The following is a 144,179-nucleotide window of genomic DNA, read 5'->3' on the forward strand; positions in this document are numbered from 1 at the left end:
GGCTTAAATATATCATCCAACATGAAGTTACATTTTATTACTTACAAAATAATAAAATAATGAAGCAATACCATGGGCTGAGGCAAAATAAATCCTCAGGATCTTAGGCATTCTATAATAAATCTGCATCACTTGAAATATAGAGTTGATCATCTCTGGGTAATGAAATGGAAGTAAAGGTATCAAAGCAAATGATCATCTGTTTCCAGTTTTCTGTGATTTGCTTCAAGTGGTAAAGTGGTGATATTTATTAATAATAGATCAAATAGATTCATAATTCTTTTAGACTACAATTAGATGCCTTCAAACTTTAGGCTACATGGGCACATTTGAGAATGGTTATAGCCATTCTCTCATCCTTTGAGTCATTCCCCTCCTATGTCCTGTGAGACATTTTCTATGTGAGGCTTTAAGAAGAGAATATTCTGTAAAGAAAACCTTATGATCTGTACATTATAAAATTGAATGGGTTCATTCAGAAATCAAAAGTTCTATTGAAAGATATTTGCATTAGCCAAATAAAACCAATTTCTGGGCATCCTGGTGAAGACAAGATTTTATCTTTATATGTCTCATTGTCTCTGCCTCACGACCAGTGCGAACTTCATGAAAGAAGGTTAGGTTCATAAGAAATTGCGAGTGAGTTTTAAATTAAAGAGAAAAGATTCTCATTACCTTTCACACAGCTCTGAAACGGCTTCTCCTAGCTCCCGCTTCTGGCCACCTAATGTGGTGGTGAGGTTTACACAGGAAACTAGGGAGAGAAGAAACGGCAACATGGCGGCGGGCACGAAGAGATCAAGTCTCTGACCTCTTCAGCTGTGTGGGCATAGGGAGTCGTAATCTGTCTAAATGGTGTTTGCTCAGGATCACTAGGCAATGCTGAGCTGACGTGGAACTGGGGCGAGCAGTGTGGGCCTCTCAGAACACACACCGAGCCCAGATCGGCTGAATTCAAGCTCCCTCCCGTTCGCCTGCTTCTCTCAGACAAACTGCTGTGACTCAGCACTAACGATCCCGCGGAAACAACTGGTGGGCCCTCATGAACTTACGGAGGTAAATGCCAACTGAGCCTTCATAGGCAGTTGCCACAGGATTGAATTGGGGCTTGGGAGAGACAGTCAGGACCTACCCGTTGCAGTGGTCACCAGGCAGAGGGAACGAAATGTCACCATTTGCATGGGATACCACCATGGCAGAGAACTGACTTCACCAGAACGTGGTGGAGGAGATACCTTCATTGAAACCTGTGGCTACAGGTGTGTAATCCCCTAGCCATCTCCACGCAGCAGGGAAACCTTAAGGGCCCCTCCCAAGTCTCCCATGAACGCAATAGCCAGACTCGAGGCATGGAACTCCCGGCTACTGCTCCCACCAGTGCTGACAACTGAGGTCTCCTGCACCAGCTACCGGGGGTGTGGCTACTGGAGGGCAAGCAAATTCGCTGGGGATTCTCCACCCCAAACTCCACAAACTTAGGGTCTGAGGGAATGGCAAACAGGGAGAGTGTGCCCAGGCATTCATGAAAACAGGCTCCAAGGAGCAGCAGACCTGGCGTGTAGCCAGTATTGTGGTGAACGTCACCTGTGAGCGGGTCCTGGCTTGAGAAAAAGTGGGGAAGTGACTACACACAAGAGAAGGCCCTAGACACTCAGGATTGGAGACCCGCCCAGCCCAGTCTGGGAGGAAGAGCTGCTGCACAGTGATTGGTTCCCACCTATTGAGAGGAGAAGCTTGACCCAGTGGGCACAGCTCCACCTACTGGAAGAGAAGTTAATCAAACTCTAAGACTGCATTTATTAATTTTTTTAAATTTTTTTAAAATTTTTTAAAAAATTTTTTAAAAATTTTTTTAATTTAATTTAATTTTTTTTAATTTTCATTTTCATTTTTTATTACTATTATTATTTAAAAATTTTTTTCTTTATTTTCTATTTTTTCTTTTGTCTTTTCATTTCTTTTCAATTTTCTTATTTCCCCTTCCTTGAATTCTACCTGCTTACTCTCATTCTCTTTAGTGACTTCTTCCCTTCCCTTCTAATACCTTTTCTCCCAAGCATCAAATAAATTTATAGGAGTAAACAGTAACTCAGCAGTCAAACAGAACAAGAAGTAACATGTGCAGCATGAAAAAGCAAGGAAGAAAAGGAGTACAAACAATGCAGGACAGCCTAAATATTCAGGAGGACCTAGAGTCATCTGAAAAATGGTCATATAAAGAACTCAAGGAATACCTTAGACAGATGGAATGGAACCTTAAAGAGGATACGAGACAGCAAATTCAAACAGTGAAAGAACACATTGAAAATGAATTACATAAACAGATAAAAGAAGAAGTTAAGCATCTTTATCAGGCTATAGAGATTATAAAAAAATCAAACATTAATTCTAGAAATGAAGGAAATTATAAACCAAATTAAAAACTCAAATGAGAGTATCAACAACAGATTGGAGCAAGTAGAAGCCAGAACGTCAGATAACGAAGACAAAATATATCATCTTGAAAAGAGTCTAGCCAACTCAGAAAGGCTGGTAAAAAAAATCACGAGTAAAACATCCAAGAGATATGGGATAACATAAAAAAAAAACAAATTTAAGAGTCATCGGGATAGAGGAAGGTATAGAGATTCAAACCAAGGGAATGAGTAACCTACTGAATGAAATAATTACAGAAAACTTTCCAGAAATAAAAAAGAAAATGGATATACAAATTGTAGATGCATACAGGACACCGAGCATACAAAATTACAGTAGACCAACGCCAAGACACATTGTTATGAAGATATCCAATATACAGAACAAAGAGAAAATATTAAAAGCTACAAGAGAAAGGAGGCATATTACATTCAGGGGTAAACCAATAGGGTTAACAACGGATTTTTCATCATAGACACTGAAAGCGAGAAGATCCTGGAACAACGTATTTCAAACACGGAAAGAGAATGGATGCCAATGAAGAATTCTATATCCAGCAAAATTAAGCTTCAGGTATGACAACGAAATAAAAATCTTTCATGATAAACAAAAGCTAAAAGAATTTGCAGCCAGAAAACCAGCATTGCAAAGTGTCTTGAGCAAAACACTACACGAGGAAGAAATGAAAAACAATAACCAAAACCATCAGTGGGAAGTCCCTCTGTAAAGACAGAGGGTGGGGGGAAAAGCTAATCATGGAGAAACAAACTAAAATTAAAAAAAAAGATAAATAATCAAACATGGCTGCAAGTACAAACCATATATCAATAGTAACTATAAACGTTAATGGCTTAAACTCTCCAATAAAGCGACATAGGCTGGTAACATGGATTAAAAAAACAAATCCAACAATATGCTGCCTCCAGGAGAGACATCTGATTGGAAAAGACACACACAGGGTGAAGGTGAAAGGTTGGGAAAAAATATATCAAGCACACGGTCCTTGTAAGCAAACAGGGGTGGCCATCTTCATATCGAATAAAATCGACTTCAAGACTAAGTTAATCAAAAGGGATGAGGAAGGACATTATATACTGTTAAAAGGAACCATTCACCAACAAGACATAACAATTATCAATATTTATGCAACAAATAATGGTGCTTCGACAGTCATAAAACAAATTCTCCTCAAGTTCAAGAATTAAATAGACCACAACACAATAATTATGGGTGACTTCACACACCTCTCTCACCATTGGACAGATCCTCCAAACAAAAGTTGAATAAAGAAAGTATAGAACTCAATATCACAATCAATAACCTAGACTTAATTGACATATATAGAATATATCAACCATCATCAAATGGATATACTTTTTTCTCAGCAGCACATGGATCCTTCTCAAAAATAGACCATATATTATGTCATAAGGCAACCCTCAGTAAATATAAAGGGGTGGAGATAATATTGTGGTGAGCCGTTCCTGCGGACTGTGGTCGACATTACATGATGGCGCTGGCTCCGCTGTGGTCTGTGAAGGACAACTCCGTATCAGAGAGAGTTGGCGTGTTGTCAACTCCTTATCAGAGAGAGTTGGCGTGTTGTTTTCTAGCACCCTGTGAGAAGGGTCCACGTGGCAGCTTTGCATAGGGGTTCGCGGTGCTTTCTTAAGGCTGGGAGGGGCATCCGAGAATTATTAGGAGAATTATTAGAAAAATATCAAGGGCCTGAATAAACTGCTGAAAGAAGATTCCTGAGTCACGTCTTTCTGGCTGGCAAGGGGGTCGTGACATAATATCATACATTTTATCTGATCATAATGGAATGAAACTGGAAATCAATGATAAAAGAAGGAAGGAAAAATCCTACATCACATGGAAAATGAACAATATGTTACTGAATGATCAATGGGTTACAGAAGACATAAAGGAGGAAATCAAAAAATTCTTAGAGTTAAATGAAAATACAGACACAACATATCGGAATCTATGGGACACAATGAAAGCAGTTTTAAGAGGGAAATTCATTGCCTGGAGGTCATTCCTCAAAAAAAGGAAAAACCAACAAATAAATGAGCTCACACTTCATCTCAAAGCCCTAGAAATGGAAGAGCAAAACAACAGCAAATGTAGCAGAAGGCAAGAAATAATTAAAATCAGAGTGGAAATCAACGAAATTGAAAAATGAAACTATTGAAAAAATTAACAAAACTAAAAGTTGGTTCTTTGAAAAAATGAATAAGATCGACAGACCCTTAGCCATGCTAACAAAGACAAGAAGAGAGAGAACTCAAATTACTAACATACAGGATGAAAAAGGCATTATCACAACAGATGCTTCAGAAATACAGAAGACTATTAGAAATTATTTTGAAAACCTATATTCCAATAAAATAGAAGATAGTGAAGACGTCGATAAATTTCTTAAGTCATATGATTTGCCCAGACTGAGTCAGGAGGATACACACAATTTGAACAGACCAATATCAATCGATGAAATAGAAGAAGCAATCAAAAGACTACCAACCAAGAAAATCTCAGGACCGGATGGGTATACAGTGGAGTTTTACAAAACCTTTAAAGAAGAATTAATACCAACACTTTTCAAGTTATTTCAGGAAATAGAAAAAGAGGGAGCTCTTCCAAATTCATTCTATGAGGCCAACATCACCCTGATTCTGAAACCAGACAAAGACACCTCAAAGAAAGAAAACTACAGACCAATATCTCTGATGAACCTAGATACAAAAATCCTCAATAAAATTCTGGCGAATCAGAAACAAAGGCACATCAAAAAAATTGTGCACCATGATCAAGTAGGATTCATCCCTGGGATGCAAGGATGGTTCAATATACGGAAATCAATAAATGCTATTCACCACATCAATAGACTTAAAGATAAGAACCATATGATTATCTCGATAGACGCAGAAAAAGCATTCAACAAAGTACAGCATCCATTTATGTTCAAAACATTACAAAAACTAGGGATAACAGAAACTTACCTCGACATTGTAAAAGCTATCTATGCTAAACCTCAGGCTAGCATCATTCTGAATGGAGAAAAATTGAAGGCATTCCCTCTAAAATCTGGAACAAGACAGAGATGCCCTCTATCACCACTTCTATTCAATATAGTTCTCGAAACACTGGCCAGAGCAATTAGACAGACAGAAGAAATTAAAGGCATAAAAATAGGATAAGAAGAACTTAAATTATCACTATTTGCAGATGACATGATTCTATACCTAGAAGACCCAAAAGGGTCTACAAAAAAACTACTAGAACTAATAAATGAATTCAGCAAAGTGGCAGGATATAAAATCAACACGCATAAATCAAAGGCATTTCTGTATATCAGCGAAAAAACTTCTGAAACAGAAATGAGGAAAAACACTCCATTCACAATATCCTCAAAGAAAATAAAATACTTGGGAATCAACCTAACAAAAGAGGTGAAAGATTTATACAATGAAAACTACAGAACCCTAAAGAGAGAAGTAGAAGAAGATCTTAGAAGATGGAAAAATATACCCTGTTCATGGATAGGAGAACTAACATCATCAAAATGGCGATATTACCAAAAGTTCTCTATAGGTTTAATGCAATGCCAATCAAAATCCCAATGGCATTTCTTGTAGAAATAGATAAAGCAATCAAGAAATTCATATAGAAAAATAAAAGACCCAGAATAGCAAAAGCAATTCTAAGCAGGAAGTGTGAATCAGGTGGTATAGCGATACCAGATTTCAAACTGTACTACAGAGCAATAGTAACAAAAACAGCATGGTACTGGTACCAAAACAGGCAGGTGGACCAATGGTACAGAATAGAGGACACAGAGACTAATCCACAAAGTTACAGCTATCTTATATTTGATAAAAGGGCTAAAAGCATGCAATGGAGGAAGGATAGCATCTTCAATAACTGATATTGGGAAAACTGGAAATCCATATGCAACAAAATGAAACTGAATCCCCTCCTCTCGCCATGCACAAAAGTTAACTCAAAATGGATCAAGGAGCTTGATATCAAATCAGAGACTCTGTGTCTGATAGAAGAAAAAGTTGGCTCCAATCTACATATTGTGGGGTCGGGCTCCAAATTCCTTAATAGGACACCCGTAGCACAAGAGTTAATAACAAGAATCAACAAATGGGACTTACTCAAACTAAAAAGTTTTTTCTCAGCAAGAGAAACAATAAGAGAGGTAAATAGGGAGCCTACATCCTGGGAACAAATCTTTCTTCCTCACACTTCAGATAGAGCCCTAATATCCAGAGTATACAAAGAACTCAAAAAGTTAAGCGATAAGAAAACAAATAACCCAATCAACAAATGGGCCAAGGACCTGAATAGACACTTCTCAGAGGAGGACATACAATCAATCAACAAGTACATGAAAAAATGCTCACCATCGCTACCAGTCAGAGAAATGCAAATCAAAACCACTCTAAGATACCATCTCACTCCAGTAAGATTGGCAGCCATTATGAAGTCAAACAACAACAAGTGCTGGCGAGGATGTGGGGAAAAATGTACTCTTGTACATTGCTGGTGGGACTGCAAATTGGTGCGGCCAATTTGGAAAGCAGTACAGAGATTCCTGGGAAAGCTAGGAATAAAACCACCATTTGACCCAGCTAATGCCCTTTTCAGACTATGCCCCGAAGACCTTAAAAGAGTGTACTACAGGGATACTGCCACATAGATGTTCATAGCAGCACAATTCACAATAGCTAGACTGTCGAACCAACTTAGATGCCCTTCAATAGATGAATGGATTTAAAAAATGTGGCATTTATACACCATGGAGTATTACTCAGCACTAAAAAATGACAAAATCATGGAATTTGCAGGGAAACGGATGGCACTAGAGCAGATTATGCTTAGTGAAGCTAGCCAATCCCTAAGAAACAAATACCAAATGTCTTCTTTGATATAATGAGAGCAACTAAGAACAGAGCAGGGAGGAAGAGAAGGAAGAAAAGATTAACATTAAACAGAGACATGAGGTGGGAGGGAAAGGGAGAGAAAAGGGAAATTGCATGGAAATGGAGGGAGACCCTCATTGTTATACAAAATTACATGTAAGAGGTTGTGAGGGGAATGGGAAAATAAACAAGGAGAGAAATGAATTACAGTAAATGGGGTAGAGAGAGAAGATGGGAGAGGAGGGGAGGGGGATAGTGGAGGATAGGAAAGGTAACAGAATACAACAGTTACTAATAGGGCATTATGTAAAAATGTGGATGTGTAACCGATGTGATTCTGCAATCTGTATATGGGGTAAAAATGGGAGTTCATAACCCACTTGAATCTAATGTATGAAATATGATATGTCAAGAGCTTTGTAAGGTTTTGAACAACCAATAAAAAAAAAACTAGGGAGAGAGGGAGAGCACGCCAGGGAGTGAGCTTTTATTGGTGAATAAACAATTCAAGGGAAAATCCCATCCAGTGAAGGTTAAGGGGGAGCAGAATCCCAAGGTCAAGGACAATGATTGGGTCTTCAGGTCAGTGGCCAGGAGGCATCTGCAGGGACAAGCCCTGGGACCTTGGAAAGGGTGGGGAATGGCTCTGACACATCTGTGTTTGAGCGTCTCTCACCCTGCCAGGGAGGTAAGTCAAATCACGTAGGAGGATGGCCTCTCACAATTGTCAGTGTTTTTTCTTTTTGTTGTTGTTGTTGTTAGAATGAAATTCATAAGTTGGCATTCCATTTTTTTCAGATGTGTAACTAGATGCCATTTAAATTACCCACTCTTAAATGGTAGACATTTTGTACATGAACACTGACTGTCTGCACCTTTTTGAACAGCCAGTCTGGGCTCAGGAGCCCAAATACCAATGGTTAGCTGGAACATGTTCTTTATTTGGCCTATCTGTCAGTATCCCCTGAGGTCATCTGTTCAATGAGCTTCGTTACTCCTGCTCCCTCACTGGCTTTCATAGAAACCACATACTGTCTATGAATCAGGGACACCAATCCCACAACATTGTGTTCCTTGAGTATCCAAAGTCCCACTTTTCACTTCACCATGCCTGACATAGGCAGTAATATTTATCAGCAAATGTGAGGTTTTCAAAGATCCAATTCTGTGTGCTCCTTTCTCAAGGAGCATTAGGCAGGGATATAGCATACATAAATATTAAAAGGCTGTAGTTTTTAAAATGTCATCCATTGAATAGTTGATACATGTCTGAGATACTTTTTATTTTGGAGGAGGTATTATTTAATTATCCAACAGTTACATAATAGTGAAATGAGACACAAAGAATATTTTATTCTTTGTGCCTGATGAATTTTATGAGTAAGGATAAGATACTTCCTTGTTCCAATGAAGATGTTGCCCACTTCTGTGAATGGATGTGGGGTGTCACCTGCTACTTGCATGTCTGCATGTTGTGCTTGACACTAATATCATACTTGGCAGGTGGCAGAAAGTCAATACTGAAGTTAAGCTCTTGTGTTCTACCAGTTGTGCTGCAGATCCTTGGTGTGCCACCTTCTGCAATCCATGCTGCTCTGTTCATGTTCCTATTGACTTCCTGGTGGTGAGTATCATGGTCTCCTGGTCTTGAGAATGGCCAAGCATTGCTCTGTGAATGTGGAAGATGGGCATGTGGAAGGCTCCAGGGAGGAGGGATGATCATGTACTCTAATCCATGTGCCTGTTTAATGACCTGTTTTTCTTCTTTGGTTTTAAGGGAGACAAGGCCCTCAGACACTTCTGTGCAGCTGGGAATGCAGGCTTCTGCTTCACCCTGAAGGAAGCGAAAATGCTCTCTAAGTGTACATCATGCTTAATTTTATGGAAGAATTCTACATCTAGCCAAACCACATGAGATTTCAAAAGCCAGCCCAATAACATTTAGAAGATTCATTCTCCAAAGCAGAGTCCTCCCTGTTGAGAGACTTCAATGTGGAGAAAGGAGAGCCCCTCTCTCCTCAGACTCCCTGCTTTGACAACAAGTGCACTGGAGAAGTTTGAATCAAGTGGGAGGCACATGGGCAGGCTTCCTGGATGAGGCCCTATTTAAGGGAGGATGGGATCTGAGGAGTGGACCAGAGAGAGGAAAGATGGGAAAGGGAGGGAAGCTGGCGAGGGCAGGGTGGCAGCATCACTGGAAAAGAGGCCCCAGGAGGAAATGCTACAGACTCTCAGCTGAAGACACCCGTGAGGGCTTGAGATGTTTTCAAGCACAGCCTTCCTTGCCAATATGTGAGCTTCGTGTTCTGCTGGACTTGGATGAGTTTAGTGATAAATGACATGCAGGGACCCACATGCAACAAACACATTTACTGATGGCACAAGGGCTTCAAAGTGAAACTGTGTCTGCCAGTTATTACACATCATTCTGTGGCACTCTAGTTCAAACAGGGACAGCCACAAATTGCTCACTGGGAACCCTCTTTGCTGCCGCAAGTGGACGCTGCTTGCATGAACCGCTTCACTTCTGAACTTCTAAAGTTCTCCTGAGCAAGCACATTCAGAACCCACTTCAGGCCCAATAGGAAAAGTGTACCTAGAAGAGAGCCCTTGTAGCTCTCATCACCAACTTTAAAGAGGAAAGCTGCCCTCTGAAGAAAATCCATTTGCCAATGTTTCACTGAAATCAATGGTTCCCCCTTACTCAGAAAACAAAATAGAAACGCAGGAGCCTTCATGAGGGGAACCTGCATTTCTAATGGAACAGATACTTCAGAGAGAAAGTGAGAGTGCCGGCTCTGAGAAGCAGTTCTGCTTCATGCAGCTTCAACCAGAAACAAAACCCAATGTGCTTACAGAGAACAAGACCGTTCCTTCAATTGGAAGCTGCCTGCACAAAATGCTTCCATTCTGCACTTCCAAGCTTTTCTCAGCCAGCACGTTCAGTCAACACTTTACACCCAAAGTGCAAATTGTGCTACCCAGAGAGCCCTTGGACCTAACATCATCACCAGTATTCACATGGAAAGTTGGACGGTTGACAAGATCAATGGCCCAGAGTTTCATTGAAATCTTTTTCTCAATTTTTTTTGAAAACTCACTGGAAATGAAAGGCCCACAAGCAACAAACTCTGCTTTATACAAGACACAGAAACTTCTAAGTAAAGCCCGGGACTGCTGGCTCTAAGAAGGGGTTCCAAATCCTACTAGTTCAACCAAGCCCAAATCCCAATGTGCTCTCTAGGAACACTTTTACATCTTGCAATTGAAGCTGTTTGCACACCCTGGTTCTCTTCTGCACTTCACACTCTTCTCACTGAGCACATTCAGAGAACAGTGCAGGCTCAATATCCAAAGTGCACTAGCTGGAGAGCCCTTGTACCTTGGAGCAGTTGCTCAGATAGGTCTGATGGGTGGTTCAATTCCTCCATGATTCTTTGGAATCCATTCCTCAAACGGATTCTAAAAACTATCTTGAAATTGCATGAGCCTGACTACAATGACCTCTGCTTTATTGAGTGCATAGATGGTTCCAAGTGAAATGGTACCATCATCTCTGACAAGAGGTTCTGCTTCCTGCATGTTCAACCAGGGAAAAATCGCCACGTGTTCACTGAGAACAAAGCTACTTGTGCACAAAATTTTTCTGTTTGCCCCCTACATATGCATCTCAGGATGCACATTCAGAACACATTTCCTGCAAAAAACATGAGAAAGTATCCTTGCAAAAGTCCACTCTGGTCTAGCATCACCAACATTGATTAGGAAATGAATTGCACAGGTTTCATTGTATTCCCTTGGTCTCCTTTTTCTAAAAACTCATTGAAACTGCAGGTGCCTGACAGCAACCAACTTACCATTGACCAAGAGCACAGTTGTTTCCAATGAAAACTGTGCCTGTTAGCTCTCAGAAGCCATTGGATTTAAGGCTTCTTCAGCCAGGATCAAAGCTCAATGGGCACGATGAGAAAAATGTCATTTCCTAATGTGGAAGCTGCTTGCCAAAATTCTTCTGTGCTGCACTTCCAAAATATTTTCAGGAAGCACACTCAGAGCACAGTTTCAGCCCATATGCAAAGAGTGCTAGCAAGAGTGCCCTTGGACCTAGGTCAGCAACTTGGAGAACTGTGGGCCCACTGGGAAGAGCAATTCCCCAAGGTGGATTGAAATCCATTGCTCAATTGTTTGTCACAGAATTCACTTGAAATCCAAGTGCCTGCCTGCATTGAACTCGCACTGACCAATTGTACAAACACTTCAAAGGGAAACTGCCACCTCTGAGAAGCGGTGGTTCTTCATGCTAGTTTAAGTAGTGACAAACCCCAATGTGCTCACTGAGAATAAAATGAGCTCCTGAATGTTGAAGCTTCTGAGAGACTGCTTTACTTTTGCACTCCCAAACTACTCTCAGCAAGCACATTCAGAGCCGAGGTCAGGCCCAAAATACAATGTTGGCTGACAAGAGAGGCCTTGCACCCAGGATCACCAATTTTGAGAAGGCAACGAGGACTGCTGAAAAGATGAACTCCACAAAATTCCATGGAAACCCACTCATCGGACCTTTCTGAGAACACTTGAAATGCAGGTTTCTGCATGCAAGGAACTGTGTGTGACAGATGGCAAAGTTTGCCAAATGCAAACATGCCTACCAGCTCTGAGAAGCCATTCTCATTCACACTTCTTCAACCTGGGAAAAATCCCCATGTGCTCACTGAGAACAAGTTAGCTTGTGCTACTTGAAGCTGCTTCCACAAACAGTTTTACTTCTGCACTTCTAAGCTGTTCTCATCAAGCACATTCAGAGCACAGTTCAGGCATGAAACACAAAGTGCACCAGAAAGAGATCACCAACTTGCAGGAGGAAAGAGGACCAGCTGAGAAGATCAGTTCTCCAAAGTCTCACTGACATCCACTTATCACATTTGTTTACAATATACACTTGAAGTGCAGGTACCCAAATGAGTGAACTGTTTTTGATCAATGGCACAGAGGCTTCAATGTGAAAGCATGCCTGTCACCTGTAAGAAGCAGTTTTGCTTTCTTCTAGCTCACACAGAAGAAAACACCATGTGCCTACTTACAACAAAGTTAGTCTTGCAAGTTGAAACTGCTTGCAGCAAATGGCTTCCATTCCCCACTTGCAGCCATCAGTGGTTGACAGATGGCACAGAGGCTTCAATGTGAAACCGTGAATGCCAATCATTACAAGTGCTTCTGACACACTCTAGTTGAACCAGGGAAAGCCCAAAGTGGTCAATGAGAACACACTTTGTTCCTGCAAGTGGAAGCAGCTTGCATAAACTGCTTCAGATAGAAAATTCCAAGCTCTTCTCAGCAAGCACATTCAGAAAACAGTTCTGGCCCAATGGAAAAAGGGACCTAGCAAGAGGATCCCATACATATGATTACCTTCATAAGGTAGCTTCCCAACTTCTGTGTGGAACTGTGTTTCTCCTTGGCCCTTATGCTGTTTTGGAGACCACTAGCTCAGCTTTGTGCAGGATCATCAGACCTGGACTTTTGGCAAGACCTGTACAGCCCTCACACATGCTCAGATGCTACAGGACTTTGCAGACCAGTCCAGACAACAGTAGGCATCCATTCATTGTCTGCAGTCTACAGATTCCTAGATGCATGGCATTCATTATCATCAAATGCAGAATTTTCATCAAAAACCATATATGTATATGTGTGTATATATATATATTTCCAATCTGAATCAAGAAAATCAGAAATATCCCCAAATCCAAAGAGTGGATCTCCATTGTGATGCTACCAGTGGAAAATTCCACAGCTGACCTCATGGGATTGTTCACAGTGAAAACACAGCTGCATGAAAAATATTACATGACATGACCTTCTGGTTATGTAGAAAGTGGCATGTGAAGTACACATGCATGTCTTCTTCAGACATGGGATTCATTTGCAAGACACCTTATCAATGGAAAATACTCCAAAATGGGAGAAATCAGAACCACATCTCCAAAGTATTTCAGAAGAGACCAACTCCATCTGTGTATCTATCGCTCAGTCAGTGTGTGTGCTCTAGTGTGTGTGTGTGTGTGTGTGTGTGTGTGTGTGCGCTCTAGTGTGTCTTTGTTTGTAATTGTACCAAGATAGCCGATACTTCATTGCCCCCATTGGAAAACTGACTCAGATAATGCCATCTGCCAAACTCCTAAAAACCAAACTTCTTGCTAATACAAGGAAACATTCCTTCCTGTTGGTTTGGATGTGTCCTTTAGGAATCACTGCTACATTTAGTATACTCAAATCATCACAGTAGATCAGGAAACAAAAACATATATATTTTAAAATAATAATATATTAATGGAAACAACAAATACAGGATAGAGTAACAACTGTGTTACTAAACAAGGTCAAGGACAATGGCAAACTATAGATACAAACTTTGAAGAAAATAATTATCAATGTAAATATTTCTGGGCTGCCTCAGCCCTGCCCAGGCACACAGCAGCAGAATGGTTTTGCAAGCATCCTCAGGAGGGCTGGAGCCTTCTTTGTAGGACGAGAGGGAGGTTGAGGCTGGATCCACTCATCATTATTTTGGGGGTGGCTCCTTTTCCTCAGCACGAAGATGGGTTTTCTGTGAGGGTTCTTTGCGTAAAATACGTTGGCCTGCGCTGGAATCCTCAGCTCTGGAAAGAGAGGGGTATACAAAATAAGGTGGCTCAGGAGGTGCTCTCTGGGACACCCCAACATCTGAGAGCCTGTGCCAGAAAAGGCCAGAGCCACACACCTGAGAGCTCTCCAATTCAGCACCAATACCAACAAGACAGCCTCCACAGTCCTCCCTGAGGAAGAACTAGGCAGAGCACTTCCACAGACCTAATGTCGGTTCCTACCAAAAGCTTTGGACTCCAGAACATCCCAGGTCCTCTTACATCTGCCAAAGTACACCACTAGGGTTTGCATCTGAAATCTCCCACAAAAGGCTCCTGTGCCGAAGATTCAGTCCACACATGAGCCATCTTCATGAGTGGGTTTGGAGGGAAGCATTGGATGGTGAGTGCTCTGGTGTCAACATAAAATTCTCATTCAAGATGAATACACTACTGGGAGGTGGGAGGGACTGGAAGAAAGGTTGAGCATGGTTGGAGGAAGACCTAAACAGGAGTGCGCCCTGGGCAATAATACCTTGTTCCTGTAGGCTCCACTGAATCCTCATTCTCCAAGTAGAGGTCCTCCTTCTCCATCTTTCTCTCTCTCCCTCTCTCCCAGCCTTGTTCTCTCTCTCCCAGTCTATGCCTGTTTGGCAAGGGCTGAGAAGCTCTCCACTGCCACACACTAGAGCTTTATAGACAGCCTCAGTACACAACCAAAGAGAAAGTTGTGAAAGCCAGAGAAAAGGCCTAGGATTCCTCAAGTATGGCCACAGTGAGGACAGGCTGACCAGCACAAATACCACATTAGAGCCATGCTTCTGCATTGGTGGAGCCCACCTCCATGTGAACCAGGCTTCTGAGAATGGAGGCCACATTCCAAATGCTGCCCTATTGAGAACAATGGTTCCAAAGGCCAGCAAAGGGAATGCTTCCCTCCAACATGGTGTATGGTCCAGTGGTGCCATGACCCCAAGTGGGAGAATACAACAGCCCGCTTCTCCTTCCTCTGAACACGTGTTTCCTGTCACCCTCCTCTAACCTAGAGCCTGTTCTCCATCCCTTCTGGGTTGGATGTCAAGATCTCTGCTATGAATTTCTAAGGCTACCAAGGCCCCAGACAGACTTCCTCTTCCATTGATTCTACTAACCTAACAGTAGGTTAAGATAGGAGACAAGTGATTCTAGAACTCATAGGGATGGTGGTCTTCAGCATACATAGGCTGGGATAATGGCTGCTGTGGTGTTTGGCTCACAAAAACCAACCAACCAACCAACGAAAAAGTGCTGGCATTATTATCAGATGAGCTTTGTGGCTACGTGCTCAGGAAGCCCTCATCTGACTCTAGTTAGGGATCATAACCTGGCTATTGGGATCACTCCTTGGCAAGTGAACTCAGGTACAGAAGACCATGGAATTTATGCAAAGACAGATGATTCAAGCTGTCTCCCAGGCTGTGTTTTCTTCCCAATTTCATCCTGTTACTGCTTGCTAGAATCCTGGCAATGCTCTGCCAAGGCAGAGGTTTTCTGGTCACACAGAAGGCTTTCAATCCTACTGCTTCAGTCCACAAAATGCCAGTTCCCTCTTTAGCCCATGCATTCCATGTTCCTCTGAAACCACTCCTATCCCAGACCATGAAAGCATACTGCTCCTGGAAAGAGGCTTTCCTCCTCACTCCTCAAAGATGTCAGCTTTGGATACCTGTTCATGTACAGGGGAGGCACCTGGTGGGGAGCCACAATATCCACTGGGGTATACCATTGGACCTCGAGACCTTCCACCAGCAGAAGTGCAGTTGGCTTTGTGCACGAACCCAACACACCTATTGGAGTGTTCTTGGGGGTCAGAGACTACACTTTGGTGCTAAGAGTTGACCTGAGTCCACATCCTGACCCTTGCTCTCTGTCATCTGATTGTCCCACTTACTCTGACGGTGAGAGATGATTTGGCCCAGCTCATAATCCTCCGGCTTCTCCTGAGTAAGCAAGTGTCGGTCGAGGGCCCTGCGGATGACGACAGGAGCCCGATCTTGGCAGGTCACCTGGAGCAGCATGGGAGACAGGCCTTCAGGAAATGGGCCTTGAAGTGACTACTCAAGGACAGTGGGCAGGGGCATTCTGGAGGCACCTCCACTCTAAATACAAGGGCAACATCCATGACCCTACTACCTGAGGCTGACCTCCTGCTCATCGCGTGGGCTCTTCCCATAGGCTACTAGCCCAATCCTTGTACATAACTTCCTGGACCTGCCATTGCTCTTTGTGCAGCTGCACTTCTCTCCAAGTGAAAGGACCCCACTACCTGCATACAGATGCAATCTCATCCCACAAGTTGAGAGGAATTGGACAATAGCCTCCAAGATCCCAGGTCAGCCCGAGGATGCAGGCGGCATTGGGAATGGCCTAGGCACAAAACCTACAGGCTTTGGTCTGGATTGCCAGGGCCCAAATCAGACCCAGGAACATGACCACACACAGGAGTGCTGAAACATAGCCACGAGAGCTCCTGGCCTCCAGAGGCTCAGTGCTGGCTGGGGTGTAGGAGGGCACCTCATCCAGCAAGGGTGGTCATTGGGTTACCTGGACATTTAGTGTGCTTGTTCCACATCCATACTGACTCTGCAGAGAGACCCTCTCAGCTCCTTGTTCAAGGAACATGCAGAACCTCACACTGCTGTCCTCCTCCATAGACGTCAGCATCCCATAGAGTGGAACCTGCAATCTAGGTCCTGGCCTGTTCTCATCTGTCACCTATACCTGCCTCTGCCCTTCTGGACTGCATGCTGCCACCTGACACACAGACTCCCTCAGACATGGTGGTGGACAAGCTTCTGCTCTCCCTCATCTCAGCTCCAGCCCTTCACACTGACCTCTCCCTTCTTGATTCCCATCTATCCTCCTGATCATCCAGAAGCTCCAAATTCAAGAGGGCATGAGTAGTCCATGGTATTGGACCAGTGTCTGCTCCCCACCCAGGTGTAAGCACCAGGGGACACCCCTGCTCCCAGGCTTACCAGGACCTTCTTGGCCGACTTTGGACTTTGTATTTCTAAGTGGACACGAATTAAGCAGGTGTCTCCCACCTGCTTGTGGGAATGCGGCCTGGAGGACTTGCAGGTTGATTCTGAGAACTGTGGGGGATGGAACATCAGCAAACCCAGAAACAGAAAGCCACCCCAGCCTGTCAGTTGGCTCTATGGGCTTCTAGCACATATGTCCAGGTGCTCAGGCTTCTTATTTCCCCAGGTGGGAGTGGAATGGCAACACAAGTACAGCTTGAATAAGGTAGGTGTTTACCTCCTTTCTCTTGACCTCGCGGCGTTTCCTCACGATGAAATATTTTATCCGCGGGGTCCTAGACTGATACATGGGTGAGTGGTCAGGGGCCTTGATTTCTGCAGAGCAAAGTGGAGAGAATTGTTAGATGGCACTCAAGGATTTTACCACAAAACACACACAACCCCTGAGAGTCTCCGCCAGGGCGAGCCTGCACCAGAATTGAGAGCCCTCCTATCCAGCTACAGTGCCACCAAAGACTCCCTCAGTGATTCTTCCCTGGAGAAGATGATGTACAGGATTCTAAACCAAAAGAGCACCAGGCAATGGAAACAGCACCTTGGGCCCAGAACTTCTCAGTGCAGGTTGGATCTGCCAAAGGGACACTGCTAGGCTCTGCATCAGGATTGGCAAAGGCTCCTGTGCTTAGGCCTTTCTCCCCAGGGCAGCCATGCTCACACATGGGCATTCAGGGAAGCGTTGGATGGTGGGCGAATTCATCCCCTTGCCCTGGATGAATCCACTCATGGATGACTACGTGGAGGGGAGGTGGTATCCATCAGAGGTGTGTTGGGCATGGACATGGGAGGACTTCAGCAGGGTGGTGCCCTGGAGAACTCTATTGTTTTCTAGGTTCGCTCTCCTTCCCCTTGTTTCTCATCATGAGCTGTCTGCTTGGTACTTTTATTCTGGTTTTTGTTCTACTTCTGGCTCTTCTTTCTGTCCTGCATCTTCTTGTAGTTCTTTCTGGGTCTTTTTCTTGTTCTTACATGGTTCCTTCTTGTTCTTCTTCTTGTGTATCTCCCTCCACCCTTCCTTCTGTTCACTTCCTTCTTTTTCTTCTTCTTCCTCCTGCTCTTCATCGTGTGATCCTCTCCCCACTCAGTTGTGTCCTCTTTCTCCTCCTCCTTCTCCTTATATCTCTGGCAATGGTGGGGCATCCTGAGGAGTTCAAATCTATCACACTCTTCTGCCCAGATGCAGCCTCTGTTCAGTAGTCCAAGATGAAATCAGTTCTCAATCAATGGCCAGGAGTGAAACCAAGACCAAAGACAAGTGACTTCCTTTCTTTGTCATTGTCACAGGAAAGACTTCCTAACAGACATCGTATTCTGGATAGGCTTCTACCTGTGGAAGTCCGCACCTCATCTGGACCAGGATTGCTAAAATAGATTCCACCTCCATAAAGTTTCCCCAATGAAAACAAGGTTTCCAAAATCTAGGAGAGGGCCAGCATCACTGCCACCCTCCTGCCATAAGGCATAGATGCCATCACACCTAGTGGGTTCCAGGCCCCCCGTAGTCCTCCCTTTTGACGTCTGTTACACACAAACCTCCCCTGGTCTGGAGCCTGCTCTCAACTGATGCTTGGGTTGAAAGTCTGTTTCTGAAATCATCTTCGTAGATTCTCAGTTTGGTAATTCCTTATTGACTGGCTTATTTTTGTACTAGGGATAAAACCAGAGGCAATTAAGCACTGAGACCATTCCCAGGCCTTTTTACTTGGGTACAGGGTCTCCCTAAGTTTCTGAGGTTGTTTGGAAATCCCCATCCCCCTGCACTGCCTCCCAAGTCCCTGAGATTCGCAGACACTGCCCCTTGCCCAGCTCCTTGCACCTCAGTCTTCCTCATGTGTGAGACAGAGCCAACCCAAATGAGGTGGTGTGGGAAAATTGGAAAACTCACTTACGTGCCCTACAGATGGTGGGTTCTATTGTGGACAGGCTGGGATGGTGAAGGCTAGGAGTGTTTGGCTCACAAGAAAGGAAAGAGCACTGGCATTGTGGACAGCTCAGCATTGTGGCCTCTGTTCTTCAGAGCCCTTCTTTGTTGCTGGAAGGAATAATAACCTGGCCATTCTGATATCTTCAGGAGATGGGCACCCAAGCACAGAGAATGTGGAATTGTTCCCAAAAGAACCCAAACAGGCTGTCCCCTAGCCTTGACTTCCTCTTCACTGAGTCCTGTTCCCAGTTGCTGCAATCCTGACATTCCTGTGAGTAGGCAGGACTTCTCATATCCTGGCCATGGATTGGGACCTGTGCTGCTTCCGTCCATAGCAATGCTGATCCAATCAGGACCCATGTTCTCCTCCTCTTCATTTGAAGGCATCCTTATCAGTGAGCCATAAACCAAACTGATGATGGATTGAGCCTCTCTCTGCCTTGCCCTCATGGATATTAGCTTCACATTGCCAGACCAGGTCCAGGGGAGAACACATTTAGGGAGGTTCAGCAGCCCCCTTGGGCCTCATTGAGCACCTCCACATTGGACACGCCCATCACTGCACTTGGTCTCCTGCACCAGGCCCACCACACTTTGGTATTTTGTGGCCAAGGCCCACTTTCTCTTGGCTGTGAGTTATCCTGAGCCCACTGTGGATCATGTCTCCCCACTGTCTGATTGTCCTACTTACTCTCATGCAGAGGAATCATTCTCAGCAGCTCAAAGTTGTCCACATCCTCATGCTGCAACAAATTTTGGTCCAAGGCCCTGCGGATGAGGCTCTTCACTGTATCCACACTGGTCACCTGGATCAGGGTGGAATAAATGTCATCAGAGAATGGCTTTTAGAGGAGCTACCCAGAAGAATGTTTGTGGTCAAACATTCAGGAGAAATCTCAGCTACATATACAAGGGCACAATCTTGTTATCCTGCTACCTGAGTGTAGCCTCCATATAACCCCTGGGTTCTTGCAACGTGCTACTAGAACAATCTTGGTACAAATATCTGCCTGTACCTGCCATCTCCCCTCCCCCTGGGGAGCCACATTCCACTCAGGTCAAAGGACCAAACTGCCTATGCACAGACACACTCTCATCTCACTGAGATGAGAGCAATGGGCCAGGGATCTGTGCACCAAGTGTGCTCTGGGGTGCAGGCTGCCTTTGTGCGTGGAAGAGGCAGACGCACTGAAAATTTTGGTCCTGACTGCCACTACACAAAACAGACTCAGATACAAGAGTGTGTACTTGAGTGCTTCATGATAGCCTTGAGAGGCCCTGGCCTCTGGAAGCTCGGTGGGGGTCTGGTTGTAATGATGTACTTGACTCAGCACTGGCAGTCACTGAACGTGTCTTCTCTGCAGCTGGACACCTGCAGCATTAGCGTGTCTACTGCACATCCATAGAAATTCTGCCAAGAACCCCTTTAGCTCCGCATTTACATACATGCAAAGGCTAACATTCCGAAGCTTTGGCATGACCCCCCAGGTGATCCCGACCCCAAATTCCCACACCTAGTCATGCTAAGGAGGTTCTCTTCCCTGCTACAAGGAACACATCCCCTCCTACACATGTGACAAGTCACTGCCACCTCCTCTGCTCCAACCTCACTCATTGAGAATACCAAGTTCTAGGCACTGCAGCCTGCACCCTGGACATATCTCTGACTTCATCTGTCCACAGAACTTCCGTCTGCACTTCTGGCCTGCAAAACCCACACTACAACACCCACTCACCACTGGAGCTGGGCATGCTGATGCTCTCCCTCCTCAGGTCAAGCCCTTAAGATGGACCTCTCTCTTCTTTATTTCCCACCACAGCCCCGGGGTTGGCTGTGTCTCCTGCCTTCCACTGTGTGGACACCCAGGAGGCAGCCCTACTGTCGGGCTTACCAGGATGCGCTTTGACTCTCTCTCGCTCTGTCCCTCTAGGAGGACATAAATAAAGCGGTTGTCTTCCACCTGCTCGCTGGAGTGAAGCAGTGAGGAGCTGCTACTGGTGACTTTTCTCATGCAGCACTCATTGCTTTGGGTGGCCTGGGGCAATGATCCTGCAGCCACTGCAGAGCTGCTGCTCACAGCTGCTGGGGTCCTGGATGCCACTGCCACAGAAGGCTCCAAGAACTGTGGGGGATGACAACATCAGCAAAGCCCAGCACCTGCACCCCACACAGCCTGGCAGTTGGCTCTGTGGGCATTCTACAACATCCATCCAGAACCTGAGGTTCTTGTCCCCTTGGAGGATGTGGAGTGGCACCAGGAGTAAAGAGTGAAGAAGGTGACTGTTTACCTCCTTTGGCTTGACCTTCAACGACTTGCTGGCATCTGTTTCCCGAAGAAGAAAGTTATAATGCACTCCTCCAATCAGGCTGTAATATACTTTCGCATCAGCAGGGACCCTCAGCTCTGGAGAGGCAGGGGCAGAGGCGTGGTAGGTGACACTCAAAAAATACACTACCCAACATCCCCCACAACTGAGAGCCTCTGCCAGCTCAGGTCTCACACACAGACCTGAGAGCCCCCGAATCCAGCTACTGTTCCACCAAAGACTCCCCACTGATTCCTCCCTGAGGACCCTCTATGCACAGGAGGTCCAGTACAGGAACACCTTTTAAGGAAATAGCCCCTTGTACCCAGGACTCTCTTAGTTCACGTTGGACCCAACAAAGAGAAATAGCTAGACTTTGTATCTGGATTGGTCACAAAAGACTCATGTGTTGAAGGTTTTCTCCCCACTGCAGCAATGATCACAGGTGGGTTTGGGGAAAAGCATTTGATGGTGGGTGCCTCCACCTTGCCAGTGGATTCATACACTCATACAGGGCTACACTAATTGGAGGGGTATGGTTTGGAGGTGTGTTGAGCATGGGTGGAGGATGTCCACAGCAGGGCTGTGCCATCCAGAGCAATATATTTCTCTTGAATTCCCCACTACTGCATTTCCTGCTCATGAGTATAATTCTCATTCACATTTTTAATCAATGTATTGTTATACTTCTTGTTCACCTTGTGTTTCTCCTTCTTGTTCTTGTTCTTCTTCATCTTCTCCTCATGCTTCTTCTTATAGTCATCTTGAACTTCTTATTCATGGTCTTCTCCTTCAACTTATTTTCATTTTTCTACTCCTCCTTCTCCTTCTCCTCCTCCTCCTCCTCCTCCTCCTTCTCCTTCTTCTTTCTTTCTCTCTCTCTCTCTCTCTCTCTCTCTCTCTCTCTCTCTCTCTCTCTCTCTCTCTCTCCCTCCCTCCCTCCCTCCCTCCCTCCCTCCCTCTCTCTCTCCAAGAACAGTCTACAAGCTGTGAAGGGTTCTATTCTACTACACACTTCTCTCTAGAAATGGCCTCTGGTCCTAAGTGGACTCAGTTTGCAATGAATAAAAAGATTGGAAGCCAGAAATGATTCTTCATTGAACTGCTTTTCTCATGTACTCATCTAGGTCAGGAAAGGCTGCCAAAGTAGGAACCCTGTGGTTGTCTGTCTTCTTTGACACAAGACAAAGAAGCCTCTCTTCTTGGCCCTTTGTGGATAATAGCTTTGCAATGCCTCCTCAGGCCAAGGAAAGAACACGATAGGCAGGTCCACAGCCCCTGGGGAACATGAAGAACCTGCAGATTTATGCCCCATCATTACACTTTGTTTTGTGCACAAGTCCCACCATACTCTTCCTGGGCATTGGGCCAACGCACACTGTGTTTTGTCTCCCAGTTATCGTGAGCCCACTGTGACTCACTGCTCCCTACCCTCTGATGGTTCCACTTACTCTGATGGTTCTCGACAATATGCAGAAGCTCATAGTTTTTTGGATCCTTCTGCTGGAGCAAGTGTACATCTAAGGCCTTGCGGATTACGACTGGAGTCCTGTCCTGGGAGGTCACCTGAGCAGGGTTGAAGAAAGCTCATCAGAGAGGGAATTTGGGAGTAGCTACCCAGAGGACAGTGCTCAAGGACAATCAGAGACAAGAGAGCTCTCAACACAAGGGCACCATCTTGATACCCTGCTACCTGAGGCCTTCATGTGAACATGTGGGGTCTTCCTATGAGCCTCTAGTCCAATCTTGGTACAAGAGTTTGCTTCAACCTGCTATGCCCTACAGGGACAAGGGAATAAGGACCAAAAGGCACACTCTAGTCCCCACAGATGGGAGGAATGGTCCAGTGGACTTCCATATCCCTGCTCTGGTCTGGGATGCAGCTGCATTTTTGTGTGGACAAGGCACAAAACCTAGGTGCTTTGGTCTTGACACCCAGGCACAACACACACACGGACTCTTTAATGATAGGCATGGAAGCTGCTGGGCTCGAGAGTTTCAGTGCTTGCTGGGGTGTCAGGAGTTTTGGACCCAGCAGGTGCAGTGGTTCAACATGGCTCCCCTGGAGGTGGTCACCAGAGTCTCATGATGGATACTCCACACCCAGGAAGATCCTGCAGAGAGACCCGCTAAATCTCTATTCACATACATGCAAACTAGGACACTAATGGGCCCCTCCAAGGCCCCCAGTTGTCTGTGACCCACACCTACCCACCCTAATCATTCTACAATGGCTCCCTTCCCTTCAACCAGCAACATATCCCCTCCCACACACAAGAAAATGACTGCCAACTCCTCTGCTTCAATATACTCCTCCTCAATACCACGGTTCAATATACTCCTCCTCAATACCAAGGTCAGTAGAGGATGGCCTGTACCCTTGATATTTCTCTGACCTCCTCTGAACCCAGCACTCACTCCTGCACTTCTGACCTGCACACCCCCAAACACGCAGGCCCACTCGCACCCAGACCTGGCATGTTGCTGCTCTCCCGCCTCCCTCTTCCTCACTTTCTGCTCTCCTTCCTGACCTTCCAGAAGCTCCAGTTCAAGAAGACAGGCCTAGTCCAAAGTGTTTGCTATGGACTCGGTCTTCCCCACTGTGGGCTCCCAGGAGACTCCCCTGCTCGAAGACTCACCAGGATGCTCCTATACTGTGTTGTCCTTTCATTTTCCAGGTAGATGCGAATGACGCACCTGCCTCTCATCGGATTGGTATATTTGGGCCGTGGGGAGTACTGAGTGGAGACCCCTGATGTCCTGGACTCCGGCTCTGCCCCTTCCCTGGGAGAAGGCTCTGGCTCTGGGGTTGGCTTAGGAGCCGTGACAGGAACTGAGCTTGTAGCTAGAGGAGAAAAGATGCCAACATGACTGCCTTGCCCTGACCTTCACACAGACAGACAATACCCCTGCTGCCAGGAAGAACTCAGACCCTTAGCCCACACAGGACCTCTATGCAGACTAGGGTCACTTCCTGAATGGACAAAGGCTTATCCTAATTTCCAACCCAACACCAGGCATACAGACTCCCTGCAGTGGAACAACAGTCAGAACTTTCCTCATATACCCTTAGGTACTCACCACAGTCCGCCTGGCTCTCAGGCTCTGCCTGGCTTGATATGCCATCTTCAGTAGGGGCCAGCAGGTGGTGTGCTTGGTGCTCCAAGTTAAAGCCACTCAGGAGGAGCCACACATATGGCAGCAGCTGCTGCAGACTCAGAGAGCCTGGAGGCTGATGGGAAGCCTCGGTGTGGAAGTTCACCCAGGTCCCCAGGAAGGAAGGTGAGGCACTGTGGGGAGGCAGGTGTGGAGTCAGCAAAACCCTGGCCTTGCCTTCGCCATGGCCTCCAGAGCAAACCTCTGACCCTACCCTCCTGAACCGTCCCTGGTTCTGAACACACCAGTCCACCTCAGGAAAGACACAGTGGCTGTACAGGCAGGGACAGGACAGGTCACTAGGCAAAGAACCTTCAACGAAGGAGCGTTAGATTCATGGTATGACCAGCTTTCCCCTCCTCTGGGCAGGCCCGACACTCTTCTTCCTCTTGGCTACCTGCTCTCCAACCTGGAATGCACCTTCCAGGAGTGTCTGTCCTCCTGCCCACTCTTCTCAGGGCTCAAGAGACACCTCCTCCCCTGGCGAGGGCTGCAATGCTACCTCATTCTCTGTGAGCTCTCACTGAGTCCCCCTGAGTAGCGGTGGACCTCTCTTTTCCCATGAGTGCAGACCACATCTCTGTGGCCCTGAGGGAGGACAGGGAGGTGTAGAGTAGGGGATCCATTATCCCAGGGCCTTCCCCAGAGGACCATGACTACCTACAACTCCCTGCCTTACCCCTCCTACTGTTGAAGCCCCACACCTTACACTGCAGGCAGAAAACTGAATTGGGGAGAGCAGTCTTTCCTCAGCCTTCCCAAGTCAAATCACCTTGCAGGTCCCTACTCTAGAAACAGGAGCCCACCCTCTTGACCCCAAGCCCATTCCATGTTGAAGTTGGTCCAAGGGTCCACCATAGTCACTGAAGAGGACAACGTGCAGTTATACCCCATGGAGTCAGGGATGCAGTCACATGTAGGATATGTACTCATGGCACCTGTGGTTTGAGGCTGACCCCCATGAAAAGGGACACAATGGCAGTCATTTGCACCCCATTTTTCACTGAATTATGAAACACGTGACTGGAAACGTGTCTTCACACAGTGGGTGCTTTCTCCATGTTCATCAGTGAATGAGCCCAAACTGCTGATTCCCACATATCTCTGGGTGTGGGAGCTGCCATGTCCAAAGCCCCTGTCCAGCTATGTCCCAGCTAGGATGCTCTGTCCCACTATGGAAACTAACATGTCTTTATTAACCCAAAAGTGCTTTTCCAAGGCCCGAGTTTTGAGACGCCTCTGGCACAGATCTACGTTCTTCACAAAGCCAACATCACAGCAGAAAGACCACCTGGCCTTGCTGAGTCCACCTGGGAATGAGCTCAGTGCACACCATTGAGCTGTGGTGCCCAGTGTGTGGTGACTGCTCCACGGACCTCTGTGGATCAGCTGGAGTCAGAATGGTTTCTCTGCCTGAGAGGGGAAGTTCACTCCCCTTGCAAGGCTGTGGCAGGCACCTCCAGGACTCGTCCCATTCGGGGCTGACATTCCACTATGAGTGTGGTCCTCTATCTCATTAGGTATCACAAACCTTTGGGTCCCTGAGAGGTACATGGCAGCCCCAGAACCCAGGCATGAGGGGGCTACACACTTGGGCTTGGTGGTCTGGTGCTTACCTTGGGAAATAGAGATCCAGCACCTGCTGGGTGGGGATGAAATCCCAGGAGATTAACCCCATGTTGCTGCTGAAATGTAGGTTTCTCCCACAAATGACAGGCAGGAGCTCATTCCTAAGCTGGTCCTGCCTATAAGGTTCAAGGCTCTGTACCCTGAAGGGCTCCTCCGTGTTCTCATCATTTTCACCCTGGGTTGGGACCAAGAATGGTGGGTTCAAAATGGAAATGGTGACAAACAGAAAAATGACTTGTGCCAATACACTAGAGTCAAAGCACAATGGGACAGTTCCTATCAGTACAAACACACACACACACACACACACACACACACACACACACACACACACATACAGAGTCAGAATAGGAGTCCTGGGCCATTCATCAGGGATTAGACTAGAGGGCCTGCTGGGCTCACCTGCCCTGTGCTACTTACTGTTATTCTTGAGCTCCTCTGCGACAATCGCCAGAGGCTCTGGCGTCTAAGATGAAGCCTCACCCAGTGCATCCACAAAAGGGCTAGTTGGCCCCCCTGAGATTCCTGGGAGCCTGAGGCTCGGCATTGTTTGCAACCACAGGAGAACATCCTTCTCACTCCAGTTTCTCCAACCAAATGAGCTCGGATGGCTTGGTCAGTGAAGTGGGTGCCTGGATACCAGGGTTCCATGTTCTGTTTGATCCATTGTCAAGGCAATGATGTCATTTCCTGTGTCCATACCTGAGCCTCTTTTCACATAAGACCACTTTCAAAGCCCTATGGGCTGCTGATTTCTCCTCCATGCCTACCCATCTCAGGTGCGCAGGTGTTCGCCAACAACTACCCAAACATCCCCACCAAAATCTGCCCTGCTTGGTGCCACTAGAGTTCCAGCTTGGAGCCTTCAAAAATGCATTCACAACTAGTCCTTCCCTCTCAGCAGCTTTTGGACCCTGGTCCCATTAATGTGCAACTCATGCTGTGCCCAGTCTTTTCTGGAAAGTAGGGTAGCATCTAATCTCTAGGGTTTATTGTGTCTATTGGCCCATAACACCCTCTATTCTCTCTGAAACCAGAGATGGGACTCACAGGTGGCTAAAGCACAAATGTAGAGATGGGACAATCACAAGAAGGGCAGAGACAAAGAATGCACCCCAACTCAATCAGGCCTGTGTCCCACACAGGAATGTGGCCAATGTCCGTCCCATCGTGGCTGCAGTTCCCTCTCTACACCATGGCAAGCTGGAGGGGACTGAGATGCAGAGGCTGCTCCCCTCTGCCATACAACTTCCCAAGGCTTCTCCTAAGATTTCAAAAGGGCCAAGTGTGTCTAGTGTTGGGGTCTCACAGAGACTCCGAGGTACCACAGCATCCTGCTGCCCAGAACCGGTTCACCCCTCACCTCAAGGGGGCTCAGCCTCTGGATTCATGGGAATTGAAGTGGGTACAGGTGATGAGATATCACCTCCAAGACTGAGTTATGCCAAGTCCATGACCCCTGTCTGCATCCCTGTCTCCATCACCACTCCCCTCTCTCTCTTTCCTCCTCAGAGCAAACAAATCCATTTAGCAAGTGTGTCCTGTGATAAAGACATGACAGTCACCCATCCTCTCATTGCAAAAACACTGAGGCTCAGCCAACATGGATCCTACCAGGAACACAGGCATAAACTCAGAGTCCGATCCTCCCAGCCGAGCCTCAGTGGAGCCTGGACTCCCAGCCTCCTGAGTCAAGGAAACAGAGGTGCCTAGCCAAGCCACCTTGGATGCAGCCGCACAAAAACTGAACTCATCAATGCCCCTTGCTCTCAGTTGTGAGTAAGAGGGGAGGTGGTGTTTCACAACCCTGGACATCAAGTGCAGTCTCCAGGCTTTGGGGTGTGCCCTGGCCTCTCTCTATCTGCCCAAGCCCTCCAACTCACACTGGCCTTTTACCCAACCTCCTCCTAGGGCCAAACTCAATCCTGCCTCTCAATTTCTGCTGCCTTCGCCAACACACTGCTCCCCAAAATGAGCAGGGCTGGCTCTCTGTTATCATGCTGGTGCCAGCAGCAATGCCACCCCACTGACATAATTCTGAGTCCCAACCTAGGCACTCCAGCTGTCTTTGCCACACCTGGCCTGTTTGGGCTCTGGCTCTTGCTCTTTTCTTTCATGTGCATGTGTTTTGAGGTTTTGAGTTTCTCCCACTGCAGAACTGCAGCTGTAGCAGGGTAGAGCTCGTGAGGGTGACATTCTGAGACACATCCAATCCCATCAGGACTGTGAACTGGGGTGATGCTGGAACACAGTGATGAGTGAACACATGGGAGGTGGTTGGACCCACCTTGCCTCTGAGTGGCTTCCTTTCAGGACAGGAATGTAGGGATGGGAGCCCCTGGCGTGGGATGCTTTGCACAAGGCGTGACCATGGGCTCTCTTTCCTGGCAAAAATGGCTCCAATCAGCATGGAGAGCACTGTCATTCCTGGTGGCTAACAACAGCCCTGGACCCCAGAAAGGAACCCACACTCAAGATTAACGTCCGAGTGTGCGTGTCCTCGAAAAAATGAGGTCTCCTGATCCCAGGTGCAAAGGGGTAAGTCCTCTAACTCCAGGGGCCATGAAGGGACATCTGAGTTTCCCTTGTCCTTCTTTCCCTCTCTGAACCCATGGTGTCCTCACACTAACCACAGTTAGGACCCTGGCCTCATTCCCCAGTTGGGATCATTAGACTCCATAAAGGACAGTCTCTAAGATGCTCAGTAAACCACCACCCTCTGCACAACCCATAACCCTATTCACCCAAGAGGCAAGAGGATTTCTATTCAGGAAAACCAGGAAAGGGAGAGCCTTTCTCAAGGACACAAGGACATTAGTGAGTGAGGGAGTGATTAATGGATGGAGAACTATTTCCACCACCAACTTCCAGGAGCATATATGGCCCTTTGGGCACAGGTACGGACCCTTTTTTTCCAATCAAGTTTTTCAGAGAAGTGAGGCTGCCTTCTAGATGGCACCTCCACACTAAGGGGGTCTCCTACTTCTTCCACATGTATATATTGCAACGGGCCTCCCACTGTGCATCTGAGAACACTCTGTGGGCATCTGTAGCCTTTCAAGACCCCAGAAACCATGCGGGCACCCCAGCACCAGCAGAGCATTTGTGCACATCACAACAATCACCCCGGGTGAGAACTCTCCATTCCACTCTGTACTATGCCCTGCCATCTGTACTGATCAGTCCAACCCCTCTCCTTCCTGTTTCTTGATTATACTACCATGGTTCCCACACATGGATGCCAGGGTGCTTGTGGACCCCCAACCATTTGGGTTCCAGGAACAAATGCCACAGTGGAATGTGTTTGCGAACTTCTGGATGACGGGAAGTCCCACCCTCCAGGTTTTCATCTTCAATGTAATGAGTGCAGAGGGAGCCAGGAGGGCTCTGTCAGGTAGAGAGGTGGGAGCTGATGGAGCCTCAACTAAGTGCCCAGGACTCTGGGTTCAGAGCTGGTGTTATGTGGAATTGTTGAGAGATGTGACGAAAACCCAGCTCACTATATGCAGAGACAGCAGATGCCCTCACGTGGTCAGGCTGCTGTGCTAATCAGAGCTCCAAGATGTTCCACAGGTGTGGAGGTGGGGAACCCACGTGCCAGCCCAGGCTGCTCCTGAGCACCTCTACCTGGATTCGAAGCACGTGACTCTGCATCAGAGTCATCACATCAATGTATCCAGGCCCCCCACCCCAAAAGTTCTCTCAGAGACACTGAAGTTCAACTGGCTCTGGATTTGACCTTTTCTCTGGGATTCTGGGGGCCCATTAATTAGGAGGTCACAACAATTCTCAGCACACAGGCTGAGCCTACTGAGATCCCAGGAGTATCCAGGCATTGCTTCTATTTATAGTCCATCATGACCCACGACACTGTGGACACGTATTGCACTCACTAAAGAAACCACCAGGCCCAGGGCCTTCGTGCCACTGGCCTGCAGAGATCTGGAGGAGCAGGCAACCTATAGGCTGCGTGGAACCAAAGACCCTAGATCCTGAGATCTGAGCTGGACACACAGGTCATGTGCACACAGTCACCACTGTCACTGAGAGTGCAATTGAAACACCCGCAGAGTTAGCAGTGGACCTGGTATGCCCACGAGTGAGGGTGATCTGCATTTCTTGAAAATGATCGTGTCCAGAGAAAGGCAAATTTTGTAGGATTTCACTTATCTCAGATTCTCAATTATCAGGTTCATAAAAAGTAAATACCATGTTCTTTTCCTAGGCCTCAAGGGCACTAGAATTCAGCATTGATGGCAAGAGTATGTCCACGTGAGTTCTGGAGATGCATGGTGGTGACGCCTATACACCAACATGAACATGCTTAATGCCACTCAACTGTGTACTCCAAAATGGTTTAATTACAAAACGGATGTTTGGTGTCAATTACCACAATGTAAACACTTGGGAGACTGCTGATTGACTTATCTTAGCATAGTTTGTGTTGTATTGGCACTGGGTAATTCATAGCACAGATTTTATTTCTCAAATTTGGGAGGCTGGAAGACCAAGACCGGGGGCCAACTTGTAAGAACGTTCTTGTTGTGTCCTCCTGGGCAAGCAGGTGAAAGAGGGACAAGGGCTGATTTGAGAAGCCCTTTCCCAGGGAAGGAGAATCCATGGCCTAAGCACGTCTTCAAGTTCCCACCCACTAACACTTTATAATGCAGAGACAGAATAGAATGACAGCCCATGCTCCCCAGAACATCCCAACTTTTGGCATGAGTCCATTTCTGCAACATTTCACAAGTCATGATTTTGGATAAGACAAGAGTTAAGCTGAACACAAGGGGAGCGGGCTCCCTTCTCGTCTGCTGCTTGCAGTGTTGCAGGTGGCCTTACAAGCCATCACTGAGGTTCTGCACAACAGCTCCGACTGCCCCCCATCACATCTCCATGAGGCTGACTCACACACAAGTCCTGAACACTCCCAAGCCCAGAAACCAGAAATGTTACAAGAAATCCAAGGGAGATTTGTTCAAAGTCAGCCCAAAACACCTGTCCACACAGGCTCAAGTCCCTTACAAAAGTGCTCGAGTATTTGCATTTAAACCCTGCATATCTTCTTCCTGTAGCACTTCCATTATCTCCAGATGACTTCTGACACCTAATACAATGAAAGGGCAGTGTGATTCTCTGTAACACTGTAAGATCCAGGAAACAATGAGGAGAGAAGTATCTGTCCAGAGAGACACAACTCCTTTCCTAATAGTTTGGATTTCCAGCTGGTGGGGATCATGGATGCAGAAGAATGGGTGCAGGGCCAACTGCACTTTCTTGCTTTGCATTGAGGGGAGGAAACACTGCAGCCAGAATGAGGGCTTCTAGGAGCTGATATCCTTCAATTCAACATCTGGACACATCTGACCTTCAGGCTGGAAGACTTTCTAGCAGGGGATCCAAGGACTTGCCTACTGTGGAAGGAATCCAAAAGAATAACTTACTTTAAAGGACATCAAAGAGGTTCAGGAGGGAGGGAGCCAACCCAATTGTCTAGACCACTTTTAGAGGTCAGGGGGTGAGTTCCAATGCAAAACACCGCAGTCCCATGGAGAATTCTGCAGTGTGTTGGTGATTAAGGAGAATGTGTGAATCCAGGGGTCACTAGGTCCTCTCAGCCATAAGGAGGGAACCTGCCATAAAGGAACTAGCACAAGGGTGCGAGGAATGCTCCCTGGGGGGAGATCTGAAGGAAGGAAAGTGTACTCATTAGAAAAGTGTCCCCTGAAAATTCTTAGCCAGCCAAAAGTCGTGCGAACTTGTGTGGAAAAAGAGTCTTTGCACAGTGATGAAGCTAAGAGCTCACATGATGGAACACGGCATCAACTGGGACCAAATCCAATTTCTGATATTCTTGTAGGAAGAGGAGAGTCTGGACCCAGAGACCAGGGAGACTTGGGGATACAGCCTAAGTGAGGATGGAGTCAGGAGGGGATGCCCATATGGGAACCACAGATCGTGGGCAGCAGTAGGAGAGTGGGAAGGGCTGGGAGAGTTGGGGGGACAGTCCCCTTGAAACTTGGGAGGGGTTATGGCACTGGGACAGCCCAACACCTACTGTGATGAGCCTCTGGAGCTCAACGGAAGACACATCCTCTGTTGTCGGCCACCCAGTTGACAGAGTTTGGTTGCAGCAGCCTAGGACCCAGCTGAAGGTCTGAGTTGTTGGCCATGCAGGTTGGATCTGGACCACAGACACCCTCATCAGAGACTGTAGGGTCTCAGCCCTGAGGCAAGACAAGCACCAAGTCAGGCCAGGTGGGGAAACGGCGAGGCACACACTCTGGGGGCTGGTGCCTGTGTTACTGGGAGCACTTCTGATCCCAATTCCCTGATCTGCTGCCAACACAGGCTACAGAGGAGGGTACAGGGACACAGACCACGGATCTGCCCCACTCAGTGGGCCCAGGCCAACACCACACCCAGCAGCCTCGTGCCATACCCAGTGAGTCTCGAAGCGGCCCCCTCTTCCCATCCTGAGAGCTCTTTCCTTCCTCATGTGCCACTAGCTCCCTACTGTCTCTGGCAATATCTACTCTGTGAGATGACAACATCCATGGGTACTGCTCTCTCATCCCAGGACAGTGTGGTCCCACACACCCTGGTGAAATGGGCCGCCTGGAAGCTGGACCTGGAGGTTGTTGAGGCTGAATGGCAGGTATGGTCCTCTGGCACTTTATTATTTAAGTTAAAAACACACAAAAAAAAAACAAAAAACGGGTCTTGGTGCTCAAAAATGTTTGATTTGCATATTCTCATCCCCTAACCCCAATATTTTCATTATTTCCTCACATATGAAATCTTACTAGGAGAAAGTTAATTTCGTATTATACAAAGTTGATTGAAATAACATTGGTATAAATAATCAATCACCATACTTTCAATTTTTGTTCCGCTTTCCTCTTAGAAACCACATGGATACAAGAGAACAGAGGACAGACTCATGGAAATGCTTGAAATGACAAGAAGCTCCCACTCAAGCTCAGCATTTAGTCCTGGACAGGGTAAGACCAGGCCACTTTGACATCTGTTCCAAAGAGTCTACCAGACAGAATCCTCTGACTGATCCCTGACTGAGCCATAGGAACTGGCTAGAAAAGCCTTGATATCCTCAATACATTCTTCACTTCAGAATACTTGACAACCATTGATATCCATCTCTCGTTACCTTGTTCCCCAGCCAACCATTCTTCAACAAATTCAAAGGAGCAACTCATGCAAGCACACAGAGAGAGGTGTTCACTACACACATCCATGTGTGAAAAAGACAACTGGTATTTCTTGTTGGGGCTATTTCAAATGAAATCCCTTCTGCATGACCTCCACAAACCAAAGGAAAATATTTGTGAAATTCCCACATAGAAGAGAAGATACACTTGCCAAGGAGGCAGTGCCAAGAATTTTGACACTGCAAATGTAGAGTGTGTGTTTAGGAAGCAGTCACAGTTTCCATGAGAGAGTCCCATGAAATCAATTGGGAAGATCCATGCTCTAGCCCTACCATGCACGTGATGTGACTTGAAAGAGTCATTTAGTCTTAGTAACCATCATCACTAACCACTAAGTCAATGAATAAAGGTCCTCAGGTGTCAAGCGACAAAATGTGGGATGAGCATGGATGAGGATGGGTGGGAGAATCCTCCCCCTCTAACACAATTAGGGAAGGATGTGCTGCCCTCAAGTGGCTGGGGGACCTGGGATCCTGCCACAGAGGGGGATTCCAAACCTCACATCCCCTGACCCAGGCCAGAAGACCAGGTAGAGTCCAAGGACCCTGGGGTGGCCCAATGGCAATAAAGGTCAAAAGGAACTAGGGATCTGCCTGGACCCTCAATCCCCTACTCTGAGCAGGGCTGCATGACGAGGCCAGAGGCCATCCACAGCAATCTGCCTTTATAGGAAAACAGGGACTGCAGGCTGCCTCTGGCTCACTGAATCAGGGTGGTATTTTCATAAAGCAAGACCACTTCCTCACATTTGACCAGCAGCTCATGCGCTGACAGCACAATGGCTGGCTTGACTCAGGCCCTGAGAAATAAAATAGAAAATTCATAGCAAACACATCTTTAGCTCTTCCACATCATCAGGGGGTGCGATTCATTTCCGTCAACAAAAGGGTCTGAAATGGTGTCTAAACATGCTGGGGACTCACCTCTGTGTGAAACTCTTCAGGAAAATGGGGATCAAATCTCATGAAGCAACTCTTCTCCCTTCTAGCCCATGGGCAATGCAAGGAACCTGCATGATACCAGAGGCTCACTTCTCTCTTCTGATGTCTTCTGGAAATGAATCATTAATGCTTCCTTCAAGGTGAAGCAGAAGCCTGCATTCCCAGCTGCACAGAAGTGTCTGAGGGCACTGTCTCCCTTAAAACCCAAGAAGAAAAACAGGTCATTAAAGAGGCATATGGATTAGAGTACATGTTCAATGATCCATCCTCCCTGGAGCCTTCCACACGCCCATCTTCCACATTCACAGAGCAATGCTTGGCCATTCTCAAAGACCAGGAGACCATGATGCTCATCACCAGGAAGTCATTAAAGGACTCGAACAGAGCAGCATGGGTTGCAGAAGGTGGCACACCAAGGATCTTCAGCTCTGCTGCTACAACACAAGACCTTAACTTCAGTATTGACTTTCTGCCACCTACCAAGTACGATATTAGTGTCAAGCACAACATGCAGACATGCAAGTAGCAGGTGACACCCCACATCCATTTACAGAAGTGGGCAACATCTGCATTGGAACAAGAAAGTATCTTATCCTTACTGATAAAAATCATAAGAAACAAAGAATAAAATGGATGCAAGATTTCTCATTTCACTATTACGTAGCTGTTGGAATTCCCTATTAAAAAATACTTCCTCCAAAATAAAAAGTATCTCAGACATGTGTCAACTATTCAATGGATGACATTTTAAAACTATGGCCTTTACTTAATATTTATGTATGCTATAGCCCTGCCTAATGCTCTTTGAGAAAGGAGCACATAGAATTGGATCTTTGAAAACCTCACATTTGCTGATAAATATTACTGCTTATGTCAGGCATGGTGAAGTGAAAAGTGGGACTTTGGATGCTCAAAGAACACAATGTTGTGGGATTGGTGTCCCTGATTCATAGACAGTATGTGGTTTCTATGAAAGCCAGTGAGGGAGCAGGAGTAAGGAAGCTCATTGAACAGATGACCTCAGGGGATACTGGCAAGTAGGCCAAATTGAAGAACATGTTCCAGCTAACAATGGTATTTGGGCTCCTGAGCCCAGACTGGTTGTTAAAAAAGGTGCAGACAGGCAGTGTTCATGTACAAAATGTCTACCATTTAAAGGTGGGTAATTTAAATGGCATCTAGTTACACATCTGAAAAAATGGTCTGCCAACTTATGAATTTCATTTTAACAACAACAAGAAAAAAAAAAACAGACAATTGTGGGAGGCCATCCTCGCACGTGATTTGACTTACTTCCCTGGCTGGGTGAGAGGCGCTCAAACATAGTTGTGTCAGAGCCATTCCCCACCCTTTCCCAGGTCCGAGGGCTTGTCCATGCAGAGGCGTGCCTGGCCACTGACCTGAAGACCCAATCGTTGCCCTTGACCTTGGGATGCTGCCCCCCTTAACGTTCACTGGATGGGATTTTCCCTTGAATTTTTTATTCCCCAATAAAAGCTTACTCCCTGCATGCTCTCCCTCTCTCCCTAGTCTCTTGTGTAAACCTCGCCACCACATTAGGTGGCTAGAAGTGGGAGCTAGAAGAAGCAGTCTCAGAGCTGTGTGAAAGGTAATGAGAGTCTTGTGTCTTTAATTTAAAACTCATTAGCAATTTCTTATGAACTGAACCTTCTTTCATGAAGCTCGAGCTGGTCGCAAGGCAGAAACAATGAGACATATAAAGATAAAACCTTGTCTTCACCAGGACGCCTAGAAATAGGTTTTATTTGGCTCATGCAAATAGCTTTCAATAGAAATTCTGATTTCTGAATGAACCCATTTAATTTTATAATGCACAGATCACAAGGCTTTCTTTACAGAATATTCTCTTCTTCCTCTTAAAGCCTCACATAGAAAATGTCTCACAGGACATCTGAGGGGAATGACCCAAAGGATGAGAGAATGGCTGGAACCGTTCTCAAATGTGCCCATATAGCCTAAAGTGTAAAGGCATCTAATTGTTATCTAAAACAATTATGAACCTATTTGATCCATTATTAATAAATATCACCACTTTATCACTTGAAGCAAATCACAGAAAATTGGAAACAGATGATCATTGGCTTTGATACCTTTACTTCCATTTCATTACCCAGAGATGATCAACTCTATACTTCAAATGATGCAAATTTATTACAGAATGCCTAAGATCCTGAGGATTTATTTTGGCTCAGCCCATGGTATTGCTTCATTATTTTATTATTTTGTAAGTAATAAAATGTAACTTCATGTTGGATAATATATTCAAGTCATGAAAATATCATCCAACATCATTCTTCCCATTAGCCCAATTTCTCTGCATGCTCACTTACTCTTTAGGAATTTTACTAATTATTTGAAGGTTCTAGAGGACCTGTTAGACTCGTAATGGACAAACAATCCAACATACTCCAGGGTATGTAAGGGTGCCATAAGAAAATAAGGTCAGCCTACAGCAATGGGCAGCTGCCTGCCCCAGGGTGGGAGGAGCCCTGGCCATGGCACCAGGGCTGCTGGGCAGCAGAAGCCTCCACAGCCCTACAGGGAGCCTGGAGCACAGCTCTGCAGAACCATGCCTAGCCCTGGACAGATGCACATGAGTTCCCATCACAGGCTAGAGTGACAGTCCCAGGTGCATGCCTGTCATGCCAGCCACCAGGGAGGCTGAGGAAGAGGAACCTTCGAGGTCAGCCTTGGCAACTTGACCCCGTGGCAGAGGGGAAAAAGTTTACAGGGGTCTCTGAGGGTGTAGCTCAGGTAGGTCACTTGCCTAACAGGCTCAAGGACCTGGGTTCAATCCCCAGAACCACACATACACCAAAAAGTGACCTTGGAACATGGTTTAAAATGATGGGTCAGGTACACAGAAGGAACAGGAGAGGGTTTTTAAAGCGAGGACTTAAAACAAAATCCACAGGTGCGACAGGAAAACAAAAGGACACAGAGTCAGTGAGACCTGAAATACCTGGGCAGGTCTGTCTTTTAACCTGCCTCCTGCCCCCAGGTCACACTGGGCTCCTCCATTGGCCCTCCCCTCTCCAGGGGCCTGCGGATGGATCAGGCCACCTCTTCTCCTCTGAGGTCCAAGGCGCAGGCCACACTGCTGAGGCCACCGCATCCTGAACAGGACCCTGCAAATCAAAACCCACCAGCTGTGACCAGCAGCTCCGCTGAGGAAAGCCCTTAGGTGAGAACCAGGACAGCGGGGTCGGGCGGTGGGCGCTGTGGGGACCGCCCTGGGCTCCAGGGGACAGGCAACCCGGGGCCGAGGTTCCAGGGCGGCGTCAGAGTCCTCCTGGGGTCCCAACCTCCTGTGGGCTTCTAGACCTGGGCCGCTCCAGGCCAGCTCACCTTCTCTGCTCCTGGATCCCAGGAGCTGGACCCACCACACCTGGAGCTGCAGCCCCGCCTCCAGGGCACTACTTCCGGGCTCCTCCCACACTGAGCTGTGGGGGACCAGGCGCCAAGTGCCCGCCCTGGCATAAGCCCCGCCCCCGTCTCCCTGGGGAAGGTGGGGCCCTTGGAGCCCTGCCAGAGGAGCTGTCACCTCAGGTGGTGAGCTAAGGCGGGACAGCAACTAACTAGAGTCCTCACCTGTCCCCAGCTTCCTAGGAGTTAGGCCTGTGGCTGCAAAAACGAGATCCAACTATATGCTTTCCTATAAGAGACTCACTTTTACACTCAGAAGTTATAAAAGAAATCTTAATTTTATAAATTAATCCTCTATCTTAATTAACTCCAGAGTTTTAGAACAATTATCCTAGAGGCCACATTCAGGCTTCCAGCTGGCTGGAAGGAAAAGGTGATCGTGACCCTGGGCTGGCCTGATCGAGGGGATCCCCGTTCCTGAGCTTCCTGGGAACTGGAGCAGCACCTTGCCCACTGTCCAGAAGCATCAAGGCATGGTGCAGGCCAGTTTCCCCCACTTCCAGGCGGGAGCAGCCTCAGCCCTCTTTGAAGCCACTCAGGTTCCCATGTCTACTCCTGACCTAGGAGCCGAAGACTGGCAGCCTCAGTGCCCCATGTGCACCCAGCAGTCATGCTGCCACTCCAGAGGCTGTTCTGCCCCAGGCCCCCATGGCCTGTGTTCCAGCTGCTGCTGAGTAACAGTGGTCGCTGTGCTGCGCAGGGGAAGGCTGAGCCCTCCTTCCTTCCTTCCTTCTCACCCCCTCCTTTGCTGTTTGCTGCCCACCTCCCTGTTCATCTGTCTGGCAGGCTGGGCACTCCCACAGTGGGCACGCCTTTCCTTCTGGCACCTTCCCACTCCATGAGGCAATGCTGCTTACCTGTTTTTTTTTTTTTTTTTAAATTCCTTTAGAGAAACCTCCTGACTTTTCCAAACCTAAGATGGCCAGAAAGTTCTGTGTCACCAAAGGTTAGCTGAGTTGAAGTAGTAAGAACATATCCTCTTGACCTCACACGGGGACCAGCAGTCTCTGGTGGCAGAGGTGCTGTGATTGGGGTGAATGGGCCTCAGGTAGGCCATATCCTATTTATTTTTAGCAATAATATAACAGCATTAAAAGAGAGGAAAAGAATGCATCAAGGAGAGTAACTAAGAACAGAGTAGGGACAAAGAGCATGAGAAGAAGATTAACATTAAACAGGGATGAGAGGTGGGAGGGAAAGGGAGAGAGAAGGGAAATTGCATGGAAATGGAAGGAGACCCTCAGGGTTATACAAAATTACATACAAGAGGAAGTGAGGGGAAAGGGAAAAATAATACAAGGGGGAGAAATGAATTACAGTAGAGGGGGTAGAGAGAGAAGAGGGGAGGGGAGGGGAGGGGAGGGGGGATAGTAGAGGATAGGAAAGGCAGCAGAATACAACAGACACGAGTATGGCAATATGTAAATCAATGGAAGTGTAACTGATGTGATTCTGCAATCTGTATACGGGGTAAAAATGGGAGTTCATAACCCACTTGAATCAAAGTGTGAAATATGATATATCAAGAACTATGTAATGTTTTGAACAACCAACAATAAAAATAAAAAAAAGAAAAAAGAATGCATCAAAAAGGCAAAGGGAAGTCCATTTCTAGCACCGCCACACACACGTGCACGTAGCTTCCTTCTACAGGCCAGCGCTTCTTGGTGCTCAGAACTCAGAGTTAAAATTCGGAGCTTCCCCTCCCCTAAGGGGCTGAGAACCTGATCACTGCAAATTGAACCCTTTGTACAAGAGCTCCAGAACGAGAGAGGTAATTCCTATTTAACCCTGAGAGAAGGCTAAACAATATAGAGCACTAAGTTAGATCTGAAACAGCTCCAGAGTCAGAAAGCCAAGCCTTGGGGAGCCCGAGACACCTGTGTGCTCCCTGCCACGATGACAGCGCCCCCTAGCCTGTCCCAGCCCAGCCAGCTCGCTGAACAGTCTGCTGGGCCCCTGTGCAGGACCCTGGAGCTCTCTCCAGGGAGCAGGGGTCTGCCCAGCTTCATCCGCATTTTCAAGGTCTCTTGACACCCACAGGCTACACTCATGTAAGGCTGTGGGCTGGGGCAGCTAGGGCCCTAGGGGACAAAGGGCTCTGAGACAAATACTGGGCTTCCTGCTCTTGGCGCTGCTGCTCCACTGTTCTGTGCTCGCTGGCGTCCTGGAAAGACCCCTCGTGTCTCCTGGGAGCAGAGACATGGCTGAGCCAAGGTGGAGCTGGTAGGCAGGGCAGGTGGGGCTGGAGGTGGATGCTCCTTGGAAAGAGAGGAGAGGGCTGCAGGTGCCACACTCGCTCCCTTCTCTCTGTAGGTAGCAGGATGGGTGGCGAGGATGCCCAGTTGGGTCAGTCCTGCCTTTGCCCCTCCAGGTGCTCAGGCAGGGCAGCAACATCCTAAAGTTCACATCTGGCCCCTGACCTTGACCTATGTACACCGCAGCCCATGGTCCACGGCTTTGGAAAGGCCTAGGGCCTCTGGTTTCACTGCCATGGCCTGCTGTCGGTGAGCCAGCCTGTCCCTGGGTCACAACAGCAGGGTGCCCAAACCCACCCTTAGCATCACCAGGGACGCACACGGCAGGATCCCGCCACGTGCAGAGGCAATGCCAGGACAGCCCAAGTCTGGGTAAGGGGCAGGGGCGGCAGCAGCAGGGCGCCTGAGAGGCATGCTCTGATATCAAAGGTCTGGGTGCCCGTGTGCACTACACTCAAGCGAGAGCCTCAGTCCCTGAGGTTGGGGACAAGGACCCAGGGCCCTTCTTAGTAAGCCAACACACAGAAGAGTGCTCCTAGTTTCATCCACCCCCTGCACCACAGTCAAACCTGACCTTGAGATGGTGAAGGGACTTAAAAGCTAGTATCTGGAGCCACAGAAACTGCTGGAAGCGCTGTGCTGACAGGGCAGCGGGGGTGCCCTGGGCTCCCGGAGGAGCGGCTGGCAGCAGCAGCAAGAGGGAGAACTAGGCCCCATGGGTCCGGCTGGCCCCTGACAAAGACCACTACTGTGCTGCTTCTCCTCACACTGGGAAAAAAACACAATTTTCTGAGAAAAGATTTGCCAAAAAAAGGGCCACGAATATCCAGGAAAAGAAAAAAGAGGCGGGGCAGGTAAGGAGAGATTAATCCCCAGGAGCACGTTATTAACAGTTACTGAAAGACTCAACACCCGTGTGTGATGACAAGCACCTGTCAGCTCTGGAGAAGGAACAGGGGATATTTAAAGCAAGGCCCTGACCCAGGGGCGGAAGCCACCACTCAGTCTGCTTCCCCTGCTGCTCCCCAACCTGCATCAGGCTCACCGTCTCCTGTCCCCTGTGTGACCTGGAGGAAGGCCCTCTCATCCCTCCAATCGGTTAACATCTGTTTTAAATTCCTCAGTCCTCTTCATTTGAACAAATTTCAGGAAATGGCAGCATGTATCTACCTGGTGTGCACTGACATTTATTTGGATATAAAATAATTAGGATATAGATAATTATAGCCAACACCACTGTGTTTCTGTATAGCCAGGGACTATAAATATGGACTAAGTGTTTTATATACTTGCTTTCAATTAAACCTCATTACAGCTGGAGGGAATTGACATTGCTATTATCCCCATTTTAAAGAGGCAGCTACTGAAACCCCGAGAGAAGGTTACATGACTACAGGGGATCCAGTGAGAACTGGAAGCTCTGGGATCTCCCCAGGAAAAGGCAAATGAAACCATGGTGAGAAACTGCTGTTCACTTTTTAAACTGGTCTAAACAGAAAAATCATACCACATGCTGCCAAGAACACGGAATCACTGAAACCCGTGCACAGAGAGGGGGAGAGGGTCAATGGCACAGGCATTCAGGGAAGCAGCCAGACCAACACCAGATGTAACAACAAACCCTCTGCTAGGCAGTCCTACTTGAGATGTAGGTAGCCTCACATCCACACACGCAGAAACGTGTATGCAAATATTTAGAGCAGGTTTATTTATAGTTACCCAAACCTAGAAAAACCCAAATGACCACCAACTAGAGGATGATAAACACATGGTGGCATGTCCATCAAATGCAGCAGTAACCATTTAGAATGAACAGGAACAAATCACTAACAAAGGCAACAGCGTGGACGAGCCTCAGATGTATGATGGTCCAAGACGCCAGACTCAGAGGCTGCAGGCCGCAGGCCACATGAGTCCACCTATGGCATCTGGGAAAGGCCAAAGTGCTGGGGAAAAAAACTGAGGAGTGCTTCCCCAAGTCCAGAGCTGGGAGCTGACAACAGAGGGACACAAAAGAACCTTTGAGAGCAAAGGGAATATTCTTTGGATTGTGGTGATTGTCACGTGATCGGTACATTTGTCAAAACTCCAGGAACTGCAACCCCCAAATCATAAATTTTACTGCATGCAAGTAAAACCTAAATAAACCTAAGATTAAAAAAAAAAAAAAAAGTTCATACTGTAGTAACTTGGCCACATCAGTGTTTATAGCAGCTCAATTCACAGTAGCCAAGCTACGGAACCAACCTAGGTGCCCTTCAACAGATGAATGGATGAAGAAAATGTGGTATCTATACACACAAGAGAGCATTACTTAGCCTAAAGAAGAAGGAAACTATAGCATTTGCCAATAAATGGATGGAACTGGAGATTATCATGCTAAGTGAAATATGCTAGTCAGTCCCCAAAAACCAAAGGCCAAATGTTCTCTCTGATATGCAGATGCTAAAGCACAATAAGGGGAGGGGAGGGAAGAAGAAAAGTTCATTGGATTAGACAAAGAGTGTGAGGGGGAGGGAGAGGGGCTGGAAATAGGAAAGACAGCAGAATGAGTGGGACGTCACTTTCCTGTGTTCACATATGAACCCACGACCAGTGGAACTCCACACTATGTACAACCACAAGAATGGGAAGTCGCACACCATGTATGTAGGATATGTCAAAATACATTCTCCTGTCCTATAAAACCAAAAAGAACAAGTAAAAAAAGATTTCCCTGAAGATAGGCCCAGGCATTGGTAAGTCTCATTTGTTCAAAAGTAGCTGAAGGATTTATTACCAAGTCTGTCACTTGAGCTTAGTGTTAAAGAAGAGTAAATGATGCTAAGCTTTATTATTTTTCTATTTCTCTTCTGCTCTTTGGCAAAAATAATTAATTAGGTAAAAAGTAAATGACAAGAGACAGCCAAGCAGGGGGGACCCAAGGCAGATGCGACCTGGGGCCGAGTGCCCCGCAGTCACTGCCCGGGAAGCGGGACGCACCTGAGCATGCTCCATGACCTTTGGGTGAGAGACCTCAGTTTCACCAGGAGTTGAGGCTGCCTCCGCATGGTCATCATCTGCTGGAAAACACTGCCTTGCGCTGTCAAACAGAAACAGACCCACAGCTGTCAGCGCTCGGAACGGGTAAGACTATTTGTTAAGACTATTAAGTGACAGGTCAGCACAACTGGTGGTTATAGCAGGCAGGAGGCGCCCACATCCCTCCGGCTGTCAGAAGAGACCTGGCGGTGACAGACACCTGCGGCCTCCCTACAGCACCCCTGGCCACTAGGGCAGATGGCCGCAGCAGCACGCAGGGAAAGGGGGAAGGGCACATGCGGCCCCAGGAAGAAGCACCTACACCCCAAACCCCAACTCCTTCCTGTTCCAAGGAGGAGAGAGCCTGCCACTGGGGCAGCAGCCAGGGTTGGTGTCCTGGACCACACAAGGACGGGAGGGCTGAGGCGTGCGAGGGGGCTCCAGCCGTCAGCCCACAGCTTCCCGAGGGAGGGCCCATCTGTGCTGCCCTCCACTCCCTTCCCTGGTGTCCCCTGGCCAACAGACATACTGACGGGTGCTCCATCTTCCTGGAGGGTGAGGTGGCATGCATGTCACGATTTCAATGCCTACACGCCCTGACCCTGAAATGGGCCATCTCTGAGGAAGCCGGCTTCACTCACTCTGTACCTGCCACAGCATCAGCTCAGCGTTCAGCAACAGAACTAACGCAGGGCCCCATTTCTCACGATTTTCAACATTATAGTCTTACATGTGCTACCAAAATAACAATCACTGAGATAAAAATGACTAAGATCACATCACCAAATGGCACATCTTAAAACATGGGAATCCAAGTAGAAACTGTCATGCTTACTGGAATACGGCTGCCTTCTCTGAAGCCTCTGCCATTTGTTTCATCTTTAAGGAAAAGGAGGTGCCACGGTTTGGATCTGAGGTGTTCCCCAAAGGCCCACAAATTAAAGGCCTGGTCACCAGCCTGTGGCACTGAGGGAGAAGGTGTGGGACCTTTAAGAGATGGGGCCTTATGGGAGGAGGCTAGGACACTGGTCAGTTGAAGATACTGGACCCCAACCCTTCCTCTGAGTCCTGGCAACCATGAGATGAACAGGCCTCCTCTGCCATGTGCTCCCACCTTGATGTCACAGGCTCAAAGAAACGGCCAAGCAATCATGGACGGAAACCCGTGAAGCAAAATAAACCTCTTTCTTCTGAAGTTGATTATCTCAGGTACGTTGTCACAGTGACGGAAAGCTGACAGAAGGCAGCGCACCACTGCAGTACCTCTTCTGGACACTGAAGGGTCCACTTCAACACCTTTTTCATAAGGAGTGCCACCATTCAAGAAGAGCTCGTAAGTCCTGTGAAGGAATAACATACTATGATGGCTGCGCATGGCGGGCATTCCGGAGACACCTGAACCAGAAGTGAAACATTTTTAGCACAAATGTATTCATTCTAATTATGTCTCATTGATGGATGAGAATGACAGTGTTGACCCTTCCATGGGGTGTCATCTCAGCAAAGAGACTCTGTCCCAAGCATCAACACAGGAAATGTACTTATATGAAAATGAGAAAGATTTCTGTTATTAAGATGGGCCTGAGGCTGTAGCTCAGTGGTAGAGCACTTGCCTTGCACACGTGAGGCACTGGGTTCGGTCCTCAGCACCACATAAAAATAAACAAATAAAAATAAAGATGTTTTGACTTGAATGACTTGTTAATAGCAAGTAATTACTGTTTTTAAATGTGTTGAATCAATATTTGAAATTAACCCATTATGAATTTATATGATTTTTAAAATAAAACAGTAACATAGATCGTTGTAAAATGTTGGAATGGGGGCTGGGGTTGTGGCTTGGAGGTAGAACACTTTGCGTAGCATGCGTGAGGCACTGGGTTCGATCCTCAGCACCACATAAAATAAAAAATAAAAATATTGTGTCTACCGATAACTAGAAAATAAATATTTAAGAAAAATGTTGGAATGGCATAGACAGGACACGTAAAAAGTGAAAAATTCCTCTGTCCTTCCCCCTACTTCAGTAAGTCTCCTGCCCTGACTGTCACCCACCCTGTGACTCCCTGTGACTCACAATACACATCAGAATGCTTCCCTATCAACCGAGCTCCACCTTCTAGGAAATAACTGGGACCTCACTTTGCCAAGGTGGAATTTTGGATGTTTCCTTATTTTTTTCTTCTAAGTATAAGTGAAAACCCTGAACATATTTTTTAAAGAATCATAAGAAACTTGAGTTTCTGTATTCACTCCTGATAATGGGGCGCCCCTCCTGCTCCGGCTAGGATGAAATTAGAAACTAGGGTTCAGTGGTAAGGAGGCTGTGCAGGGCATGTTATCCAAGTTAATCCTCACCAGGAGCTTGTGGGGTAGGAATTATTTCCCCAGATTAAAGGTGGGGGGAATTTGGACACTATGGCGCATACCTCCTGTTATACAGGCAGTGTGGGACCCAGCACCCTGAGTTTCCGTAATGACAAATTTAGAATCTTGATCACCATCCTCCCTACTGCTTGTCCATCTGTAGCCCTCTGTGAATGTCCTGTTTATATCCTAGACTTAGATCTTTATTTTCCCCATTTAAAAATTCAGATGAGCTGGGTGAGGAGGCACATGCCTATGATCCCAGTGACTTGGGAGGCTGAGGCAGATGGATCACAAGTCAAAGACAGCCTCAGTAACTTAGTGAGGTCCTAACTAACTCAGCGAGACTCTGTCTCAAAATAAAAAATAAAAAGGACTGGAGATGTGGCTCAGTGGTTAAGCACCCCTGGGTTCAATCACTGGAACCAATAAATAAATAAATACAAATTCAGATGATCTTTTACTTATTAGTTTTCAAGGGCTCTTTTTACGTTAGGGCTAACAACATTCCAACTTTGTGGTATGCATGAGGATATTTGCTTCTAGCTTGCACTGTGCTTTTAAAGTTTAAATTTGCTTACAGGAGGGCCGGGGCTGAGGTAGAGCACTTGCCTAGCAAGTGCGGGGCCCTGGGTTCAGTCCTCAATACCACATAAAAATAAATAAATAAAGGTACTGTGTCCAACTACAACTAAAAAATAAATATTAAAAAAACTGCTATAATTTCAATGTCCTACACAGATTCACAGAGGACCTGGGGACCCTGGACTTAGCTTTTGCACTGTTTTCAGCATGGTGGAATGTGCCAGTACTTCAGGGAACAGTCCCAGCAGGCAGACAGTGCAAGCATATTCTAGAACATGTCCTATGTGTCCTTCTCCCTCTCTGGGGGAGGGTGTGTGTGTTGCTTTCATACACTACTTTATACAACACTAAAATCAACATTAAAAGCCCTCGCCCCAAAAGCTGTTGACATGCCAACAGAACAAACCTGAGTTCCTTGATCCTAAAAAAAGAACTTCTACAAAATCACACAACTGCTAGGAATTCGCAGAGCACTTACTTTGCTGGTATTGGAACGCCACTGGCATCGAAGAGCCTGAGAAACACCCAGCCGCAACTCAACTCTCCTCTCTCACCCGTTGACTGGGAAATAAAACAAGTCTGAGAAACAACATCTGAACGAGTCAAAATTATAAGCACATGCAAGCCCCTGAAAGGAACAAGGCCAGTATCCCCGCTTAGGGCTAAGCAGTTCTGCCCCAGAAAATCAAATGAAACGTGGTGGGTCCCACGGTACAGCAGAGGTGGCACTTTAAGTGATGCTCACCTTTTGTCAAAATTTCCCTTGAAAATCCCTGAAACTGTTGATGTGCCAACAGGTGCCTCAGGAGCTGAGCACTTCCTGTGGCATCACCCAGAGGCACATGGGTGCTCCTGAATCAGCAAGCTCTGTCTCCCTGCGGTGGACTGTGGGGATTCAGCATGCAAAGGCCTTGACACCTGGAAGTCTGCCCCACTGTCCACTGCCAGAGGCCACTGGGCCTGGCTCCGGGCTGCTCCTCTCCTCGCTCTGACTCATCTGCGACTCCCCTGGGTTTACTTGTCCTAAAGAAACCCGGGATGATGCAGTACACAGGGTACCTGTGGTGGCTCTGGGCTACGAGGGGCCGGGTTCCTATACTGCATTCAGATGCTGCTAGGGGGTGGGAGATGGAGGGCTGCTAGCATGGCCACGCCTCGGCTCCAGCAGTTCACATGACACCATGCTTCTGGTGTTCCCTGCACAGAACCGCCACTTGGCCAGGTCTCTCAATAAGAATTGCTGACTGCAGGGCCAGGTGCACTGGGTCCTGGGGTTGAAGTGCCATGGTGCTTCTGATCACTTTCTGAAAACCCCTTCTGTTCTGAATTTCCATTCTTTAGGAGCTCTGGCGTTCACTGGTGCTACACATGTAAGCAGGTCCTGTTCATCTTAAATGCCACTGAGAAAGCAGCACTGCATAAGAATCATGAGCACTGCCAGCTCGTTCCACCAGAGATGAAAATCCCACCTAGGGAAACCCTCCAGGACTTCACTCACAGACACACACACTCCAGCACTCCTTTTTTTTTGGGGGGGGGGGAACTGATCCCAGGGGTGCTTCACCACTGAGCCACATCCCCATCCCTTTGAATTTTTTATTTAGAGACAGGGTCTCACTAAGTTGCTTAGGTCCTCTCAAAGTTGCTGAGGCTGGCTTTGAACTTGCCATCTTCCTGCTCAGCCTCCTGAGTCGCTGAAATCACAGGCCTGAACCATGGCACCCAGCCTGCCAATTCCCTTTTAACTGGTATATTATAAAGTGACATTTATCTTGCGTCTGACATACATTGCGAAGAAATTCCAAGTTCAAATAATATTCCCAGGTCTGGAGATGAAGAATTGGACCTGATAAAACAGTCGCCATGGAGCAAGCATGGCAAGAAGCCAGTGACCTGGAACGATAAAGAAACATGGGTTACTGACCACAGTGCACAGTGGGAAGGGGCGTTCTGCCCCGTCCAAGGCACAAGGCTTGTGCCTCTGCATTACCACAAAGGTCTCTTAAGGAAAGTTAAGAGCAGACGGACTGACCCATCCACACCACTGACTTGGTAAACACACTCAGCTCCCTTGTTGAGGGAAACACCTTTCTCTTCACTTACTTTTCTCCGAGCAGGGCTAACATACAACCTGTGCAGCAAACCACCCCAAGGTGCTCAAGGCCCACTTGGCATATGCTGTAAGGTTTTTATGCCAATCGCTGTTCATTTTAAACAGAATTGAGTGGCTGGGCACACATGTCTGCTGGGCTTTCCTGATGCCTGCCTGGAACAGGCCCCCTCCCCTTGGGCTCCTCCCACCCCTCTCCCTACACAGCATCCATCCCCCCCTTCTTGCCTATAAAACCCTACCCCGTCTTTGAGGTCTAGTTTTCTTTTACAAAACCTCCTGAGGCTCAAGGGCTAGAATTAACTTCCCTCTCCTCTGTGTTTCCCAAAGCGCTTGGAGACCCATATCCTCACAGCCTGCCTGATCAGAGTAATCCATAGCGCCCGCCCCACAGGGCCACTCTAAGGATTGAATAAACCAGGGACCCAAGGGCCTGTGCGTGGCTAGAGCATCCTAAGTAGAGAGCATTCTTATTATTTGCACCTGTGTTTCTTCCCCACTGACATACAAGTAAACCCTCATGCACTAGGAAGAAGTGGGCACGTAACGGATACCTCAGTTCATTCAGGAAGATGACAAGCACTTTGTTATTCCTCCCAAAGCTCACCTTTATATCCTGAGAAAGCATGACACACAGCTGTGCATCACAGAACTGTGAAATGACAGACCCAAAGATATGTGGTGTGTCTCCCTGGAGGCAGGGAGGTCAGGAGGTCAGGAGGCCACGCTCACTTTCAGGCATTGTGCTGTAGTCAAGCAAGGATGCCTGCGGCACCCAGCAAGCTGCGGGCCTCACTCACAGCCAGTGCCCTCTCAAGGAACCCCCATTTGTGTTAAGATCTTTATTAGGAGAAGGGTAATTAGGGTGCAGTAACAAAGGGAGTTAGTTGAGGGAGGGAAGTAAACACTCAAGTAATGAAACCTGGGGGTGGAAGTAGGTGAACTACAGACAATTTGTATTATTAAAAGAACAGAGAGACATCTTGGATTCACTAGCATCCATCCCTGCGAGACTGACTCAGTGGTAGAAACCTTAACCTCATCCCAGTTCTGACAGTCCAGAGTGTACTGGTTCCCTAGGCGGCACCTTTCATTTCATCAGAGGAAAACACAACTGTCATTAGTGCAGTTGTAAGACTCCATTTCTGAAAAACACTTCACTTCCTAAATTTTATCTTCTTGTCTGCATTTTTCATCAAATGGGCATTTCCTAAAATTGAAATCCAATGAATAGGATGATTCATTGGAATTATAACCTTGGTGAGTCAGAAACACAAATAACTTTAATCAAAGTCCTCCTAGAACAGTAAAGAATCTAAGGGTTCACATGTGGCTCCATGTGCTCTGTGCTGAATGTGATGCTTCCACAGCCTCGTCTTAGGTCTTAACTGCTGGTCGCCTAGGAGGAAAGCAGGGTGTTTCCTGTTCTGCTACTCAGCACATTTCTTACCTGGGGAGAAAGGTCCAGGTTTTGGGCTTTTTGGGTTGCCACGTGGCCCTCACAGTGTGAATGTTGCTCAGGACCTGAAAGATTTTCCGATTTCAGATCAGGCTGTAGGAAGTTCTTTGAAACATCACCCTCTTAGTCCCAGATAATTACCAGTGGCTATATTGGTCAGGGCAGAGGGAGAGGAGGGGCTTCCATTTTTTATTTCATGCAGTTCTGTAAGATCTGGGTTTCTTTCTTCATCCAATATAGTATGCATCTAACTTTTCAAACAGTGAAAACAATGGTCCCAATACTTATTAATAAAACAATGAAGGAGCTGATAAAATAGATTCACATTTGTGCCCTTGTGACAGTAATAAACCACATCAAGTGAATACTCAATATCTGAGATATGCTTACTAGAAGAGGAAGTGACACTTTAGGTAGAAACCTCAGAAGCCTAGAGGACTAAAACAGAAGATCTAACACTTGTGTCATCAGAGTCCCAGAGGAGAGGAGTTTAAAAGGTACTGTAGGAAATAATGGCTGAAAAATCCCCAATTTCAGCCAAAGACAGAAACCGACAGATTTAAGAAGCTGAGCAAATTCCAAACAGGGGAGATCCAAAAGGATTTGTGCCAGGTACACCACACTTCTAAAGTAAACAGGAAAAAAAAAAAATACACTGAAGGTAGCAAGAGAGAAAAACAGCCAGGTTAAGCCAGGGGAATGACTCAGATGGCAGTGGGTGTCTCGGCAGAAACCAGAGGCCAGGAAGAGGTGGCACCACGGTGTTTAAGTGGTAGATGAAAAGAACTGTCAATCCAGAGTCCCACATCTAGTGGAAAGGTCCTTTAGGAAGGAAGGGAGACAGATACTCAGATAAAGCTAGTTTAAGAGAATCTGTCACCCTGAAGGGATGGTTAAAGGACACTCTCTGTACAGAAGAGACAAGCTAAAGAAGCAATCTTGGAACATCAGGAAGGAGATCAATGGGAACAGTAAAGATCTGATTAAATACTACTAATTTCTCAGTTGATGGTTAAAGCAAAAATTGTAAGACTGGATGATGTGGTTTCAGTGTATGTAGAGGAAATGTGCAAGTCAGTTGTGAGTGAATGAGGACAAAGAGAATTAGAGAGAGGGACAGTCTCTGCCTCTCTCCAACCAGAACGCTGCCTGTGGTCACTGTGATTAGCTGGGTGTATAAAATGACACCTACAGCAAGCACCCAGGAAGCCACCCAGAGAGACCACTCAACACCACGGATAATTCAGAATGGAGTTCTAAGAAACGAATAAACCACACGCAAGAAGGAGGAAAGAGAACAGAGGACAACAGGGAGAGAGAACAAAGCCGGGCTCCCTCCCAGCCCTAGAAAATAAAACAAAAAAGAAAAGCAGGCAGCAGACCCAGAGGCTTGAGGCTCCCCCCGACGCTGAAGGTGTGGGTGCACCCGCCCTGCGAGGACGGTGGGTGCTGGGAGGGCGTCCTGGATTGGCACTGCCCAGGCTCGACAACAGAGCTTTCCTTTGTAATAGGCTAGATTTGTTAAAGAAGCCTTCAAAGAGCAAATAATGCAATTTTCTAACTATTAAATGTGATGCAAAACTTCTCGATTTCGAACTCTGATAAAAATTAATTTCATAAATGAACTTCTAGGATCTGGATATAAAATGAATCCCATATTTTCTGTTATTAAAGTGAAATTCTAGTTTTTGTTTCCGGTTCTCACGTGAGAACAGGAGAGTACAGCAGGTCCTCTCTTCTTGGTCACTGCTGACACCTCCTGGCGCGTTTGCGGTGGTGCTTTTGTGCACAGTAGCCCTGTGGTCACCCTTACTCCAAGTTCAGGTGGAAGAAAACCACCAGGGCAGCGCCACACGCAGTCCTCCCCGAGGCCTCCCTACCTGTGTGCGTGTGACCATGGTCTATCCAGGGGTGGATGTCTGAGACCTACTGCCCGCTCCACACCTGCTCTCCCTCCACCCTCCACACTCAGCCCACCACCAATCCCGTTGATTCCCGCCTCCTGCATCTCCCCCGACCTGATCTCCACCCAAGCTGTAATCGTCATCACTCTTTTGGTTGCACTTATTATGCTCCATGTGTTGTTCTCCATGCTTTACTTATAATAACCCAGTTTGCTCACATTGATCCCAGGAGGTACAAGAGGAGGAGCCTGAGAGCAAGGTCAAGGTCCCATGTTGTGCAAATGCCAGCGCCAGGGGCAATCCTAAGCAAGCTGGATCCAGATTTTTGCTTCTTCAAGATGATGCCTATTGTCCTCTGCCTGCCATGCCAGGGCCCTGCCCCCAGTGGTCCACTTGAGTCCCCTCTGGCTGCCCTCTCCTCCCTTTAACTTACCTTTTCTATTTATTCTTCGGAGAGGAGCCAGAGATCTTTCTAGAACATGAATCTCATCATGTCACCTCCTTCAGTGCCCTCTGCTGTTTTTAGGACAGACGCGCACTGCTTCTCACACTGCCTGCCTTCCAGACACTCCCTGTCAGGATTCCACACTGGCGGCCACCCTGCTCCCCCTGGAGTCCCCTCCCCAGAGGGCCTCTGCTTGCACATCCCATGGAGGCCTGGGGCTCCTCAGCTCAGGGGGTGAGGCTGTGAGGAGCTCTTCTGCGGCTCCCACCCACTCTGGGAACCCCTCTAACTAGGCTTTAGCTGACATCTACCAGACTGTCTGTTTCACTTCCACTTTGTGATTAGTACAAAATATTTTCTAATTTCCCTTTGACTCATTGATTATTTAGAAATCTGTTAATTTCCAAGCATTTGAAGACTTTGCCCACGGATCTTTCTGTTACTGATATCTAGCTTAATCTCATGTGCTCAAAGGCCATACGATACCTGGCTCTCAACTCTATTTTAGACTTGTTGGGGTTTATTTTCTGACCCAGGTCCACCTGTGTAGACTGGTGGATATTCCACATGCACTTACAACATGCTTCTTACTGTTTAGAGGTGAAGTGCTGCTCAATACTGATCCTACCTAGTTTGTCAATAGGTTAATCAATTCCTAATATCCTTTCTCATCTTCTGTCTGCTTGTTCTATATTCCTAAGAGAACAGTAGTGAAGTTTCCAATTATAATGGTGGCTTTTCCCATTTCTTTTTTCAGTTCCATCAATTTTTAGGTCATGTGTTTTGAAGCTCTAACATGGGGTGACTGGGTATGTATCTACTTTGTTTGACATTTTTTTTTTTTAATGCACTGGGAGTTGAACCCAGGGCCTTGCAAATGCCAGGCAAGCACTCAACAACAGAGCCACATTCCCAGCCGGACATTAATATCTTGAATAGTGAACCCTCCTCCCTTTAACTTACCTTTTCTATTTAAGGTGGGCTTCTTGTATGGAGCATCTAAGTGGGTCTCTCACTGTAACTCTTACATTCCCCTAATAATGTATTACATGTTAGGTATATTTTTATATGCCTATTGGTTTCTCATGTTTTCTTTTTTGAAGGGCCTGTTCAAGTTTTTGCTCATTTAAAAAACTGAGTTATCTTTTTATTTCTTAGCATCCTTGACTTGTTCTTAATCTTAGACTAAAAAAAAAAAATTCTACATTTCACTGTCAATGAGAGAAATTCAGGTTTTTCTTGTTCTTTATAAATTTGAGGAAGTTCCCACCTGTTCCTAGTTTGTAGGGGATTTCTTAAAACTCGTGAATGGGCACTGGAATTTGTCAATGTTTTTTCTTTGTTTATTGAGATGTTCACATGATTTTTTCTTGTCTACTAATATGATGAAATAACATTACAATTTCGCATGTCCAATGCTGGATGCACAGGTGTGTACATCTGAACATGGGGAGAAATTCCAGCTGGTCGTGACCTACTGTCCTTTCTATAAATTGCTAGATCCAACTTGAGAATGTTGTTTAGGATTTTAGTTTCTATATCCATGAAGGATACTGGTCTTGTAATGTCATCATTTGGTGTCATGTTTTTCCTAGATTTAGGAAATACGTTAGGGAATGTTTTCTCCTATTCTTTGGAAGAGTTTGCATAAGATGGGTATTATTTCTTCCTTAAATGTTTGCGGGAAGTCACTAGAGTGAAGCCATAAGGACTTGGATTTTTCATTGTAGGAATTTTTTTAATTGAAGTTGTAATTTCTTTAAAACAGAAATTCAAATTTTCTATTTCTTCTTATGTCAGTTACAGTAAATTATGGTTTTTTATAAAATTATCTATTTCATCAATGTTGTCAGATTTACTGGCATACAATTCCTTATAATATCCCTTATTGTCCTCAGTGTCTGCAGGATCAGTAATGATGTTTCTATTTCAATGGGAGATATTGATAATTTGTTTTTTGTTTTGTTTTTTTTATTTTGTACCAGGGATTGAACTCAACCACTGAGCTACATCCCCAGCCCTATTTTTTTTTTTTTTTTTTTTTTAGAGACAGGGTCTCACTGTATGGTTTAGCACCTCACTGTTGCTGAGGCTGGCTTTGAACTTGCGATTCTCCTATCTCAGCCTCCAGAGCTGCTGGGATTACAGGTGTGCATGTGCCACCTCGCCCGGCTTTCTTTCACTCTTTTTAGTCAGTCTTTCTGGGCATCTTTCAATTTTATTAACCTCTTCAAAGAATCAACCTTCATCTCCATTGATTTTCTCTTCTGTCCATCTGTTTTCTATTTCATTAATTTCTACTCTTTGTTATTTCCTTTTTTCTACATTCTTAGGTTTAACTCACTCTTCAATTTCTAGTCTCTTAAGTTCCCAGCTTAGATCACTGATTTTAAACCTTCCCTCTTTCTAGTATATGCAATTAAAGCTACGAATTTCTACCTAAGCACCACTTAAGCTACATCTCATGAAAGATACATTATTTTTTTAGAAGTCATTCAGACTATCATTTGGTATTAGGTAAAAAATGGTCTTTTAGGAATCAGGGAAGAGTTGAGCAGAAAAGGATTCCAGGAGACCTCACGGGAAATGGCGATGCTCCATATCTTGCCTGGGGAGCTGGATATACATTGCATTTTCAAAAATGCAATGCTCTATACTTAGACCTGAACTGTACACAACACTAGAAGACAGGTACCAGTCCCTCTCATAAGTGAAGAAATCTAAGGCCCAGATGGGTTAACTGTGTGTGTACCAACATCACACACTGAAGAGCCAGGGTTAACCCACTGCGGTACCACACACTCACACACACAGTGCACTCCACATTTAATGTGTGGTACCACACAAGGGCTTCTCCATCATCCTGTGTGAGATGGTTCAACTCAGTGAGCTTACCTTACTGCCATCAAACAGACAGAGGCAAACATGTCTGCTGAGCACCTGGATGCTCGTTCCTGGGAGAGGAATCATCTTACAGCTCCACAGGGTGAGGATCAAGGAAACACGACTTGGCCTTGACTTAATCTGAAAGAAAAACATAAAAACCTATTAATAGTGGTACAAATCCATTTCCAAAGCATCATTTGTAAAATACAGCTTAAGAAGATATACATAGAATACAAAAAGGAAAACTTTTACATGGATATACATACACAGAGTTTCAATAGTCTGTTCAAAATCAAACCCAGTTATTTCAGGTAAATTTTGCATAAAGTTATATTTGAAATATTTGCATTTTTTTCTTAACTACTTAAAAACTTCAATGAAAGACTACTAGTACTAGCAGGTAAAATATATGACCTGACCCTCGAATCACTGTATTCTAGTCTCCAGGTCCATTCCCATACGATGTGTGGAATTGAAGACAGTTACCCTAGCATGACAACCAAGATACCTGGCATTAATGTCACCCAGCTACCTCCTCTTTGGCTCTTAGATGCTTTGACATAGAATGTCATGTTTGGTCTGACTGTTCAAATCTATTTCACAGATAAAGGTCAGATTGTGAATACATAAACTGGCATTCTGTATTTTTATTTTTAAAGAACAGCTTCAATCAGCTAAACTTTACATTCTGCTTTATGATCACAAGCCTTTTCATTTAAATAATTTATATTGTTGCAAAAGATAAGATAATATCAATAATCTGTCACCTTTTTATTTAAGTAATGAGAGCTGGGTTTTTAGTTCCCGGGCACAAGTTCACGGCATTAACTGTGATCTGCTCAAGCACTGGTGCACCAAGCAGCCCCTCTGCCCAATCGCAATACAGCACCTCCTACTAAGGTGCCAGTTGATGCTCAGGGTGAGAGGATTAGGGGCACCAAGTTCTGCACCCCCCTTCCTACCACCCCGGCCAACACTGAGGGGTAAAGTCAAGGTAAATGGGAAGAGAGTGACATACTCTAATGCAGTTTATATCTGTTACAGGCACATATAAAGTAGAATTGGCAGACTTTCGTTCTGAAGGGTTCACAGATCATTAAATACCTTTCCTAGGGTCAAACTCAGAACATATCTGCTTTCCTTCTTGTGAATAATAAGAAAAGTGTACTCTTCAGGAACAGAATTTCATCCCTCCCTTCCCCTGAGCCTTAAGTCCCATCTCTCCTTTACTACCTTCTCTCCCTTTGAATGCTACAGAGTCAACCCAGGACCTCATGCTTACTGGGCAAGTGCCCTACTTCTAAGCCACGTTCCTGGCCCCCATCTCTTCTTCAACTGTGTCCAAGAGACCAGTTCAAACTAACAAGATTCCAAATTCATTTGGAAAATCTGGTAGGTACAACAGAGGAAAATTTTCCAAACCTCTTACTTTAGGTCCGTACCTGGTAGTTCCATGGTTTGTTACTGAGCATCTCAGTACACTGGAAGCCAGATGTTTGACATTTTGCTGTAAGGGCAGTTCCTTTTGGAAAAAGTTCCATATCTATACTCTGACCCAGGTCAATAAGTGCCAAACCAGTAGACAAATCGCCATCTTCATCGTTCTGTTCCAAAAACCTAGATTAAATACAATTCAGGACAGGAAATGAGCACAAATGACAAAGGGCTGCTAGATGTTCAGGAAAGAACCCTGTTCAGAGGTCCACACTTGCCTGTTTCCCAGTATGAAATTGTCTGGCTTAATGTCTCCGTGAATGATCTCACAGCTGTGGACGTGTTCAATCATGTAGAGCATCCTGATAGCGAAAGAGATGACGAGAGCCTGGGGCATCACTTTTTTGGGGGTATTTTTGTAGAGGTTAATGGCATTCTAGAAACAATGCAAATGGTATCCTGAGTTGGATGAGGATTAATGAAATTTCAAGTCAAGGACTTTGCCCCTGTTTAGCACTCCAACTAAAGCTCTAACCAGAAAATATATGGGTAAGGCACAAACCAGAAATGCACTTAAATTCATATCCATATTATAAAAACAGAACACTTACTAATAGTGTCCCATAGCTGTAGAGATCTCCTACCAAGATGCTCCCATTCTGGAATAAGTGGGCAAAATAGAATTTGATAAACATGTGGTGCACAGCTGGCTTTAGTCTCTCCATCAGCTGGGTACCAATGTAGAATTTCCAGAGGTTGGCAGACTTCTAGACCTACAAGCAAAACCAGGTATGTGTTATTTATATCCAGAGTCACATTCTGGAAAATAGTATCCTAATAAGGGACATGAGAAAGCAATGACATTATGATTTGTTCTGCAGAAAGCAATTCCAGATCCTCATAGTATTGTTTTATTTCTTAATTGCTCAATAAAAACATCACTGTCTTAAAGGAAAAAAAAAAGAGGCTGAAAATCATTTCTCTACAGTTCAAAAATGTATTTGCACCATTTACCTTTAGGACACATTTCTGTTTATTTTTGGTCTCATTCACATCTCCCTGGGTAGCTTCATAGACTTAGGCGAAGGCCCCTTCTCCAACAAGGTGATTGACGTAGACCAGTGAAGAACCTGGGAAGAGATAAATGTGTCAAAATGACAAATGGGCTCAAAATATTAAGGACTTTATCCAAATGAAGAATTTGTAAAATTTTCTTTGTACTTGAATTGCTTTCATAAATAAAAATGGCCACAGTTGCTTGGGAAATGTTTTACAGGCTTAGATGAAAGGAAGTAAATACCTGCAACAAGAGCCCCCTTACCAAGTTCAGGGCAGCCTGCGGGGGTCACTAAGGTGCGTGGGTTTGGGCACTCAGTGCCTCCCCATCAAGGTTCTCGCATTTTAAATTGAGCAGCACCTGTGCTGCCCATCTTGCAGGCAGATGACAGGAGAAATCCTCCCTGAAGTGATACATAAAGCTTTTTGAAATAAACACATTTTACAATAGGATAAAAATAAAAAAGACATCTTGACCAGGCTCCAATAGCTGGTGCTGCTCTCCAGGCTTTGCAACGCTGCTCAAGGGTGACAAGAAGAAGAGAGATGCCGGAAGGTCGGCCAAGAAAGGCAAGGGCCCAGTGAATAAATCTGGAGCAACGCTGAAAAGAAGAAGTGGTCCGAAGGCAAAGATTAGGGCAAGCTCAACATCTAGTCTTGTCTGACAAAGCTACTTATGACAAACTCTGTAAGGACGTTCCCAACTCCGAGCTTCTAAGCACAGCTGGGGTCTTCGAGGGATAAGGACTTGCGGTTCCTTGGCCAGGGCAGCCCTTCAGGAGCTCCTCAGTAAAGGACTTTTCAAACTGGTGTCAAAGCACAGAGCTCAAGTAATTTACACCAGAAATACTGAGATGGAGATGCCCCTGTTGCTGTGCAGATGCACTAGCAGGTCCAAGCAACTGTGCATTTGGAAAAATAAAACTTTATTAAAACAAAACAAAAAAATTAAAATAAAAAGGGCAAAATAAAATGATAGCAAACATTTGCAATAGACAATTTAAAATACTTAATTCAACTTTTAATTTTACATAGTTTTTGATTGATAGAAAAGTGGCCAAGAAAGCGGAGTTTCTGCATCCCACATGGCTCTTATGTCATAGACAAGGAACCAACCGAGGAGTGCTGCTGCTGCTGACTGAAATCCACACTTGCAGACTCACTAGTTTTTCTGTGTTTCAGGATACATTATATTTAGTCATTCTATCTCCATGGCTACTCCTAGCCTGTGACATGTCTCAGACTTTTCTTGTCTTTTTTTTTTTTTAATTGACCTTGATAGTTCCAAAGAGTACTAGTCAGATGTCCTTCAAATTGGGTTTGTTTATATTTTCCTTGTGGTTACACTGGGGTTATTGATTTTGGAGAAAAAGACCATGGTGATGTTGCATTTGATTCTTAAAAATTCTAAAAATAATCCTCCCATTCAAAATCAAATATATATTTAAAAAAAAAAAATCTGTGACTTCCAGTCTAGCACATAAGCAGCTTGAAAGCTGTCACTCCACTTTTATGGCAAGAAAGTAACTGGACAACTGAAATTCAACAGCTCTTCTTGAACTATTAAAAAACTGAGATCAGAGGGAAAACTGCTGCACCCAAAGTGGGGAGACGGAGAGGAAGACACAGAGATTCACAGCAGACACCACGCTGGAATTAGCAATGGGAAGGACAGTACTCCTCAGATTATCTAAGAAGATGACTCTCGGTTGTTTGGTGCACGTCTGCAATCTCAGCGACTAAGGAGGCAACTTAGTGAGACCCTGTCTCAAAATAAAAAATTAAAAGGACTGGGATGTGCTCAGTGATAAAATGCCCCTGAGTTTAATCCCTAGTATAAAAAGAAAGTCTCTAGGGAACCTTAAAGGCAACAGGGAAGACAACACAGCTTAACTTCTAGCCAGATAAAGGTTACACCAAAGCCTAACTATCTCAGTTCCATTTACACAGTCCATCAGGTCTGGCCAGCAACAAAATTGACAAGGCATATTAAAAGACAAAACACAGCTTGAGGAGGCAGAGCAAGCACTGGAAATGGGCAGAGATTTCAGCATTATCAGACCAGGATAGTTTTTAAAATTGTTATGAATGTGCTAAGGATTCTAACAGAAAAAGGAGACAATTTTCAAGAACAAATAGGTCAAATAAGCAGAAAGAAGCAAAAAGAAATGCTAGAAATAAAAAACCCACTCTGTGCCAGAAACCAAGAATGTCTTTTAGTAGACTGTACACGGCCAGGGAAAGAATCAGTGAGCTCCAGGACACCCTAAGAGAAAAACTGAAATGTAAATTGAAAAGAAAAAAGTGTGAGTTTTCAAAAATTCAAGACCAACACCAAACCACAGATCCTGGAATCTCAGAGAATACCAGGCAGGACAGATAGAAAAACCTACACCTAGGCACATCACAAAGAAAATGCAGAAAATCAAAGACAAAGAAAATTTTGAAAAATGCTACAAAATAGAAATAGCTATAAAAAGAGCTTACTTCCGGAAGAACAAGGATAAGTACATCAGATTTCTCCTTAGAAACCACACAAGCAAGAGTGTGCAGTACAACATTTAAAGGGCTGAAAGAGAAAAACCACCAGCTAGAATGCTCTACTTCATGAAACTATCCTTCAAAAGTGAAGGATAAAGACTTTCTTACACAAAAATGGAGGGAATCTGTCACTGGTAAACGTGCACTGTTCTTCAGAGAGAAGGAAGATAATATAGGCCAGAAACTTAGACTCAAAGAGTGTTAAGTAAAATACTTGATGTTTCTTATTCTAAATTATCTAACAAAAACCCATTTGTTCAAAACAATAGTGTCCACCTAGTGGTGGCATACCAGTGGATAAGTGAAACCAACAGCAGCAATGACAGAAGAGGTGGGCAGGAGGGAGGGAATGACACCCCTGCCGCATGGTGTGGGCCCTGCTGTGAGGGGGTGACGTGCTATCGGAAAGTGGACTTGGACTGGCTCTGAGTGTATATATACTGCACACTCTGCAGAATCCACTTGCAAATGTGACAAAGATAATATTATTGATATGCTGAGAGAGGAGACGCAACAGAATATGAAATAATTCAAAGCCAAAGAAGGCAGAGAGTGGGGGGAAAAAACCCACAAAGAACAAGTGTAATGACTAGAAAACTAACAAATGAAATATGAGTCCAGCTATATCAATAATCACTCAGAACACCAATGATCTTCACCCACCAATGAAAACACACACATTGAAAGTATAACGACAAATGCAGATTAACAGTTAATAAGATATAGGATGCTAACAGTTATCTCAAGAAAACAGAAATAGCTGTATTAATTCCATACAGCAGATTTCAGATCAAGGAAAATTAACAGGCATAAAAGGGGCATTACAGAATGAAAAAGGGGTTAATTCTCCAACAGGACATGTTGTGTATACATCTCATGAAAAGAATGTGAAAATATATGAGGCATGCATTGATAGAAATGCAAGCAAATCACTATTACACTTGGAGATTCCTATATCCTTCCATCAGAAATGGACCATTAAGGGGCTCAGGATGTGGCTCAACTGGTAGAGGGCTCGCCTGGCATGTGTGAGGCACTGGGTTCAATCCTCAGCACCATATAAAAATAAAAAAATAAATATATTGTGTAAAATATAAATATATTGTCCACCTAAAACTAAAAAATAAACATTAAAAAAAAAAGAAATGGACCATTAAACAGAAAATTGGATCTGAATGACATTTACAGAATATATGACATTCTCACACTGACTTGGAACATTCACCAAGACAGACCACATTCTGTGCTGTAATATACACCCTCACAAATTTAAAAGAATAGAAATCATATAATGTCTGCTCTCAGACCACAGTGGAATTAAACTGGGGATCCATTAACGCAGACAGCTGGAAAGCCCCTACATCTTGGGAGATTAAACACACTTCTGAATAACACATGGATTGAAGAAGTCTCATGAAGGACTTAGAAAAGAAGAAAGAGTATATAACTAAAAATAACACATTTTAAAAAAGAATTGTTTACAAAAAAGTAAGAATAAAAATAACAAAAAAAAAGATACAAAATTAATGATTTAAGGTTCCACCTTAGGAACTTAAGAAAAAAGAACTAATTAAATGTAAACAAAAGAAAATATTATGAAAGAAATCAATAGAGAAAAATAAGAAAACTCCAAAAATTGTGTTTTTGAGAAGATTAATAAAATTGATAAACATCAAGTCAGGTAAGCTAAGAAAAAAAAAAAGACACAAATAATGAGAAATGAAAGGCTCATGGACGCTAAAGACATAATAAGAGAGTATTCAGAACATAATGTTCACAAGTGAGAAAAACTTAGATGAAATGAACCAATTCCTTGAAAGACAAAATCTATCAAAGCTCATAAAGAGAATTAGATAACTGGAATAGTTCTGCATCTATTAAGGAAATTGCATTAATAACTAATAACCCTCTAAAGCCGAAAGCACCAGGTTCAGATGCACTCACTGACAGATTCTATCAAATCTGTAAGGAAGAAATTATAGAGATTCTCTATAATCTCTACCAGAAAATAGTGGTAGAGTATACTTCCTAATTCATTCTATGAGGTCAGCATTTCCAGGTTACCAAAACCAGATGGAGATATTATAGGAAACACTACAGACAAATACTTCTCATGAATGTAAAAATCTTAACAAAACATTAGCAAGTAAAATCCAACAATGTATACAGTAAGTTATATACCACGACTGTCTTAGTCTGATTTCTGCTGCTATAACAGAATATTATGAACTGGATAAATTATAAAGAAAAGAGATTTATTTGGCTCATAGTTCCAAAAGCTGACAAGTCCAAGATTGAGGGGCTAGAACTGGTGAGGATCTTCATCGTCCATCCTAAGATGGTAGGAGCATCACATGGTGAGGGTGAGGCGGGAGATGGCCTGCCAGAACCCCCATTACAACTAACCCACCCAGCAACAATGGCCTCAGTTCAATCGTAAGGGTATGCCTTCATGGCTTAATCAACTCTTAAAGATCCCACCTCTTAAACTGTGACAATAGCAATTAAATTTAAACATGACATCTGAAGGGGACATTCAAACCATAGCAATGATCCAAGAAACACAAGGATAGCTCAACATCTGAAAATCAGTTAACCTGACCCATCATACCAACAGGCTAAGAATAATCACATAATATAATCACATGATCATATTAACATATGCAGGAAAAACATTTGATAAAATCCAACATCCGTTCATAATAATTCTGAGCAAACTAGCAACAGAGAAACTTCAACTTGATAAAGAACATGTACAAAACCTATAGCCAGCATTAGACCTGATGGTGATACACTACATAGATGCAGCCCCAAGGTCAGGAATGAGGTGAGGATGTCTCTTATCATTTCTATTCAGCATTGTACTAGAATTCCCACCTAGTGCAATAAGACATTTATTTATTTAATTTTTTTTAAAAGAAAGAGTGTGAGAGAGAGAGACAGAGAGAGAATTTTTAATATTTATTTATTTATTTATTTTAGTTTTTCGGTGGTCACAACATCTTTGTATGTGGTGCTGAGGATTGAACCCGGGTCACACGCATGCCAGGTGAGCACGCTACCGCTTGAGCCACATCCCCAGCCCAGCAATAAGACATTTTAAAAAAATAAGTATACAGATTGGAAAAGGAAGAAATAAAACTATCTTTCTTTATAGATGACAGGACTATCTAAAGAATCAACACTAACAAAATCTCCTGGAACTATTAGTGGATACAGAAAGCTTATAGGACACAAAGCAGATATATAAAATACAATTACTTCCCTATGTTCCTGAAATACACAATTAGAATGAGAAATTAAAAAACAAAGAATACTTAGGTAATAATATATATTATGTACCAGATCTATATGAGAAAACCTAAACTCTGATGAAAGATCAAGGAGATTTAATTGGAGAGATTTCCATGTACAGGGATAAGATTCAATTTTGTCAAGATGTCATCTCTTCCCAATTTGACTAAATGCAATCTCAATAAAAATCTAGAAGTTATTTTGTGAACACCAACAAACTGATTCTAAAGTTTATATGGAAAGGCAAAAGACCCAGAAAGTCAACACAATATTGAGATGGAAGAAGGAAGTAAAGGGCTGACTTCATCCCACTCTGAGACTGACCATAACCCTGTGGTGCTGGCAAGAGACAAGCAAACCCATGGAAAAGAGCTGAGTCCAGAACAGAACCACACAGACTTAGAACTGCTCTTGGGCAAAGGATCAAACATGAGAAACAGTGTCTTCAGTAAGTGGTGCCAAGCATTCAGACATGCACAAGTGACAATGAACCTAGACACACACCTTATACCTTGCACAAAGGTTAACTCAAAATGGAGCATAGACCGAAACGGAAAAAATAAAACTATAAAACTTCTAGAAAAGATTACAGAAGACTATTTAAGTTTCCACTGGTGCAATGAGTTTTTCGATGTAACACCAAAAGCATGACCTGTAGGGGAAAAAAAAACCTGATAAACTGGACTTCATTAATATTAAAACTTCTGTGCTTTAAAAGACACAATTTAAAAAAAAATAGAAAGACAAACCAGACTGGGAGAAAATCTTTGCAAAACAAGTATCTAATAAAGAACTGCTATCTAAACTATTTGAGAAATTCTTGATATTTAACAATATGACAATTAAAGAATGGGCAAAAGATCTGAACACATAGCTCATTAAAAGTATGCAGACAGCAAGTAAACACATGAAAAAATGTTCACTCTCACTGGTGAACATCACTGTTGTCACCCTGAAATAGTGAGACACTATTGCACACCTACCAGAAGGGTAAAAACAACAGCAAAAGCTGCGAGGGTGTAGCAGGGAGTTCTTGCTCACTGCTGATAAAGACACAGATGGTATGGCCACACTAGCAGAGCTTGGCACTTTCTCATATAAGCAAACACTCAGCCCTCTGTATATGAGGATCTAAACTTTTTTTTTTTTTTTTTAAAGAGAGAGAGAGAGAGAATTTTTTTTAATATTTATTTTTTTAGTTTTTGGCGGACACAACATCTTTGTTTATATGTGGTGCTGAGGATTGAACCCGGGCCGCATGCGTGCCAGGCGAGCGCACTACCGCTTGAGCCACATCCCCAGTCCCCAAATCTATAAACTTAACCAACTATAGATTGAATATGTACAAATATTTTTAAATCATTATTCCTTAAATAATAGAGCATATCAACTACTTACTCTGTACAAAGTATTGTAAGTAACCTCAAAATTATTTAAAGTATATGTTAAGTTATATGCACGGCTACCCATTTTATATGAGAAACTTGAGCATCATGGACTTTGGCACCCACTGGGTTCCTAGAGCTAGCCTGTGCAGACCTGAGGGATGAGTGTATATTCATGCCTCGAAATCCAACAATCACACTCCTTGGTATTTACTTCAATGGGTTAAAAATACGTCCATAGAAAAACCTACATACAATGTTTAAAGCAACTTTATTCATAATTGCCAAAAGTTGGAAGCAATGAGGTGGCCTTTAGTAGGTAAATGGGTAAATGAGCTGTGGGGTACAGGGCCATCCAGACGGTGGGGACTATTCAGTGATTCAAAAAAAGCTAGCAAGCCATGAAAAGACAAAGAGGAGCCTTAAATTCTGTTGCTAAGTGTCAGGAAATGGCCTGATGGGCTACAAACTGTAATTTCAAACACATGACATTCTAGAAAAGGCCAACTGTGGAATAAAGGGCCCAGTCAGTGTCTGCCAGGGCTTCTGGGGTGCAGAGGAAGGGGAGAAGGGGAAAGCACAGGAGACTCAAGGCAGGCCAATTATTCTGAAGTGCCCTGCAGCGAGGAGATCTGCCAAGCGTTCCAAACCCCAGAACGCACAGTACAGGGAACCTCGAAGGAAATCGTGGACTTTGGCCACATACCGGTACTGGCTTATCACTGTCACAATCAGCAGGCACACTTATTCAAGACGCTAACAGAGGATCTGGGAGGGGCAGGGAGGTAGGCATGGGGAACTCTGATGGCCCCTCAATTGTTCTGAAGGCCTACTGCGGCTCTATGTGTGAAAAGCCTTGCTCTCGCCTTATCCACAACCACCCACTTTCCCACTCCCACTAAGCCAACTATTTTAGTTTTGAGTATTCTTCAAGAGTTTTCCAGAAATATTATCAAATGAGTATATAATACTATCCCTCTTCTTAAGAAACATGTAACACACACTGTCCATACAGAATTAGTTTCCATTCTGCCAAGTGTGGTGGTGCATATTGTAATCCCAGCTACTTAGGAGGCTGAGGCAGGGGGATCACAAGTTTGACACTGGATTGAGCAATGTAGGGATACGTTGTCTCAAGATAAAATAAAAAAGGCCAAAGATGTAGCTCAGTAGTAGTCCTTGCATAGCACGTGTGAGGTCCTGGGTTCAAGCACCAGTACTAAAAAAAAAAAAAAAAAAAAAAAACCAAGTTTCCATTTGGATGATAAAAACTTATAATAAGATGGTGGTGACAGTTGCACATGTGCTTATTATCAACGTCCTTAGTGCCTCAGTATATTGAAAAGTGGTCAGAATGGAAAAAAAAAAATCCTCATTTTGTTATCAATGCCTGTTTTTGACTATAAAATCTGTAAGAAATTCTTAAATAGTCTAACTGCATTTTTAAAATTTTGCAGTTCTGGAGATCAAACCCGCAGCCTCACACATGCCAGGTTAGTGCTCTGCTGCTGAGCTTCCCCAGCCTAAGCACGTGCATTTTTACTTTGATAGAGATCTCCGACTTAAATGGGTTCCAGTCCAACAGCACTCATGGTTCTATAGCCATGGATTAACAAGATTTCTCAATACTGTAGCTGTAACTCTTTACTGGGGCTGGGGGACAGGAGGAGAATCTCACATACACATGAATCACCATCAACGTTCCATGGATGAACAAGAATTCAAAGCTATATCACCCATAAAGTTCTTACCCAATTGAAATTCAGTCTTGGGCTTGATGGACGGAAGTTTACACTGCCACTCAAAAGTATTTGGATAGGAACTCACTGGTTTAGGAAGCCCAGACAGAAGTTTGAGAATCAACTTATCATCCCACGGATTCTCAATAGTGAAGTCTTAAAGGAACAGGAATAAGAAAAGAAACATGAGTTCAGTATTCAAAGATTTTACTTAATAAATTTTAGATAAAGCAAGTGGAGACATTCATTCATTAATTAAGCTTTCAAAAGTCTCATCCTTTAGAGAGCATTGATTCAAGTAATAGAGAATTGTTTCCAAAAGTCAGAACTGGGAGTTGTGCAGTTGACCATCTGCCATTTTGGATTTGAAAGTTTAAATCAACATTCAGGGTGACAAAGGGATATCATCTGCATCTCACTCCGCTCACCTAAAATGCTAGGTCCTGCCTTTAGCAGTGATGGCTGCACATTTAAGGCACAGATGGGGTTGGTTAGTGACCTCAAATGTGCTCAGACAGATACACGGTCTTTAACTGCTTGCCCACTCATACCCACAAAACACAATTTGCACATGAGTTGTACTTTGGTCTAAGATAGAAAACAATTTCTAAAGGGAAGATGAAGGTTTCTCTCCAACTTAGAATAATAACGTATTCTTATTAGTGGCAATTATGAAAGGACTGCTAGGGTAGAACCTAGCCTTGTCCCCTAGCCACTCTATCTCTGGTCCATATTCTCTACCAGTAGGTGAGACTGTCTGGGTGACAAGGGGTAGTAGGAGGGATCTCTTTAATCTTGACCCTCTGTTGACTTTTCTGTAAAGTGGGGAAAACAGCATTAGATTAAATGCCTGACACATAGTAGGCCCTTGAATTCCAATTCCCTCTTCCAACAGTACTTAACTTGAAATCTAAAATTAAAATGGATCGATTTGCCCTTCAAGTACATTCCTGCTGGACTGCACTTCAGTACAGTGAGAAGTGTCTGACTGTAGGTTCTACTCAATGGCACACGGGTCCCCCTCTGAGTTCTTCCACAGAACAGCTCTTCCTATGCTGTGGTCCTAATGGCATGACTAAGCCTGAGCCTCTGTGCACACCTGGAGCACTGACATCCCCATGGGGACCCATCTGCATCCGGTCTTCTTGGGGCCTGGCACTGGCATCGGACAGGTCCTCCACAACGGCACGGTCAGTGTCTGTGAGTTTACAAGCTTCAAGGCCCCGTACAGCTTCCTGGGTAAGTGCAGCACCCGGGGCAGGCTGGCTGAAATGGTGCAAGGATGCCAAAGAGAGGTCTCTGGGGCATGTGCCTTCTGGGCTCTTCTCTTGAATTGAACTGGATGTGAAGAAAATTATAGAGAAAATCAAAACACCCTATTATTAGAAGCCTAATGGACTTGATCACACAAAAGTTCTACAACAGAGTTTCCTTTTCATTCTAGGAATGTCACTTCAAATATGCTGCACAGCTTGAGTTGATTAAATCATTTTCTTACACAACTATAGGCAAATACAAAGCTAGTCCAATATTAATAGAAATAAAAATCAAAGACATGATGATATACTAGATAAATGGGGGTGGTGATATGCTTGGTATTATTTAGCAGGGAATGTCGAGAGAAAGGGTATCTCAGCAGCACTGCTATGATCAAGACTGGATATCTAACTTCTTTCTAAAAATGACTTCTTTTATAACATTCAGACAACAAAAAAATGTCAACCACAATCTAACAAAATCCTACACATTTCCATACATATGGGTGTGTGTATATACATGCATACACAGCTGATTCCCATTCATAGGTTTCAGATTTGTGAATGCACCTATGTGTTAAAATTTACGTAAACATCCAGATCAACATTCTATAATTTTCAGTCATTTGCAGACTTTAGAGAAATGAAAAATCTGGGTGCGTGTTCCCAGGCCAGGTGGAGCAAGGTGAAGCCTACAGCTTATGCTCCTCACTGCCCTGCTTGGAGTCTAATGCCATGGTTTTTGCATTTCTGTGCTTTTTGTTGGGATTTCAGGTGTTTTGCTGAAGTGTGTCTATTGTTCCTAAACATAGAAGGCTCTGAGATGCCTTACAGAGAAAACAGGTAAGCCTCATCCAGGCACAAGTGCAATGTAAGTCATGAGTAATATGTGTTAAATAAGGTGACTTTAAACAAACATGGCAACAGGATAAGCATGTATTTCCCCTGGACAAGTGTCCAGTATACACTACAAGGAACAATGAGAATCAATCATGTATATCTCTACACCCACATTTAACCCTTACATCTATACATATACATCACAAATAAATATGTCCCTTTCTCAACTGCAACAATTTCTTAGTATTCCCTAGTTTCCCAAGACCATGATAGTTCAAATAGTACTGGCCACTATTTGGCTTCTCAAATAGACACTAGGGGTACCTTACCTGTACATTGAAAAATTGTTTCCATACCTTATACTACCGATACTGGTAACATGGGTATCCAAATTACTGTCAATGCATAAATGATTAACAAAATCTTTCTCTCTTGTCCATAAGAATCTGAGTCTGTTAACTGTTAGCTCTTTTCCCCTAAAAACTTACTCTGTCACCATTGGTTATGGTTAAAAATAACCCTCACTGGTTAACTGTATCTGGAGTAGAATTACAAATATCTGCTAGGAACCCATAGTTTCAGTTATTCATTTTTCAGAAAAAAAAATGAATTAGCATAAGCATGTAGAAAATGGTTAACTCACCAATAATAAAATAATGCAAATTCAATAAATTTTGGTTTTTAATTGAAATTGTGCCCAGTGGGTTTTCTCATGGGCACCCTGGGACCTGATGGAGGTGTTGCATAAGGCTCTTAAGCGAGGATCCTGCACTTGGTTCATGTGAGCCTTGCTTCCTTGCAACTGAACTGTCACATGGGGCCAAAGACAACAGTTCCTTGGGTAGGATGCACCCAGCCAGCAACTGGGATTTCTGCCCTATGTACTTCTAAGTTAATCTTACATCAAGGATGGCTTATGGCATTCTTGTGAGTCAAAGGTCTGGCTGGGCTTAGCCACTCCTGATGGCTCTTGTTATCAAAAACCTCATTCAACTGTGACCCAAATAAACAAATGATTGGATAAAAGATGTGAACAGAAATTACTTAAGAAAAAAAAATAAATGAACCTAAACATATAGAAAGTGATTAACATCAATAATAAAATTAATGCAAATTCAATATATTTTTGCTTTTTAATTGAACTTGTGCCTTGTGGGTTTCTAATAGGAGGCAGTGAGAAGAATGGGTCAGCACTCAGACAAATACAGGTTCACACTCCAATTCTGTAAATTTGCAGCCTTATGACTTTAAGTCAATAATTTATCTGAGACTCAATTTCCTTATCTATAATGGAAAAAGAAAGAATAGTCCCCACAACTCAGTTATTATAAGGGCTAACTGAAAGACAGAGTCCAGGAAAAGCGTAAGTACTGTGTCTAGAATAAAATAGTTACCCAGAAGATGGCAGCCTTGGTTAGGATCTCTGAGGTTTACAGCCTGCGCAGACATGGTGGGGTTTACGGTGCCGAGTCTACCTTTACTGCTTATTCCTTAGGAGGCTTAAGTACCTTCTCTTCTCTTTAAAGGAAGTCATCAATTTTCTCAATTTTACTGGGTATGAAAAGCAATTCTGTGTTTGCCCAGTTCTGCAACAGTCTTCACATGGCAGGGTCTCTTTTTGGTAAAAGGCTTTCCAGTTCTAATCCCCAAATGAGTACAAGTCAGTTGCAGACTCTGTCACCCTAGCTGCTTCTCTCACTGTCCTGATACCAAGAGGGGGGCTCATTACTGGGCTTAGAGGACCTTCTGACTACAAGCTGCCAATTGTTAAGCACTTTATGAGTTGTTTAGGATGGGATTAGGCATTCTCTTACATCTGGAAAAGGAAAGCTCATGGAAAGCTCAAGTGGAAATGCAGAGAAGGGCACAACTGCAAGTTACCTGAACTTTCTGTCTCTCAAGGGCTCCACCACATTCTCAACACAAGAACTCAACGGCACATGGGTGCACTGCGTTGCTATCATGCTTTCTGAAATACACAAAAACGAGAGACACAAACATTTCATGCATGTATATGCATGCGCATACCATTTGACATGGTTACAATTCTAGAATTCCTTTATATGATGACTTTCATTATAATTTCAAAATAGTGTTCCATGGCAAAGTGCAATAAGATGCGGAAAATCAAGATCACTCAACCCTCTCGTACAGGGGAGCACTTCAGTTTTGACATCTGATCTATAATGATCCTTCAAGAACAAAGAGTCCAGAGAGCAGCAGGTCCACTCCAGACAGGATGACCACACAGGTGGTCACTGGCATGGGTGACAGGTCACAGCCAGGTTCAGGAGATTAGTGAAGTGAAATTCCTTGGCAGTTATTTCATTATTGCTTTTAAGAAGTACCAGCAGTGACAGAGTTTGGCTGGTAAATTGGTAGTCACTGAAATGGTACCAAAGTCCCAGATCTCATAATATTTATACTGTAGGTTGGTAATAAAAAACTAATAATTATCTGTGCTCAATGTAATGCCACATATCAGGGTTCAATTCAGAGATATATATTTCTTTTATATAGGGTGCTATATTTGGGATGCAGTAGAAATAAAAGACTATTTGTGAGTTTTGTCATTATTCCCTTGAAGCAAAACACTAAAAAACAAAATTATTTTATGTGTAATGTATCCTTGGCTGCATGTCTGAAATAATAAAAATTTATAGAAATGTATCAAGGACCAAAATTGGCTATTTTTTTATTCATTAAAAACCATGTTTAGTATTTTTAGCATTCAAATAATTATCTGTAGTGCTCCCCTCTTGACTTTTGAAAAACATAATCATACTCCTGTACAAATGGTTTGGACTTTGTATATTTGCCTTTATATGCTTCTATAAGTTTCCCCCATTTCTACCTATGATCTGTTATTAAATTTTCAAAATATGTGGACTTTATGAAGTTAGTATGCCAAAGAAAAAAACAATTAATGGATTCCAAGCCCCTTTATGGTTTTCGAACGTCCCCCTTAGAATTTTCAAGAACACTATAATAGTAATGAACCAACTAATACTAATGTTTGTAGAAGACAGACACTGAAAAAGTATGTCGCATACCTTTATCTTCCAGATTGTTCACTGCGTCTGCTGGAAGCTTGTGGAAGGGGGTAGATGCAAGCTGGGCAGCAGAGGTGAAGTCCCCTGTGCTCTTAGGACTGGGTGCCAGGGTTCTGTTGCAGCGAATACCCCAGACGGTTGAATCATCCAAAAACTCTTCAGAATGAGGCACTTCCTACAACAAAGGAGGAGCTGAAAAATAATCGCCATCTTCTTGTTTTGTCTGTGAAATTTAGACATTAAGACTTCAAGCTGGGTGCAGTGGTACAGAATGTATCCCTGCCATTCAGGAGCCTGAAGTGAGAGGATCACGTGAAGTTTGAGACCAGTCTGAGCACCACAGCGAGATTTTGTCCCCAAAAAACATTTTACCCCTCATCTTTAATACATCTCAGTGGAACTACAACACAAGGGTCACATTTTTTATTTTAATTCTACATTTTTCTTTAAATTTGAAAAAAAAATTCCAGGTTTATAGAAAGATTACAAAGGTGGCACAGTCTCATATAAACTTCATTAAGCTCCCACTAGTGTCAATTTCTTCTAGATCCTGGCACATTTCAAAAAGTTAAACACCACTTGTAGCTATCAGTCCTTATCTGGATTTCACAAGTCCCCTCCAATATCCCTTGGCTGTCCCGGATCCAGTCCAGGATGGCATGTGGACTGTCCTGTTGACTTTGTCTCCTCTAGTTTATGACCATCTATCAGTCCTTCCTACTCTTTCCTTGCACTGAAATTTGTGAACACTAGTCAGGAACTGTGCAGAATGTCCCCCTAATTTGGGCTCGTTTTCTCACATGTAGATTAGAATTATAGGTTTTGGGGAAAACTTGGGGTAAAGGACCTTCTCATTATACAGTGGGGATGCATGCTAGCTAGCCACAAGGCTTGTTCCTGGTGAGGTTAAACCCAATCACTGAGAAGGCATTTGTGAGGTTTCCTCACGGGAAACCATTTTTCCCATTCTCTATTTGTTAGAGAATGGGAAAAATGTCTTACCCAAACTCAAGGGAGGTAAATTAAACTCCACCTTCTAGGATGTCATTAAAGCATTTGTGGACAAATGTTAAACCACCGCAGAATCAACAGTGGTGAGATATTTGGAAGCTCCAGAAGTGCCTGTTTCTTCCTGAAGTTTTACTCACCAATGTCTGTTCCTTAGTGGATCTTGCCTATAGCATTTATTTTATTGGGACTCTAATGATGCCTTCCACATCACTTGGAATTCTTCTCTAAGGAAGAATCATCCTTTGCTCCCTTTTATTTATATCAATATCTGTTTTATTTCTTGGGTGATAATTCAATATTACTTTATTCTACTTATTGTTCAAATTTTTCTAGGTTTAGCCATTGGCTCATTCAGGTTGGCATCTATATTCTTTTGATATGCCACATCTTTCTTGGTTTTCTTATAGGAAAAAACAAAACCCAAAATCCTTCCTTAATTTTCTAGCACAATATGCTCCAGACTTATCTTGTATTTTTCTTGCCCCAGCCCCTAGAATCAGGCACTTCTCCAAGAACAGAATTACGGGTCAAGTTTTTTAGAGTCTGTAGGGAAAGACAAATTGCTGAGTCAGGTCCATAGCTCATGACCCCCTTTGGTTGCCCTTACAATGCCACCCATGGTTTTTATTTTTTTAATTTGTTTAGATACGCATGACAGTAGACCGTATTTTGACATATTATACATACATGGTGTATAACGTAGGATTCTATTCCTGTGGTTGTTCATGATGTGGAGTTATACTGGTTGTGTATTCATATATGAACACAGAAAAGTTATATCGGATTCATTCTGTTGTCTTCTCTACTTCCATCCCTTCCCTTCATTACATCCCTTTCCTTCAATCCAATGAACTTCTGTTTGCCTCCCACCTTTATTGTGTATTAGCATCCACATATTGTAAGGGTCCGGCGAAACGTCGGAGTAAGAGACCGCAAGAGACTGTCTTATGCAAAAGCAGAAGGGTGGGTTTATTTGGAGACCAGCATGCTAGGGCTCTCTCTATAGCAAAAAGAGATAGAGCCCTGAGAACAGCTTGAGCAGAGCTTATATACTTTCCTTGGAGAGGGCAGCGAGAGAAGTTACATTTTGTAGTTTGGCAGTTGGGGACAGCTCATTCTGGGAACAAGATTAGCAGACAGTCCACAGTTAGGGACAGCACATTCTGAGAACAAGATTAGCAAACAGTCCTTAAAATTTCAACAGTGTTTTGTTAAGCATATAGAGAAACGGAATGACAAGTACCTTTTTTATTAACCTTTCAATATCAGAGAGAATATTTGGCCTTGTTTTTTTGGGATCGGCTTATTTCACTTAACATGATAGCTTCTAGTTCCATCCATTTACCAGCAAATGCCATAATTTCATTCTTCTTTATACCTGAGTAATGTTCCATTGTGTAAATATACCACATTTTCTTTATCCATTCACCCGTTGAAGGGCACTTAGGTTGGTTCCATAGCCTAGCTATTGTGAACTGATGTGGCTGTGTCACTGTAGTACTGTTTTTAAGTCCTTTGGGTATAAACTAAGGAATGGGATAACTGGGCCAAATGGTAGTTTAATTCAAAGTTTTCTAAGGGATCTCCACATTGCTTTCCAGAGTGGTTGCACCAATTTGCAGTCCCATAAGGAATGGATGTAGACCTTTTCCCTCACATCCTTGTCAACATTTATTGTTACTTGTATTCTTGATAATTGCTATTCTGACTAAAGTGAGATGGAATCTCAGTGTAGTTTTAATTTGCATTTCTCTAATTGCTGCAGATGTTGAGTGTTTTTCCATATATGATTTGACCTTTCGTATTTCTTCTTCAGTGAAGTGCCTGTTGTGTTCCTTTAACTATTTACTGTTGGGTTATTTCATTTTTTGGTGTTATGTTTTTTGGGTTTTCTTTGCATATGCTGGAGAAATGCTCTACCTGAGTGGCAGATGAAGAAGATTTTCTCTTATTCTGTAGGGGAGAGAATTCTCCCTCTCTCCATGTTTTCAATTGTTTACTTTGCTAAACTTCTTAGTTTGGCACCATCTCATTTATTGATTCTTGATTTTGCTTCATGCATTTTAGTTGGTTCCTAAGTGAACATGATGAAGAGTTGGGCCTACATTTTCTTCTAGTAGATATGAGTTCAATTTCATTCTGCTCTAGATGGATTTCCAGTTTTCTTCTAGTAGATATGAGTTCAATTTCATTCTGCTCTAGATGGATTTCCAGTTTTCCCAGCACCATTTGTTAAGAGGCTATCTTTTCTTCAATGTATGCTTATGGTGCCTTTATCTAGTATGAGATAACTGTACTTATGTGGGTTTGGTTCTCACACATAATTTTTATATCTTCTGCATTGTCTTCATAAAATCCACCATCTCTTCCAATGGAGGCGAAACTGGCAGATTGCTTCTTCAGATGATATAAGATAAAGTACTGGCTTATGTTTAGCATCAGGATATATGGAAAATGCATTGTGGGTTTGGTAAAAGTAATAGTTCAACAAAATGTACCTTTAAAGTGATGGCACTATGTCTGCAATTCACTTCATTATTTGTGAAAATTTTAAGCTCAATAGATCATCAGAGGGATTAGGGAGCCAGGCAATAGTTCATCCAAACAACCCCCCAAGGGACTACAAATAGGAGCCAGGACTTGGTGTCCTAGTGAGGTGCTTGGTGAGCCAGTGGCTCTCAATGGTGCCTCACTGCCATGGGGTCAGGCAGGGGCTGGGGATCGAGCACACTGTGGGTATACTTAGGACCAGGGTGGAAGTCAATGAGGACGGACACAAAGGCCACCGTAGTGGAATGCAGTGGGCTACTGGGCAGTGAAGGGTGCCTGCTGAGCTGTGCTGAGGATGGTCCATCTCAGTTGGATTCAGATTTGTTGGGTTTCTCACTGATATTCCACTTAGGCCTCACTTCCTCCGTCTAGGAAAAACAAATATCCCCAGGTGGCTTGTTCTTACTAGAGGGAAGGCTCTTTGAGGGCAAGGATCATATCAAATACATTTTTATTTCCTATACATATTAGATATCTGGCACATCACAGGTATTCAAATAATTGTCAAACAATATTCTAGCAATATTAGAACAATAGCAAGTATTCTAATAAGTAGAATAACGATTTTCTACTTCGCACAATATATTGTGGTTTTATAGACATCACACCATTTGAGTGGCATAATCACTTGGCAGATCTGTGTCAGATGAAGTAGAGATTGGCTTACGTTTGGTTTTGAAGGAAGTCTGTTGCTAGAGCGTTCTCCAAAGGTCCTGGCTCCTGTGGGCTTGTTTTTAGGCTGTGGTAACCTAAAGAAAAGATTTATAAAATCAAAAACAGCAAAATATGGTGATGAAATAAATGCTACCACTTGATCTAATGTTAGAAAGATTCTCCCCTCATTTATTAAGGGGTTTCTTACTATTGCACTTCCAGAAAAAGTGAACTGACTATGTAAATATAAGTTGACTAACAGTTACCAAAGAGAGGGTAGAAAATGCAATTTTTGTTAGTTTTTAAATTGTTACAATTTTTTTTTTAGGAACAAAATAACAATTAGAAGCATGGCCAATAAAATACCTTGGATGCCTTGAAACACCTTAGCTCTTTTCCCAGTGCCTGGCTGAGATAGGGAACTTCTCTCTGCATGCTGGTCATGCTTTCTCCATTCTGCCTCGGTGTGAATTTCCTCCATACCAAGACACTTGTAATTCACCCAGATACCTCTTTTTCCATAGTTTAAACTATTAACCACTCTCTAGTATCATGTGCCTCTGCCTTAAAACATTCTCTCTGCAGCGTTACCCAGTGTAAGCTGCCTCCTTTCCCACTTATCAATCCTGCAAATGTAAACAGCACAGTACGGACAGCTGCACTGATTCCTCTACATTCTGAAACAATTTCAAACCAGAGAATCCTGTTCTTTGACAAATTCTAATGCTTTCCTTTTTCTACTGTGCTTTCACTTGGAGCTCTGCCCTCCTGGAACCCATGCACAGCACTGTGGCTCTGCAGAACACTGGCAACAAGCTCCCAGCTGTTGGTAGAAAGGCTTATCAGTGCAGAGCTGGGCCAGAACCAGACCACCCTGGCAGACAGTCCAAATTCCCTCCCTGCTGCCTCACCATCTTGAGTCCTGCAGGCACCTCCAGGCATCCTGTGGCAGTATGACATGTGTCCCCCCAGTGATATATTAACTTGATGTTTCTTTACCCATAATTTTCTTTGTTTCCATCTTCAAAAATAGGAAAAGCAGATGTCAAAGTGACAACTTTATTGACTCCCCAAGCCCCAGAAGAATTTGCATTTTCTGCAAGAGAATAAAAAATGTATTTCATGACTGTTCTAGGAAAAACATGACCCTTTACACTAAAACTTCAACTACAAATGAAGTGGGAGGTAGAGGGGAAAAGCTTATAGAAAAGAACTGGCATCAGTTTTTAAATACTAGGTGGTAAGGCAAATCACTTTGAAGTGGGATGAAGTGATTTAACTATAATCACTGGGCAGCCTCAGGTCCCAAATGACTGCCACACATCAAGAACACAGTTCATCATTCTCCTATGCCACTTCTATTATCACCTGACTCATTCAATAAAAGCTCTCAGTGGTTTTAGTTTTCATTTGCTTTAAGAAAAATCTCTTCTCCCAACTCCAAATGGATCCTACTGATCTTTATTACAATCTCTGGCTCCCAGCATGAATCCCCTGGCCCTAGGTAAGAGGGCTAGTTGCTGGCCTCCAACCACCATCTGGCCACTTTTCTACCAAGAAGGCCTCAAATCACTCCTGGACTACTCAGCTCTTCCTGATGTACCTCCCCATGGGGATTTTATCCTCCTTTAGATATCACTGTTATAGCAACCCAACCCACCTAACCCAACCCAACATAATGCAAACCCCAACTCTACCACACGCATGAAAACCTTGTCCAACTCTGCCACACTTCTATTTCATGCACTTTCTGTGATGACCAAGGCAAGGCCACATCTTAGGTAATCCCTGACAATGCCTGGGCTCCACCCACAGTACAATGCATCAATTAGCTTTCAAATAAATTATTACTTTGAAACTGGGCTTCAAATGCGTCTTCATTTTGGTCTAGAGATGGCCATTCATCTTTGTCATCAGAAACATCAGGAAGTGTAGGAGCCTGGAACATATTCATGATGAAACCTAAAAACCAGAAAGAATATCCATCAACAGATTGCAAAAGAGTTTAAATTTTTTATAGTTTAAGGTGCTACACATTCAAACAAAATGGTTTACCCAGTGCTTCCTTGGTGTGCACCGTGGGCGAGGGCTGGGCTCTGGAGGGTGTTGCCTGAACCATTCCCAGTGACGTGTTTGGAGTCGCATGGAAAGAACTTGCGCTGGCCACCTTGTGCGTTTCATACACTGGCAAAGGAACAGGACCAAGAGCAGGATCATCAGGTCATTTAAAACGTGTTAGAAGGCACACAACTGCTTCAATAACTTACTACAATTAGACCAGGTTACCGTGGTAACCGTAATTGTCAATAATCATCACTCCAGACCCACATACTTATCTTTGTAAGAATAAATGAAGTAGATGAGGCAAGAATCATAGTTTCACACAAAATAAAGCGAAGGCTCAAAGACACCGGGTGTTTGGCCTGAGATCAAACCAATTAGAGTTTTGTCACAGGTAGCATCCTGAGCTCCACCATGTCTCAAGTACTGTCTGCTTGTGGTCAGAGTGTAACCCCCACCCCCCCACTGTCAGTCCTAGACCACTTTCCATCCCACTCAGCTTGAGCCAGTGGTGTACAAGGCCCACACAGCCTGGGCCCTGCTTGCCCAGGTTTCAGTGTATTCCTCTTTGCCCTGCTCGCCCTGAAGCTCTGGCCTCTTTACTGTGCTTAGAACACCAGGGATAGTCCTGCCTGGGGGCTCTGCATCTGCAGTTCCTCTGCTTGAAAACTGGTTCTCCGAGGTGGCTGCATGAGTAGCTCCCTCCCTATTCCTCTATGCAGGCATTACCCTCACCAGCATCTTCCCTGTTCACCTTCTCTGAAATCTAACCCCTTACTTCAATATTAGCCTTTCATTCCTGGGGGGATTTTCATTGTTTTGTCAAGATTCCATCTCTAACGATGTAGAATGGTTGGTTCCCAGCATCCAGCAAGCAGGCACCAAGTCTCAGTTGAATAGAATGAGTCTCCAGCTGTTTCAGAGGGCCCACCCTCATTAATAGTCAATGGAAAGAATGCCACAGCCACCTGCAGGGGGAAGGGAACACCCACACTGTCCCAAGTAATTTAATAAACTATGCACACACTTCCAGTGTGGTGCCAGACAGGAGAACAGTATTCATAGTTAAACTTTGAATCACCTTTCTTACTCGACCCAACTAACATGACTCATTTTAGATTAATGTACTGAGAAAGTTAATAGAAAAACTTGCATAAATTAATCTTTCAAAGAACTCTGAACTGATAAGATATTTACAATTAATACCATTGTTTTCAATAGTCTGGGGCTGAAATAACCCCTGGATTCTAAGAAGAGGATTCCTAACGCTTAGGTTTAGTAAGGTCAGAAGGCTTCCTGTCCCATAGCCCCAGTACAGCCCAAGGAGTGTGCCCCAGCAGGCCAGGATGAAGAGACCCCCATGAAGCTCACCTTCTTTGGTCTCTGCTCCACTCTGTGGCTGGAATCCATGAGCACTCTGACTCATACATCTGGAAGAGAAAACCCTGAGACACACAAGAATCAACATGTCTTACAAGAGAGTTTCTCATTAACTCTCAAGAAATAATAGTAAAAGAAGCTGGTCAACAATCACAGCCTGTTGCTGAAACACAGATGAAGCTGCTTAGATCCACGGTGTAAATAAATGAAATGTTTTTTCTCTTCAGTTCTTTTTGAGGAAAACACTCTTACAGATAAAGGCCAGGCATGGAACACTAGTATGTCGTGTCACTTCTGTGTCTCGGCACCACAACAACCAGCCCTCCTTGTGGCAGGACAGGACAATGGCTTCCTAGTTCCAATGGGCTCATTTGCTGTACAGCATAAGGGGCTGACTGGGCACTGATGCCCAACAAGGTGGAGGCACCAATGTGCCTCAGCTGAGCGAATACCTTTCTGATGAGCCCACAGCCTCAGGCTAACATCCAGATTTTAAAACAATAGCTACCAACAAAGATAAGAAAGCTATGCAAACCACTTGCATTAAAGCTGTGGTTAGTACACTAGGGGCAGGGGCCTCACCTCATACTGCCCAGGATTCCCTTAAGGAATGTCATTAAAATGTGAAGTAAAAAGCACAAAGCACTTGTAATTAAACAATATCATATCAAATCACAAGTTGCAAGACAGTCACAGTGACTGAAGATAAAAACAAACAACAAGTGATGTGACATTAATTCTAATATCTGAAACCCAGAAAACTCTCAAAATTGGGGAAAAAAACTTTCACAATAGTGTGGACGTGGCTTGTGACATGGAGTCACAAACATGGATCCCATACTGCTCCGTGGGAGGACAAAAGGAGTACGAGGGCATGCCAGCCACTGCCTGGAGTAATGTCCCCTGCAGGCCTTGGCCACAGCCAGGAGGCAAAAGGCAATTCCAACTATAGGTGTTTATTCTTCAAATACAGAGCGACTTGCGTTTCAGGAAATTTTAATTTATAATTCAGAAGAAAAGTATGAAGACAAACAAATCTAAAATCTAGAAGAGGGAAAGATCCCTCTAAAGAGGTATAAAATACACATGTTTGAAAGTTTTGGGCTCAATTTTTTTGATAATTTTTTTCAACAACATATTCATGTAAATCATTTTAGCTGGGTATGGTGGCACACACCTGTAATCCCAGCTACTCAAGAGGCTGAGCCAAGAGAAGCCCAAGTTTGAGGCCAGCCTCAGCAGCTTAGTACATACTCTCAGGAACAACAAAACCAAAAAAGAGATGAGGATGTTGCTCAGCGATAAAGCACCCTCAGGTTCAATTTCCAGTACTGCAAGAAAAACATTTTTTAATAGAGATACCCCATCTCTTACATAATGCTCTTGATACTGCAGGTCATAAAAAAGAACCTGACAGATGCCATTTACACCACTCTCATCTCCAGGACTGGCTTTGACTTACCTGGACTCTGTCACTGGCTGGGCTGTCAAAGGAGTAGGAGGAGCTATGCTCTGGCACACTGCTGGGGACACCAAAGCAGGAGGAACAGCATCTGCCACAGGAGGAACAACAGGAGGCACCTCTCTGGGCTTCTCGCTCAAGTTCTTTGGGGTTTGCTGATTGAGTGACGGAAGACATCGAGCACCAAGTTCCCACTGAGCACCTGTGCCTAGCCCCACACATGCTGAATCCACCTTTCATGCCAGACAAACAAAGGAACAAAAATAAACCACAAAGACCAGAATGTTATTATCAGGTATTAGAGCTTTCAAAGCATGTGACCCTTATCCTTCCAGGTGCTTTAAAACACCTGGAAATTTTCAACAGTGACCAAAAAAGACCACTCCAAAACATAACGAATGCTTTGTTGCTTCCAACCCCGGCTGTGAATGCCACTCACACTTCTAACCATTGGAAAATAACCAGCCTCTGCAGTCATATCAGTATTTAAGAAGTGTCTTGTTTCTCTTTATTAAACTGAGGGAAAAAAAAACAATAAATCAATGTTACCAAACGCTCACAATGGTGTTCTCTTAAACTACCCTTGATAGGCAGCGTCGTCTTCCTAAATAGGACATGTGTATATGAACTGCCTCAGAAATAGGGTTCATGTTGGGAAGAATTAGACTAAAGGTCTTTGTTTTTCTACTCACAAGTACATAGATTAGAACTAATGTTACCAACTTAAAAGACAGAAGGGTTAATTCCTTGCCCAAAAAGTATCCTTACAAATTGTTAGGAAAAACATCAAATGTCTAGAATATTGTTTTAAACAATAACACTACTTATCAAAGAATATAACTTAAAACGACCTACATCTTTTCCTTACCTACTAAATTAGTACAGATCAAAAATAATTGTACACCCCAACTGGAGGAGGAGCCCAGCCTCCCGCCTGCACGGTCGGCAGACCATGCGACCCGGAGAGGGGGCACAGCTGCCCGCCAGAGAGGTAGACAGACCACCCCAACTGGAGGAGCCGCCTGCCCATACGGTCACCTGACTGAGCTCTGGACAAACATAGGTCTCCCCAACACCCCCCACCTCATCAAACACCTTATGAGAAAAAATGATGAAACTCATCTTGGAAACTCCCACCAACCCTTAAAACTCAACAACCGGTGGGCGTGGCTACCAGTTTGGTTCTTCAGCGGATCAGGCACCTGGTTTACATCTCAGAGAATAAGAGTGGAGAGGCCACAGGTGGAAGTTCAAGTCCTCTCATACTGACTACCACCACCACCCTGAACCCAGAGACTCCAGCTAGGAATTGACAATGCCACCAACTGGAAGATATGAAAACAGAGTTCTGAGAGGCATTTTTTTTCTTTCTTTTTTTATCTTCTCTCTTTCTTTTCATCCATTCATCCAGTCTCCTCTACCCTTCCCCCTCTGGTCCTCGAAACCTCAACATATGTGAAACCAAGAATTGTGCATGAAAAAGGTTTTTAACAACTGAGTCACCAGAATAATGTAATATAGAGGAATTCCATATGCCCCACCTCTCTCCCCCCTTTTATTTCTTTTTTCTCTTATTTTCTTTTTCCCACCCTCTTTTTTCTCTTTCTATCCTTGTTATTTGTTTTTCTCCTTCTTACCCCCTCTATCCCAAAAGACACAACATAATCTATGGGACACAATGAAAGCAGTTCTAAGAGGAAAATTCATTGCTAGGAGTTCATTCCTTAAAAAAAGAAAAAAAAAACATATAAATGATCTCGCACTTCATCTCAAAACCCTAGAAAAAGAAGAGCAAAACAACAGCAAAAGTAGTAGAAGGCAAGAAATAATTAAAATCAGAGCTGAAATCAATGAAACTGAAACAAAAGAAACAATTGAAAAAATTGACAAAACTAAAAGTTGGTTCTTTGAAAAAATAAATCAGATCGACAGACCCTTAGCCATGCTAATGAAGAGAAGAAGAGAGAGAACTCAGATTACTAGCATACGGGATGAAAAAGGCAATATCACAACAGACACTACAGAAATACAGAAGATAATTAGAAATTACTTTTAATCCTTATACTCCAATAAAATAGAAGATAGTGAAGGCATCGATAAATTTCTTAAGTTATCTGATCTGCCCAGATTGAGTTCGGGGGATATACACAACTTAAACAGACCAATATCAATTGAGGAAGACAGGGATGCCCTCTCTCTCCACTTCTGTTCAAGAAGCCATCAAAAGACTACCAACTAAGAAAAGCCCAGAACCGGATGGGTATACAGCAGAGTTTTACAAAACCTTTAAAGAAGAACTAATACCAATACTTTTCAAGCTATTTCAGGAAATAGAAAAAGAGGGAGAACTTCCAAATTCATTCTACGAGGCCAACATCGCCCTGATTCCTAAACCAGATAAAGACACTTCAAAGAAAGAAAACTACAGACCAATATCTCTAATGAACCTAGATGCAAAAATCCTCAATAAAATTATGGCAAATCGGATACAAAAACATATCAAAAAGATTGTGCATCATGATCAAGTAAGATTCATCCCTGGGATGCAAGGATGGTTCAATATATGGAAATCAATAAACGTTTTTCACCACATCAACAGACTTAAAGATAAAAACCATATGATCATCTTGATAGATGCAGAAAAAGCATTCAATAAAGTACAGCATCCCTTTATGTTCAAAACATTAGAAAAACTAGGGATAACAGGAACATACTTCAATATTATAAAAGCTATCTATGCTAAGCCTCAGGCTAGCATCATTCTGATGGAAGAAAAATTGAAGGCATTCTCTCTAAAATCTGGAACAAGACAGGGATGCCCTCTCTCACCACTTCTGTTCAACATAGTTCTCAAAATACTGGCCAGAGCAATTAGACAAAAGAAATTAAAGGCATAAAAATAGGAAAAGAAGAACTTAAATTATCACTATTTGCGGTTGACATGATTCTATACCTAGCAGACCCAAAAGGGTCTACAAAGAAACTACTAGAGTTAATAAATGAATTCAGCAAAGTGGCAGGATATAAAATCAACACACATAAATCAAAAGTATTCCTGTATATCAGCGACAAATCTTCTGAAATGGAAATGAGGACAACCACCCCATTCACAATATCCTCAAAAAAAATAAAATACTTGGGAATCAACCTAACAAAAGAGGTGAAAGATTTATACAATGAAAACTACAGAACCCTAAAGAGAGAAATAGAAGAAGATCTTAGAAGATGGAAAAATATACCCTGTTCATGAATAAGCAGAACTAACATCATCAAATTGGCAATATCACCAAAAGTTCTCTATAGGTTTAATGCAATGCCAATCAAAATCCCAACAGCATTTCTTGTAGAAATAGATAAAGCAATCATGAAATTCATATGGAAAAATAAAAGACCCAGAACAGCAAAAGCAATTCTAAGCAGGAAGAGTGAATCAGGCGGTATAGCAACACCAGACTTCAAACTATACTACAGAGCAATAGTAACAAAAACAGCATGGTACTGGTACCAAAACAGGCGGGTGGACCAATGGTACAGAATAGAGGACACAGAGACCAATCCACAAAATTACAACTATCTTATATTTGACAAAGGGGCTAAAAGCATGCAATGGAGGAAGAATAGCATCTTCAACAAATGCTGGGAAAACTGGAAATCCATATGCAACAAAATGAAACTGAATCCCTTTCTCTCGCCATGCACAAAAGTTAACTCAAAAGGGATCAAGGAGCTTGATATCAAATCAGAGACTCTGTGTCTGATAGAAGAAAAAGTAAGCTCCAATCTACATATTCCCTAAAGACCTTAAAAGATCGCATTATAGGGATACTGCTACATCAATGTTCATAGCAGCACAATTCACAATAGCTAGGCTGTGGAACCAACCTAGATGTCCTTCAATAGATGAATGGATAAAAAAAAAATGTGGCATTTATACACAATGGAGTATTACTCTACACTAAAAAATGATAAAAGCATGGCATTTGCAGGGAAATGGATGGCATTAGAGCAGATTATGCTAAGTGAAGCTAGCCAATCCCTAAAAAACAAATGCCAAATGTCTTCTTTGATATAAGGAGAGCAACTAAGAACAGAGCAGGGAGGAAGAGCATGAGAAGAAGATTAACATTAAACAGGGATGAGAGGTAGGAGGGAAAGGGACAGAGAAGGGAAATTGCATGGAAATGGAAGGAGACCCTCATTGTTATACAAAATTACATATAACAGGAAGTGAGGGGAAAGGGTAAAAAAAACAAGAGAGAGAAATGAATTACAGTAGATGGGGTAGAGAGAGAAGACGGGAGGGGAGGGGGGATAGTAGAGGATAGGAAAGGCAACAGAATACAACAGACACTAGTATGGCAATATGTAAAAACGTAGATGTGTAACCAATGAGATTCTGCAATCTGTATACGGGGTAAAAATGGGAGTTCATAACCCACTTGAATCAAATGTATGAAATATGATATATCAAGAACTATGTAATGTTTTGAACAACTAATAAAAAAATAAAAATAAAAAATAAATAGAAGAACAGAAAAAAAAATAATTGTAATACAGGTTTACTTACATATTGTTTATATAAAATGCTTGGAATTAGAAATGTGTCAGGTTTCAAAATTTTTTCAGATTTTGGGAATATTTTCATAGACTAGTTAAGCATGCATCCCTTATTCAAAAATTTGCAATCTGAAATGCTCTCAGATCCACAACTTTCTGAGAATGGGACATGACACTAAAAAAGTTTCAGATTTGGGAGCTTTCCAGATTTCAGAGATGCTTGACCAATATTCAGTTCTGAAGAAAATATTTTAAAAAGAATAATCAGAGATTTTCTCTACCAGATAGCAAAATAGGAAAGCTATAGCATATATACAATATGGAAAGATCAAGAAGAGATATACTCTCACTCCTCTTCTCTATCCAGAATTCACCTAATCCTCCCATGCTCCCCCTCCCTACCCCACTATAAGTCAGCCTCCTCATTTGATTTTTTGGCAATTGGAGAAAGGGAGGGGGCAGGGGATTAGCAAGGGAGGTGGAATATAATGGACATCATTATCCAAAGTACATGTATGAAGACACGAATTGGGTGTCAACATACTTTATATATAAACAGATATGAAAAATTGTGGTATATATGTGTAATAAGAACTGTAATGCAAAAAAAGGTAAATAAAGGCATGAATTGGCGTGAACATACTCTATATACAAAGATAAGAAAAATTGTATCCTATATGTGTAATAAGAATTGTAATGCATTCCGCAGTCATGTATTTAAAAAAAATCAATAAAAGAGTAAATAAATATATATATATATATATGTATAAAGAAGAGAGATAGTGACTAAAACAAATATTAGAAATGAATTTTATAATATAAAAACTTAGTATGTGATAAACATATTTTGAATAAAGGGGCCGAGCTGGTCAATAAATGATTTATGGACAACTGGCAATTCATTTTGGAAAGTACATCTTCATGCCACCTCTACACAGGAAAATCCTATAAAGGGACCTGGAGGACCAGACCCTTAGGGTACTGAGTATGATGGAGGGACAGAGCTGTGCATCACATTTCTTTTGTTACAACACGCTTCCCAAGAACAAAAGGGATTACATTTGTAAAACCGAGAGTCAGAATGATCCAGGACTTTCCAATACCAATGGTAGAAGCCAAAAGGCAACGGGCAATGCCTTTGAAAACTCTAAGGGAGGCTGAGGCAAGAGGATTGCCAGGTCAAGGCCAGCCTGGACAACTTAACAGACTCTGTTCCAAGATCAAAAGCAAACCAACAGAAAATGCACTGAGAGTATAGCTCAGTGGTAAAGTAACCCTGGGTTCAATCTCTAGTACTGCATAAAATCCAAAATGACTTGAGGGAAAATGATTTCCTTCCTAGAACAGTTCTAGTCAAATCATCAACCAGTGTGAGGGTAGAACAAAGACACCATTAGACAAGCAAGAGATCTCAAAAACTTAACCCCTCATACATGCTTTTTAAAAAAGTTATGAGAGATTGTGTACCTTTAAAATGGGGACCTTAAGGAAAAGCAATGGCATGTGAATCAGGGATATACCACCAGAGAGAAGCAGGAAGAACCACTCCTCAGAGGCTCTGGAAGACATCTGGTCAAGAAAAGGGAATGGGAGTGCATCTGATGTATTGGATGTGATTGATGAATATTTTAAGTTTCTTCAGAATTTGGGGATAGATGACTGATAAGAAGCAAGAAAATACATAAAAACAAGACAATGAGACAATTATTTTAACAATTGCTTATATCTATCAAGGGAAAACACAAGTTATATAAAAATTGAAATAAACATTAAAAATGAAAAAACCCAATAGAAAAATAGACAAATCCATCAAAGTCAATTTATTTGATTGGTACCAGGGATTGAACCCATGGGTGCTTAACCACTGAGTCATACCCCCGGCCCCTTTTATTTTGAGACAGAGTCTCCCTAAGTTGCTGAGGTCAGCCTTGAACTTGTGAGCCTCCTGTCTCTGTCTCTGGAATCACTGGGATTTTAGATGTGTACCACCACACCTGGTTTTATGGTCAATTTAAAGAAAAAAGAAGACAAAAAGCCACTAAATCAATTAAAAATGTCCAGTACCACTTGTAATTAAAGAAACAGGTGGTTGAAAATACTTAGGATAACTAACATTATCAAAGTGTATGTGAGAAACAAGTAATTTTATATACTATTGATATGAGGTAAAATGAAATTTTTTAGAGGACAGTATTTTAGGTGCACAAACTTCAAAGGCAACAGTTGTACTTCCATCATTTCTAGAGAAACAATCTTGTATCATGTTTGTAACAGTCTCTGTATGATGTTGGTACCTGCCCTGCTGTAAGTATGACAGAAGACCATGCTGCAGCGGGTAAACTGGGTCTCTGTGCAGTGATATTGAAAGATATGTTTGTAGAAAAAGCAGAAAATAAGTCTTATTTATATGGAAAATTCAACTGTGTTCATTTTTATGTGTGTTCATGCACAGCATATATCTGGAAAAAAGATAAATTTCAGCAATTAGCACTGAATAAGAACATTCGTGGATATTCATGTATGTTTGAGTCTTCCCCCGACCCGTGTGGGCAGCTGAAATTAAGGTCACTTGTGTGAATTTCCAGGGACATCAAATAAAACACAGACACACGCTTTACCTTTAAGCAAGCTTCAGGACACGGCTTTTCTGCTCTCGGCCTCAGGCTCCCCAAATGGGGGAGCAAGAGAAAGTCACGAGAGGCTGGCGAGAGAGAGGAAGCACATTCGGAAGCGGGCTTTTATTGGGGGACCTTATTCTTAGAAAGTTCCATCCAAAAAAGGCCAGAAGGGGCAGGGTTACAAGGGATAGATGAGTGTAATTCAACCCAAGGGGCCATGGAGCAACACACCTACATCTGAAGGCACGCCCTCAACTTCCTGGACCGGGGCAATGTCCAGGTCACTATAAGATGTAGTGACTGGTCAAAGCCTCTCGGCTCCAGGATGGAAGGTGCAAATCATTCAGAGTGGCTCCCCATAATTGGGTATACATACTTATATCTAGTGAATGTTCTGGCATAGATTTTGCATAATATATATATATATGTATATATATGTATATATATATTACACACACACACCTTTCATTCAATATTAAAAAAAAAATCATTGCAGTCATGAATTTTCTATCATTTTAAAAACATGCATTTAAATAAGCTTTACCTTTAAAGTATCCTATGTCATAGACATATACAATGTGGAAGATAAGCAAATGTAATATAGCTTAAATTATTCCCAATCTCTCCCATTCATAAATAATTTCAAGAAAATATGTGGCTGTAATATTCATCCCTATTTCTTCTTCCCACACAAGACAATGGCAAACAGAAATATGTCTAGATGACACATTATTGGAAGTCTATAGTCATTGTATGAAAGCCAGAAAAAGGACGCTAAGTGCTAATGTGTGAATATATAAGCATGGTCACACACATACATGAAACCTCAGCCCTCTATTCTCTACATTCCTTTGTTCATTCTTCATTTGAATGTCTTTCTGAATCACACAATTTTAAATTTTGGAAAGTTACTAGCTAGAATTAACTCTAAAACAGGGCCTAGAGAGCCAACAATCCCCACCGCTGGGCACAGGACGCCCAGGTCAGAGCATGTCTGTACCTAAGGCTTTTCCTGGACACTCGGCAGGTCCTCCTGGGACAGCTCCACCACTTGATGCAAATTCTTATGAAGCTCATCCATTTTCTGCTTTAATAGCTGCTCTTCAAAAGCATTTGCTTCTTTCTTTTTCATATAATGTCTGTCTTCATTTACTTAAGGAAAAAAAAAAGGTTTATATGCAAAGCTTAAATTCAGTTCATCAGAGGAATACATAACAAATGGATAAAGTCCAATTTTAAGATGGCAAGTCCTATTTTAAGATGGCAACATTTTTTAGTTTTTTCCATATTTACAATCTTTATATGCCCTTAGCACAGTAACTATTAAATTCAGAGTATAAGTTACAAAAATTTATGAAGATCAAGTCTACCTGGTAATAGCACACAGTATCTTATTAAATGCTTCTCATAAAACAATTGGGGTTGTGCTAATCATTTGAAAATAATTGATCATTTCAGTTTTTAAAAAAGATACGATTCTCTAGGAAGTAAAAGTAAAAGAGTTGGGGCATCAAGCATACTGTCAGTCACACAGCTCAAAACTGGCTCATGAGACAAAGTAGACTCTGGCTGGACACTTTCAGGCTGTGGTATGTGAATGAAAAAATTATCCAGGCATAATTCAAAACGGATCTCCAAGAATACTGACTTTTTGTTGTTGACCAAATATGAAAACGGGCTGGCCTGGCGTCAGTTTTGTTCTCCTCCTTCTCCTTTGCCTCCTGCCAGGAATTCGGTTTGCTCCTAGGTTCCGGGTGACGGTGACAACTCTGATCAGCACTGGCCCACGATGATCACATTTGGTGGACTTGCCTTCATGCCCTCCTTTGCTATTCGATGTGAAATCACTCTAAGCCTCAAGGCATGGGAGTATTAGACTCCAGTAGGGAGAATACGTCAATGAGTGGTATGGGTCTCCAGCGGCCAGTCTTAAGGAATACCAAGTTTCTAGAAGCACTGGGCGCACTTCCTGGTTGCCATGTGGAATGCCAGCCATCCATCGGGCTGACCCAGGCAGTGTCTTCCTCATCCCTGGCCCAGGGGATATTTTTAGGCCCAGGGGGATATTCTTGGCCAGCAGAGGGCTCACAGGGACATGGGGTCCTTCCAGCTCATGGCTCTGCCCCCGCCCCAAGCCTGAGACAACAGAGCCACATTCCCAGCCTGACATTAATATCTTGAATAGGGAACCCTCCTCCCTTTAACTTACGTTTTTCTATTTAAGGTGGGCTTCTTGTATGGAGCATCTAAGTGGGTCTCTCACTGTAAACTCTTACATTCCCCTAATAATGTATTACATGTTAGGTATATTTTTATATGCCTATTGGTTTCTCATGTTTTCTTTTTGAAGGGCTTGTTCAAGTTTTTGCTCATTTAAAAAACTGAGTTATCTTTTTCTACATTTCACTGTCAATGATAGAAATTTAGGTTTTTCTTGTTCTTTATAAATTTGAGGAAGTTCCCACCTGTTCCTAGTTTGTAGGGAATTTCTTAAAACTCGTGAATGGGCACTGGAATTTGTCAATGTTTTTTCTTTGTTTATTGAGATGTTCACATGATTTTTTCTTGTCTACTAATATGATGAAATAACATTACAATTTCGCATATCCAATGCTGGATGCACAGGTGTGTACATCTGAACATGGGGAGAAATTCCAGCTGGTCGTGACCTACTGTCCTTTCTATAAATTGCTAGATCCAACTTGAGAATGTTGTTTAGGATTTTAGTTTCTATATTCATGAAGGATACTGGTCTTGTAATGTCATCGTTTGGTGTCATGTTTTTCCTAGATTTAGGAAATACGTTAGGGAATGTTTTCTCCTTTTCTATTCTTTGGAAGAGAGTGCATAAAATGGGTATTATTTCTTCCTTAAATGTTTGCGGGAAGTCACTAGAGTGAAGCCATAAGGACTTGGAGTTTTCATTGTAGGAAGTTTTTTAATTGAAGTTATAATTTCTTTAAAAGAGAAATTCAAATTTTCTATTTCTTCTTATGTCAGTTTCAGTAAATTATGGTTTTTTATAAAATTATCTATTTCATCAATGTTGTCAGATTTACTGGCATACAATTCCTTATAATATCCCTTATTGTCCTCAGTGTCTGCAGGATCAGTAATGATATTTCTATTTCAATAGGAGATATTGATAATTTATTTTCTTTTCTTTTTTTTTTTTTTTTTTTTTTTTGTACCAGGGATTGAACTCAACCACTGAGCTACATCCCCAGCCCTATTTTTTTTTTTTTTTAATTTAGAGACAGGGTCTCACTGTGTTGTTTAGCACCTCACTGTTGCTGAGGCTGGCTTTGAACTTGCGATTCTCCTATCTCAGCTTCCAGAGCTGCTGGGATTACAGGTGTGCATGTGCCACCTCGCCCAGCTTTCTTTCACTCTTTTTAAAGTATCTTGGTCAGTCTTTCTGGGCATCTTTCAATTTTATTAATCTCTTCAAAGAATCAACCTTCATCTCCATTGATTTTCTCTTCTGTCCACCTGTTTTCTATTTCATTAATTTATACTCTTTGTTATTTCCTCTTTTCTACATTCTTAGGTTTAATTCACTCTTCAATTTCTAGTCTCTTAAGTTCCCAGCTTAGATCACTGATTTTAAACCTTCCCTCTTTCTAGTATATGCAATTAAAGCTACGGATTTCTACCTAAGCACCACTTAAGCTACATCTCATGAAAGATACATTATTTTTTTAGAAGTCATTCAGACTATCATTTGGTATTAGGTAAAAAATGGTCTTTTAGGAATCAGGGAAGAGCTGAGCAGAAAAGGATTCCAGAGATGGCGATGCTCCATATCTTGCCTGGGGAGCTGGATATACATTGCATTTTCAAAAATGCAATGCTCTATACTTAGACCTGAACTGTACACAACACTAGAAGACAGGTACCAGTCCCTCTCATAAGTGAAGAAATCTAAGGCCCAGATGGGTTAACTGTGTGTGTACCAACATCACACACTGAAGAGCCAGGGTTAACCCACTGCGGTACCACACACTCACACACACAGTGCACTCCACATTTAATGTGTGGTACCACACAAGGGCTTCTCCATCATCCTGTGTGAGATGGTTCAACTCAGTGAGCTTACCTTACTGCCATCAAACAGACAGAGGCAAACATGTCTGCTGAGCACCTGGATGCTCGTTCCTGGGAGAGGAATCATCTTACAGCTCCACAGGGTGAGGATCAAGGAAACACGACTTGGCCTTGACTTAATCTGAAAGAAAAACATAAAAACCTATTAATAGTGGTACAAATCCATTTCCAAAGCATCATTTGTAAAATACAGCTTAAGAAGATATACATAGAATACAAAAAGGAAAACTTTTACATGGATATACATACACAGAGTTTCAATAGTCTGTTCAAAATCAAACCCAGTTATTTCAGGTAAATTTTGCATAAAGTTATATTTGAAATATTTGCATTTTTTTCTTAACTACTTAAAAACTTCAATGAAAGACTACTAGTACTAGCAGGTAAAATATATGACCTGACCCTCGAATCACTGTATTCTAGTCTCCAGGTCCATTCCCATACGATGTGTGGAATTGAAGACAGTTACCCTAGCATGACAACCAAGATACCTGGCATTAATGTCACCCAGCTACCTCCTCTTTGGCTCTTAGATGCTTTGACATAGAATGTCATGTTTGGTCTGACTGTTCAAATCTATTTCACAGATAAAGGTCAGATTGTGAATACATAAACTGGCATTCTGTATTTTTATTTTTAAAGAACAGCTTCAATCAGCTAAACTTTACATTCTGCTTTATGATCACAAGCCTTTTCATTTAAATAATTTATATTGTTGCAAAAGATAAGATAATATCAATAATCTGTCACCTTTTTATTTAAGTAATGAGAGCTGGGTTTTTAGTTCCCGGGCACAAGTTCACGGCATTAACTGTGATCTGCTCAAGCACTGGTGCACCAAGCAGCCCCTCTGCCCAATCGCAATACAGCACCTCCTACTAAGGTGCCAGTTGATGCTCAGGGTGAGAGGATTAGGGGCACCAAGTTCTGCACCCCCCTTCCTACCACCCCGGCCAACACTGAGGGGTAAAGTCAAGGTAAATGGGAAGAGAGTGACATACTCTAATGCAGTTTATATCTGTTACAGGCACATATAAAGTAGAATTAAAGATCAAGAGCATATTCTACTTCAAATACTGGCATAGCAAGAATCTTTTTTTCTTGGTGGTACCCAAAAAGTGTGATCATGAGGTTCTGCCGACTTTTTCATTCCCACTCAACTAAGATCATGTCACTTCCACTCTTCCTGACGGAGCTGGCAGCTTCCCACTGCAAGAGATCTGAGATGAGCAGCTCGCAGAGAGCAAAGTCTGCTTAGTTCTTGGTCTCAGAGGTCTTAGTCCATGGTCGCTTGGCTCCACTGTTTTGGGGCCAGTGGCAAGGCAGGGAATCAGAGCGGGGAGCACATGGTGGCGTGATGTGTCACCTCGCAGCAGCCAGGAAGCAGATGGGAGAGAGGCAGGGGCTGGGGTCCTACAATCCCTTCATGGGTGTGGCTCAGCCATGTAACTTCCCCTCACTAGGCCCCAGCTCCAGGTCCTACCGCTTCCCAATAGCCCCCAGGCTGGCAGCAAGCCTTGACCCATGGGCCGTGGGGCACCTATCCAAAGCACAGTGCTGGCCAACACTGACTGCGTTCTCATACTCTGCCAGGCACTGCCAAAGCCTTCATAAATTCTCACAACCACTCGATGTTAGGAGGACTGTCATCCCTGTTCCCAGATGGAGACACTGAGGTAAAGCATGATGAACAGGGAGACTCAGTATTACATCCTTTGTGGCCATGGGAGAAGGGCACAACCGCTAAGAGAAACCAGAGTCAGGGGACCAAGTCTAGGTGCTGCCTTGGCTATGTGAACACCACTGCTTTAAAGCCACATGTCACTCATGTGCTGGCCCCAGGACAACGGCAGCCAGGCTGCAGCATCTCTGTTGTCGCTGTACTCACAGTGCCTGTTTTCGCGTCCCACATCAGATCTCTGAAGGCCAGCTGTGATGCCGTGAGGTCAGGTTGCAGAAAGTAACTTGCTCGAAACTGATTCCCTGAAAAAACAGCTTTCCTTTATTTTCTTATAAAAAGAAGAATGAAATTCAAAACCAAAAGTCTAAGACATTATGCTACAAATTTAGGAAACAGATATTTCCAAAATGCCAAGGGGCTTACTAGCAACTTGCTTTCCAAGACAGATGAACCAAGATAGAATCATGCTCAAAATTTTAAGATAAAAACTGATAAAAGACTACTTTAAGATAGTTTTAAGGAAGATCTTAAAGAGTTTAGACCAACAACATGCTTCACAGTGAAGATGATTTATTCAAATATTTCTATAAAATGCAGAAATGTGTAACATTTTTTTATATATTTTAGAAAAAATACATAACCATTAGTTTTGCTTCTTTTTTAAATTTTTTTAGTTGTTGATGTAACTTTATTTTTATTTATATGTGGGGCTGAGGATCGAACCTGGTACCTCACACATGCTAGGCAAGTGCTCTGCCATTTAAGCCCAAGCCCCAGTCCCAGCCCTGCTTCTTTCTTCACATATATGTTTTTAGTTGTAGAGGCACAAAATACCTTCATTTTATTTATTTACTCTTCCGTGGTGCTGAGGATGGACCCGGTGCCTCACATGTGCTAGGCAAGCGCTCTACATTGAGCCCGGCCCCAGAACCTAGTTTTACTTCTTAACACAAAAGTGCAGGAATCCATCCACAAAATGCACGAGGACCTTTTCAACACTTAAGCCAGCGAGGGGGTAGGTCTCGTATTTGGGAACTTATAGTGGCACTTCTGCTATTAAGACCACCCAATGCAAGTGAACTCCCCCTCCACTCTGCCAAAAGGTCCTGCGCAGCACCGGAGATGGGTATGACCTGTCAGGAATGAAGCAGCCTACCTGTCCCCACCTCTATCCTGCTTTGGTGAAGAATTTTCTACCAAAAGTCTTTGATGTGTTCCAATATAAATAAAGCAAGCGCGGGCTCCATTCTTTGTTAGGAGCTAGACCCATCTGGTCAGCTTTGCCCTTTGATGCCCCTGCTCTGAAACTGCTTTCCTGTGTTCTGAGGTCATCTCGTGGTACTTTTTTAAACTATTACTTCCCAGCCAGCCCATCCCTCCGAAGGGAAGCCATTCCCTTGCCCACGCAGGATATGGGAGATACATAAGCATTTTTATACTTCTCTTCCATAGTTTATCATGAAGAATATTTATTATAAAATCACTTTTTTGTTTAAGAAATCATTTAAGTCCCTGCCCTGTGCCATGGGCTGTGCTAGGAGCTGCAAATGGAGCCGAGAATCCTTGTTGACCACAGCTGAGTGAGGGAAACAGAGAAGTAGGCACATGAGACTAGTGCATGTGCTCACAGGGTGGGAGGGAAGCCGCGCTGCCAGAGCGGGCATCGCTGCCAAGGTAGAAGGGACCCTGAGACTACAGGATGGGAAGGAGCAGGAAGAACCTTCCCAGCAGAAGTAACCTTGAAGCAGCCCTTCCACCCGCAGTTAATGGCTCAGGCACACAGGAGCCAGCCTGCACCTCATGACTCCCCTTCAAAATGAGCTTCTAGACAAAAGTTGCCAAGTACCGGGAAATCCAGGGTGAACAGGAATCAGAAAGCCCACGGAACGCTCCAGGAGAGCCCTTGCTGTGAAGAGGAGCAGAGGAAGGGAGGCTTCCTCGCTGGGACGGGATGGGCTGGTGGCACGATGCTGGGATGGGACGGTGGCACTGTGGTGCGCTGCTCACAGTGGTGGCAGGGGAAGGCAGGATAGGCAGGCTAGAGAGCAGGAAAGGGCTGGCAATTAAAAAGAATAGGGAAGGGCTGAGCCCACAACACAGGTAAACAGATGGTCCTCTCATAGAACTGGAGTCCTTGCTTATGGTCACAAGAGGGACAAGGAAAGGACGTGCTCCAAAGAGAAGTGAGACTCGGCATTTTCCTCAACTTGTTTTAGCTACCAGAGAAAAATTAGCCTCCAAGCATGGCTGCAGAGGCCGAGCGCCACCGTACCTTCCTCCAGCAGCTGGGAGAGTGTGGAAGGCCTGAAGCCTGCGGGGATAGCCCCCATGCTGGTTAACACACCCACGGTGTTCATCTGCCGAGGAGAGGACAAACAAAAGTGGTCTGCTCGCTTCCATCCATGGTTCCTCACCTCCCCACTGTGTCCCTTCAGCACCACAGCAAGCCCAACCCAACGGGAAAACACCACGTGCACGTGTCGGGAAAGTGCTGCAACGTGACCCAATTCCTGAGAGGACGTGGCCATCACTGGATCTGCACTCTCACAAGGACTTGGGGCCCACATAGTGCTGGGCGCAGAGCTTTGTGTTTCTAGATCACTGCTTCAAGTACATTCTGACTGTAATGCTCCTGCTCCACCCCCACCCCAACTGCACTGCCTTTCAGCAGATGATACCACTAGCATCTCCTTGGGAGTTAGAAGAGCAGTAGAAGGTCAGGAAGATGCTAACTGAACCGTTCATGGTGATTACTCACGGGGTGGAGAATTTTCATTTTGTCGTGTCATTTTTTTTAAATGACAGGATTACAGATAGTGTCTTACCTTTCTGGGTTTTTCAGACTTTTCAAATAATAACTAAAATCTAATGCCAGCCTTTGCCAAAATGATAAATAATCTGGATAGGATCAATGAGAAAGATTCCGAGCTCTGAAATCACACCATGAATGAGATGATCTACTCTTCTTGTACAGAAGCCCTAATGAGAAATGCTGGTTGCAGCTCAGGCTTGCTAAGGCAGAAAGAGAAGCCTTCTGCCCTGCACCTTCCATACCTGAGCCTGGGTAGATCTAGGCAGTCTAGAAGAGTCTCCATCCTGGTTTGAATCTGAACTCAACCAGAACTAAAGGTAATAGAACACTTAGGACATCCCAAATGTCTTCATTGCCAAAAATATTATAAGACATCAAATATAAAGTATTATTAATAAGACAGCAGATACCAACCTCTGAGATAGCTTTTTGAACAGCACTGCGGCGAGTATCAGTTCTGGGGAAATGAAAGAGCAGGTAAGTGCAGGCGCAGCCTCTGCCCCTCACCACACGAATCAGAGAACAAGTACAAACACTCAGTAGATTCTGAAGACCAAACAATCTCTAGGCGAGGCCAAGCTAGAACTAAATGCACTAAAAATAATTGCAGAACTAAAGTAGCCATGACCTTTAGGTCAACAATAATATGAAAAGCTCTCTGGGTATAAGTTGACTCCATTTCAAGAAAATCTTGCATTATTTTAATAGTAAAAATAAATAAAAAGTCGGCAGAAGCTGCTCGCTCTCCCGCGCTCTGTACCTCTGATTAGTTTCGGATTCACCCTCCGTCCCCCCGGTGTCCTCCTCACTGCCCTCTTCACTTGTCGCCTGCTCCTCTTCTTTGTCACAGGGCTGGAAAAGTGTTGAAACAGGAAGTGCTTTCCAACTAACACAAAAATCAACCAATAAAAATGCTACGACTTTCAGAAACTTTCAGGCACAGAGGGGAATTTATATGTGACAGGGAAAAAATTTCAACCCATGACTGATAACTTCACTATGTGAAACAATGACAAAGACTAAAGTAAACAGCAAATTCACCAAAATAAATCCCAGGTAGAATTTATTCAAATGAAAAAAATTAAAAGAATTACCTTTGATAGGAGAAAATAAAGGTGGAGTAAAGCCCTTTGCAGTTACGATACCAAAATTTAAAAAATCATAAATGGAAATGCTAGCAGATTTCACTAATAAAAAATACACGCAGCTGAAGGTCAATAAAGAAACCATTAACACCAAGTTCTAAGGGTTAATTTCATAAAAAGCTCTTATAAATCAAGAAAAAGATTTTTTAAAAAAATTCATTTGAAAAATGGTCAAAGAAACTGAACTGGTTATCCACAAAGAAGAAGCGCAAATGGTCGTAAATCAAATGAAAGGATGCTCGGCCTCATTGGGAGTATCACAAGTACAAATAAAAACTATGAGGCTGTTTTGTTGACCACATTGGCAAAGGCTAAGACAGACTGGACTGGCCAGCCTCGGCAGATGCATGGGGAAATAAGCCCTCTTGACATAGGAGGCCATAATTTTGCCAAGACAAAATTGGCAAAATAAATCAAGATATAAAGGTGTAAACCCTTTGAAGCACTGACAAGCATGTAGGATTTCACCCAAGAAGAACAACCAAGAGTCTACAAAGAGGTACATTCAGACTGATCCAAACAGGCTGCAGGTGGCCACCCTCCACCTCTTCCTCTCTAGCAGAACCACTGACTCATCGGGCCTGCTGAGACTCCATCTGGCCAGCCAGCCTCCCTTGCAGCTAGGTGTGGCCTGGGGACTAAATATGCTGGTCGTCGAGACGTGGCTGAAGTTTTCTAACTTCCAGAAAACTTTTTACCTCCTTAGATAGCAGCTCATATTTCTTGATTCTTTCCTCTTTTTCCTTTTGCTGCTCAGAATCATTAAAGGATTTGGCCACTGACTTAACTAAAGAGGTAACCCAGGAAGAGCTGCCTCACTTGGAGCTATGGAGTTGCAGGTGGGGCCTGAACCAGCACCAGAAAGCCATCTCCACACTCCTTCCATGTGTGGGAGAAGACGCAGCTACCTCAGGTGAGCTGCTTTGGGGAGATTTTTTGGTAACTCATAGAAGCTAATTTTAGGTTCTTTGTGGCATAATTGATGGTGATTATAGGTTGCAAACACCCTGAATAAATGTCACCACGAGCTGGAATGCTTGCTGCCTTCCAAAGGACCACCTAGACCTGTCCTGCATGGTGCATAGCCCTTCGCCACCCGTGGCTACTGATATCTTCACATTAGCACAGGTTGAGATGTGCTGTCCACGTAAACACACACTGGATTTTGAACCTAATATAAAACAAGTAACTCAATGTCCAAATATAGATCATGTGTTGAAACGATATTTTTGATATATTAGACAATATAAAATATTAAAAATAATTCCCCCTATTTGTTTACTTCTTAATGAGTGTAATGAAAATATATATTTGTGTCTTTTGCTGGCAAAGAATTCCTAAAACTCTTGGAATCTCCTGAATTCTTATCCATAAGAAGTTTTCTTATTCCTAAGAAGTTCAACCATTCTAGTGTGCAGGCTAGTGAGGTGCCTCTAGAGGACCCCTAGACAGCTTCAGGAAGGGATTAGAGGTTGGAACCTTCAGCTCTTCCTTCCAAACTTTAGGGAGGATGGAGGAGCTAGAGATTAAATTCATCACCAATGGTCAGTGATTTAGTTAATGAGAATAAACAAACTTCCATAGAAACCCCCGGGAGGCTGAGGCTTCGGTATCTTCCAGGTGGGTGAATACACAAAGGCTTTGGGGAACAGCACGCTTAGGTCCTGCATGCCCCACCTCAACATCTTGCCCTGTGCGTCTTCTTCACTGGTGTTCCTGAGTTGCATCCTTTATAATAAACTGGTACATCCAAGTATAGTTGTCCCGCAGTATCCTCAGGGGATTGGTCCCAGGAATCCCCATGGATACTAAACCTAAGGATGCTCTAGTCACTTATATAAAATGATACAGTATTTGCATATGACCTGTATACATCTTCCCACATACCTTAAATCATATACAAAATACTTATGATCTCTAACACAATGTAAATGCCAAATAAATGATTATTGTATTGTATAGTTTAGAAAATAATGACAAGAAAAAGAAATGTACATGTTCAATATAGACGCAACTGTTTTAAGATATTTTTGCTCTGTATCCTCAGATACAGAGGACAGACAGGAAAGTGTTCTCCCAAGTTCTGTGAGTCACCCTAGGGAATCATGAGACCCCTGCAGAAGGAGATGAGACTTCTGAATTTTTGGCCAATCAGTCAGAAGTACAAGTGGCTGCTGGGACATGTGACTGGCATCTGAACATAGGGCAGTCTAGTGGAACTGTGCCCTTACTGTGTGACACCTGTGCTAAATCCAGGAGTTAAGGCCAGAATCCAACTGAGTTGCTGGACACTGGCTGGTGCTATGGAGCTGATATGGAAAATGACACCCGTGGTGTCAGAGAATAACCCCGCCCCTCCGTCAGGAACTCAATTACAAGAAGAATTTCTCCTTTCTTAACGCAAAACAAAGTACAAATTTAAAAATAAAAATAAAGCTCACTAGTCATGAGTAGCATTTCATTACTAATGCTTTAAAATATACACTGAAAAAAGGAAATATTTCCTTAATTCAATATTTATCCTAACTTTTATCAAATGCTTCCCTACTGCCATACCCCAATACCTTTGTGACTATAAATGAATCATTCCTTTGGGTTGCTCAACACACATTCAAATTCTACATGCAAATGGGGACCATTTCCACAAGCATTTATGAGGACCCGTACTTATTCTAGCAATTTGATTATTGCAGAAAATATTTTTGAATTTGTAAGTCTCTCTTTGGAAAATTTCTTCCAGGAGTATCATATAAATCCCTGAAGAAAAATGATTCTATTAAGTTAAGCCCTATTTTGAAACAAAAATAGTTTACCCAATGTTCCTACCTACCTAATCCATGTTTTCAACAATACTTGTCCATTGAAAACAATACTTGTTCATGTACGAAATATAATCCATCCTTGAAAAACAGTAATTTCCACTACTGAAGACATGTAAAAGCAAAGACTTTCTTAGAATATACATTATTATTTAGTATTGGTGGCATTTTTCCAGGAAAAGTTAAAAAAAAAACCTATGAATTAAAATGTATTAGCTGAGTGCAGTAGCACATGCCTGTAATTTCAGAGACTTGGGAGTCTGAGGCAGGAGGACTACAAGTTTGGGGCCAGCCTCAGCAACTTGGCAAGGTTCTAAGCAACTTAGCAAGGGGTCCTGTCTCAAAGTAAAAATAAAAAGGGGTGGGGACGTAGCTCAGTGGTAAAGCACTCCCAAATTCAATCCCTGGTACCAAACCAAACAAAAAACAATAAAGATATTACTTGTACAATATTCTTGCATATTTTACTATTAATGAGTGTCACACTTTGAAGTTAAACAAAAGATCAAGATTTATATATTCAATAAAAATTTCTGGGGCTGGGGATGTGGCTCAAGCGGTAGCGCGCTCGCCTGGCGTGCGTGCGGCCCGGGTTCGATCCTCAGCACCACATACCAACAAAGATGTTGTGTCCGCCGAGAACTAAAAAGAATAAATGTTAAAAATTCTATCTCTCTCTCTCTCTCTCTCCTCTCTCACTCTAAAATTTAAAAAATAAATAAATAAATAAATAAATATCAAAAAAAAAAAAAAAAATTTCTTTGAATCATTTCACTAGCAGAAAACTGTCTCAAATCCTTTACAAACCACACCTGCATGGCTGAGGCTGTAGGTCAGGGGTAGATCACCTGCCCAGCTAGGCCAGGTCTGATCCCTGCTCTGCATAAACAAACAAGACCCCACAACTTCATTTTTCTATCCCACCTGCCACTTATGTATGCACAGGCCTAGAATGGACGTGCGCCCCTTCAAGTCTAAGCCAACAGGAAGAAGTGTGATAGTGCTCCCCCTACCTCAGCTAGAACACTGCCTAACTCACCTGAATAACTCGGTACATAGGACATTCAGAAACTAATTATAAAATTTTACCCCTTGTTAAGATTTATCAACACTAAAGCCACATCTTTAGAACAGGTAACTTTAATAATAGACTCTCACATAACTACTGCTTGTAAATCATAATCCCTTATTTAAACAGACTGAGCCTTTAGAAACATTCTCCTTACACTAGGTCCCCGTCTTCTCTACTTACCTTAAATGTAAGGTCCCCAACTTGCTGAGCAGTAAAATCTCCAAGAGCAATATATTTTCTACTTGTTTGTTTAGGACATTCATTTTCTTGTTCCTCTTCCTCTTCTGATTCTTCTTCCTCTCCACCACTTTCTTCCATTTCGTCATCATTTTCACCTTCTTCATCTTCCTCAGAAGAATCCTCATCTTCCTCTTTGTCAGTAAGTACATCAGTTCTACAAAAAGCATTTGTATGAGGAGATCTCTTGGAAAAACATGCGAATACAAACCCAGTTGGAGCAGAACCTCTGTACCTTGAAGAACTGTTCCATTTTTGGAGCTGGCCAAAAAAAAAAAGCAATGAAAGGAAAGTACAACTAATGGTTCCCACAACCGTGCTGAGCACACGTGACCTGAAGGACTGAGGGTGGACAAGGAGCCGGTTCATATGAGCGAGGCCTGTGCTACAAGAGCACCCCACCCCCGGCCTGGGTCCCCCATTCAGGACACGCTGCTTGAGCGCTCTCACACAGTGCTTGAAACACAAGTGGGGGTTTTGATTCTGGCTCTCTCTCTTCCGTGGGTGACCTTCTTGTAAGCTCTCCCTTTCTCATAAATAAAGTTGAGATAACAACAGAACCTGACTCCTAAGGCTGTCATGAGGATGAGGTGAGTGACAATCCGTAAAGTGTTTAGAACAATGTCTGCCTGCAGTGAGCTTCCCATCAGAGCCAGTTAGGATGAGGGCTGAGGCAGTGGCTCAGTGGTAGAGCTCTTGAATGTATACTGGAGTATCTGGATATACCTAGAGCCATTTATCTTCATTACTATTGTATTTCTTTCCTCTTAATCAGTGTTGCTAAGAATTTATCAATTTGATTAATATTTACAGAAAAGTCAATGTTTGGCTTTGCTGAATGCACCACTGTTTATCTGTTGATGTCACTGTTTTCTGTTCCCATTGTATTTTTTCCTTTCCCTTGGGTTTACCTTGTTCTTTTTTCTGGCTTCTTAAGTTAACAGCTTCAATAATTGATTTTTGGTATCTTTTAAAATTATTCATTGAAGCCATGAATTCCTTTCTAAGCACTGCCTTGGCTGCAACCCATGAGTCATACATCCTTTTTAAAATATTTTTTTAGTTGTAGTTGGACATAATAAATAAAGGTATTATGTGGTGCTGAGGCTCAAACCCAGCGTCTCATATGTGCTAGGCAAGCACTCTATCGCTGAGCCACAACCCAGCCCCAGAGTCATACATTTTTATCATTTGAAATATTTTCCAATTTCCAGTGCAATACTTTCTTGAATTAATGCATCATACAGATAAAGTATGTAACATAATTTGCAGACTTTTAATGATATCTAGTTATTTTTCTGTCACTGAGCTTTAATAAAATTCTAAGAGATCAAAAAATATATACAATTTCAATTCTTTGAAATTTATTGAAAATTGCTCTCTGGTCCTATATGGCTCATTTTGACTAATGTTATATGTTCATTTGAAAAGAATGCATATTATTTATTTGCACAGATTTTTATAGTTGTTTGTGGTGGAAAAGTTAAGTAAAATATCAGCTATTCTGACATTCTTAATGCTAGAATTCAGTGAAAATTCTAGAATCTTCGAGTCAATATTCTTACCATTTTTCCCACAGTGTAAAAAGCTGGGGAAGAGCATTTGAAGGGTCTAAATAATTGATATTTTATTGCTCCCTACAAATTGGGTTTGTTTATACCTACAAGTCTTTTGTAATTTGTAAGAGAGATTATTAACATTCTCTCCAGCAGAAAAACAATTATGTGTCTACTTCAAATTTTTAAAAAACATTTATAAGAAAGGGGACCCTGTCAGTAGACACTGCAAGTCATTTTCCTTACCCATCAACACTGACACTCAGGGCGTCATCCTAGTTATTTAACACTTGTTTACGTAGCTTCTCGCACCTCTGTTTTGCTTTCCCAACTACATCTTGAGTAATCTGAGGGCAAAGACTAGGACGTGCACATCTTTACATCTCTCTTGGGATTTGACGTGTCCTATCATGCACAATAACTACTCATTATTCAGACCATTGTGGTCATTTCCTCATATCTATGCTGTTATAGCATATATTTATTTCAGAATCAAATGTAAAAATGATAGCAATATAATATCTGAAAGAAAGGAATGAAGGCAAGAAGATAGCATACTCAGTTCTATGTTCTCTGCTTGTGGTCACAGCAAGCGCCTGCAGCTGTTGAGTGAGCTTGTCCAGAAAATTCTGCTCCTCCTCCTTTCTCTGATTATAGTTCCTGACGGGTGCAGACTCATCCGCCTAGGAGAGAATATTTCATTGAAAAATGATTTTTAGTTTCCTAATTACATTCATCTTAAAAAAATAACAATAAAAACCACAGTAAGTGCTGTAGGACAAAATAAAGACTAGTGTGAGATTATACTTACCTTAGGGAAATACATCAGAGTTACAAGAAATGTAGTGAAGTAATTGAGTTGGAATGCAAGCCAAATGAAAACACAAAACCACATGGTTTTGTTTTCGTTTTGTTTTTTTGCTGAGCACTGCAGACACTCTAGAGTCAAGTAGGGGACAGGGTCTGACAGGATATTGGCTCCAGAGTCAGAAAGGAGAGGGCTGGTCCCAGGTTCTGCCGCTTACTGACAGAGACATTGTTTCTTCACCTTTGAAGGCTGTTTTCCCATCTGTGAAATGGGTTAACTAGGTTTTCAAACTCGGGGCGAGCCTGCCTCCTGCGCTGAAAAGTTCTGTGTCACTGCAGAAATGCAGAGGAGACACTCAGATGCAGTAACAAGGATTCAGACACAGGCAGGGGACACTTTCAGGTGACTTCCACTTGCTCCATGAGCCTCTAGCCCTAGACACGTAGATGAAACTCAGGCCCATAGAAAAAAAAAAAAAAACTCCTGAAGGGATGGCCAAGGGTAAAGCTGGCTCCTCCAATCTGGCAGTCATTGCTGTAAGAGCCACCACCGAGACGAGACTTCCTTCCACTCACCGAGGGCTAGACTCTACCCACAGTGGGATTAAAATCAAAATGGCTCCAAAATGCAACTCATCTAAATTATACAATGCACACATTTGAAAGGCAGTGTCTGGTTTCTGGGTCCTTAATGCTGAAGACCTCAGCAGGGCTGGAGGTTCTCTTCTGCTCTGAAGCACACCTGGGAGACCATGCCCCCACTCAGCACCTCTGGGTTGGGCTTTATTTCTAATGCAACCCAGGAACTTACCGACTCCAATTCATTCTTCTTCATGAAAATATTTATATAAAAAGTTTTTTTTCTAATATGATTCACATAATACTTAGTTTTCTTAGCTTTTGAAGAACATTTTTATTCTCATCTATTGCCTATTTTAACTGGATACATCTAAATTTAAAAAAAAAAAGAAAATATAATGATTTTTCTGTTGTCACAATTAGAAAGCTATTTAAAAAAATCATTCAATCACTAAGCAGGCAAGGCCATTGGCTACTGTTAAAAATAATGTTTAAAAATCCACATGTAAAAACCTTTGTACCCATTGCTTTAGATGATCCAAGGGGCGCTCCAAGGCCCTGGGCAGGAAAACCAGGCTCAGAAATGTCAGGGACCTGGGGCCTCAGTCTCCTGAGTCTAAAATGAGGAGGGGCTCTGGGTTCTAAGACGCCTCCCCAGCTCTACAGTTGCCAAGGCCAAGGAACTGGACATGAGACACAACTGACCCCCACCACAGCTGTGTAAGTCTCCCAACAAGCCCGACTCCAGGCAGAGAAAATAAGGTTCTAAAAAGAACCACAGTGGGTCCCTGGGAGGGCAGCAGGGAGGGCAGGTGGGCACCCGGACTCCGAGTGGGCACTCGGACTAGTGGCAGTGGCAGTGGCTGCCTCTTCCTGCCACTGCCACTACACACCCCTTTTGAACAGGCTCTCGGGACAGGTGCAATGCTTTGGGCTACAGAGACAGCTCATATATCTCAGTTGAAGTCTCAGACACCCAGAGAAGAGATACAAAAAATGACCAAAAATGGGGTACAACTGATGATAGGGGAGTTTTCCTTCTTTTTCTTGATACTAAGGATTGAATCCAGGAACACTGAACCACAGAGCCACATCCCCAGCCCTTTTCTGCATTTTATTTAGAGACAGGGTGTCCCTGAGTTGCTTGGAGACTCACTAAGTTGCTCAGGCTGCCTCTGAACTCATGATCCTCCTGCCTCAGCCTCCTAAGCCACTGAGATCACAGGTGTGTGCCGTGGCACCCAGAGGAGTTTTCAAACATCAAATCTTTTTGTACTATTCGGAGCCCTGGCTTTTCTCTCACTCTCTGAAAAGTGACTTCTGTGTTACTGGAGCTGTTTTTCTCTTACAGATGTGAATGAAATGACATAAAAGGGAAAAGGGGTAGGAGTCAAAAGTCCTTTGTGAAATGGGCAGAAAAAGAGAAATGGCAACATGAAACTGGTTGACCCTGCCAGGTGCCTGCCCCAAACCCTCCTCTGGCTTCCTCTATCCTGTGACCTGCCCTCTGTTCTCAGCCTCCACTGCAGGTGGTGGGGGGACACCTGGGCTGGCCAACAGAACATAAAAGAGCATGCTCAGGATGCCCCCTGCCCCCAGCCTCTACAGCAAGGCATTAAGAAACCCCCTCCCCTTCCTGCTCTTAAATACTGCCCCCTAAGGACTTTGCAATTCTGAGGACAGACATCATCAACAAGCTGAGGCTGGCAGAAGAGACAGAACGTCACCAACCGCTGGTCTTGGGACATCAGGAGCCACTGACCCACCTGGGAGAATCCAGCAGCAGAGTTTTGTCAGATGAGACTTAGTAAAGCTGCTTATTTTGACAGATGGCCTGTTGAATGAAAGAACTCAGAAATCTCACTTGAGAGCCAGAGTGCAAAATGATTTTTTTATAATACACAATCCAAGAAAATATCTGCTTCATATCTATAAAATTATCAAATCCTCAAACAGCCCAGATTCTTAAGATTCCTGGTTCAGGATAAAAACTAAGCACACACCCATCTTCGCTGCCTCCTGAAACGGAACAAAAAATGACTAAAGTGTTTTCGAAGGTAATAACCCCAAACAGCAAAGAATGGGAAAGGATCATGGGCCAGCAAGAGAGGGCAACAAATTTCTGCTTCATGGAAAAAACAGAAGCATGTTCGTTTATCAAGTGACACTCTTATCAAGTATCACACAGGCACAAGGGACACCCGGCAGAACACTCCAGGATCATGAAGATCTGTCTAGGATGCACATGGGTGCACGTTTAGGGAAATCAATCTTAAAGCCATCAGGGGTCTTTGTATTACTCGGGGAAAGAGCAAAGATTCTCATTAAGTTTACATTTAGTTAAGGCTCTTTTGTAATAAAGGTAGCAACTTTTAAAGTTTATTTACAGAAATCCTCAGCCTGTTAGCTCTCTTCTCTTATCTCACCTTCTGTTTTCCCACTGAACCAGAAGATTCTTCTTAAAATATAATAATAATAATAATAATAATAATAATAATAATAATAAATGATTTGGGGAGAATCATAATTACAAAAGAACTTTCCAGCACACCTATTCCTGCACTGAAGGCTCCTCAGACTAAAGGCTGGTTCCTGACCCCATGATGAGCCCTGTCCACCTGCAAATAACTTAATTTGCATTCAGCATATGGTGCTAACAGGAAAGACACCAAGATATGCCACAGTGGAAGAACCCGAGAAAGGGCTCTAGAATAATCAACCCAGGCTCACATTCTCAAATAAAAATGAATAGTAAAGGGCCACCAGACTAAATAAAGAAAACCAGCAACATAAGGATAAAATGTAAAATTAATAAATAAATAAATAGGAATCCGAGCAACAAGGAAGCAAAGACAATTCAAAGAACAGAAGAAAACTTAAAAACAAACCTAAGCATGGAAGGAGAAAATCTGAAAGCAGGAATATGATAGTATAAAAAAAAAGACTGAAAACAAGAAAAAACACTAGTAAATGAACAACATGATCAGTAAAATAAAACATTCATAGAAGTTATAAAAATTTTTGTTAGTGTTATATTTGGAATGTCTGATGGACTTAATTGTGGCTGCTACACAAAATACTGTCAGTATTTGTTACCCAATCCTCAATTACAATTCCATTTAGGAGGGAAAAAAAAAAGTCAAGAGAAACTCCCAGGCATAAGAAAAAGACAAGCAACAAAAGTATTCATGAGAGGTTTAGAAACCTAGACAATCTATCCAAGATATTCAATACCCGACTCAAAGATGTTTCAGAAAAAATAAATAAATGGAAGTAAAGAAGTGATCTTTAGTAAAATAAAATTTCCCAGAGCTCATGAGAAATATATGAGTTTTCAAAGTGAAACTATCCACTTGGTGCTAAACAGATAAAAACAATGCCAAAATATATTCTGCTAAAATTTCAAAACACCAAGGCTGAAAAGTCAACAGGCTAATTATTAAGGAACGATAATTGGACTTACCAGCATCACTGCATGCAAAGAAAACTCAACAATGCCTTCAAAAGTTTTAGTAACAATTATTTTAAATTCTATAACCAGCTAACTATTAATCAAACATAAGGGCAAAATGACATTTTCAGACTTGCAAACATCAGTGTGAATTTTTAAGGGACTGTGAAGGGATCATTTTATTCACAAGCTAACTATGGCTTAAAAATACTTATTATTGCCAGGCGGAGTGTCACACATCTACAATCCCAGCAACTCTAGAGGCTGAGGAGGAGGATTGAAAGTCTGAGGCCAGCCAGGGCAACTTAACAAGACCTTGTCACAGAAGAAAAAAATAAAAAGGACGAGGGATGTAACCATGTGGCAAAGGGGCCTGGGTTCAATCTCTTCTCCCCATAAACACTTAATATTTTTTATTTTGAGAGAGAGAGAGAGAGAGAGAGAGAGAGAATGAATTTTTAATATTTATTTTTTAGTTTTTGGTGGACACAACATCTTTATTTTATTTTTATGTGGTGTTGAGGATCCAACCCAGCGCACCAGGCATGCCAGGCGAGCATGCTACTGCTTGAGCCACATCCCCAGCCCCAACGCTTAATATTTTTTAAAAGAAAATTCAAAACTTAGCTTTCCCCAGGGCTTCAAATATAGTCTGTATATATTATTTTGTTTTTAAATCTAGCAAAGCAAGCACGATTACCTTTATTATTTTCTTCACTATTATTAATTAACTTAATTTGAAATAATTCCTTAAACAATCAATCCTGCCAATAATGGTAAATTAAATTCCATTTGACATTTTAAAAATTATTTATATTTTACTTTGCCTTTAGACACTTTGAATTGCTGGCTTAAGTAAAACTTTTCCAAATGCTTCTAATAAATAATTTAAGTTAATAGAATGAATCTCATGCTCTTTTCTTTTCTTCCCCATGGTCTTATTACTTAAGTATTTACTATTTATCTCCTGGTGCCCCTTCTCATGTTCTTCTGAATGCTATAAACTCTTTAAATACCCTCAAATATGCAGATTTACTTAATGATGTTCTGAACTTAATGCAAAAGTGTTAGCAGTCTAGTTCAGTTTAGTTCGTTATGTCTATTTAATGTTAAAATTTCCCAGGGATTAAAACCAGAAACTACTTACTCATATAGAGAACACAGTATCTTTTCAAGAAAATTAAAGGTCATTATCCCAAGCAAAGACAAATTGCTTCTAGCAAGATTTCTGATCATTTCTGGGCTACATGAGCCAAGGGTCTAGGGTAATTCTGCGTGAGCCACCACAGTGCATTCTGAGCAGATTTTAGTTGCTGCACAATAGCAACAAGCCCACAACCACTAGGTGTAGCTAGTTCCTTCTAGACCTTCATGACATCACCCTGCAATCCTTCCATTTGGTTGTAATGGACTAAACCCTGCACCTCTGAGGTTCTCAAGTGCTCTCCCTTGCTTCAGGAATTCTGTATTTCTTAGCCACCTTAAAACATTTTCATAGGCTCCCAACTTTAGTGTCTTAAAGCCAAGTAATGCTAGATGCATTAACTAACTGCTGTGAGCCTTGATTTTCTTATTTATGTTAATAAGTACCTTATGGTATTATTGAAAAAATTTAAGAAAAAGTTTGAGGAGTACAGACTATAATGCCCGGCACATACAGGGTATAAAATAAATGAAGGGTACTTCTTTTTAATATTTACTATTCTTTATTTGATCTTATCATTTCAAATTAAGACCAGGTAGATTTAGATAATGATAGGAAATATTTAAAAGTACATTTTAGAAAATCTTATTCACTGTTACCTCAATATTATCTACCATTATTATTTTGTCTTTCGGGTGAAACAGAGATAAATAAAAAGAAAAAGCAAGAAAGGAAGGGAAAGAGGGCAAGAAAGTCTCAAACAACTTCTGTGCCTTAAATCCAACTCATTGAGATATAAGCTTAGTCCCAAGAAAACCCAATAATTGAGCATACTTTACCTTTGGTAAATATCTCGACTTCTATTAGGTTCTAGAGCTTCTTTCAATCAGCTCTCAGAAAGCAGACTATCAACCTACGGCAAACGGAGACAGTTTAAAACATCATATTAAGTTATGATTCTTACATTTCAGTTATGTCTATTTACTTTTCTCCCCTTATGAAATAAACATAATAAATAATACAATAAAGTCGAAAGAATTTTATAGCAATACCTATATGCCACTACCTCGATTCTACTGTTCACATTTTACCCTACTTATTTAGTCTATCTATCCATCAACCCACTTTATTTTTATGCATTTTGAAGTCAACCGCAGTCACCAATACACTGCCCCCTAAATAATGTGCTATAGGGACCACTAAGAGAGCTGAATATTTGATGTAAAACATACAAAGACATGCACAAACCTAAAAGGTATATCTGCTGCATTTTGACAAACGTGTGTTTATAATTGAAACCTCATAGAAGAACTCCAATGTCCTTTCTAGTAAATTCCATCCCATTCCTCCTGAGACAAACTTGTGTTGATTTTTGTCCACCCTAAATTTTGCCTGCTCTTGAACTTTTACATAAATGAACTTGTACAGTATGAACTCTTGTCTACATGAACCATGTAATGTTATGCTTCCACACTGTTGTATCATAAGTTTATTCCTTATTACCAAATAGTATTCATTGCATCGAATGTTACATGACTTTGTCCTGACTTCCTGTGTTACTAAAGACTACTTGCATCTTTGTCAATGTACCCCTCCAAAAAGGCACATCTTTCTTTGGTTTCTTTTCTGCAGATTATGTGCAAAAGATAAAGTAGATAAAAAAGTAAATTCGACTAGCTTCTTCTCTGTCTTTATTATTTGGCATCCACCTGAGTTATTTACAAAATTCATACACTCAGTGACCCAAATAGAAGGGTGATTCCTTGTCCCATGGATATCATGCTGGAAATTTATTCCACTTTCTTTTTTTTTTTTTTTTTTTTTAAGAGAGAGAGAGAAAAAAAAATTTTAATATTTATTTTTTACTTTTCGGTGCACACAACATCTTTATTTTATTTTTATGTGGTGCTGAGGATCGAACCCAGCGCCCCCAGGGCATGCCAGGTGAGCACATTAGCGCTTGAGCCACATCCCCAGCCCCGTCCGTCCACTTTCTTTTCAGGTCTCTTTTGTGGATACAAGAAAGAATGAGCTAATACTATTAAAACGTCCTTTCCAGATATTCAAGGTATCAAGTGGTTCCTGAATCAATTTGTCCCCAAGTTGAATAATTTTGTAATCATCTTTTATTTTTGCTTTACTAACTGCTTTTATAGTTTACTTTTGAAAAATTTCCTGGTTCTCTAAATGTCCTACTAAATTTAAAATTAAGTGCAGAACCACAGTAAGTTACCGGTAAGTAAGTCAATACTCCATCAAGTTTTATTTTTCATTTCTACCAGGAGACAATTTTGCTTTTGCTGTACCACTGTGATTCCAATACAAAGTCACTTAAATATTTATGTGCCAAATTCTTTGGTACATTTTAAAATTTATTTTTTTAAATTCTTTTTAGGTACCAGGGATTGAACTCAGGGGCACATGACCCCAGCCCTATTTTGTATTTTATTTAGAGACAGTCTCACTGAGTTGTATAGCACCTCATTTTTGCTGAGGCTGGCTTTGAATTCACCATCCTCCTGCCTCAGCCTCCAGAGCTGCTGGGATTACAGGCCTGCATCACTGTGCCTGGCTTATTTTTAACTGATATAAAATAATTTTATTTAGAGTAAAAATCTTGGCAATAGATCCTTTTTACAAAATAAAATTAGCAAACTGATAAAGAATCTAAAAAAAAATGAACCTATTAATTGCTATTTACTTTTTTTTTCTCGCAAGGTAATAGACCTGGGATGAAATGTCACACACCTATAATCCAAGCTACTATGGAGGCTAAGGCAGGAGGATCACAAGTTCAAGGCCAGCCTCGACAATTTAGCCAGACTCTGTGTCACAATAAAAAATAAAAAGGGCTAGGGATGTGGCTCACTGGTGGAGCACTTACATGCCTAGCATGCACAAGGCCCCAGACTTATCCCCAGTGCCACAAAAACAAATAAATAATAAAAGAGCTGGGATGTGGCTCAGTGATAGGGCACACCTGGGTTCAATCTCAGTACTGGAAAAAAAAAAAGGCATAGGCATTCGGTGTACTTAAAAATGAGAAAAAACACTACTCCCAGCATTCCACCACAGAGATACCATTTCAGCATGTTTTCTTTTATATCTTTTTCATGTACTATATATAGAAAAACGTCATTAAGATACCTTTTATTCCGTTTTGTTTTTGTTAACTTGCCATTTGATCACAAATATTTTCCCTAACATATTAACATTTAACAAAAGTTTAGTAATAGTATTATTATATCCCATCAAAAGTTATTCATTCCCCTATTACTTCTCATTAAAGTGTATCATTTTTTCTATTAAGCAACAATGAGACCAGTACTTTTACTATCTATCAATCTCTGTCCCAACGTTTCATTATTACATAGGGCAGGTTTCTGGAACTCCACTACCCAGCCTGGGCGCATGCACATGGGCTACACCTCCTCACAGTGCTTTCCAGAAAGCTGAACCTGACACCCTGGAGCAGCGAGTCTAGGTGCCAGGCCAGCCACGCCTCCCCCAAGACTGAGAGTGGCCATTTTCACAGTCTTTGGGAGAGTTCATCTCCTTTGCCACTGGTTTATCTTTGAAGTTAACTTTCATGCTGACATCACTTGTGTGTCCTCTAGTTAACGTCCCTGCTCGCCCTCCAGGTCCTGCAGTCCTGACACAGTAGGACTCTTCCTGAGGCTTGGGCCCCAAGAGCGGTGGCTCCAGGGACAGGGACCCCGGAAAGCGCGGAGCGGGCGCGGGTAGGGCAGCTCCAGCGCAGCCCTGGGCTGCAGACCCTGCGGCTGGGGGCCGTCAGGGCGGGGGACACGGTCTCTCGTGGACGGTCGGGAGGTTCCGTGGCTGGCCCGGCCGGGCGCAGCGCGGGCTGGAGCGGAGTTTCGCGCGGGGTTTAGCGCGGGCTGGAGCGGGGTTTGGCGCGGGGAGGTCGCGGGGTGCGGAGCGTTTGGGTCGGACGCCGGCTCCCAGGGAGTGGGGTCGCTGGGAGGAAAGCCCCGCGGCGCCCCGCGCCCCCTCGCCCACCCCGCGGTGCGCCCGGCCCCACCGTACCTGCTGCTTCAGGCCAGGTCCAGCTTCTTCTGCGTCGTCGCCAGCTTGTCCTGAAGCCTCTGCTTCCTCCAGTCCAGGTTGCGCCTCCTTAGCCGGTTCGCCTGCCAGCCGAGGAGCACTCCGGAGGCGAAAGCCACCAGCACCGACACCTGCAGCGTCCTCCCCGACACGTCCGCCATCGCGGCCGCCCGGCGTGCACCGCGGCCTACGGCGCTGCGCGAGGGTCAAGCAACGCCGCGTTCACAGCGGGCACCGGGCGAAGAGCCGGCGGAGCAGCGGCTTGGGCGGGGCGTCCTGCTGGGTGTGTCAGCAACAGGTCAGCCTTCTCCAGAGACCTTCCCAGTGCTTGGAGAGCCCGTCTGCACCCCTCTGAGCCCTCCACAGTGTCCCATCTATCATTAATCAGATGTTTCCTTGCACTATTAGCTGACATTGGTGTCTTGCCAAGTGTAAGCTCAGCACCTCTTTATTTTTGCTCAGCAATAGAATTTGAACCACGTGTGCAACTTAAAATCCTCTGGTAACTCGTTTCTTTCAAAAATAAGTACAAGCAGATAAAATTGTTTTTAATAATATATCTTATCATTTCAACATCACTTTGGAAATTATTTAAGAGATTTCTGGTTTTTGTATTGTCTTTGAAACTTGATGTATATCTTTACAATTAACATCAATCATACTTTTTAAACACTGAGTTTTCAGTGGAGATATGTGATCTGTATCTAATTTTATAAAATTTACAGTTGAAAAAGAAGTCTCATTTACTTACACAAAATTTTTTTTCCTGAAACTGAGTTTACTATGGGTTTTTAAATTAAATTGATCATTAGATTTCTTTAAATTGAAAATGAAGTTCTTAGGGCTGGGGCCCAGTGGAAGCGCTCTTGCCCAGCATGTGTGAGGCACAGGGTTTGATTCTAAGCACTGCATAAAAAATAAATAAAATAAAGGTCTGTCAACAACCAAAAAAAAAAATTTAAAAAGAAAATGAAGTTCTTTTGTCACAATAGCCATGCTATGCCAGAGCTAACAGGAGACAGAATTATTGAGATGAGGGGCACACACACTTCTAATGATACAGGTCACTGTGATCCTGCGTGTCCCACTTCCTGGTGTTCAGGCACTTAAGTGTGCAGATCCAGAGACTTGCTTATAACTAATAGAATAAAGCAAAGGTGATACGGTGTCACCTATGATTGCTTTATGTTACATTGAAGGCTTTCCTTACAGCTTGATGAAGAGGGTGGAAGTGTTGAAGGAGTTGACATCAAAGAACTGTGAGTGACCCCTGGGAATGGCGGGGTGCTCCAAGCTAACAGCTAGATCCCTTATCCTACAACCACAAATAAACCAGCTGTCTGCAACCTGAATGAACTTGGAAGCACATTTTCCTCACTGGGGCCTCCAGATGAAAACACAGCCTGGCACCTTAGTTGCAGCCTTGTGAAACTTTTAACAGAGGACCTAGCTAAAGACTCCTGGCCCATGGAAAGTGTGAGAGAATAAGGGTGTATTGTTTAAAGTTGCAAAGTTTACAGCAATGTTACACAGTGTGGGAAAACACTTTCCCACTCTGGTTTTCAGTACCAACTACCTCTTATGCAGACGCTCAGTACTTCAGACATCAGATGTGGGAGAAGCCCCACACACCAACCAGTTCTGCAGTGAACATCAGCAGTTGAATGTCCTCCAATTCTATCTGGAAATAGTGTCAGATACTACAAGTTGAGAGCTCAGAATCACAAGACTCTGACCACACCCCGCCCCCTTCAAATTGCCAGTTTCAAGTGGTAGGTTGTCACTTATACTTCAGACAGGTATAAATCAGGAGTTCCCACAGCCCTGTCCTCGGGTTTGATTTGTTTGCTCACAAAACTCAAGGAAACACTTTACTCATGTTTCCCATTAGTGTCATCTCATCTCTTAGCTCACCCTGTTGTGTTTTCAGCACAGAGCCGACCTCCGCTACCGCCCTGGGTCCAAGCAGTCCTGGCCTCTTACCTGAGGGGCTGCAACAGCCCCCACCGGCTTTCAGAGTTTCTCTTCCTGTCCACCATGTTCTATTCCCCACACAGCAACCAGAGTAGGTGGGCCTGCAGGGAAGAAGTTGGATCATGTCACTGCTCTACTCAAACCCTGGAGTGTAGAAGCCTCTGTGGTGGCCCCGAGGGCTCTGTGTGACCAGCTTCCCTAGCCTTAGCTCTCAAGAGCCTGCTCACTGTGACCTGAACTGGTGGAGAATGTTCACAGGGTGGGACCCTGCCGTTCTTCTTCTTCTAGATACTCCCTGGCTCGTTTCCCCATCTCCTATAAGTTTTTTTTTTTAATCAACTTTCACCTCTTTATGAAGCTATCAGACTAGGTAAAAATCTCAAACTCAAAACTAACTAACTAACTAAATAAGTCACTCACAAACTCAGCCATTCCCACTCTTGGTGTTCCCGATCCCCATGGTCCTTTTCTGTCTCCCTCTAGTCCTGGCTCCCTGCCACATACAGCAGGATTTACTTATTACATTTACAGTGCAGTGCCTCCGGCCCTCCCCCCACCTAGAATATAAGCCACTTGAGAGCAAAGATTTTCGTCTCCACTGTGCACCATGAATCCTAAGTGCTTAGAACAGGGACTGGCAGATAACTGACACACAGTGAATATTTGATGTTGATGACAGTAGGGAGTGGTCAGCTGTACCTTCTGGGTGAATGGCTAAATTAAATCAGTCTCTCCTCTCAGGTCCTCCCTCCCCCCCATCCTCCTCTTCCTTCCCTCTTCCTCTTCCTCTTCTTCCTCTCTGCAGTGCTGGGCATGGAACCCAGGACCTCCCACTGACTAGGCACGCATTCTGCCACTGAGCTGTGTACCTCCAGCTCAGAACTGAATTTTGAAAGATAAGTAGGTTAATCGGAAGAAAACATGAAATTTCTCCTTAATTAAGTTTTCTCACTTATAAAACAAAAAGTTTGGTATGATGTGTTAATTTTAAGTCATTTTGGAGTCTTTTTCTGAGACTGTGTACCTGGGCCACTAGTGGTGTTCAAATTTGAACCTCATTTGGAATTCTGGCCTCATCCCTAAGATGCCTTGGGCTAAAAATAGGCAGATCCTGGACACGGGAGCCTTAGACCTACAGAGCCAGCCAGACTATGCAATGCCCTTGTTTTAACATGAGGAAACTGGGGTCATATTCAGAGAGCTGCTGGGAAGAGACAAAGATCTACAATCTTAAAATCCCTCTTAAGAAGCCAACATGTCCCCAGCTTGAATCTTTGTATTTTTTTCACCTTGGAAAATTGTTTCATTGGGACATTTTAGTGGATTTGATAATGGCAAACTGGTTTTGAGGTGAATATTAAATTTGGATTAATAATAGGCTGAATAGTCAAATGTCATGAGTTAATTGATTACAGGGTGTCTTCTGAAGGATACATTAATTGCTGCTGTTGAGTTTGCTGTTTGAAGCACTTACCAAGGGAAAAGACATTATCAAGTACCATACTGAACCTTTGCTGCTTATGTAAATTCATTTAAAATATATAAATGACGTTACCTTCCTCTGCAACTCCCAGGCCCTGAACAGTAAAGTGGTCACTTTATACTTCAATGTGCCCCAAAACATGAATCTGTGATCTGATTAAAACAGAGCATTCGCCTTCTATTAATCCAGTCCCTGTCGCTAATAACACAGCACCAGAGTGGAGGAGTATAAAGAGGAGAGGTTTGTTTCCTAGGTCTACATCAGGGGCAAGGGCAGCAGCTGAGGATGGTCTTCTTGCTGCAGAGCCCGAGCCAGGGCAGAGCTTCACATGGCGAGAACCACAAGTGTAAGGATGGGTATCCTCCGAAATCTCCACTCCCCTCCCTTTATAAAGTCACCTGTATCCAATCATGGGGACTTCACTGGGGTGAATTTATTTAATCCTAATCACCTCCCAAATATTTCATTTCTAAACACCATAGGTTTTTTTTCATCTTTTAATTTTCATTTTGAATATATTTTTAATTTATTGGTTCTTTTTAGTCATACATGACAGCAGAATCCATTTTGATATAATTATATAAGCATTTATTGAGTACATTTTATTCACAGAAAAACAAACTTTAAGCTACAAATCCCAGATTATACAGCGGGAAGAAATTTTCTTCGTTTTCCACACTGATGGAAAGGTTCATGCTAAATGTAAAAAAGCCCTATAATTATATTCACAACATTTCATGTGATTGTTCATAATACTAATACAATTTTGTAAGAATCAATATGTTTGAGGTTAAGCATAATAATAATGAAAAATGCAAAATCTAAGAGAAATTACATCAAAGCCTTTGTTATATCAAATAAAAAATGCAAATTTGTTACTAAGCACATAGACAAATGGCAAAATATATTTATATAGTAAAATATATATGTCTTCAAGTTAGACAATGCTACAGTAATGTTGGAGTGGTCGGACTGTAGTTTGAAGTCTGAAGTTTGCAGCTCTGCACATGGATTTTTGGCATTCACCATAGTGTTTGATTGACCTGGTAAAGGCTCTCTTTCCCATTCCTGTCAGAGGAGAAGTCAAAAGCAATTTGCATTTCTATTGCAGGGACAGCCTTATATTTTCACTGTCTTGCTTCAGGGTTCTGTCCATTTGTTCAGAGGAACCTTGACAATCTTGAAATCCTGCAAATAGCATGCTGGTCCATTCATGGCAATGGGCTGGTAACAGGAAATAGTAGGAACTGTGGGTGCCTTTGTAGGACAGGTACAAGTCGGAAGGTCATAGAGACAACTAAGTTCAGGGTCAAGCTGCATGGTGAGTGTCCAGGTGTCCAGTGGTCTGGGCAGGTCAGGATATCCCTTCTAAAGCGAAAACCACCATGGCTCTTTCAAAAACGGCCTACCTGGAGCAAGTCCGTTCACCTAGCTACAATCCTGGGTCTATGAAATACAATTACTCCTCATTCCTCCCGAGTCTGTGAATTTGACAACCTGCTAAAACGTATGTGCAACTCCAAAACCCATACCCGCAGTACTCAATTCTCATAGTGCTTTTGCAGGAATTTGCAGACATCTGCAGAACTGCCAAGCCTTGGGTCCTTTCACGTGCACACCCCCAGCTGAGGTCATTCAAAGTGGTACTCTGACTTTTTGCTTCAGTTCTCACTTGCTACAAACAAGTGTCCTTTTCTATTGAGTCCACGATTTTTTTTTTTTTGCATGTTTGCATTTTTTTTCTTGGAGATTTTGCTGTTTCAAGTGGCCCCAAGCAAGCACTGAAGTGCGGTGTCGTGTTCCTAAGAGCAAGATCTGGGACTTACCTGTGGGGAAAATATGCTAGGTAAGCTTCACTGAGGCAGGAGATACAGTGCTGTCAGCTGTGAGTTAAGTGAGGGAAACAGAGGTGCACATTGAACAGGGCTGCAGCCTGACCAGTGGGTGAAAATGTGATCATAGCCCATAGGAACCTACCCCGAGGGGCAGCAGTCAACGTGGCTAATTCAGTGGTCAGGGACTTTAGGACAAGAATACCAAGCATCAACAGTACTCCGACTGTTTGAGAATCAAAACTCTTCTTCAAATCTACCTTCTGGGGAGAATAATGGTTTCAAGTGCAGTTAGATCACAGTGGGGCGATCGTGGTTTACAACAGCGTATCACAAAATTATAAGGAACTAGAAGAGAGGAGATTAGAGCTTCCTGACACTAAGAAGTGGTGAACGTTTAAGAGGAGGGCGATGCTAATCACGTTGTACGTGCTGTGTGTATGATCACCACTCCACACACTTGCATGTAATAATAAAATCCATGCCTAGAGGAATTTTTCACGCCTTTTTTGTTTTATTACTGGGGATTGAACTCAGGGGCACTCGACCCTTGAGCCACATCCCCAGCCCTATTTTGTATTTTGTTTAGAGACAGGGTCTCACGGAGTTGCTTAGCGCCTTACTGTAGCTGAGGTTGGCTTTGAACTCGCCATCCTCCTGCCTCAGCCTCCCAAGCTGCTGAGGTTACAGGTCTGTGCCACTGCACCTGGCTTCCCTCTTCCTTTTCTTCTGTTTCCCTCCTTCCCACTTTTCCTTTCTTCTCTCACTCCATCTCCTTCCCTCCCTCCCTCACTTTCTTTTTTTCTTTCTCTCTTCTTCACAGTGATTGTTTAGGTGTAGAGACCTTGTCAAGTTCACTTTCGGCCTGGGTACATCATAGGTGCTACAGGGAGGCAGAGGCACGTGATTTTTTTCTTCCCAATGATGTCAGGAGTCGCGGTGGCCCTGGCCCTCACCCCTGAGCTCAGCAGGAACTGCACGTGGTCATTTCTTCTTCACTTCTCACCTGGAATACAGCAGTAAGGAGAAACTTCCTGCCATCCACCCGGGGGTATCCTGAATACAGTTTGATTAAATGAGATTAAAGTTGGGGTAGATGTTGGGTCTTCTCCTCATTTACCAGTTCTCCAAATAATGAATTGGTTTTCAGGCCCCCTCTGGCTGAACTCTTTATGTCATTAGGAACTCACAGAGTTCAGCTTACTTCATGTTTCAGCCTGTGGCCATGATTGCCCTTGTTGGTGCTCCAACGATGTCATCTCTGGCCAGTGAAGCTGGTCCCTGAATCCTTCCATACATGACCAGTCCTCTCGGGTCAGTCCCTTTGCTCTCTGGCATGACAAGATGTCCCAGGCTCATTTGTGTACAGTGGTCCTTGACTTAATGATGCTGTGAATTTACAATTTTTTTTCTCAGCTTAACCAGCCCTTTTAAAAAACAATGTTTAATTTTGAGACAGGGTCTCATTAAGTTGCTTAGGGCCTCATTAAGTTGCTGAGTCTGGCTGGCCTTGACTTTGCAATCCTCCTGCCTCAGCCTTTGTAGCTGCTGGAATTACAGGCGTGTCACCACTCCAGGCTAACAATCTTTTGACTGTGGGATGATGTGAGTGTATACCCACACCGCCACTCTGCTTTTCATTTTCTGTACAGTATTCAATAAATTATGTGACATACCTGACACTTCATTATAAAACAGACTTTGCATTAGATTACTTTTCCCAGCGGTAGACTAATGTAAGTCCTCTGAACATGCTTAAGGTAGGCAAGGCTAGGCTATGATATTCCATAGGTGAGGTTATTAAATGCACTTTTGACTTAAAAATGTGTGAGTGAGTGTGTGTGTGTGTGTGTGTGTGTGTGTGTGCACGTGTGTGCACACACTGTGGAACAAACCCAGGGCCTCATGTATGCAGGGTTAGTGCTGCATCACTAGTCATACCCCACCCCCACATTTTCCACTTATGATGGATTTATTAGGCTGTGACCCCATTGCAAGTCAAGGAGTAGAGTATTTCCGTCTCTGGAATAAGCCATTTCTCCTTTTAGTAATACAAACTATTTAAAAACTGCATCTGCACATGGGAGATGCCTCATTCTCTTATTCCCCAAGATGACCTTATTTTTTTCTCCAGAGATGACCTTTAAAAAGGTTTCTAGTATCACCTTCCTTTGTGTCTTTATTATGAGTGACTGTTTACATATTCAAGCCCCCCCAGGTAAACGGAAATATGACATGTACAGATCTTTTCCAACTTTCTCTTTTCTTTTTTTTTAAATTTTTTCTATTTTTTTATTACTAGTTGTTCAAAACATTACAAAGCTCTTGACATATCATATTTCTTTCATTTGATTTAAGCAGATTATGAACTCCCATTTTTACCCCGTATACATATTGCACATTCACATTGGTTCCACATCCACATTTTTACATACTGCCATACTAGTGTCTGTTGTATTCTGCTGCCCTTCCTATCCTCTACTATTCCCCTCCCCTCCCCTCTCCTTCCCTCCCATCTTCTCTCTCCACCCCATCTACTGTAATTCGTTTCTCTCTCTTGTTTTTTTTTTCCCTTTCCCCTCACTTCCTCTTATATATAATTTTGTATAACAATGAGGGTCTCCTTCCTTTACCATGCAATTTCCCTTCTCTGTCTTTCCCTCCCCCCTCTCGTCCCTGTTTAATGGTGATCTTCTTCTCATGCTCTTCCTCCCTATTCTGTTCTTAGTTGCTCTCCTTATATTGAAGATGACATTTGGCATTTGTTTTTTAGGGATTGGCTAGCTTCACTTAGCATAATCTGCTCTAGTGCCATCCATTTCCCTGCAAATTCCATGATTTTGTCATTTTTTTAGTGCAGAGTAATACTCCATTGTGTACAATTCCACATTTTTTTTTTATCCATTCATCTATTGAAGGGCATCTGGGTTGGTTCCACAGTCTGGCTATTGTGAATTGTGCTGCTATGAACATCGTCTTTCTCTTTTCACTAAGTAGTTCCTTTCAGCAGTTTGGCTAAGTGTCCCAGGAACCTTGTATTCAAGGTTTGGTTCTCAGGGTAGCACTATTGGGATGTGGTAGAGGATTTTAGAGGGAGAATTAATAGAGGTCTTTGGGCCTCTGGGGGCACACACTTAGAGGGGATTTGGGAACTGTGCCCCCTCATCTTCTCTTTTGCTTCTTGGACACGAGGTGAGCAGTTTTTCTCGGCCACGTGCTTCCCATCATTGCCACCCAGCAATCCCACTAAGAAGCCTAAATATACTGGGTCTTCCCAAACATGAACTAGATCCTCCAAAACTGAGCCCCAAATAACCATTTTCTCTTTATAAGTTAATTATCTCATGTCTTTTGTTATAGGGATGGACAGCTGAGTAACATACTGGCCATCGCCTCATGGTCTATAGGTATATCCCCATTTTTTTTTTCTAGCTGGCGTATTCTACCAGTCCCCTCTTAGTGAATATTTAGATTGTTTTATCCTTTTGAGAATAAATAGTAAAAGAAGAGAATCTGCAAAAAGAAAACAAATGTAAGTACAAGTATGTAGTGAAGAACTAACCCTGGCCAAAGAGAGCTCTAGCCTCTGCCCTCAGTCACCGGGAGGTCCTCTGGACTGGGAACGTCCTGCTGGGCAGAAACATGGAGTTTGCCTGGGGGCTCTGGGCTATGGAGTATTAGTTCCAACCTCTAGAGAAACCAAACCAAAGGTATTAGCCCAGAGATAGGCGGCAGTCTACGGGTTAGCCACGCAGGCTGTGACCAAGTCCCAAGAAAACCTCTGGGCACTGAAGCCTTGGGTAAACCTCCTTGATGCAGGGTCTTGCTGAGTTGCTTAGGACTTTGCTAGACTGCTAAGGCTGGCCTTGACCCATGATCCTCCTGCCTCAGTCTCCCGAGCCACTGGGATTACAGGCGTGCACCACTGCACCCAGCCAGGAACACATGCTTTTAAAGTCTACTTTCATAGGCTCAAGAGAGGAAGAGAGAAGGACATCTCTCCCCTTCAACCCACTGCTTCTTTTTAGTCAGTTTGAGCAAACTTCAGTCCTGTACTTGCCTTATAGAAAGTTCCCTGTGAAGACTAACCAAGATCAAGGAGGAACCTCCTGTGGACAGAGGTGCCGGGTTACTGTTCTCGTGACTAAAAGGCTCAGGGGTCACTCTAGTTAAACTGGGCTAACTGGGCTGCACGAAACAACCACACAAGAGACACAAATACCTATTTCTTTGGGGTTGCTGTGACAGCTCCTCTGACCTTAAAGGTCTGCAGAAAGAGAGAGAGAGAGAGAGAGAGAGAGAGAGAGAGAGAGAGAGCACGCGCTGACCCCTTTTATTGAGGAGAAGCTATTCAAGTGAGGCAAGGGGTCAGGTTTCAGGGGGCTGAGTATCTTCATGATGTCCACTGTCAGCAGGTTGACTGACACCTGGGTAGGCCATACCCAAGGGCACAGTAAGAGGAAGGGACACACACTAGGCACTTCCATGGAAGATTCTATCCTAAACAGGGCAAGGGTTTATATTACAAAGGAACAGGTGAGCATAGCTTCACCCATGGGGCTGTAGCAAGACACACCCATTTCTGTGACTAAGTGCCTCAGCACCCAGCTGGGGAGTGTAACTCAGTCACCTGTAAGGTTGGCCTCCCACACAGAGGGTGAAAGTCTGACCTAAGCCTGGGATGCAGGGTAGAAGGCCATCCACAGTGGGTGCAGGTAGGATATTTGTTTTACAGAAGCATGTGTGCCTGCTTGTGTACATGTAGATAAGGAGCTGTAGGGAAGGCTGTCCATCAAAATGTGCTCACAGTGGCCTCGATCTTTGATTAGTTGTTTTAACTCTTCACACTGAACACATTTACAAAAAAAAAAAAGTTATTTTAAAAGACACTACCATAAAACAACCATTCTATAAGTTGTCACTTAAGATAGAAATGGAATATTTGGCCTTTCTCAAGAGCAGGCAGGCAGTTTTATATAATCCATTTAATCAACAGTTGCGAAGGTGAGTCCTGGATACATCCTGTAGACAGCTCCGTGGCCAGCAGCCACTGTGAATTTTCTTTACCATTCTAGGTCGGGTGCTGGGAATTCAAAGATAGAGCCTGCCTGTCTTCTTCCTCTGACAGATGCTGTGGCCTGAGGGGTGGGGGGACTACATCTGCAAAGTGCCACGTGGCTGTCTTCATGAAGAGTCAGGACCAGAGAGGACATGATCCGCTGGCCTTGAGAAGTTGAGGAAGGGCTCAGAGGGGATGTGAGGTGGGGCCTGGGTGGGAACAATCAAAGGTGGGGCTGCAGATGTGGGATTTGGCCGCCCCCCAGGAGCTGAGGCCACACAGTGGGCTCTGCGGGCCAGCCTTGTGACTGGAGCATGATGTGAGCTCTGAGGCGCAGGCCAGCGTTCTGCCAGGTTTCCACCTTAACACACTGAGGAGACTGAAGTGCTTTCTCACACAGCCTGTATTGCCAGAGGTCCGTGAGGCCAGGCCGCATCCTCTGAGTGGGGTCTCACAGGCGCCCATAAATGCACGGGCTGAACCTTGCTCCTTCCTGGAGGCCTGGGGCTGCCCCTGCAGGTGGAGGTAACAGCTTTCCAACCTGCCCAGGGTCCTTGATGGGCTTGGAGCGGTTCACCTTCCCTTCCGTCCTCTGCTGACATTAAGAGCCCTTGGAATTCCATGGGGCCAACCCAGGTCATCTAGGGTGACCTCCCTATTTTTAAAGTCACTTGATTAGGAACCTGAATTACATTTGTAAACTCCTCATTTGTCTGAAAAGAAATAGATTATGCACTTCCAGGGATAAGGGATAGAATCCTTGGGGCTGTAATTCTGCCCATCTTTCTCTCTCTGACCTTGACCTTGCCAGCCATCAGGACCTAGCAGATTCCTGCTGAACCATCCAGAAGGACAGTAGGTGCCTACAGGTGACAGAGCCAGTCACAGCCTCTCCAGGCCTCGCCCTTCTGTTGGAGGTGACCAGGAATTTGGTTGGTACGGGTGTCCAGCAACACTTGTCCTTGCTGGCTCTTGGTGGCATGGAAGGATTTATCATTATTTTAAATTCATAGCCAACATTAAAAGAAAAAAACTCAGGAACAGGATCATGAAAAATCAGATTTCTGCTGGTCTTGGTGGCACATGCCTATAATCCCAGCAGCTCCAGAGGTAGAGGCAGGAGAATCGAAAGGTAAAAGCCAGCCTCAGCAAAAGTGAAGCTCTAAGCAACTTAGTGAGACCCTGTCTCTAAATAAAATACAAAACAGGGCTGGGGATATGGTCAGTGGCTGAGTGCCCCTGAGTTCAGTCCCTAGTACACAAAATAAATAAATTCACATTTACCAGCGCCCAGCAGCAGGCGCCCCTGCGCATATATTAGCTCATTTAATTCTCCAAAGAAGCTCTGGAGGAAGGTTCCCTTCCTATTCCGCTGATCCCTAAGCAGGGCATACACAGTGTCCCGCTGGGGCGCAGTCTGCACACTGGGCCAAGGACTGCTGACCAGGCCACCCGCGGGGGTCCTCGCAGCCCCGCATGCAGTCCACCCCGCCCCGTCCCGGCCAGCGCGTCCTGGAAGGGGCCTCCGGAGCTCTCGCCGTTGGCCGGAGCAGGTCCTTCGCCCCCGGGCCCACCCGCCTTGTCCCATTGACAGCCCAGCACAACCGGGGCCTTCCTCCAGCCTGCTGGGGGCAGAGTCCGCTGGCGCGGCCCTGATGCTGGAGCATCCCTTTCTGGTGCGCCGCAGCCGCGATGCCCTGGACTGGCCCAGCCGCGGGAGTGACTCGCTTATATCTGGAGCCCCGCGATTAGCCTCTCGCCCAAAAGGTAAGGGGCGCCATCCCCGGTGCCCGAGGGCGCCCGGATCGCAGCGCATCCAGTCGCCCTCCCCGCGCCAGATGCTTCCCCAGAGAAAAGCCCCGGGAGAAAACCAACCGGCTAAAAGCCAGCACCGGCTGCTGCGAACCCTGTGGGGACATGGGGCAGGGAGCCCCTCTGCTCGGGGCGCTTTCTCTGTCCTCTGCGCCCTGAGAGCCCGGCTGCTCTGGAGAGCTGCGAAGCCAAGAAGCGCACAGTGGGCTGGAGGGCAGCCCTGCGAGTTGGGGGTCACTTTGAGCTGTCAAGCCTGTGCCACAGGAGAGGCCTCCGATCCGCGGGGACTGAGCCGGATTGCGTGGAGACCTGATTCCAGGTCTTGCTGGCCTGGCTCCGGAGCCACGCACTGCGCTGTGTACCCGCAGGAAAACAACCAAGGGTCCCATCGCAGGATGGGGTTTGCAGCCCTGGCTTTTCCTGGGCCTGTGGGATCCAGCTCCACAGTGGGCTCTGTGTGTTTGCTGTGACAGACAGGCTCCTCTGGATGACTTGGTGCTTCCAAGCAGCTGCTCCTGGGCTGTGTTCTTTGGCGGGATAAGAAACAGAGGGTGGAGAGAGAGGCAAGAAGCCCTGTTCTGATGGAGCAGTTTCCAGATCACCGGCTGGTCTCCTCCTTGAGCCTCTGTAAGGGGGGATTGGTAAATCGCAGTCACCTTGTGGGATGACCACGCAGGTTGGGTCCAGCCCAGTGTCTGGCACACAGTGATGCTGGTCATTTCCTTCAGGCCATGCAAGTGTGTAGGAGGTCAGAGTGTTTTAGTCCTGCTTCCCATCTTTCCTGGGCTGGCCCTGCCATTCAACTCTGGGCTGAATGGCATCCCCTGCTCCCTGGCTTCCCAGTGGGCTAGTAGCCTGCTGGAGAGAGTCCACAGGGCCCTTATGTGTGGGGTGGAACATTGGGCTTCCCATCTGGCCTGCTGTTCTCCCACAGAAGTCAGGCCCCTTCCAACAGGTGGATTCTACTAAGTCCTCTCTGTGAGTGAGTGGGTGAATGAATAAGTGAGAAGGCAAAGGACAGGAGGAGGAGATGGTTTCTTGGTTCCCAGTCTTGCCCTTGGTCCCAGCATCTACAAAATGACAGGCTTCCTTGTGATCATGAGAGACTTCAGTGGAGAGAAAATCATTTTAGCCAGAGATGCTCGATGCCCTCCCTCTGTGTGTTTCATATTTCTTTGTCTAAATAAGAGACGCATGCAGATGACTAATACTTTGAGAGATCAAGAAATACAGCTGGGCATGGTGGCACTGGCCTGAAATCGCAGTGGCTGGGGAGGCTGAGGCAGGAGGATCTCAAGTTCAAAGCCAGCCTCAGCAACTTAGCAAATAGAAGAAGAACAGAAAATAAGTCAGAGTCCTGGCTGACTCCAGTGTGAGCCGTTTTGTTTAATGCATGTCTACAGAAGCCATAGATTTTGCGACTCCAGGTCTTTCAGAGACCTCCTCCAGGCAGCAGGCACTAAGGGTAATGCACCTGGTACCAACAGACAGTCCTCAGCAGAGCCCCATATTTTCTGAGGTGGCAGAACATCTAGATCTGGGGAGGTGGGTGGCCAGTTGACTGGGTTAATCTTTTGTAAGTTAGCTTTGGGTCACAGAACAGGAAACTGCATAGTCCCTGAAAAATGCATCAGCATCCCTCACTTTCAGAGTTGAAATAGAAATATCCCAATGCTAGGGATTCCCAACCTCACTGTTGGTCAGACTCATTGGGAAGTTTTTGGGAAGGTACTTTGTTCAGCTTTGCCCCTGAGATTCTGATTTTACTGGTCAGGATGTGGCTCATGCCACCAGTAACTTGAAGGCTGCTAGGGGATTCTGAGGTGCAGCCAGGGCTGAGAGCCTGTGCCCCAGCTGTTTCTTGTCAACTGTCCTCTGTGGTCACCTCTTGATATTTTGTGTGCTTCTATTTGAATGTTCTCACTCCTCAACTTTTTCATGCAGGTCTGTGATTACTCTGTCTTCAAGCTCTTGGGTCCCTGGTGTTACCTTATAGCCATTTGCAGAAAAGTTCGTGTCAGGGGAAGATGGCAGTTACCAGAAGCCTGCAGAGGGCTGGCCAGGGCTCCCTGGGCTCACCAGAGAGCAGTGTGGGTTTAATCTGCAGTGCCCTCAAGAGCAACATAAAACCAGCCAGCTAGGTGGGAATGATTCAGTGACAGAGGGGACAGGGCTTGTGATGACATAGAGGGCATGTCCCTTGCCCTAAGAAAAGCACAGTCACCCACCTCCAGCTGTGTCATGGGGTTGATCATAGATTGCAAAAATGCTCACCAAGTCTTCTGATCCTTGAATGCAGGCCCCTTTGCAAGGTGACTTTGCAATTCCTTTCCATACAGTTAGGGTCCATTTCTCCAGCCCTTGAACCTGCAGTTGGCCATGGGACTTGCTTTAGCCAATGGAACATTAGCAGATGTCCACAAGCAGAGGTGTGCGAAGCCCATGAGTGTTGGTGCTTGCTCTCTCAATGCTCTGGACGCACATGGCCAAGAGATGTGAGCAAGATCCTCCTAGAACACCCAGTGCTCATGACTTTCAGGATCAGCTAAGTAGACTCCAAAAGGACTGCCCAGCTGACCTGCAGAACACGGGAAAATATGAAGTTCAGGTGATGAAGTATTGGGGCGAACAGCAATAACTAACCAGCCAGCCCCACCTTGCCAGATGTTATCCATCTTTTAAAGAGAAATCATAATTTCAAATTTTTGTGTAAGTTCCAGTTTTGAAAAAAATTGAATTAGTAGCCAACATCCTAAACACATTCTACAGGCCAAACAAAACATACCTTTAGACTGCACTTGGCCTGTGTGTTGTTGGTTTGCAAGTGGCTATGCTGAGGGACACGAGGTGTTTGTCCTAATGCCTGTTTGCAGTCACTCACTCACTCACCCTTCTTGCCAGAGTGGCCGGTGCCCTCCACCTGTGGCTGCTGTCTGTACGGGATGCGCACTGTACGGGCACTGCCCCAGCTTCTCCGGGTGGTCTTTCCATGTGGAAAGGTGGGATCACTCATCCTCCTGGAGAGACTGCAGTGTGAGATGGAGTCCAAGGAAGGACAGTGCGAGGGTAGCACCTGAGCATGAGATCAGGTGTGGAGGGGGAGCCCGTGGAGGGCAGTGGACAAGGAATCCCATCTGTTTTTTCCAGAGAATGTTGTTCCTGGAGGGAAAGCCAGGGAGAGAACGTTGGAGAGAGGGGATTGTGGGGCCCCTAAAGGCCAAGCCAAGGATTTCCCACTTGGTTATCTGGGCAAAGGAGAGTAGCTCTAAGGGAAGAGAAGTCACTGGCAGCTTTCGCACAGGGGGCCCTGGGAAACAGGGGCCCCTGGGAAACAGGGGCCTGCTCTGTTTACCCACGTGCAGGATGAGTTTATGGCAGGAGTGGAGTCAGGCAAGACGGGGGCAAGACTGTTTGTAGTGACAGACGGAGTGTTGGCATTGGGAGGAAAAACTCGAGTGGAAGAATGTAAGTTAAGACGTGTGGGGACTTCTCTTGACCTTGAGATAGGGCTAGTTTTGCTGATTTTCTTATCTATATCATCAAGACATGTTGGTGTGTTTTCAAAGCACTTCCATCAGCAGCTTCAGATTCCCGGCTCTGTCACCTGCCTGCCTGACGGAATCTGGGGCTCGCGGTGGTCACTCCTAGGGCAGGGGGACGGAAGAGGGTGTCTTCTGGGCATTTGGAAGGAACGTCCTTGCTCTCCCCTGAGAACCTCTGGAATCATCTGTGCCTCCTTTCTGTGCTCTCCCCTCCCTTCTAAGGCTTACAAAGTTGGGACAGGAGGGGAGGGAGGAAACACAACTGTTTAAAATCCAGTTTTCAATCTCGAGGAGAAGAGGAAACGTCACAGCTATGAGAAGAGGAGACAAGGGAGTCAGGGAGGTGCATCCCTCACGGTGCGGTGAGAACCGACCTCAGGAGGGAAGCTGCAGGGAAAGGCCAGTGTAGACCCTGCTTCCCACTGTCACTGGACCGTCAAGTCACATTTGAACTTTAAAAAGCGGATCTCAGGTCCCGCCTCCTGTGGGTTCTGACATGGCTGGTGTGGGGTGTTCTTGGCACCAGGGTCTTTGAAAGCTCCCCAGGGAGTGGACCCCTGCCGTGGAGACTGAGAACCCCTGTGTCCACCAGGGCCCTCTGTGGGCTGGTGCAGCCTGTAGGAGGTGCCTCCAGGGGAGCATCTGTATTTGGTGGTTGCCATTTTCATGGTAGAAACTGACAGTGGTTCCCAAAGGCTATCATTTGGATCTAGAATGTTCCCCAAAGTGCCATATATTAAAGGCTCCATCCTCAGCCTGTGACTCTCTTGGGAGGTAGTGGAATGTCTAAGAGGTGGGGTCCAGTGGGGGATCTTAGGTCATTAAGGGTGTGCCTCTGAAGGGCATGTTGGGATCCTGGTCCCTTCCTGGCTTTCTCTTTCTACTTCCCAGCTGCCGTGAGGTGAGTGGGTAGCTCTGCCATGCACTGCCTGCCATACTGTGCTGCCTCACTACAGGTCTAAAGCAACAGGGTCAATCAAATGTGAACTGGATATGGAAACTGTGAGCCAAATAAACTTTTTCTCTTTATGAATGAGCAACCTCAGGTCTTACAGTGGCAGAAAGCCAACTCATACACCATATGAACTTGAAAAGTATAAAGTGTTGGAATGGGGTGTCTAAGATAGGTCACATTCTTGGGTTGGATGAAAAGAATTGGTTTTCTGGGAAGACACAAATGGCTTTAGTACAAGTAAGCGTGCTTACTACAGTTCATCTGCTGAGAACAACATCTCCCAAGTGAAATGGGCAGGAGAAAGAAGTTGCACAGTAACGGGAAGGAGGGAAGTAGGCCCAGAAGGCAGAGTAGAGGAGATTGAAAGTGGAGACAGATGTCAGAAATGTGCCTCCTCTTGAGGCAGGGAAAGCCTCGGGAGCACTTCTGTGGGCTGTCCTGGAGCAGGCTTGGTGTTACAGAGCCTGAGCAGATCTTGACAACCAGGGGTGTCCGCATGGCCAGGGGCACTGGAGGGAAACCTGTGCTGGTATCATTAAGGTCTGTGTCTGGGTGATGTCTCAGGGAGATAACCCCCTGGCCTGGCTCCCAGGGATGGGGGGAGTGGTTTTCCCATCCTCCCTCTGGAGGGCCTGTGAATGGTCTACCTCAAGCTTGTGAGTGTCAAAGGGCTCCTGTCTCAGGGTCCAGTCATAAGGATGTTAATAGCTTCATTTTTTAAATTTCTTTTCCTGGGTGTCAATCAAATCCAGGCTTTGTACACGCTGAGCACACACTCTACACCAAACCCTGCATCGTCTTCTCAAACCAGGAACAGCAGCAACTTTAAAAAGATATTGCTGTAAATACTTTTTTAAAAAGTCAGAATTCTTTGCTGCCCCAGTATGACCTTTCTGAGGTTTAATAGGACTTTATTTTTTTAAACATATATTTATTTTTTTCTTTTTCTTCTTTAGGCATAAAAGACAGTAGAATCTATTTTAACATTTATATAAGGTAAAGAATTTTCTTAAAGTTGATGTGCATGCACTGAAAAAGCTAGAAACAAATCAACTCTTATTGATACAAGATGTTTTTACCTAAAACAGAATTCTAAGAGTATACTGGGAAACTATTTATTGCTCAATATTAAAGATGCTTGATGGAAAAATAATTGATATTAATAGTTTTTCTATTAATATTTTATTAGATATGTTAAAGAAAAATGTATAATGTGTCAAAAACATAGATAGTGCATCTGAGGTTTTGGTAATGTGCCCTGGTGAAGTGTCCTCCTGCCCTGGAATGCGTGAGACTCCAAAAGTGATCCATTCTTACAGCAGTGAACCCATCTCTAAGGATATGGTTCTGCATCAACTTTTAATTCAAGCATTTCTTTTCTGTTTGGATAATTTTTAACAGCTTTATAGAACTATGATTGACCATCTGCATACAGTTGGGAATCTTTTGACCCTATGAATACCTGATGCATTTTTAAGATTAACTTGCCTGACCAGTAAGAGACACCCATTCAAAACAGGCAGGAAGATGGCTTGTGTTTACAGTGGATAGCTCAGGCAGTCAATTAGCTTATCAGACTATTTTTCTTTCTGAAGTCTATGGAAAGGGCTAAATAGCTGGTCAGTGTGTGTATGTTCTTATCTCATCGATGCAGAATCAGAATGTGAATCATCACACAGGGAGGCAGCAGTCCTGGTCCTAAGGAAAGGCAAACAAAGTCTCTAGAAGCCCCTTTCGCTGGTCGGTGTTAGACACTATTTAAAATCACATCACCCTTAGTGACAAGCAGGAGAACGTGCACGCACGTGTGTATGTGTTTGGGCGCGCGCGCATGCTTACCTGCACAAGTCTTCTTTCCCATACCATTTGGAAGCCTGTGGGATATCTATGTCTTCTTTCATCAAGAAGTAATGCACTTTTTTAATCCTACAAAAACACTCATAGGGCTCCAAGATATTTATGTGTGCACGTGTGATATTCTTGTGTGTGTGTGTGTGTATAATATACAAAAGAATGTTGAGCTGAGCACATTGGCACACGCCTGTAATCCCAGCACTTGGAGGCTGGGGTAGGAGGATTGCAAGTTCAAAGCCAGCCTCAGCAACTTAGCAAGCCCCTGTTTCAAGGCGGGGGGTGGGGGTGGAAGGAGGGGGGACTGGGGATGTTGCAAAGTGGTTAAGCTCCCTGAGTTCCATCGTACCCACCTCCATAAGAATATGTAATGCAACTATGTTTGAATAGAAAAAAAAATGAGTACTATCAGAATGATAAGTTGCTTGTTAAGAAGAATACAACTCTGTGTCCTGACAGGGGGTAAAGTCCAGAATATATTAGCTGAAATGTGTCCACCATGAGTTACATGAAAGCCTTGTGACTGGTTTTCAGTTCCATGTATGTATAGAGATCTACCTTAAGTAGATTTGGAAGACATGGATAATTCACTTGTCAGATTTTGCCTCAAAAATCCCTTCAATCACCCACCAAGTGGCTTAAATATAATTTGGGGTTTCTATACTTGGGTTTGTGTGCATATTCTCATATGTATATTTGGACAGACGGAACCTTTATTTATGTGTAAATATGCCACTTAAGCCATGTACATATTCTGTTCAGTGCTTTCTTATTATCCTTCCTCAAATGAGAACCTGTATTTGAGTTCTAGAAAATGCAGTGTGCACGTGGCCAGCTCTGCTGCAGGATCCTTGGTCCCAGGGGACCCACCAGGAAAGGCACCTATGGCTCTGCTGATGGTGGCAACCTCTAGGGAGCCGGGCTGGAGGTGGAGGGGCAGGGCTCCCCTCCGTGCCTGATGCATTCCCACAAGGAAAAAGCAGTTTAGTTCCTGTGCTGATGTTTTCTTTCTTCCAGAACCTTCTCTTGGAGCTGCCTATGTTTCTGATGCCCAGTACAACAGGAACGTTCTATTCCAAACTTCCCCTCAGGCTATCAGGTAATTTAATCATCTAGCTGTCCACTTGTCCACCTTAAGTTCTAGAGGTTGAGACAAACCTGGAGGCATTCTTTCTACAGAAACTTTTCAGAGGGGTCTAGGTACGGCACATAATTTGGGTAAAACCCAAGAGTGTTTTGTTCTGTGGTGCTGGGAGTCGACCCAGAGACGGGCCTGTGCTAGGCAAGCGCTCCACCATGGACTGCAGCCCAGCCCCTGAGCCTGGTGGTTTGGGTTAAGTTCTAAGAGCACAGTGTCCCACATGCAGGAAGCATCTGGTCAGTTAAGAGCAGATCGGGGGTAATGGACACCACCAGGGCCAGGAGATGGAGTGCCCAAGCTGGACGCACATGGCCACCTTTCTTCCTAGCCAGCGTTACCTGGACTGCAAAAGAGGGCTTCTCTTTTCCCTTCTGTCACATCCTAATGCTACCCACACATTCACTCCTTTCCTGGGAATCCAGCCTTTTCTATCTCCCCCTAAAGTTTTAACTAAGACCAAGCCCTTGGCTAGAGTAAGGAAAAACCCTCTCTTACATCAGCGCTTGGTGTCAGGGTCTCCAAAAGCAACAAATACCTCATGTGCCCAGACTGCCAAGCAGGAGTGGGGGACTGTCCCACCCTGCAGGGATCTGGTGTGTGGCAGCCACATCTGTCCTGAGTATACCGCGTTGAGACAGGCTGTGCACATTTTCACATTGGACTCAGCCACGCCCACATGGCATTAGGTCACTGTAACTGAGGGTTCACCTTGTCAGTCTCTGGTTCAGAGTGTTCTCTTATTACTGTCACAACAACTCGGTAATGAAGGTGCTAAAGCTGGCTGTCCACCAAGTGTGCTTTGAGATATGATCATCGTCTTGATGTTTTCTGTTAGTGTTTTATAGTTTGAGCTAAAGTGATATCACCCCTGCTCCTGAGAACCTAAAGGGCATGTGACCCATCACGAGTTTTATTTATTTATTTGTTTATTTACCCGTTTATTTGGCAGTGCTGGGGCTGGAACCCAGGACCTGGTGCGTGCTTGGTACTGGTCTACCACTGAGCTGCTGTCCCAGCCCCGGTCCCTGTTCATCTTAGCACAGAAGTTTGAGTGTTATATAACTCCTGCTCAGTGGTTATGACCACCTTTACTGTTTTTCCTCTCCAGACTTTACCATTTTTATAATCACTGGGCCATGCGGATGGCCGCGTACTTCTTCATCTGGGTCAACCTCTCTCTTGCCCTGTTTGAGGAACCGGTGCTGTTTCTGCTACCGTTCTTGGTAAGCATTAGATAAAAGATGTTCAACCAGACCTTGTCACCAGTGAGTGGGGCCCCTTGCTTCTCCCTTGTTTTCCTCAAATGTCAACAAATAGGAATTTGACTTTATTTTTTTCTTGCTGGGGCTTCAGAGAATTCTGCTTGTTGGCTAATGTGCCAATCATAAGGGATTTTGAGGGCAATGGAACTTCAGAATAAGCTGCTGAATTTGTAAAATGAATCAATTTTTGAATCCCGTCAATATGATGTCTCAGGGTAAGCTACAACAAATATATGTTTATTCAGTGCAACGTGTTTGTTTCCTTCAAGAAAATGTTTCCTGATACATATAGGCCAGGAGCCAAAACCTGGAGACTTTCTCAGTTAAGAGAAGCCAGGAACTTTGTGTTTCATTGGAGAGTTTCTGCCTAAATCTCAGAAGCTAAACCTCAATGACATGATCTGATAGTGGGTTTATTGCAGAATGTCCCCGATTCCTAAAATGATAGTATGGACCATATCCCGCTAGGCCAAGGGTACTTTTGGCTTCTGCCTTCTATTTGATGATATTTTTTCCTCTCTGCTCCTCCCAGCTCACTCTTGAAAGGCCTTCTGTTCTGCCAGCCATAGTGACATCTGCTGGCGGACATGGGAAGTCACAAATCTGGGGGACCCTCTCAACCAAACCTTGTTAATGCTGCCATTTATCACAGGGGCAGGGGTGCGGGCTCTGGAGGGCTGGGCGTCCTGTCATTTCTCCCATACCCTCTCCCAAGATAGCAACCATGTCTCAAGCAGCCAGTTCTCACCTTCCATTCACAGAACTGAAAGTCAGGCAGATGCAAACCCCAATGCTAGCGTGGGCCCTGGAGAAGAAGCCACCACTCCAGGTGACAATAGACTTGACTGGATGCTTGGGACTGAAGCAAGGCAGTTCTCACCCACCTCTGCACCCTCCTCATTTTTAGCAGGCCTCTGCCTGCGGCTAGGAGAGGAGTGGAGCTCTGTCCCCCACCTGGCCCCGCTGTCTCAGCGCTGCTTTAGGGGCAAACTTGCAACTAGGTGAGTTGAAAGGGTTTATTCCAACTCAGAGTTTCTTTTCTTCTGATCTAACACAGGAGATGTCCACTTTGCATTTCTTAGAAGTTCATGGTGTCCTAAGAACTCCACTTCACTTTGGCTACTCAAAGTGGGGTGGCTTGGTCAGCAGCACCAGCATCCCCGCTCAGAGCTTGTCAGAAACGCTGCCACTCAGAGGTGCTGGAGTTTTGCACTGATAGAAGCCACCTTTGAAACAAGCCCCAAGGCCATACCTTCACACACCCAAGTTCATGTGCTTGTATTCCACACTGGGTTCCTCACCTGGGCGCCCTTGGCCCATCAGGCCATATCCTTCTTAGTCTGTAGAGGTCTTCCTCATGCAGTGTAGACATTCAGCAACACCCATGGCCTCTACCTGAGTTTTGCACCAGCACCCCTGACTTGTGATAACATAAAAGGTCTCCAGGCATTGTAAAATGACCCAAGGGGAGGGGGAAAGTCACCTGTGTTGAGACCCATCATCTTCAGGGTCACCTGAGACCTTGTTACAAACACACATTCTCAGACTCCGCACCAGATTGGCAAAACCAGGAACTCCAGTGGGGCCCAGGAAATTGGTTAACTCTCTGTGAGACACAGGCACTCTGAGATGGAAAAGGACTCGGGAAAGGCCCTGCAGTGAATCACTATTTGGTGACAGACCAGTCACAGGGGCCACAGCATGACCAAGAGGTTGCAGGCTGCGGGTGATAAAGAGCCCAAAGCAGTAGCGACCTGGGAGGGTTTGCAGCCAACACTTCCCCCTGTGCTACCTCCATGACCTTGGCCAAGTGACCTGATCTGTCAGTGCCTCAGTTGTCACCTATGGAAAATGGGGACAACCAAAGCACTGTTCCTCTTGCAACTATTGAGGGATGAGGAAGCTTTTATGATAAGGTGCTTAGAAGAGTGCTTGGCTCCAAGACCTTCGGACAAGTAAACTAACTGGTCTTGTCTTCACCATCACTGGCCTGTCTTGCCCCCGACTGTTCCCCTACAAGCCAGCCAGGCATGTGCTTCATTCTCTGCCACATCCTCAGCAGGAAGTCCTGCCTGGCCTGGACCAGGCTCTCAATGAACATCGGTGGAGAAAGGCATTGCAGTGCCCATGAGGACATGAGGACACCAGCAGAAGCCCTCTGTCTCAGGGGCTTGAACTTTGCTGTGGAACCTGTATGTTCTGGAAAGGGACCCCAGCTTTCTAGATCCAATTCTATTAGAAGGTGTCCTTCCAAATGTGGCAACAGAGCAAAGGTGAGCTTCTCCATCCATGTGGATTAGATGGGACCTCAGGTAGATCTGCAGGCTGTTGTAAACAACAGTCAATCAACATACGCTTAGAAAATCATGGAAAGACTAAAGATGGGGGCGGGGTGCTTCACAGATGCTGTGTGTTTTCTTCCTCTACTTCTAGGATTCTCTCTACCCACCTCCTGAAGTCAGGCATACAACTATCCCCATTTCAGATATGCAAACACTGAGGTCCCAAGAGGTTACAGAACAAGCCCAAGCTCATTGTCTAGTAAGCAGTGAAAGTGTTCTTCTCATGCTGGTCTCTGATTCCAAACCCACACCTGCCTTTCTTCCCAGGGTACTTCCTGGTGTGCACGCAGGGATGACATGCCTTAAGATTGGGAGGACAATCCTAATTTCAAACCTTCTACCTCACGTTATGCTGAAGACAATCCTAAGCATCAGAGCACATGTCTTATTTGGTTTAAAAACTCCATCTCTGGTAGTAATGAGATCTCTCTGCCACAGCCCCGCCAGACAGCCATTTGGAACCAGAGGAGTGTGGAGAAAGAGTGACCACAGGAGTGTGGAAAAAGAGGACATAATTCAGGAAAGTGAAATACAAAGAAGCAAGAGCTGAATATACTAGAACAGACAGGATCAGCAGAAATAGCTCAGCTGAGAGAGGCCTGGAGCAGGGCTGGGGCGAGCCAGTGCATTCCACGGGTATTGATGAAGTTCTGCTGTGTGCCTTGCACTATGCTGAGAAGTAGATGCTGCATTGAGTACAGTCTCTGACCTTGCCCTACTAAAGATCCCAGTCTGGGGATTCAAAGCTGGATGACATTGTCCATCACTATGCCATTTCTTCACACCCCAGCTGACCTAGAGCCCCCAGCACCATGGCCCATTTGCCTACAGTGAAGGCCAGCAGCAGAATCCTGCCATGGCTGGCAGGAGTGGTTGGAGAACCCCTAGCTCTCTCACCTGTAGGAAGGGTTCTATTAATAACATGATTTACATGAACCTCCAGCACTCCTTATCAGAACTGTGTTTACTCACTTAGTGACAACAACTGGCTGGTACACCCTGTCTTCCAGTTCCTAATAACTTCCTGTTCTCACCTGGAGTTTTCTAGCATCGCCTTCCAAGAAACTACTTGCTAAAAAATCTGGATCACAAAGTCCCCACACTCAGGGAAGCCAGAGCATGAAAGAAGGTTCTAGAAAGATGTACAGTGATCCAAGTCTATCTGGCCATTTTGTGCCTGAATTTATAGTACTCCTTGGCTTCTCTGACTGCCCTGATAAGTTTAGGAGAAAACACAAGCCATATTTTGGCATGTAAAATGCATTCAGGCCGAGTCACTTTCACACAACCTATCAAGTAGGGGTAGAATGAATTTTAAGTACAACAGAATGCCGAATTCCTACTCATTCCAGTGAAGACATGCTGCAAATAAGACTTAGAAGATGTGCTGCAAACAAGACTTAGAAAAGTGTCCTCAGAGAAGATTCTATCATTCTGCATTTGCTTCTGAAAGTTGAAGCACACAGTTCTAATGAGCCCAGGAAGAGGTTGATACCCAGTTGAGTTGGCATATGATGTGCCAGAGCTCAGGACTTCAAGGCTGCTGTCTGGTGGTTCCCGGGCTCTTCTGGTCCTCACCTTCACTCAGTGTCTTTTTGTTGGTGATGTAGTTCAGCAATGGATTACTGGCCCAGAGACTTGTTCAGTATTGCTCAGCAGTAGTAAAACACTGTCACCAGTTGTAGGTAGCCAACTCCAGGTGAGAAACTTGATAGATGTTAATGCTCACGGCTTCAAACCGGCAAGCTGCCCCTCAGTGATCATGCTCTCTAAAATATACACCATGCTAAATTGTGTGAAAGAATTCTACGTCTAGCCAAACCACAGGAGCTCTCAAAAGCCAGCCCAATAACATTTAGAGGATTCACTCTCCAAAGCAATCTTGCCAATGCCTGAGCGCCCACACACTCTATTGGCGCCAACCTCACCTCCTTTTAGAATGCACACATCCAGCAAGATATCATCGCCTGTGGTGGTTGAGCGGCCTTTCCAATGGACAAGGTAGATGTGAATGTATCACGTGAATAAATCAGCATTTACCAACAACTGGAAGAAAAAAATTCACTCTGTGTTATATGATGATGGAGCTGCTCTGTGATCTAGACCATCCCCCTCTTCTGCATCCTCTCTGTTTGCCTCTGCCTGGATGGACCTCCAACTCAGCCCAGAAGGATGTGTCCTTTCTAGTCAGAAGCCCTGTCATGGCTTCCAGTTCCAGGCCCTGATTCCTGGTTAACTGCAGCCAGAGCTCACTTTCAAGGTAGTCTCTTCAGATCCCTTCCCTACCCTAACCACAGTGTGGGCTCTGGCCCCACCCTGACTCTCTACACCACCATTCCACATTATTGTCTTCTTCTCCCTCATTGTGACCCAGGACTACCCATGACCATGACCAACTGTTGAACCAGTGCCTCAGAGGGTAGAAATGACCAGAGATTTCTAACTTGAAGATTTCACAGATAGTTAATGAGACATCCTGACTAGTCAAATGACATAAGAGGAAGTCAATGAATTCTAACCTCAAGGGCAAATCCTACAGTACACTGGCTGTCAAATTCAGCTACACACTGGAGCCACCTGGGAGCTGTGCATAGTACTGATCGCTGGACTACCCACTGACCCTGGGCTGATGGAATGGCTCTGGGCTAAGATGGGACACTGGGGTTTGTAAATTACCAGTTGAGTATAATGTAAAGCAAACTTTGAGAACACTGCTTTTTCCCCACATGAAGAACTGTGTGCAAACAGATGCAGAATTACACAAATCTGCAGCATAAGTCTCCTTGAGATCCATAGATTAAATGCACTGCAGTGACCAGCACCCTGGCTAGGCACACAACCAGCCCCCTGGAAGCCTTCTATTTCCACCTTCCAGGTGATCACAGCCCTGCCATCCAAGCATGGAGGAGTCCTCCCTGCTGAGAGATTTCAGTGTGGAGAATGGAGAGCCCCTCTCTCCTTGGAGTCCCTGCTTTGACAACAAGTGCACTGGAGAAATTTGAATCAAGTGGGAAGCACATGGGCAGGCTCCCTAGATGAGGCCCTATTGAAGGGAATCTACATTTCCAATGGAACAGATGCTTCAGAGAGAAACTGAGAGTGCTGGCTCTGAGAAGCGGTTCCACTTCATGCAGCTTCAACCAGAAACAAACCTCAATGTGCTTACAGGGAACAAGACCGTTCCTTCAATTGGAAGCTGCCTGCACAAAATGCTTCTGTTCTGCACTTCCAAGCTTTTCTCAGCCAGAACGTTCAGACGACGTGAAAGTGCAAATTGTGCTACCCAGAGATCCCTTGGGACATCACCAATATTCACGTGGAACATTGGACGGTTGACAAGATTAATGGCCCAGAGTTTCATTGAAATATTTTTCTCAAATTTTTTGAAAACTCACTGGAAACGAAGGTACCCATGAGCAACAAACTCTGCTTTATACAAGACACAGAAACTTCTAAGTAAAGCCCATAACTGCTGGCTCTAAGAAGGATTCCAATTCCTACTAGTTCAACCAAGCCCAAATCCCAATATGCTCTCTAGAAACACATTTACATCCTGCAATTGAAGCTGTTTGTATACCCTGCTTCTCTTCTGCACTTCACACTCTTCTCATTGAGCACATTCAGAGAACAGTTCAGGCTCAATATCCAAAGTGTGCTAGCAGGAGAGCCCTTGTACCTTGGAGCACTTGCTCAGAGAGGAAGTGATAGGACTGATGGGTGGGTCAATACCTCAAAGATTCTTTGGAATCCATTCCTCAAACGGATTCTGAAAACTATCTTGAAGTTGCATGAGCCTGTCTGCAATGACCTCTGCTTAATATTGAGTGCATAGATGGTTCCAAGTGAAATGGTGCCATCAGCTCTGACAAGAGGTTCTGCTTCCTGCATGTTCAACCAAGGAAAACCCGCCACGTGTTTACTGAGAACAAATCTACTTTGTGCACAAACTTTTTCTGTTTGCCCCCTACAAATGCATCTCAGGATGCACATTCAGAACACATTTCCTGCAAAAAACATGAGAAAGTATCATTGCAAAAGTCCACTCTGGTCTAGCATCACCAACATTGATTAGGAAATGAATTGCACAAGTTTCATCTTATCCCCTTGGTCTCCTTCTTCTAAAAACTCATTGAAACTGCAGGTACCTGACAGTAACCAACTTGCCATTGACCAAGAGCACAGTTGCTTCCAATGGAAACTGGGCCTGCCAGCTCTCAGAAGCCATTGGATTTAAGGCTACTCCAGCCAGATACAAAGCTCAATGGGCACGAAGAGAAAAAAGTCATTTCCTAATATGAAAGCTGCTTGCAAAAATTTTTCTGTTTTGCACTTACAAAATATTTTCAGGAAGCACACTCAGAGCACAGTTTTAGCCCATATGCAAAGAGTGCTAGCAAGAGAGCCCTTGGACCTAGGTTCAGCAACTGGAGGAGAACTGTGGGCCCACTGGGAAGAGCAATTGCCCAAGGTTGATTGAAATCCATTGCTCAATTGTTTGTCACAGAATTCACTTGAAATCCAAGCGCCTGCCTGCATTGAACTCGCATTGACCAACTGTACAGATGGTTCAGAGGGAAACTGCCACCTCTGAGAAGCGGTGGTTCTTCATGCTAGTTTAAGTAGTGACAAACCCCAATGTGCTCACTGAGAACAAAATGAGCTCCTGAATGTTGAAGCTGCTGAGAGACTGCTTTACTTTTGCACTCCCAAACTACTCTCAGCAAGCACATTCAGAGTGGAGATCAGGCCCAAAATACAATGTTGGCTAGCAAGAGAGTCCTTGCGCCCAGGATCACCAATTTTGAGAAGCCAATGAGGACTGCTGAAAAGATCAATTCCACGGAATTCCATGGAAATCCACTCATCAGACCTTTCTGAGAACACTTAAAAAAAAGGTTTCTGCATGCAAGGAACTCTTGGTGATAGATGGCAATGTTTGCCAAATGCAAACATGCCTACCAGCTCTGAGATGCCATTCTCATTCACACTGCTTCAACCAGGGAAAAATCTCCATGTGCTCACTGAGAACAAGTTAGCTTGTGCTACTTGAAGCTGCTTCTGCAAACAGCTTCACTTCTGCACTTCTAAACTGTTCTCATCAAGCACATTCAGGGCACAGTTCAGGCATGAAACACAAAGTGTGACAGAAAGAGATCACCAACTTGCAGGAGGAAAGAGGACCAGCTGAGAAGGTCCGTTCTCCAAAGTCTCACTAACATCCATTTGTCACACTTGTTTACCACATACAGTTGAAGTGCAGGTGCCCACATGAGTGAACTGTTTTGGATCAATGGCACAAAAGCTTCAATGTGAAAGCATGCCTGTCACCTGTAAGAAGCAGTTTTGCTTTTTTCTAGCTCACACAGGAAAAACACCATGTGCCCACTTACAACAAAGTTAGTCCTGCAAGTTGAAACTGCTTGCAGCAAATGGCTTCCATTCCCCACTTGCAGCCATCAGTGGTTGACAGATGGCACAGAGGCTTCAATGTGAAACTGTGAATGCCAATCATTACAAGTGCTTCTGACACTCTAGTTCAACCAGGGACAGCCTAAAGTGCTCAACGAGAACACACTTTGTTCCTGCAAGTGGAAGCAGCTTGCACGAACTGCTTCAGTTAGAAAATTCCAAGTTCTCAGCAACCACATTCAGAGCACAGTTCTGGCCCCATAGAAAATGGGTCCTACCAAGAGGATCCCTTACCTATGATCACCTTCATAAGGTAGCTTCCCATCTTCTGTGTGGAAGTGTGTTTCTCCTTGGCCCTTACACTGTTGTGGAGACCACTAGGAGTTCAGCTTTGTGCAGGATCATCTGACCTGGACATTTTGCAAGACCTGTACAGCCCTCACACATGCTCAGATGCTACAGGACTTTTCAGACCAGTCCAGGCAATAGTAGGCATCCATTCATTGTCTGCAGTCTACAGATTCCTAGATGCATGGCATTCATTACCATCAAATGCAGAATTTTCATCAAAAACTATATATATATCATCCCAATCTGAATCAAGAAAATCGGAAATATCCCCAAATCCAAAGAGTGGATCCCCATTGTGATGCTACCACTGGAAAATTCCACAGCTGACCTCATGGGATGGTTCACAGTCAAAACACAGCTGCATGAAAAATATTACATGACATGACCTTCCTGCTATGTGAAAAGTGGCATGTGAAGTACACATGTATGTCTTCCTCAGACATGGGTTCATTTGCAAGATACCTTGTGCAATTGAAAATACCCCAAAATGGGAGAAATCAGAACCACGTCTCCAAAGTATTTCAGCAGGGACCAACTCCATCTGTCTATCTATCTCTCAGTGAGTGTGTGCGCTCTTGTGTGTGTTTGTGTGTCTTTGTTTGTGTTTGTACCATGATAGCTGATACTTCATTGCCCCCATTGGAAAACTGACTCAGATAATGCCATCTGCCAAACTCCTAAATACCGAAGTTCTTGCTGATAGAATGAAACATTCCTTCCTGTTGGTTTGGATGTGTCCGTTAGGAAACACTGCTACATTTAGTATACTCAAATCATCAGAGTAGATCAGGTAACAAAAACATATATATTTTAAAATAATAATATATTAATGGAAACAAAAAATACAGGATAGAGTAACAACTGTGTTACTAACAAGGTCAAAGACAATGGCAAACTATAGATTCAAACTTTGAAGCAAATAGTAATCAATGTAAATATTCCTGGGCTGCCTCAGCCCCGCCCAGGCACACAGCAGCAGATTTTTGCAAGCATCCTCAGGAGGGCTGGAGCCTTCTTTGCAGGACGAGAGGGAGGTTGAGGCTGGATCCACTCATCATTCTTTTGGGAGAGGCTCCTTTTCCTCAGCACGAAGTTGGATTTTTTGTGAGGATTTTTGGCATAAAATACGTTGGCCTGCGCTGGAATCCTCAGCTCTGGGGAGAGAGGGGTGTACAAAAAGAAGGTGGCACTCAGGAGGTGCTCCCTAGGACACCCCAACATCTGAGAGCCTGTCCCAGAAAAGGCCAGAGCCACACACCTGAGAGCTCTCCAATTCAGCACCAATACCAACAAGACAGCCTCCACAGTCCTCCCTGAGGAATAACTAGGCAGAGCACTTCAACACTCCTAATGTCTGTCCTACCAAAGGCTTTGGAATCCAGAACATCTCAGGTCCTCTTGCATCTGCCAAAGCACACCACTAGCTTTACATCTGAAATCTCCCACAAAAGGCTCCTGTGCCAAAGATTCAGTCCCCACATGAGCCATCTTCATAGGTGGGTTTGGAGGGAAGCATTGGATGGTGAGTGCTCTGATGTCAACATGAAATTCTCATTCAAGATGAATACATTACTGGGAGGTGGGAGGGACTGGAAGAAAGGTTGAGCATGGTTGGAGGAAGACCTAAACAGGGTTGCGCCCTGGGCAACAGTACCTTGTTCCTGTTGGCTCCACTGAATCCTCATTCTCCAAGTATAGGTCCTCCTCCTCCTCTCCATCTTTCTCTCTCTCCCTCTCTGCCACCCTCGTTTTCTCTCTCCCAGTCTATGCCTGTGTGGCAAGGGCTGAGGAGCTCTCCACTGCCACACACTAGAGCTTTATGGACAGCCTCAGTGCACACCCAAAGAGAAAGCTATGAAACCCAGAGAAAAGGCCTAGGATTCCTCCTCTGAGTTATTTTCCTCAAGTATGGCCACAGTGAGGACAGGCTGACCAGCACGGATACCACATTAGAGCCATGCTTCTGTGTTGGTGGAGCCTGCCTCCATGTGAACCAGGCTTCTGAGAATGGAGGCCACATTCCAAATGCTGCCCTACTGAGAACAATGGTTCCAAAGACCAGCAAAGGGACTGCTTCCCT

General features: G+C 43.9%; 2 protein-coding genes, 1 long non-coding RNA gene and 1 pseudogene across 4 annotated transcripts in view; all 4 read right to left on the reverse strand.

Annotated features, from left to right (window-relative positions):
• Nucleotides 1-13,636: 13,636 nt before the first annotated feature.
• LOC144366293 (uncharacterized) lies at nt 13,637-24,765 on the reverse strand. Its single transcript, XM_078020375.1, has 10 exons — nt 24,365-24,765; nt 23,923-24,128; nt 22,735-22,849; nt 21,266-21,381; nt 20,869-21,099; nt 19,668-19,782; nt 17,273-17,370; nt 16,990-17,106; nt 15,903-16,017; nt 13,637-14,008 (listed from the first exon to the last, which is right to left on the reverse strand). Exons 2-10 carry the CDS (start codon nt 23,989-23,991, stop codon nt 13,803-13,805), a joined length of 1,182 nt encoding a protein of 393 aa, XP_077876501.1. The 5' UTR covers nt 23,992-24,128; nt 24,365-24,765; the 3' UTR covers nt 13,637-13,802.
• A 5,642-nt stretch (nt 24,766-30,407) lies between these two features.
• Nucleotides 30,408-95,609, reverse strand: LOC144366292 (mitotic checkpoint serine/threonine-protein kinase BUB1-like; annotated as a pseudogene). The gene is made up of 27 exons (XR_013425313.1): nt 95,246-95,609; nt 93,607-93,701; nt 91,711-91,839; nt 80,437-80,669; nt 78,966-79,039; nt 77,589-77,717; nt 77,385-77,495; nt 76,533-76,629; nt 75,547-75,628; nt 71,319-71,493; nt 70,147-70,234; nt 67,269-67,507; nt 66,182-66,325; nt 57,169-57,284; nt 56,766-56,927; nt 56,433-56,590; nt 56,163-56,337; nt 54,730-54,879; nt 49,477-49,550; nt 47,704-47,809; nt 46,395-46,477; nt 44,228-44,304; nt 42,926-43,025; nt 37,222-37,387; nt 34,221-34,434; nt 32,127-32,295; nt 30,408-31,482 (listed from the first exon to the last, which is right to left on the reverse strand). The product of XR_013425313.1 is annotated as a mitotic checkpoint serine/threonine-protein kinase BUB1-like (transcript).
• Nucleotides 95,610-101,509: 5,900 nt separating this feature from the next.
• LOC144366294 (mitoregulin-like) lies at nt 101,510-113,274 on the reverse strand. Its single transcript, XM_078020376.1, has 4 exons — nt 113,069-113,274; nt 109,861-109,934; nt 103,599-103,723; nt 101,510-101,641 (listed from the first exon to the last, which is right to left on the reverse strand). Exon 1 carries the CDS (start codon nt 113,245-113,247, stop codon nt 113,077-113,079), a length of 171 nt encoding a protein of 56 aa, XP_077876502.1. The 5' UTR covers nt 113,248-113,274; the 3' UTR covers nt 101,510-101,641; nt 103,599-103,723; nt 109,861-109,934; nt 113,069-113,076.
• A 29,611-nt stretch (nt 113,275-142,885) lies between these two features.
• Nucleotides 142,886-144,179, reverse strand: part of LOC144366296 (uncharacterized) — a 2,388-nt gene continuing 1,094 nt past the window's right edge. Inside the window, exon 2 of the long non-coding RNA XR_013425314.1 lies at nt 142,886-143,253. This is a non-coding gene — a long non-coding RNA (uncharacterized LOC144366296). The remainder of the gene's footprint in view (nt 143,254-144,179) is intronic.

Source organism: Ictidomys tridecemlineatus, chromosome 8, assembly GCF_052094955.1.
Source record: "Ictidomys tridecemlineatus isolate mIctTri1 chromosome 8, mIctTri1.hap1, whole genome shotgun sequence".
NCBI classification, from domain to species: domain Eukaryota; kingdom Metazoa; phylum Chordata; class Mammalia; order Rodentia; family Sciuridae; genus Ictidomys; species Ictidomys tridecemlineatus.

Excerpts from the sequence above, each read along its gene's own strand:
- LOC144366293 (XM_078020375.1), bottom strand. The coding sequence starts at position 23,991 with ATGAGAGGCAGGTGCGTCATTCGCATCTACCTGGAAAATGAAAGGACA. Across the intron at positions 21,382-22,734 it reads TATTGTCGAGAACCATCAGA|AGCTGAGGGTCCCTGCTGAT; the intron begins GTAAGTGGAACC and ends CTGCCTCTCCAG. Across the intron at positions 17,107-17,272 it reads GCGAGGTCAAGAGAAAGGAG|TTCTCAGAATCAACCTGCAA; the intron begins GTAAACACCTAC and ends CATCCCCCACAG.
- LOC144366294 (XM_078020376.1), bottom strand. The coding sequence starts at position 113,247 with ATGGCGGACGTGTCGGGGAGGACGCTGCAGGTGTCGGTGCTGGTGGCT.